This window comes from Podarcis cretensis (genome assembly GCF_951804945.1).
Source record: "Podarcis cretensis genome assembly, chromosome: 16".
Lineage (NCBI taxonomy): Eukaryota > Metazoa > Chordata > Lepidosauria > Squamata > Lacertidae > Podarcis > Podarcis cretensis.
In genome coordinates this window covers 14,566,193-14,668,667 of record NC_137186.1, presented here as the reverse complement: position 1 = coordinate 14,668,667, position 102,475 = coordinate 14,566,193, and the positions used below count along the sequence as shown (strand labels likewise).

The window sequence follows — 102,475 nt, the reverse complement described above, 5'->3', positions numbered from 1 at the left end:
CCTGACTGTGCCATTGGTTCAATGGCTGAAACTTTGGCTGAGGACTAGGGCCCAGGATGCAACAGTCTCTTTGGAATGCATGGAAGACGACAGAAATAAGAGTGTACGCCCCACATTTAAACATAGTGAGCTTGGGTCTCGCTGCAGGTACAGAGGCCCAGCCCAGCTGATACACACACGTATACACAGACTAAGAGCAAATACCGACACACCCTTTGGGGTCACACACACACACACACACACACACACACACACACACGACAACGTGGAAGTAGCACAAGTGTCAGGCGGGCGTAAGCATAATGCTCCACTTGGAATTGCTAGGAGCTGCTTTCACCCTCCTTGAAACAGTTCTTTCTTTTTCTCCCCTTCAGGGCTGGCCCTAAACAATTTGGCAAAGGACAAGGTGGTGCCCCCCCCCATTCCATGTAGAGAAGGCATAAAGGTAAAGGGACCCCTGACCATTCGGTCCACTCATGACAGACTCTGGGGTTGTGGCGCTCATCTCACTTTATTGGCCAAAGGAGCCTGCGTACAGCTTCCAGGCCACGTGGCCAGCATGACTAAGCCGCTTCTGGTGAACCAGAGCAGCGCACGGAAACGCCGTTTACCTTCCCGCTGGAGCGGTACCTATTTATCTACTTGCACTTTGACATGCTTTCAAACTGCTAGGCTGGCAGGAGCAGGGACCAAGCAACAGGAGCTCAGCCCGTCGCGGGGATTCGAACTGCCGACCTTCTGATCAGCAAGTCCTAGGCTCTGTGGTTTAACCCACAGTGCCACCTGCGTCCCAGAGAAGGCATAGTGGCAGCCAAATTTTTGGCCCGATAAGCACCTTGCATTTAAAGCAGTATCGTGTCACTTTGTCATGGCTTCTCCGCAAAGAAGCCTGGGAACTGTGGTTTGTAAAGGGGCCAAGAGATGTTAGGAGACCCCCTATTCTCCGCACCAAGCTACAATTCCCAGAGTTCCCTGGGAAGAGAGACTGCAGTTTGCATTCAACCAAGTTATACTCAAAAGTAGACTTATATTGTGTGAACTCCCACAAAAAAGGCATTTTCAACCTGATCCTCGGGGACCAGGGGTGCCAACTTGAATAAAATATGGGGGAGGGGGGACAGGTAAGCCCCACCCTCGAAACACACCATTTGAATAGCAATGCCCATCGACTTTGGGGGGGCCCTGCCGCCCTCAAATATTTTATTGGGCAGGTGGCAAATAGACCTGAGTTTAGGAGTTGGCTCCTGTGTCTGGGACAAAAGCTGTTGACTTGTTACCGGAACTTAATGTTACCTGTGTTTAACGAGGGCTGAGCGTGCTCCGTGGAGGCAACAAAATGCTGGCTGGCTTTTGGGTGGGGAGAATGGAAAATTAGGAAGGAGTCGGCGTGGGCTGTTATGGAGAAAAGCATGGCTGACTCAGACAGTAAACAGGAAGGCTACACCTCGCAATGCTGCAGCAGGTCCCGCTTCTAACTTTAGAGAGGCACCCTAGGCGTCGCTTTCTCAACGATAAGGCTAATAAATGGCAGATAAGCTTCCCTGGGAAGAAACAGGATTCCCATGTAGCTGTATGAAAGCTCTGTGCGCCCGTGCAGTGTACACTCCCTGGATGAGTGGCAAAACAGTCCCAGGGTGGGCTTCACGAGAACCAGAGGTGTGCACCTCAGAACATTACCCAGAACCCTCTTTGTGGGGCAGGCAAGTTTCCATGATAAAGACACACTTGGGTGGAAAAGGTTTGCCCTGTGGGCAAAAAGTTTGGCATGAAACAAGCTGCGGTTTCTCCTTGGACTTTTGGCAGAGAGAGGAGCCCGCTTGACAACAAAAGATCTCTGTTGCCAAGGAAACAGCGGCCGGAGTTATGCTAACAGAAATTAACCTCTGGTTCCTGGTTGAGGAGGACAGAGTTTCTTGGAACAGCCCAGAAGCTGGAATCCTGCCCTGACTGCTGCTTGGGTCCACTTGGGCAGAATTTCTCAAGATCCGTTGGGGGTGGGGGTCAGAGTGGTGAGGTGCCGACTATGAATATTTCTTTTCTACACAACCTAGTTTAAAAATCCAGGGCATTGTCCAACCTGGTACCACACTCCCTTCCCCAAAACACATCATGTCTTTGAACCTGAGGATCTCCCCTGCAGCTTTTCATGTTCTGCTCCCGTTTTATAACAATGGGGAACAGGACAAAAGGCCCTAGAGATGGACTAAAGCAGCTGTGGGGAGCCTGTGGCCCCACAAGCCTAATCAGTCCAGGCAGGCCTCCCCATTTTGACCCCCGAGACTGCTTTGGTCAAGCAGCCACCTGCTCACCTGTGTACAAGATCTTAGGTGTGGGACAGATGGAGACATGGCAGGGCTACAAACGGGTTTTCAGGCACTGCCAAGTGGCCCATCAGCAGAACCTGGAAATGGACAGCTGCAAAGGTCCATGTACGGCTCTTTTGCAAGACCTAGAACATCCCGGGATCATCGGGGTTTGCAGAGAAGTGTGCGCAGCGCTTCAAAGCCCCGACAAACAGCTGTCGGGCTGCAGCGCAGGTAGAGAGGCTTTGTGACAGCTGGGTCTTCCTGATCCAGTTGTGCTTGCTAAAGAGTTCTACCCCCTCAAGAAACAAAACAAAACGCCCCACCCTTTCCACCCATCCCAACCCAGATAAGAAATACGCAGGGGTTATAAACAAAGGACTGAGCAATGTTTATTCCTTATCAGTGATCTTGAGGCAGAGTACATTCCACAGTTAAGAATGCCACACAGTTTTAAGTGTTCAGACTCAGCCCTGTGCCTTTTTGCCCTGGAGAAGAGGCAAATTTGGAATGGCAAGACAGCTCTGACCAGGCCCCCCCCCCCCGAAGTAAAAAAAAAAAGGAACAAAGCCTGGCAGGCAAGCAGGAGCACCCAAATGGGTAGGAATTAGCAGCAGAGAATGAGGTTTTCCACTGCAAGACAAAAATCAGAGGACTTCCAGGGTGGGAAGAGACTGGCTGAAAAGTTAAAAATCCCCCCTTTGCCCCCTTAAAAGCACCCCAAATGAAACAGCTACCCAGGAATGTAGTTGTAGAGAATCTGAACCCAGCACCAGGAATGGTCACCTTGTGATCTCTGGAGGTTGTGCCAGCCAAAGAGACCCTCCTACCCTGTGGGTGTGAGTGTTATTTGCCAGGTAGACACCACAGGAAGAGGTTAGCTGCCCTGCTCCCCTCACACGCGCGCCAAGAAAAAAAAAGACATTGCAGTGCAGAGTGCTGAGATTCTAGATATTATCCAGGACTGCTTTGCTGGCAAGTTGCTGGGTTAAGACTGCCAAAAACAGTGTCCAAAAAAGAAACGGGCATTTATTTACTTTTTGTTTTGGTCCAGATAAGTGTAAAAGGAAAGCGGGGTTTTAAGGGGCCAGATTCTGGAATGTGAATAGTGAGTTTAATAAAAATAATAATAATAAAATGTTGCAGTAGGAGGGGCATTTGGCCACTAGAAAAACCACATTGGCATTATGATGGGTGGTGGGGAGAAAAAGGAGACACGCACCTTTTTTTTTTTTTTGGTCCCTGTATTCTTCAGATGAGTGGTTGGTTGGCCCCAGCATTATATTTAGGGGGGGGGGGAGAGATGGGAGGTGTTGTATGGAGGACCCCCCCCCCCCCGGCGGGGGGTTGAAGAGCTCTTGAGAAATGAGATCAAGAGTAGGCAGGGAGAAGGAAAGAAAGTGTACTCACTCCAGTCGTGTGTGCTTAAGAGGAAAAAAAGGGGTAAAAAAAGGGGGGCAGTAAAAAACAGAGGAGGTTACAGACCAGGGCTGGCACAGGGGGAAGTGGGCACTAGAAGGCCCCTCTCCTCCTGGTCTGCCTTTAAGGCTTCTCGTGGTAGCACAATTTGGAGAGAGACAGAGAGAGAGAGATATTCTTGGGGATATGAGGCGTCGGGAAGCAAGGAGCCATCGCTTGGTGGGGCAACCCGGCTCAAAGGATCTGGCGTGGCATGCCGTAGCCCGTCATGCCCGCTTGCGAGGCTCCCCGGTTGGTGCCCATCTGCAGACCGATGACGCTCTGCCCTTCCTTGAGCTTGTCCTCTGGGAAGGCACGGCGGTTCTCCTGGGACTTCCTGTTGTGGGGGGGGGAGAAGGGGGAAGGAAGGAAGTGAGGGGTAGAAAGAAACAAGCACACACATCATTGCAGAGGACATAGCCTAGGAGGTTTGTTTTTTTAAAAGGATATTCTAAAAGATTATAACTCGGTCCATTTGTATTGCTTGTCTTTGTTCAGCTTAGAACAGGCTTTCCCAAATTTGGGTCTCCAGCCGCTTTGGGACTACAACTCCCATCATTCCTAGTTAGCAGGACAAGTGTTCATGGATGATGGGAATTGTAGTCCAGAAACAGCAGGAGACCCAAGTTTGGGAAACCGTGGCTTAGAGGATCTAGATAGCTAAAGCACCATCCAATCACATATGAAGCTGCTTTACGCTGAATCAGACCATTAGTCTCTCTGGAGTTGGATATGGGAGTCTCTCTCAGGTCTCCCTCCCTGCAGATCCATAGGACTGAACCCCAGTGGGCTTTCTTCCAGCAACAATTTTTTGAACACCAGATTTTTTTAAAAAAGCAACTGTTTTCTCCAGACCTTTCCGCTCAAGAAACTTAACACAGTTTTATGACCATTTGGAAAGTCCATTCCGACTTTTGTTTTTACGCTGCTTTTACCCTGAATTGTTTATTTGTAATTTTTCTGTAAGCCAAGCTTACAGAAACTGAAAAGGTGACATGACAGTAATATCTACATTCCTCTCCTCACTAGGTCCTCAAGGAAGACAAAAGGCTGTATCATAGGACCTAATTTTCTTGTAAAATAGTGGTTTTGCCTGAGACTTTCATTATGGAGCAATTTCATTCTTGGCTACCAGGTGTTTTATGGTTATTCAATAGCATAAGAAAATTGATAATAGTTAAAACACACCCCTGTAATCCCCCGCCGTCCAAATTCGATTGTGATCCAGCATTGCAGCGTGTGCCTGGGGAGGGGGGAAATCTGACCTGTCAGACCCCCCCCCCCCGATGTTTCTGGTCTGTACCTCCCAGCATCCCCTACCACTGGCCATGCTGGCTGAGTCCAACAATATCCAGAGCAGGGATGGCCAATGTGGTGCTCTCTGCATGTTGGGGACTACAAATCCCATCATACCCAAACATTCGCCACAGAGGCTGGGAGCTAGGAGTTAAATCTGGAAGGCATAGGGCCAGATATGCTGTGGTCTAGAGCAGTGTTTCCCAACCTTGGGCCTCCAGATGTTTTGGGACTACAACTCCCATCATCCCTAGCTAGCAAGACCAGTGGTCAGGGATGATGGGAATTGTAGTTCAAAAACAGCTGGAGGCCCAAGGTTGGGAAACACTGGTCTAGAGGACCACAAGGTCATCACCTGTGCAGCAGCAGACTCCGAGCCGCCAGCTGAAGTGCAATGGATAAATGACATTATGCAGCCGTGTATTGGGAAGTTTTAAAATGTTTTTAATGTGCAGCAGCAGCCTCTCATCTCCTGCCATTGTCACTCAACCTTCCTCTTCTCACAGTAGCTAAATGGGAATAATACTGGCTTACCCAACAAGGTTGTCCCAGTGATGACTGAATACAGTGGTACCTTGGTTGTCGAATGGCTTGGATCCCGAACAAATCGGCTCCCAAACGCTACAAACCTGGAAGTTAAGCATTCCGGTTTCTGAACATTTTTCGGAAGCCGAACGTCCGACGCGGCTTCTGATTGAGTGCAGGAAGCTCCTGCAGCCAATCGGAAGCCACGCCTTGGTTTTCGGGAGTAAAATGGACTCCTGGAACGGATTAACTTCAACAACCAAGGTACCACTGTAATGTTACAGAGTGCTTTTTGGAAGCATTATAATGCAACTACTTTTGGGATTGTTACAGAACAACCCTACGGTGAACAGTGATTTTCTTCCCTTATTCCATGCCTTACAAATTTGAACCCAATATGGAGTTAGTACACACACACACACACACACCCTCTTGCCACAGCACTTACTTAGGAAACCAGTTGGGGTCCCCAACGAAGAGGCCGTCTCCTTTAGAGACCGCCAAGCCTCCCAAGTTCATCAAGGTTCTCTGCACGCTGGCCATGTGTTTAGCTGTGGGTTGGAAGAATTCAGAAGTTGATCAAATATATGCACCATGTCCAACCTTAACACCATTCTCAAGATCAAGCAGGAGCCCTCTGCTCTTTTACAGTCTGGCAGAGACCCTAAAGGGCTGAAGCCAAGGACTGCAAAAGGCCACTCCCTTTTACAAGTTAGGCAAGGCGATCTTGCATCGTTTCCCCCTAATTTTTTTCCTGTTTCGGCTCACCATCACCAGGAAGCAGCAACAGTTACACAAAAAGCTGCTTTCCAAGAAGGGTGAAACCACCAAGTCCAGCGCAGTCTGCTCAGCACAAACTGGCAGCAGCTCTCTAGGGCAGGGGGAGTTTTTCCACACTACTTTCTACCCAAGGCCCTTTTGATTGGAGATGGCTGGGAATTAATCCTGGGTAAAGAAAGAGTCTGGGACGTGGGTGGCGCTGTGGGTTAAACCACAGAGCCTGGGACTTGCCGATCAGAAGGTCGGCGGTTCAAATCCCCGTGACGGGATGAGCCCCCGTTGCTCGGTCCCTGCTCCTGCCAACCTAGCAGTTTGAAAGCACGTCAAAGTGCAAGTAGATAAATAGGTACCGCTCTGGCGGGAAGGTAAATGACATTTCTGTGTGCTGCTCTGGTTTGCCAGAAGCGGCTTAGTCATGCTGGCCACATGACCCGGAAGCTGCATGCCGGCTCCCTTGGCCAATAAAGCGAGATGAGCACTGCAACCCCAGAGTCGGTCACGACTGGACCTAATGGTCAGGGGTCCTCTTTACCCTTTATTAGAAAATAAGAATAGCCCAATGTGGCCCATCTAGTCCAGTATACAATTCTCCGCGCTTGTTATTCCCAGCAACTGGTATTCCCACTACACTCCTTTACCTTTACCTAAAGCAAGAGGCAGTGTAATGTAGTGGCTAGAGTTTTGGACTAGGCAGACCTGGGTTCAAATCCCCACTTAGCAAAGAAGTTCACTGGGAGACCTCTTAGTCTCACAGCCTACCTCACAGGGTTGTTGTGAGGATAAAATGGAGGGGGGGGGAACAATCTACACAACCTTGAGCTCCTTGGAGGAAAGGTGAGATAGAAATGTTGCTAAGTAAAAGCACTCTGCCAAACACCAAACAGGCCATTAAGAATCCACCCTCATCCCGCAATGCAGGTTAGGCAAAAATGGAAGCTCTGATCTTAACTTCTCCAAACGGCCAGGAGCTTATTTTATAAAGTGGACCGATTTGACAGAGATCTGCGTTGTTTTTAAAAGTTGTGCCAAAAGAGACACTTCCTTGGCCTTGCTCCTGTTTTTCTGCCCTCGACCCTTTAGAAATGGAGAATTCAATGATCCAGATACCAGCTCAAATCAGAAATGTCATTTCCAAGCAGAATGCCAGCCCCCCAAGTCAAAGTGGTGAGGCGACTTCATGCCTGCCCTTTACTTGCTGAAAAAAGCAATCTAGGTTTCTTTTCCTTTCCATCCCTAATTGCCAAGAGGGAATGGGGAGACTTTCCTGGAGACTGCAGCTGTGGGAGGGAGCATTAACACTGCAGAGCCCTGATGCGCTCTTCTGGAAGACTGCCGCCCCATAGCAGGCAGGCTTTGAGGGACAGCCTTCAACCCTAACTGCAGTCAGGGAGGAGTTGGGCAAGGCTAGGCTCGGGGAGGCTGGGAGCCACGTGAGGTGGCCTATGGGCTCCCCACACCTGCCTTAGACCACACGTGGTTTCCCCTTAGAGATGCTCCCTCTGCCCTCCCCTCCTTCTCCCTGCCCTCCGCCGCAAATACTTTGTACCTTCCCAGAGGTCCACCGTCTGGAATATGTCTGTGGCCTGGATGCCATACTGCTCGGCTGCACGCAGGAACTGAGAAATCTGCTCCATCTGCTTGAAAGCCATACTAGAACTCTGGATCTTCGCCACCAGCTTCTGTCCCTTGGGGCAAAGGCTGTTGATGAGGTGGCATAACACCTAATCAGGGGCCAGGAAGAAAATGGAGTCTGTTATTATTAATTATAATAAATTATTATTATTATTATTATTATTATTATTATTATTATTATTATTTATACCATGTCCATCTGGGCAGTTCCACTCTGGGCAGTTCCCAACAGAATATTAGAAACACAACAAAACATCAAACATTAAAAACTTCCCTAAACAGGGCTGCCCTTCAGACATTTTCTAAAAGTCAGATCGTAGTTTATTTCCTTGACATCTGATGGGAGGGCGTTCCACAGGGCAGGCGCCACCACTGAGAAGGCCCTCTGCCTGATTCCCTGTAACCTCACTTCTCGCAGTGAGGGAACCACCAGAAGGCCCTCGCCGCTGGACCTCAGTGTCCGGGCTGAATGATGGGGGTGGAGTTGCTCCTTCAGGTATACTGGACCGCAGCTGTTTAGGGCTTCAAAGGTCTAACACTCTGAGTCAGTGTTAGAAACTCGGATAAATAAGCTAGGCACCAAATGGTTCCTTAAACCAGGGTTACTGCTGCCAAAACGAAATGTTCAGCTGTCATTTTGGGGCCAGGAAGCTCGGAAGTTGTATTTTTCAATACAACCTTTCGGTTCCTGAAATTCATTCCGATTGTGTGCAGATAAAATATATCAGGCAGAATTCTAAAGGGCATGTTGCGAGTGTTGTGAAAGCAGTCAAGATCCAAGGATCCCCAGGCAGGCACCTCCAGATGGTGGAGCTGTCAGATGCCATCCTGGCACCACTTGGCCGCATAGCTAGATGCAAAATGTGCCTGGCGAATTTCGAACGCTGCTCTGAGCGGCAGCACTAGGCTCCAGTTAGTAGATCTTGTACGAAATGGAATAGACCAGGCAAACCTGAAGCTTGACTGCTCTAGCCCATGGGAGCTCACACCAATGAATACCTGCACCCTCTCCTTAAAGGCACTGCATGACTTAGATTGCCTTTTTGTAACGACAGAGGGACCCCAAACCTTCTAGGCTGAACGAAGCCACACCAAACTCCTTACCGTTCCATCTTTCAGCCACTCTTGGAAGTTCTTCTTGCCTGGCTGGGGCTGCCCGACTTCCGGCCCACACTGGGCAACGATCCACTGGATTAAAATCTGCTCCAGTTCGTCGTCATACTGCTTGTCGATCTTGTTCTGAACCTCCCTGCTGAGTCCGTAAGCGGGGCCTCTGTTTGCCATGGCGGCTGTGTGGGGGTTTTGTGTACCTCGGAAGGCTAGATAGAGCAAAGACACACAGACCTAAAGAGAGAGAATCATAGAATCATAGATCTGTAGTGCTGGAAGGGAACATGAGGGAGGAACATCAGCCTGGCTCTCCAGGAAACCTCAGGAGCACATGCTGAATTTGAACTCCCAAAAATACCATGGGTACCATGTTGCTGCCTCCTTTTTTTGTTGAAATTTTAACGTTACAGAGAAATGTGTATGCTGAAGGTTCTTACAAATAACTCGGTTTGTTTGAAGTGCTTTTTTTGGCAGACAGCTAAGTTCTACTTAAGAGTAGACCCACTGAAATTAATGAGCCCAGGTTGGTCACGCTGATTAATTCCAGTGGGCTAACTCTGAGTAAGATTAACATCAGGGTACAACTTATAGTACTCATTTTTCTCTAGACTTTAAGAGGTTTTTAGAAAAAAAATATAAAGACAAAAGCGAAAGCTTGAAATAAAAATTGTTTCTTTAAAAAGAAAAAAATCAAAAGTATTTTATTAAACTTCAAGGCAATATAATCCTATCATAACCAGAAAGATAGAGACTTTTCTGAAATAATATAAACGCAACAGACAAAAAGTCAGGGGAGAATCTTTCTCTTATGAAACTGGCACTAACCCTCTAATGTCTCAGCCAAGGACCTGCTTTCAGTTGGAGAAGACCGTGATCTCATATCTGTATCTGAGCTGCAGCCCCATGCAATAAATTGGAGTGTGTGTGTGTGTGTGTGTGTGTGTGCGCGCGCGCGCGCTGCTTTTCACTTCCAGAACGCTTGCATGTAAATGCCTGCCTGGACACACTCTGTGATGTACGGCTTGTGCTAATTACCCATTATAGGTGTTTTTTAGAAACTGCCCTTCCCAGGAACGCACTGCACCAGTGGAGGAGCAAGTAGGATGGGCTGCTGCATAACAAGCAGAGCAGGCGGTAGTGAGCATTTAGCAAACTACACAGGAATTCTCAGGCCGTGTTCCTTGGCCCAGAGATGGTTAGGTGGAGACAAAAGAGTGGTGGCCCTTCCCAAACGCATCCTAGCGCAGCTCCTGTTCCAGCCATTTTTTTTAACACTGACACAAGCCAGCTAAGTCTTCAACCAACCCCGGTTGCCTCTTATCATTCTGGTAAGGCAAATCAGGTAGGTTGGTTTTTAAAAAAAACAAACACACACAGACACACAGACACACACACACACGAAGAATGTGGCTTTACAAGAACCTTAAGCATCCCTAGACAAGGGTTTGCAGGAATGGAATAGAAGACTGCAACAGCCCTGGCACCCACAAGTCGTTGGGTTGCTAGAAAAGCCAGAAAAAAGGTTTAAGTATGCCAGACCATGAAAACAACCCACAAAACATAATGATATAAAGAGGAGCTTGCTGGATCAGACATGTGGCCCATCGAGTCCAGCATTCTGTTCTTGCAGTGGCCCACCAGATGCCCGGGGTGGAAAACCCAAAAGCAGGACCTCTGAGTACAAGAGCCCGTTCTCCCCTCTTGCGGTTTCCAGCAAGGAGCATTCAGAAGAATTGTGACTGTGCAGGCAGAGCGCAGAGCCATCATGCTCAAAACAGGAAGCTCAGCAAGCAAACTGGCACCGGCAGGAAGGAAGGAGGCAGCGGATGACCCAGGTAACTGCAGAATGGAGAAGCGTTTCCATAGGAAGGGCAAAGGAACCTGCCTTATACCCGAGCCTATTGAGCTCAGAAATGAGATTTGCAGCAGCCTCCCAGGATTTCAGACAAAGGACGTCCTTAGCCCTACCTGTGGACGCCAAAGATGGAACCTTATGCATGCAAAGCAGGCACTCTATGACTGAGCTACGGCTCTTCCCTTAAAAAATAAATATTCCAGTCCTTGTGGCTTTAAATAAAGGCCTGCTTTAAATAGGAACACGGAGTCTGCTTTAAACCAAGCAGTGTTAGGCTCCTTGGACAAAGGTTGCGGTTGCCAAAGCGGAATGTCTAGTTGCCCTTTTTTCAGCCAGGCGGCTCTAAACTCTTCTTTTTCAAATGACGGGTTTCTCAGTTAAACATCTGGCTAGTTCAGCCATGAGCCTAGGTTAAGAATTTTGAGAACTTAAAGAATGAAAGTCTCTTGATCCAGGACCAGTCCACATATAAATTGGCCTAATCCGACCTCTTTTTCTTAATGGCGACTGCTCCTGCTCAGGCTGCACAGCCGAAGCATTTTGGTTCCTGAAATTCATTCTGATTGTGCAGATAGAAGTATAACTGGTAGAATTCTATAGGATGTGTTGTTAGTGTGTGTAAACAGTCCAGATCCAAGGATCCTCAGGCATGCACCTCCAGCTGGTGGAGATGTAAGGCATCACCCTGGCACCTTCACTTGGTCGATAGCCTGGTGCAAAATGCACCTGGCAAATTTTGAACACTGATGCCAAACCAGATCATTGGTCCATCTAGTTCAGTATTGTCCACACTGATTGGCAGCAGCTCTCCAGGATTTCAGACATGAGTCTCTCCCAGCTGAACCTGGGACTTTTGGTATGCATGGCAGATACTCTATGGTCCACCATTGCGGATTAGCAATGCCAGCTCCTGCATACCTCAATAAATCCCTGGAGAGCACACACACAGGCCCTTTATAAACCATTACAGCACCCAGCCCAAAGGCTATATTGTTTTGCAAGAGGAGGGGGAGAATGGCAGTTGTATGGGGGCGGAGGCGATTAAATCCCTTCTCCTGGGGCTTTGGAGAGTTCCCTTTCAAGGGATGCTGTTTTACAAGTAGGTGGGGAATCTCTGCTTGCTCAGAGGCCAGGCTCACCCGTCAGCCTTTGCCTGCAGGGCAGGATCTGTGCCAAGATGCAAAGCAAGGGCAAGGCCTGAGTGGTTAGATCAGGCTTGTAAACAGACAACTCGCCTGGGGTGATGAGAAGTTGCTTTCAAGTGATCAGAGAGAACATGTTAAAAGAAAACACACACCAAAACCCCAACCTGCAACTCCCCCTGCCTCCTATTGTGTCACAAATTCCCATGTCTTGCCGTTGTTTTTTTTATATGCACTATCCAAACTAGGAACAAGGGAAACGGTCTGAGAGAAAGTCAAGCTATTGATCCATCTAGCGTATTATGGTCCACAGTGACTAGCAGTGGGGATCGAACCCAGAACCTTCCGCATGCAAAGCAAATGCTCTGTCCCTGAGCTACAGCATCTTCTTCCCCATATTCAAGTGATCTGAAGTGCTGCCACACAGAAGATGGGAGCAAGCTTGTTTTCTGCTGCTCCAGAGGGGAGGACCCAAACCAACGAATCAGGTTGCAAGAAAGCGGATTCCAATTACAGTCATATCTCGGGTTGAAGTAGCTTCGGGATAAGCATTTTCGGGTTGTGCTCCACGGCGACCCAGAAGTAACAGAGCGCATTACTTCCAGGTTTCGCCGCTCGCGCATGCGCAGACGCTCAAAATGTCGTCAAGCGCATGCGCAGAAGCGGCAAATCGCAACCCGGATGCAAACGGGGCTCCGGAACAGATCCCGTTCGCATCCAGAGGTACCAGAGGTAAATATCAGCAAGAATTTTCTGACAGTAAGAGCTGCTTGACTGTGGAATGGACTCCCTTGAGAGGCGGCGGACTCTCGTTCATTCTGCAGCCAGCTATCCCAACAATTATTATTTTTAAATAAGAGAGCGTGTGCAGGCCTTTTTGAGTATACGGTAACTGAGCCTGCAAGTTTCGATTCAGGAAAGAGCAAGAACACTTTGAAAAGAACACTGGGCCAGAAGCTTCATTTTGCAAGAAAACCCAAGATCGACTGGGGAGGTGGGTAGTCAGAACAGAAGCCTCCTTCCAGGAACAGCGCCCTGAAAATGGGAACGGCTGTTCTGCCAAGGAGCCAGTTTTACACTCCAGCAGATTCTCACAGGCCTCCCTGCCTCAAATACCCCAGCAGTTCTCAAAAGCTTACAGAACCACCCACCGTAGCCCATTGTCCGACCCTCTCCAGACAACACTGCCAGCCATTGTCTCTTGCTCTCTCCAGACCCTCCGTGCCCCCCACCCGCCACAGTCTGGGAAACTGGGGTGGGGGAGGAGAGAAACGCCCCCCCCCCCAGCTGCTCTGCAGGAGGCCTGAAATTTGGAGCCAGCCACAAGCTGGCCAAGGAGGAGCGCCTGGGGCCTTCTCAAACCACACTGGGCTGACAGTACATCTTAGGGGCTGCCAAGTTTTTAAACACGTGGAACCTCAGGCCTCTGAGCATGTGCAGTGTGCCTCCCCCCAAACCCTCATTTTTAAAAAAGGAGTGGCAAGGTCACTCTCAGTGCTGGTTCTTTTTTATTAAAAAAAATTATCCCTCAAAATAAGAGCATATACAGTGGCACCTCGGGTTTCGAACGTAATCTGTTCCAGAAGACTGTTTGACTTCCGAAATGTTCGAAAACTGAGGTGCAAAGGGCGGTCTGCAAATTTAATTGAGAAAATTGAGAAACACTCAGCGGAAGCCGTCCGATTTCTGAGGAGCATTCAAAAACCGAAGGATTTACTTCTGGGTTTTTGGCGCTTGAAAACCAAAAGGTTCAAACATTCAAAAACTGAGGTACTGCTATATATGGTTCATCCCACACTATCACCCCGTTGCATTTCATCCTCGCAACAGCCCTGTGAGCGAGGAACGAAGCTCAAACCCGCAACTCAAACCACTTTGCTACTGTGGTTCTGAGGTAAGCAGAATTGTGGAGTTGGACGGGGTCATCTAGCCCAACCCTCTACAATGCATAAATGTTTTTGTATTGGAGGCAATCTTAACACCGTTAGGCCATCTTGCTTGGCACTGTCTGCCTCAGGCCCAAGGACGGGACATGACCCCCCAGGGCTTCTTTATCTGACCCTGCTCCCAAAGCCAGGCCTCTCATAGAATTGCCAGGTTGGAAGGGGGCACCAAGGGTCATCTAGTCCAACCCCCATGTAATGCAGCCTTTGAGTGCTTTGTCTTTGGAACTGTGATAGGGCCTCTTGCTTGCCAGATTGGAGAATCGAGAAGCATGTGTTCCATGTGTGCAGAATCCTCTTGATTTCTGTGGGTTGGGATCCATGGGCGTGTTCACATCACTGCCTTACGAGTGCTGTGAAGCTGCTGTTTTCTTAGTGTGTTTCACAGGGCTTCTGCCCCCCACAAAGCCCAAGCTGTTCAGATCAGCATAGCTTCAGTAGTGTCAGATTTGCTTCTGCTAGTGTCCACACCAGCAAGCGCTGGGACGCCTTTACCCCTATATGCAGAGGTGTCCACACCTGAGCTAGAGCTGAACTAGAAACGGCTTAAGGACTCAAACTGGAGGGAAGATGGTTTGAAAAACATCTTAAGCAGTAGCATTTTACACAGGGTACACACGCATTTCAGATAACGGTTGTGTGAAGGCGGGATTAAAACCTCAGCACTAGGAATGCAGTAAATGGAGAGTGGATAGGAGCCTGAGTCTACAGTCCTAGTCTACTCTGCAAAGAGGTAAGACTCTCATGGAACACAAGGCTAGTGAAGCCAGGTGAAACTAATGGCTATGGGCTACTGCAACAAAATACGGTTCCCCCAAACCCATTTCACAGAAAGCCTGAAGTGGTGGGAGTTAGAGACAGTGGAAAGTTTTAAATAGAGGTCGGGTGGCTGTCTGTCAGGGATTCTTTAGTTGCGACTCCTGCACTGCAGGGGGTTGGACTAGAGGATCTTTGGGGGTGCCCTTCCAACACTGCAGTTCCACGACGAGAAAAACACAGAGCAGGCTGCAATTCTATGCGTACTTACGTAGGAGGAAGCCTCAACACACTCAGCCAGACTTGCTTCCAGAAGCACAATAATATTAAGGAAGTTTTAAGCAAATTCGCCTCGAGCCCCCAAACTCCACCAGGAGGCAGCGTTCAAGGACCCATCAATTCAGGGAAAAAAAGGGGAGGGGAGTTATGAAACAGGATTAAACCGAAAGGTCACAGATTCCTCCTCTTCACACACTCAAGACTGAAGCCAGGCTTTCCATACTGATGTGAATCTCTCTCCCTGGCACCTTCTAATGCCCCCCAAAGTCTTCTAGGAAATAAAACAACTCTCCCCCACCTCACTCCCCCACTTTTGAACACTTGTTGGGGAAGTCTGAGACCTGAACTGATTTCTATTTTTAAAAACAGTTATATAAACAGGAGGGTTGTTTTTTGTAAAAAAAGGAAAACAGGGAGAGGTTGAGTAGTATCACAACGAAAGTTATGTGCAACATCTTAAATCACTGGATTCTCTCATTTTCTCAGAGGCAAAAGCAAAGGGCAAAGAAATGTATATAATTTGCCTTTGCACGACAGGCCAGATTCTGTATACATTCACACAGCCCTTTCTATCCTTTCTTCCCACAAGGAAGAGGCATTATCAGCTTGCAAAGACATATTTCAGCCAGGCGAAAACACTCAAAAGAGGTGCAAAGCAGGGTTTGTGAGGAGTCCTGAGGGCCACCTTTGGCCCCCAGGCTGAGGCTTCCCCATTCCTGGAATTAAGACTCTGCTAGAATTTACCCATAATCCATCAGGGTTTTGCACCATGGATAGATGCACTGAGAGTTAGGTATGATGTGAAGGATCAAAGTGGGACAGGTACAACACCCTTGCAAGGTAGGCCGGTATTCTTGTCATCCCATATTAGATGTGTGTGTAGGTGGACTGCACTTAAAGATTCAGGGAAAGAGAATAAACTTCTCCGTTTATTCTTCGAGCCCTTTCACTAGTGCTACAAGCAGGCACACTGGGGCCTCATCAACAAACCCTTGAAGTCTGTTCAAACCAATTAAATAAGTACACACTGCTTTGTTCAGATCAAATCTGAATTCAGGTGTTCAAATTCATTTTGCCCAACACTATATTAGGTGACTGGGCCCGCAAAGTGTGTTGTCACAAGACACTGCCCTTCATCCAAAGATCACAGGGCGGCTCACAACATAAAAATTCTAAAATGAGAACACAAAACACATAATAAAATAAAAGCAAGAACAAACCAATAAACCCCCTTCCAATATTTTAAAGGCCATAGAACAGTTGTGTCCAAAGTCCATTTTGGGGAACTAATCTGGCCTGCTGGCAGTATATATCCTGGGGTAAAACCCTAAAAAAAGTTCAGCAACTTCAATCCTAAAAAAAGCTCAACCACCTTGGGGTAAAATTGTAAAAAAGCTCAACAACATTGGTTGGCCCTCACACCTGTTCACGTCATCAAATCTGGCCCTTTTTGAAAAAAGTTTGGGTACCCCTGCCACAGAATGTTCAGCAGCCAAAGGTTATATAGAAACATTTTTGCCTGGCGCCTAAAAAAAGATATGTAATGAAGGTGCCAGGGAAGCTTCCCTGGGGAGAGCATTCCACAAATGGGGAGCCACCGCCGAAAAGGCCCGTTCTCGTGTTGCCACCCTTGGAACCTCCTTCAGAAGAGGCACATATGGAGAGAGGTGGTCCGTAGCCAAATAAGGCTTTATGTTGAAGTCAAGAGGGAGGGAGAAAGCAGCAAATCGCAGGTGTTGTGGACAGAGTCTGGATTATTATTCAATTTGTTGCCCACCCTTCACCATGCAGTCCCAGGAATGGAGAGGATAGAGGGGTGCAACTCAGCTTGCAGAAGAGGGCTTTGCATGGTGTTAGACAGAGTTAAAGACTCCCAGGCTGTCCCCGTATCTTTAACTTCAGCTGACCTGTCGTGGTTTAGACTGATACTCAGGTTGCATCCTTTTTTCTTTTTTTTTTTACACAACCTCCTCCTCCTCCCACTTCTATCCTGGACCTCAAAATTAGAGATTATCTTTAACTATGAGAGAACAAGCATGGCTGCCTTCTTCTTCTCCAGACTAGTACTAGAAACCTTTTTTTCTATCCAACTAATGCAGATCCTACCACAAACAACAGCATCTCTGTGCATGGTTGCAACAAGTCTACCCTCTAACCAAAATTCACTAGGTTAAATGCTGCTCGCTACCTACTTAAAGGGGTTTCAATAGGGAATTGGACCCTGCGAGCCCATTAGAAGGGGGCTTAACCCTTTGCCCTCCACTGCAGCCCTGTAGCCCCCCCAGCCTACGCCTGCAATTTGCATTGCCAAAAAGAGTAGATGCATAATGGTTGGGAGTGTGCAAGAGGCAGTTAAGGAATGCACATTTGTCCAAGGCCCTCTTCACAGACAGATTCCATGTATGCTACTGCCCAGCTCAATTTAACCCTGGCATACATTGTCTAAAGCTCATCTCAGTCCTTGGTGCGCATCTGTGTTCAGGCCATGTACTGTGTGTCTGTTTGGTGCTTCTATTAAGGAAGCCCATGGAGGCTTTCCACTGAACAAGTTCTCAGCCCCAGCCTAGAAGGCAAGGGAAACAAAGCTGAGCAAGAGAGAGAGAGCGAGAGAGCGAGAGAGAGCGCTCCCCATCTGATCATCATCTGCAGGCAATTTCCCTTCAGCCCAAGCGATCAGGAAAAAAGTGTCTGGGTGGCGCTGTGGGTTAAACCACAGAGCCTAGGGCTTGCCGATCAGAAGGTCGGCGGTTCGAATCCCCGTGACGGGGTGAGCTCCCGTTGCTCGGTCCCTGCTCCTGCCAACCTAGCAGTTCGAAAGCATGTCAAAGTGCAAGTAGACAAATAGGTACCACTCCAGCGGGAAGGTAAACGGCGTTTCCGTGCGCTGCTCTGGTTCGCCAGAAGCGGCTTAGTCATGCTGGCCACATGACCCGGAAGCTGTACGCTGGCTCCCTCGGCCAATAAAGCGAGATGAGCGGCCGCAACCCCAGAGTTGGCCACAACTGGACCTAATGGTCAGGGGTCCCTTTACCTTTACCAAGTGCCAGGTTTGCCTGCCCTTTTGCAGCAACCATTTGCCAAGCAGAGGGCAATGCAGGGTCATGCAGCGGAGGAAAAAGAGTGCCAGAATGCTCAAAGATCAGACTCAATCATCTAGAGAGTGCAGAGAGGCCCCACCGGATTTCAGAGCGGAAGCCACCCTAGAAGAGGCAGGCACAGGGCCAAGTTACCAGTAGCAATCAGGAAGCAAAGGAGGTTTCAGATAGGGACAATTCCTAGAACCGGCAAGGCATTGCGGGGAGGGAGAGGAGACTCTCAAGGCTTTTCCTGCAGTTAACCTACAGCAGAGACCACTCTGGAGCCAGATCAAGTGTGCGAGCAAGAACAACGTTTAGGAAAGAAACAGGAAACCCTTTCTCCTTCCCAGCCATTAAGAAGGGGAAAGGAGGAAAAGGGGGGGGGTCAACCTGGGGACAGGTCTGTATGCCAAGCAGGCTGTGTCGCTCTAGCCATTATACTGCCCATAGCTCAGGAGTGCAGAACCAGTGGCTCCCAAATGCTGCTGTACTATAACTCCCATCAGCCCTAGCAAGCATGGCCTATGGGAATTGTAGTTCAGCAACATGTGTAGGGCCAGAAGTTTCCCACACAACTGGTGTAGATTTTTTTAAAAAGCCTATGTGCCTAATTCAGAGGTGGGGAACCTCAGGCCGGGGGTCCAGTGCATCCCCCCAGGCCACTCTGTCTGGCCCTTGGAAGGCCACATTTCATGGCCTGTGCTCCAGCGCTTTTGCAAAAGGTGAAAATGTTTTAGTTGCCCAGGCTTAAAATAAAAAATTGCTACCACTTTCTGTTGCTGGTTTAACATCACTATACCTCAGGTTACATACGCTTCTGGTTACAGACTTTGCTAACCCAGAAATAGTGCTTCAGGTTAAGAACTTTGCTTTAGGATGAGAACAGAAATCGTGCTCTGGCGGTGCGGCGGCAGCAGGAAACCCCGTTAGCTAAAGTGGTGCTTCAGGTTAAGAACAGTTTCAGGTTAAGAACGGACCTCCAGAACAATTTAAGTTCTTAACCCGAGGTACCACTGTACAGTACTTTAAAGGTTTTAGTTAGTGCTTTTTTCTGAGGGGATGCAGGGGTACGCATACCCATGATGGGGGCCTTTTGTCCATTTACTGTATTTATTTTTCCCAATTTGAACTATAAAGTGGTGATTTTCTTCAGCCAAAATAAACATTTTTTTAAAAGAAAAAAAGCACTGGTTTTAATTTATTCCTGTTCTTTGTTAATGAGATGATGGTGCTAGAGAAACGCTGTAGATATCTGGACCACTTGAGTTGACCAACCAGGCTGTGCAAGGTAGACAAGGATTTGCATGCGCCAGTACTTTTAGGGACTTATCCATAAACCTGCTATAAAGCTACTGTTTGCTTCTGCAGGCAGCCTGCAATCCATGAAGGCAGCTGCCCCATGGAGGCTGGTCCACAAGGGCAAACAGTGTGCTGACCCACCAACCGGTCTGCCTTCTTTCTTACAACCAATCAGGAGCTGCCTCTGTCTGTCACTGGCTCTGGCTTCTCCTATCCTTGGTCTCCCTCCTGCCTTCCGCCCCACCAGCCAACCTCTGTAGATGCCAGCCCACGACTTCCATACACACTGCCCAGGCTTGCGCCCGGAGAAGTCACTTTGGTGCTGCCAAGGCAGCAAAAACAATGCAGCCGTTATAAGTTACCAGTCTCTGCAGCCACAGCAGGCGCCGTGATTCCCCAGCGGTTTGACTTCACCCCTAGAGGCACACTCCATTGTCTCTTGAGACAGATGGATACCAACAACCGTGAGCCAAGGGGAACAGTTTTGCTCTAGAGCAGAGGGCGGGTGATCTTGATTCTAGGGGCCAAATGCAGCCCCCAGGTATCTCTCTATCTCTTGGGACTTTCTCCAGACTACCCCCCTCTTTACCCCCCCACTCTCCTGCCAGGCCACACTGTCCTGCAATGGCTCATTTGGAACACACCTCTCATTTTCTGAAATACAGGGGGTTACCTGAATGCTGGTAAGAGTTAAAGAGCTAGTCTAGTTCTTAGAGCACCAGACAAGGACCAGGCAAGTCTAGGTTTCAAATCCCCACACGACCCTGAAACTCGCTGGGTGCCCCTCACTGTCTCTCAGCCTAAGCTACCTCGAAGGGTTGTTGTGAGGGGAGAACGGTGTGCTGGACCAACTTGAGCTCCTTGGAGGAAACATGGAAGATAAGTAGAATAAAGGAAACTGTCAGAACCCCCTGCCAGGTTCATGTTCAAATGCACAGATTTAGATGTTAAAAAGTCTAATCCAGGGTAGGTCAGCCAAGGAAGAGTCTATTACGAGAGAGAGAGAGAGAGAGAGAGAGAGAGAGAGAGAACGAACCTCCTCCCCAAATCCTTTGGGGCATCTGGATGAAGCACAAAGGCTGCAGCTGCTGACGTTTTATTGGGCAGTTACACTTATGTAGATCCACCATTCAGTCTCAATTGCGGCTGCCCATAAAACTCTCCCAGCCTCCGATCTCTGCCTGTCATTATGGCTCGTAAATAGGTTGCTGCAAGGCCTTCCTTCCTTTTCAAATAGATGTTCCAAGCCAGTAAAGCTACAGTTTGGTTCAAGCCTGCTCCATTTCAGCGGCACAGTCCAAGATAATATATAAATATATATTGGCCCCAGAAGCAGCTGAGGAAGGAAAGGTCTGTCCCTGCTCTGGCTCCAGATGGGGTGTCCTGCAGCAGCCACAAGCTGCCCCCCTGCAGTATAATATTGCAACCCCAGTTTTCCCTGCCCTGATACGGTGACACATGAGAGAGGCAGGGATGGATGCATCATGCAGACAGCGCCTCTTCCAGGTGAAAGAGCCCACTGAAAACACCCTGGCAAACCACCTCTCCATTTCAGGTTTTGAAGCCAACAGTCAGCCTCCGCCCCAGCTGTTTATTCCGTTCATCCATTTGAATAATAAAGACGGGGCCTTTCTCAGCCCAGTCCAAGACTCCGGGACTTGAACCTGGAACCTTCTGAGCACCAAGCACAGGCTAGCAACACCAAGCTATGGGCCTTCAGCCTTGCTTGGAATTTGCTGACCACACTAAACCGTCCTTTACCCATCAGCCCGACAGACACCAAGCAAGCCTGGACATGCTAAATCTGAATGATGCCAGGGGCCTCCTAGTCTCAGACTGTTGCTTATTATCTGGCAGCGCCAGCTCTGTAGGAAAAGAAGCTGGGTTTTGTGGGAAGATGTGCCAGGTAAGGGAGATTGTGGCAACAGGGAAAAAAGTGCAAGAGTCATTTAAGGCTGTGAGTTGTGAGACTCACAACTGTGGCAGGATTCTTTGTGGTGGCACTAGTCCAGGTTTTTAACCAATGAACTGGCGAGGGGTTAAAAAAACCACCTTTGGTTAATATATAGCCACCCTAAGGGCTTCAAGTTACACTGAAAAGCAGCTTATTTTTAAGGTAAACACAGCCCTGTGAACAGCAAGGTGGAGGAGATTTGCTGCTGTGCTCTGGTCAGGTCCAGCTTACAGATCCATCTATTAAGCAACTGTTGACATCTGAGTGTGCCTGTACCCAAAAAGTGTGAACCCTTTGACAAGGCATTTGCCAGCCTCTGTTTTCACAGCTGTGAAATGGGTGAAAAACTGGGGCCAGTTTAACTGACAGAGCAGAGACACCGCAAAGGAACTCTAACTAAGGCAGGTGATGCCGACCAATCCTGCCATAATGTGCTTTCAAAACAAATGTCTCAGCAGCACTTTAACACTGAAATCGCTGAATAACAGGCTTCTGAAAGAAAAAGAGGATTTGATGGAAGTCTTATCATATCTTTTCCTTTCCAATATGGATACTTCCCAGCCAGGACAGTTAAACATCTGATGGGAGAGACTTTCTCTGAATTAAAATATCTTATAAAACCAGAAGAAGCTTGGCTTTGCTGTGTGTTTAGAGTGGAAAAAATTATTTTACCCATCCTCTGAGTTACCCAGGAGGAAAGGTTCAGCGTTGGAACATCTGCCTTTGCTTGCAGAAGGCCTTGGGTTCAATCCTTGGCATCTCCAATTTGGGTTGGGAAAGACTTCCTGCAGGAGATGCTGAAGAGACTCTGCCAGTCCGTGTGGACAATGTCAGTCCTTGGCCTGACTCAGTGCCAGGCAGATCCCACTGTTGCTAAAGCCAGCACAATTTATCACACTAACACAACAGACAGGCTCCTGAGGACGGCCTTAATTTTAATCTGCACACTAGCATTCCTTTTCCACCCACGAATGTCTCCTGGCACACTGTCTCACGTTCCCGACTCTGCCAGTTTGGGTTTTTCTCCCCGAGGTAAGAAAAGAGCATCTTCTTCCAGCCTCCCCCACGCCTCATTACGTACTCAAAGGCTCTCAAACATCCTGCAAGGTCCGCTGACACAAAACCCATTTCACGGGTCCTTAAAAGGATGTAGAGGCCATGGCTGGCCCTGGTCACGCCACCTGAGAGGCCTTAGACCCAAGGGCTATATGTGGCCCTCCATGCTTCTCCATCTGGCCCCTGAGGCTCTCCCCAGCTCACATGTCGTTTCCCCAGGGCAGACCCCTCCCTGCCCCACCTTCGTACATTCCTCAAAGGTTTGGGCCTGGTTGGAAATCTGTCCCTGAACTCTGACAATGGCAGAGGAAAGAGAGACAAATGTGTGTGAAGGGCTCAGAACAGGCCTACTGAGGAAATTTAAAATCTGCATTCAGCATCCCACCTGCTTTTGCCTCTGGCCCTGCTCACGACTGTCATGTGGCCCTTGGAAGCAGTGTCAGAAATTAGCCAGGTGCATTTTGCTACTGGTACAGGTCTAAACTGCAACCATGTAGATCTCTGAATTCCAGGCTGGTGACTGACGTCTCCATCTCCACTTTCGTGATTTTATTTCTTTAACATATAAAGCAGTATAGAAATGAAATGAAGAATTAAAATAATAGCAAATCTCACTGGAACAAAATAAATGGTGCCTAGACATTCTAAGGAATGCAGGCTGGAGAAAACCCATGGGGAATCATCAGGCTAGGGCACATTGGAGAACCACAGAGCCAGGGTGGTGTAGTGGTTAGAGCACCAGACTAGGACCTGGGAGACCAGGGTTCGAATTCCCAAGCTGCCATGAATCTCACTGGGTGACCTTGGACCAATTTCACTGAGGAAGGGGAAGAATGATGTATGCCACCTTGAGTTCCTTGTAGAAAAAGGTAGGGTGTAAATGCATTAATTATTATTTTTACACTCCAGCCACTCTGGGCAGCTTCCAGCACATATAAGAATGATAAATAAAATTCTGCATTTTTTTTTTTTAAGGTGCAGGATTGTGCTTCATTCCTCCGTTGCCGTTTAACAGCGCAAGCTTCCCGAAGGATGAAGAGAGGAGATAGCCTGGGGAGTCAGGGGTATTTGAACATTTTATTAGCCTGTGTTTCCTCCTCTTTCTTTTCCCCCTTCATGAACCTGGCCTAGCCCCAGCTGCCGGAGGAGTAAGAAGATCTCTTTTCGCCCGCATTCCAAGTAACAGCTACTTTTCCCTTTTATGTGCAAGAGGCGAGGGAAGTGGCAGTTCTCAAAAGCGTGCCGCAGCCAACACCCCGGCTCACCCCGTCTCTCGCCTCCTCTTCCAGTACAGCTTTTTCTGAAGCCACAGTAGCCCTTGCCAAAAAAGGCACATTTTTTCTCTCTGCAAAAGTAGGGAGGGCAGTGGAAGATGGCCAAAGTCAGGAGCTGCAGCTTATGGGGTCCCGGGTGTGTGTGAAAAACAAACAAACACTTTCCTCATATTTATACAAGGCACTGTTGTAGCAATACAAACTTTTCCTTGCACTCTCGGTCCCGTAAGGCCTAATTTGGGTGGAAGAGGCCACAGACAGGCTCAGCCAGTCTCATACAGGCCTATTCCTCCAGCGTCTTTGTGCTCCCACCCCCACGACCCCCACCAGGCCTCAGGCAACCAGCCAGGTGTCTGTGGGAAGTTCACAAGCAGGGCAGCAAGAAAGCCGTGGCCTTCCCCTGCAGCTGCTCTCTGGCATTCAGGGGTAGACTGCTCTTGAGTACAGAGGCTCAGCTGCCGACAGGTCTAATCAGGGGCATCTTAACCTGCCCCCAACCCCCAGATGTTGAACTGCAATTCTAGTTGTCATGGACAGCAGTCAGGGTTGCAGTGTCAGAAACTCAGATAGGTAAGCTAATCCCTAAATGGGTTGATGGGAGTTGTAGTGGAGGAACATCTACCCAGAGGGGACCCAGATTAGCTATTGATGAGATCAGCTACCAAGAATGCTCCTTAGTTTGATCCACCTGGGATCATCATGCAAATCCAGCCTTGCGATCCCCTCGATCAGGGATCTGCCACACAGGGAAGGCTTTCACTGGTGCTGTAGATTTCAAGCTTTCATTTTCTTTTTTACAAATGGTCCTTAACGCTCCTAGAAAGGAAGTCATAGGGTAAAACGTTCAGGTACTTTCCAAGCGGTTTCCAAAATGAGAGAGAGTGGTACAAATATCTTGTATATGTTTTTCCTGGTAACGAGGATGCTGGCTGTTGTGTGTGCATGTCTGTAAAATCAATACTGTGAGTTCTCCACAGTCAGGACCAGCAGGACACAGCTGGCACCCCATGGTAAAAGCACAAGGCTGTCGGAAGAAGCTCTCTCTTTTAATCGGCACTATTTCATGCTCCCCCTCCCCGCCACCATCGCCAACTATTTTGTGACCAATGCCTCTTAGCAATACCTCAAAATTCAAACCCCATAGTAGCATAGCCATCTGCAGGTCTGTCTTGAGTCGCTGGAAGCCCCCCCCCCCAAAGTTCAGGATGGACAAAATCGTCCGGAGCATGTGCTGGGTAGATGTGCAAGCATGTTCTTCACGCTAGAGATCCAGGGTGCTTCCAGACTGTCTCTATTTTCAGGCGGGGTTCAAATCACACACCAACAAATTCAAGTTGTGCAAGTAATTGATTTGGCACAACAAAACTGCTTAACCCAACTTTTAAAAACAGACTTTTTTTCAATAAAGGAGACAGGGAAACGCACTGGAAAATGGGACACGAACAAGCAAATTGACGCAATTGAAAGCTCGCCAAGAACAAACCATAATGAATGCTCAATATATAGCCGATATTTACTAACCTCCCCACAAAATTTGCGCAAACAAATCAGAGGGAATGCTCAGCAAACAGGTCACCTGGAAGCAACCCAGTTCTTTACACTTGCTCAGGAGCACTGCCTGGGTTTAGAAAAGTTTACTTTGCCCATACTTTGCACACATGTGTACCTAGGAGGCAAGGAATTTGTTCCACTTGCCAACACCTCGAGTAAGGGCTCTGCAGTGGTCATTTCCACCTGTTTAGTTGCTGTTAGAATCTAAAAGGCACCAGATTAAAACTCCACCTTGGCAACAATAATGGAGTGCGGACGGGGCGGGGGTGGGGGGTGGAATTGAGATTCTCTAGGACCTACACACCCTCCAAGGCAGCAAAGTCAGTTAAACGTTTATTTAAGAAAAGAAAGCCAGGATTTGTGTCTGAGCCACACCTTTTTCCACAACAAACCAAACCAAACCGCTGATCCTGGAAAGACGACAGATAACACACGCAGAGCTTGCGGCTCCTGGCTTCCTCTGCTGCAGACAAGTTTAATTATTTTAATCAAGCTCTAGTCATATTTTAATTTAGTAGAATTAAAAAAAAATGCTGACCTGCTAGTGACATGGGAAAGGGAGCTTCCCCATTTGCATTGAAGGTAATAAGGAGAGGTGCCTAATAAACATGGGATCCCTGAATTCAGGCCTCTGCCATTTCACAACAAGGCCTCACAAGGCCTGCTCTCAGCCACCCCTCCCGTCTCCATTTCTGGAGGTGGACTCAGCCGCTCCACCAATTCCAGGAAGTAGCAATCAAGTTAGCTAATTCCCTTCCTCACTCTCCAGAAGCGATAAGCAGAGGCTCAGGTTGTACATTCCAAAGCAGAGGTAGGAAACCTCAAGCCTCCAATTTTCGTGCACCTGGAATGCAGGCAAAGTAAAGCTCACACCTGTTGCCCACCCACCACATGCATGCCTGCCCCCCCCCCCCGCCCACATTTGCTGGCTCTGGTATACCAGGCAGTATTAAATGCTTCACTGCCCCATCAGGTGGTGGTGATGGTGTTAGGGAGCAGTAGTCCTTGTGAACAGACAAGCGCATGCACATATCACTGCGAACCAAGAAATGGCACAAAAGGGGGCAAAAACGGCCTTAAAAATAGCATGAAATGGCAAAAATTATACCTCGCAATCCCAGAAGCCTTTGCAGCAACCTTTGAGTCCTGTGGAGAGTTGGGAGTTTGAGCAAGGGGGCTTGGAGGGAGCGACCATGGTGGGATTTGGTGGATCTTTGGTTTTTTAAAATGTTTTTTTTTTAGGGTTTCCAGAGGTTTAGAGGGTGTTTGCAGGCTTTTCCAATGGTGTTCCCAATATATGCGATTTCATTTAAAACATACAGTTGCTCAGAAATCAGCCCCCACGTAAATGGGGAGTTGCCTGTTATGTAGAAATCTAACACCAGAGATAAAGTTCGGCCTCACAGCCTCTCCACCACACAGGAAGTGCTGCCACCATCTGTGGAGGCTGCAATGCAGCGGCAGGTGGTACAGCCCAGGCAGAGATTTACTGCTTGATTGATTTATGCCATCAGCAACTCAGCCTGTCAAGGGCTGTGCTTTTTAGGCTGTGTTCAACACGCCGCCGCCCCAACACACACCTCAACCAGGCAACTGCTAACCACAGCAACATAGGCCAATGTGCAAGACACAGGCATACGCACCCATGTTAAAAGGCGAGTTAATAAATCACACACGCACCCAGCTGTGTCAATCATCCGTTTCCATCCTTGTGGTCACCTGTATGGATCACTGGACAGCTGGGTTTGAGTGCCACCTGCCATTTCAAGATTCCCCACAATGCCCTGGGAATAGCACTACTACCTAGCAGGGCATTGTGGGTATCCAAGCTCATTGCCAACCACCAAGACCCTCGACAGGGAAGCCCACCTAGGGAAGAGCCCTCTGCCCACCCGAGACGCTCTGCCAAAGGCCTCTTCAGACCCAAAGCCAGCCTTGATCTGCATGACTACAAGTGATTTTAGATGAAGCTCAGGCTCCAGAACCTGAAGGAAAACACCTGAAGGGAATCCGCAACCCAACCTTGAAGCAAGAAGCATTATCAGGCACATTCCAGCCAGCAAAAATATTCAGGGCCTTGTGAGGGGCATGGCCTGGGGTGAATGCCAAGGGCTCGATAGAGAAGCTTTGAGGGCCACCACTGGCCCCTCGGCCCAAGGCTCCCCACCCCTGGTTTATAACTTCCTGGGCCCAAGGCTCCCATTGCAGAATTGACCCAAGTCTAACAAAGGAAGCTGTGTGTGTACTGGAGGAGAGAAGGCAGGCAAGAAAGAGGGCAGTTTCCTTTTGCTTAAAATTAAAACGGGTCCTATCCCTTATTATCAGGGTGTTCCACACCCATTTCAAACAATGAAGCATCAATTACCAGCTCTATATGTGTGCCAATTGCTTGCATAGCTTTGGGAGACAATGGGGGTGTAGCTGAAAGCAGGCAGCTTCCAGGTCATGGAGGTTTATGGTGTAAGTTAGCCCAGAGCTTATTTTGGGGTGCAGGGGTGTGCCAACTCCAGTTCCTTATTCAGGCTGCACAAAACAAGGAGCCGACTTCAGCCTCAATGTCGGCATATCAAAGACTACAAAAGTCAGGGCACCTAGAACATTCAATATGCATCTGGAGTTTTATATCTCTCTTCCAGCACCCAAAGCAATTCTGACCTGTCTTATCAGGTTGTCAGCAGTATCCACATTACAGACACAAAACCAGGTTTGCTTCCCAGGTGAGACACAGAGCTGTAGCTGTTCCCAAATGAAAATATACCGGGGGAGTTCTACACGGGTCTGCTGCATCCACACATTACTTTTGCCTTTCAACATCTGAAAGTGTGCCAAGGGCCTTGCAAGTTTTTAAGGCAGAGGCAAGCCCTGAACACTTTTTGAAATGTTGTTAATCAGATCAAGATTCCACCTAACTCACTGCTGGCTACGCAGCAGTCACTCTCCAGGGCCACAGGGCTAAACGACTTCTCCCTTATTATCTGCTGCTGATCTGTGAAAAAGACATGTCAGAATTCAAAACTGGGGTCATCCGCATGCAAAACAGGAGAGTCACCTTTGGGCCACACCCCCATCCTGCTTACCCTGTATTTGGGAGGGTCACAGAATCAAAGAGTTGGGAGGGACCCCTAGGATCATCTAGTCCAACCCCCTGCAATGCAGAAATCTCAACTAAGGCATCCATGACAGCAGCCAACATGTAACTGTTGCTGGACTCCGTGGTTCCTCTTAGCCCTGACCATTGGCCCTGCTAGCTGGGGCTGATGAGAGTTGGAATCAAACAACTTCCAGAGGGGCATAGCCTCCCCATGATATGAAAGGTTCATGAGTTAGGGCCTATGCCAGTGCCTAGCAATCCAGGATACACTGGGCCTTGCAATGGAGGCTCTATTGTGGGTCAAAACCCATGAAAACAATATTCATGGACAAGGCTGGGCTTCAATTGTATGAAAGATACTTCACTCTCCTAAAACCACCTAGTGAGCATGGGGCAAAGAGAGAGTTTTGAAAAGGCAAGGTTCCCTGATCTCAAGCTCATCCTCAGCCACAGTGCTATACCAATGCCATAACCGAGCAGCTGCTGCCACCGTTGCTCTCTCCTGTGGCAAGGAGTTCCACAAGGTAACAATGGAACCCACACATGCCTTTCTGCCCACCTTGTTATCTCCCACTAGAAAAGTAACTAGACTTCCGTTTTGTGACCACAGCCCTGGGGCGGCTGAAATCCTTCCCTAAGGAGTCATCATCAGGGAAACTCAGTCCTTTCTTGCGTAGACTGGAAGCGGGCTCAGAAGAAAACTTCTCTGCCCCCCCCCCCCAGTTTCGTCATCCCTACATTCCTCGACCTCCGTCAGAGATCAGTCGAGGACGTGCCTCAGTTGAAAGAAGCAAAAGACAGTCTGCAAGGAGACATTGCCAAATTGTCTCATTTCCAGGAGAGGGTCTGCTCAGTGATGCGGTTCAAATTCCTCTCTCTCCCCCCTCCTCCTTCCCCCCCCCCCTGCATAAATAGAGACAATTACTCATTCAGACCTCATTACTCAAAAGCAGTTGCACAGAGTTAGGAAACCACATTCCCCCTCCGCCTGCTCTATCCCATTGATAACAGATTTTGGCGCGGGTGAGGCAGGCCCCACTGAAAAACCCAGTAGAGAGAGATACCCAAAATTGGAAGGGAGATGTAGCAAATTGGGCTGGGGGGGGGGAGTTGCAAAGAAGCGCCAAAGAGGGGTGAAAGTACGCTCAGGAGAAACTTTATCCAACAAGTTAAAAACTCCAAAATAAAATTGTACACGCAGTCCTACATACAGTCAGTAGCAAGCCCTGTTGCTTTCAGCGGGGCTGGCTCCCAAGTTCGGGCACCGATCCCAGCCAAGCCTACTCACAAATTAAGTCCCACTGAATTCAAATGGGCTTGCTCCCAGGCAAGAAGAGTTAAGGCTGCAGTTTAAGTGTGCCTAGGATTTAAGTGTAGCTTAGTCTGGATGAACGCTCTTGTCCTAAACATATTTCTTTTGGATTAAATTTTGTCAGGTGCACACACACAAACACGTGTGTAGGAGTATCTAAAGACACGTACAGCTGCAATAGCTCAGTGGGTAGAGCACGAGGCTCACAATCTCAGGGTTCTGAGTTCAAGTACTGCATTGGCCAAAATATCCCTGCATTGCAGGGGGGCTGGACTAGATACCCACAGGGTTCCTTCCAACTCTACAATTCTATGACATCACTTTCAAGCAAGTAGACTAAGGGTCACAGCCACCTAGTTTCTGGTGTTACGGCAGTGAATACCTATAATCCGGTTGATGAAGCAAAGGAGCCTAGCTGAGGTGACATCATCCCGCAACGCACATGTTCGCACAGGCCGGCGTTTAGATGCGGGGCAAGGCAAATCAAAGCGCCTTGAAAGATGCCTTAGATGCTGTCCACCTAGCTCAGTATTGTCTACACTGATTGGCAGCAGCGCTCTAGGACTAGAGACAGGAGTCACTCCTATCGGGGAAATAGAACTTTCTGAAAGCAAAGCAAATATTCCGCCACTGAGCTTTGGCCGTTCCCCAAACAGAACAGGGAGACTGGGCGGGGAGGGGGAAAAATACATCGTTTACACAGGGTCCCCTTAAACCGGAGCGCCGTTTACCCTAAAACTTCGGAAAACGCACCCAGACTGTTTACTTTTAGACCAGACCTCCCCGGTAGCAGAAAGGGTGGCGATCGATTTGAAAAGACCACACACAATTAGGGGAAATAGCTCGATATCAACCCTCTTTCTCCCCACACGAAAAGGGGGCTCCAAGTCCCCCCCTTTTTTTTGTTCTCCCAAAGCACCCTCCCCCCCTGACCCGTCCCACGCCTTAAACCGGGATGGGAACTATTTGGGTGCCGCGGTAAATGAACCACAATTAACTGCACCGCATAGTATATATCCCCCTCCAGTCCTCTGGCTCTGAAATCAGGACCGGGGCCTCTCTTGGAAACTCAGGCACGGAACAGACCACGCTGAGAGAGAGCAAAGAGTTCACCAGCACATGTGCAGAGCGCGGCGGCTTGGACCACAGCTCCCCGACGGAGCGAGCGCAGCTTAAGGCTGAGCCCCGGCCCCTCTCGGCCGCAGCGTCCCCTTACCTTCCCACCGGGGCGTCGCAGGCGCTGTTGCGAGCGAGACACCGGGTCGATCGAGCCGCGTCTTGCGTTGCGCCTCCACGCCCAAAGCTGGGACTTTTAAGGCTGATGTCAGCGCTAATGAGGGGCGGGGAGGCGGTGCCACCCCCGGCGGAGGGGGGGGGGGGGGAGACGGGGAGAGGTCTTAAAGGCGCAGGGCGGCGGTTGGGAGCCGGGCAAGGGGTTTACTCGGGAGCAAGCCCCGTGGGGGATCCACTGGCGCCCTAAGGACCCCCGCTTTGGGGAGTGAAGCGCTACTTGATTTCAGTTTGGGAGGACTCGCTCGCGGTGGGACAGTCCCGGGGAGGCTGCCGGTTTATTCGCGAGTAAGTGGTGTTCTGCTTGCAACGTGCTCCCGTCCCAGTTGCAAGCCCGTCTTAAGTCCGGAGTGAAAATAACAACCCGAAGTCCAAACGGGGCTTATTCCCGAGTAAACGTGCACCACGCACAGAATCACACACTCATTACATACCCCGCGGACTTCCTGAGATCTGCACCTCGCACACGCGTGCTTGCTCGCGAGTAGGCTACGGTGAATGCGGGTGGAGTTTTGCAGCGGCAGGACTCGATCCTAGACAAGTTCTCGGGTGCGTTCAATGGAGCCGATTCCGATCCAAGGAAAATTTGCAGAGGCAGCCAGCCCTGTCTCTGGACGGCTGCGATCCCATGCACGCTTACTCCTGAGCAAACGCCATGAAGCGGGACCTTTTCCCGGCCGCGCAAGTTCAGGCCACTGGAACTTAACCAGAATCAGTTCCATGAGGACTAGCTGCTATATATAGTTTAATTTCAGTGGCGCTTACTCTCAAGCAAGCGCACTTAGCGAACTCTATTGCGCTCAGCTTTTGGGTGAAAGCTACTAGGGCCCCGAATTAGATAACGATGCTAGATTGGGTTTTTTATCTGTTTTATAAAGTGGGGTGCCCCCAGGCCTCTCCAGCTGACCCCGGGAACTCCGCCCCCCCCCCCCAGACCGCACCAGTCCTTGTTTCACACCTTGTGCATTTGCCTATCTGGGAATGGGTCCTTGAACTCTTAATACTGCTTGGCTGGATGAAGGAGAGAGAGAAGATTGTGTGTGTGTATAGTTGCTGCTATGGGCAGGAACATGCTTGTTCCCCCATCCCTTCCCGGCACTTGCAGAATTTGGCATCCTGAAATGCACACATGCCAGCTCATTTAATCAAAGCATCACGTTGCTAGTCCTCAAGGCTGCACAGACAGGTGCCCCCCCCGCAAGTCTCCAAAGAGATGGTTGGGGTGCTGAGAAGGAATGGCTTCTTGGTCTACTCGGGGCATTATTCCCCCCCCCCCTTTGGTGGCAAGAGGTCTCAGACATCAGGGGGAAAGTGGGGACATATTTGTAGAAATATGGGAAGTGGCCTTATGCAGACTCCAACCATTGGTCCATCTAAGTTAGCATTGCCAACACTGACTGGCAGCACCTCTCTGAGTTTCAGGCAGGGTTCTTTCCCCCGCTATAACTAGAGATGCCCTTGGGGTCTGAACCTGGGGCCTTTTGCACCCAAAGCAGATGTACGGGATAGCAGCTTAGTCAGTAGAGCATGAGACTCTTAATCTCGGGGTTGTGGGTTCAAGCCCCACATTGGGCAAAAGATTTCCTGCACTGCAAGAGGGTTGGGGTAACTACAATTCGATGATTCTATGACAAACCTATTTAAAACAATTAAAAACCCTGGGTTCTTATATTGGGCTACGGCCCCTCCCTTGCCCTCCAAGAAAGGGCATGTCGTGGCTCTGTGGCAAAGCAGGTGCTTGGCATGCAGAATGTCCCAGCCTGGTTAGAAGGATCAGGTAGCTAGCAGAAAAACGCTTTCCCTGCCTGAGGCCTCCTGAGAGCTGTTACCATTCTGGGCTTTATAGACCAGCAATGCGACTGAGCATAAGGCAGGTTCAAAATATCTATCTGTAAGTGGTCAGCCAGCTCTAGAACCCAGCATTTCTCAGTAAGGGAATTTCTGAATCTTGGGTTGTGCATTCCCATGTTGGAAAACAAAAGCTGTTTTCGTAGTCAAGGGAAAGCAGTCTGTTGTTGCTTTTTAACTGGAGGGTGGTGCTTGCATAATGGCGGGAGAGCATTAGAAAGGTTAAATGCACCTGCAAGCTCTCCCTGCCCATACAACATATGGCAATGGGAAGCTGGAAGAAAGCGGCTTGCCTGTGGCTGTTTCGCGAGTCTGCGGCAGAGGTGAGAGTTGAACTGAGGACTCTCAGGTTTGTCGGCTTGCCATTACGGTCCTTCTGCAGCTCCCAGATAGCTGCGGAACCTGATGCCCTCCAGATGTTGCTGGACTCCAGTGCCCATCATCCTCAGCCAGCACGGCGAGTGGGGAGGGATGATGGGAGTTCAAATCCAACAACATCGGGAGGGCCGCAGGTTCCCTATCCCTGAGCTAGAGCCTAAATCCCAACAGAAGGTGAACAAAGGAGCCGTATACTGGAGTCAGAACATTGTTCCATTATGCACACTGACTGGCAGCAGCGCCTTCCCAGTCCTACCTGGAGATGCAAGGGATTAAACTAGGACCTTCTACATTTAAAGCAGTTGTTCTGTCACTGAGCTATGCTCCTTCCTATGTTAGTGGCGTTTTTTAAATCCTACCTTGATTGAAATAATTTGGGGAACCTCTCAGAGCCTGGACAAAGTTGTCTTGATGTTTGCATCTGGCCCAGGCAAGCTGCTGGTTATTACACCATGAAAGAACAGTTAACAGAACTGGTTGAGGAACAGAGCCAGTGTGGTGTAGTGGTTAGAGTGTCAGGCTAAGACCTGGGAGACCAGGGTTCAAATCCCCATTGGGCTGTGACGCTCACTGGGTGAACTTCTCTCTCAGCTTAATCAACCTCATGGGGCTGTTGCAGGGATTAAATGAGGATACCATGTACACTATCTTCAGCTCCTTGGAGAAAGTGTTGGGATATAAATGCAACAAACAAACAAACAAATGGTGTTCAACAGGGCTGCAATATTCTGTGAACTGACTGGAAACAAAACAAATTGATTGGCTGTCCTGCATGTATTGGCACAGAAATGGAAACAAGAAGAACTACCGACAAGAAGAATGGCAGTTGAAATTAATGGACTGTGCAGAATTAGATAAGATGACAGGAAGGATTCGAAACCAGAGATTCTCAGAGGACTGGAGTATGTGAATTATTTGAAAAGCAATTGTAATCAACAGATTACGCTAGTAGGATTGTAAGAAGTTTTGTAAGGAGGACTATGGGAAACATTGCAGAGAAAAGTATGAAGAGAATTATTAGTGAAGGATTATTAAAACTAATAGTGAAACTAATGAAATGCAGATTAAGTGATAAAGACTGAAAAATCTTCAGATGTGGTTGATGGAAGTCCAAAACATTGTATAAGATAAGAAAATATGTTGTATGCTTTTTGGAAACTTTAAGTAAAAATCAATAAAAATATATTATTAAAAAAAATTATATAAAAAAAGATTGGCTGTCTTGCATGGCACTGATGGGAGTTGGAGTCTAATAACATCCGCAGGGTGCCACATCACCTAAGGTGATGCTAACTAATGCAGATCTGAGCAATCAATTGCAATATGATTCATCAACTTAAGGTTTCCCTTACTGGGCAGCAACACTAGTGCTAGGGGCTTTCTAGGCTGTCACCATTTTCACATGAAATTCAACCATACCAGCAAATTCAGGTTGCACAATTAAAAATCCTTTTGCGCTCTTGCACAACAAACCATGTTCCCTCTTGAAAACAGACTTTTTGCAATAAGGAAAGTGACAAGGTGAGGGGTGGCGATGACTTAATGCAGCTGTTGTCTGACCTCCCCACAAGCAAATCAGGCTGAATGCCCCCCAAAAGCAGGCTGCCTAGAAGTTGGGACAGGAGAGAGATTTGGTTCTGTTTGAGTTTAAAGGCAAATCTACCTACTATCCACTTCCTGAAACAACATGCAAACTGAAACACGGTCGTCCTTCGAAAGTCACACTTCTCTGAATTTTGCAGTGCTGTTTTCCAACCAAGTAATGGGTGCAAAAATGCACGTACTGGTTGAAATGTGCACAAAAACACAGCGAGTGCACAAGGATCGCTTGCTAAAATGCGTATACTGCACACAAAATGTGCATTTTAGAGATTCTCACAATGCTGACAAATTTTCATGGGGACTTAAAAAAGAATTTGCAAACTGATGTAGAAACGTGGAGGGCTGGACTTAACAATGTAAGAAGAAATGGAAAGGAAACCAGAATGGGAGAGATTTGCCCATCCCTAGCTGCCTTGGAATAATTCACCGGCTTTGCTCCCTTGGTTCATCGTAAGCAGAACGCCCTGCGCACACAATCGTCTGTCTCCCTGCTCCTTCCTGCTTGCATTACTGTGCCTGTTGCTGCCCTTCCCTCCAACTGCTTCCTGCAGGGACTCTTCCCTAGAATTCAGCCCCTTGGGGCCATGTGACTTGCAAGAGAAAGGCCAAATTTGGGGAAAAAGGAAGCTCGGGAGGATTTTTTCAGCACAGGGTCATCAACCTCCTTTTTAACCCTGGATGGTCTGTGGGGAAGCCACTCTGAACAGAAGCTCAACAACTGTAATTGCGGGGAACCGGGATGCAGAATCTGATTGGGGTAGGGCCCACCAGGAAGGACGGCCCTTTTGGCACACTCTGTGCTTGGGGCGTGAGTGTATGTTGCATCCAGCCCACGAGCAATCTCTGAAGCGATCTGGACTGCCCAACTAGTTCATTCTTCTCAAAGACCTCCTAGTGGTTTTTTTTTTGTTTCTTGCTTTTCTTCCTTGCTTGTTCAACACTCCAAGTAGCTTCGAGAAACCGGATGTAACTCGACCCTAGGCAGCGCATCACAGTTCTCTGCTTTGGAGACAGGCGTCAACATTCAAAGTCGCTTCCTGAAGACCTGGTCAGTGAGCATGCATCTGGATCTGTTTGCTCAAAGACTATTATGGTAAGGTTAGGCCACAGAGGCGCTTCTAGACGGTAATGCGCAGGACTGGTTCCAGGTTTTTTTCCCCGTGGTTTTTGGACAACTGAGTATCACTGGGATCCCTTTGAGGTTATTTTAAAGCCCTGGTTCCTCCCAACACGCCGCCCAAATTGACCCTGATGAGCAAAGTATTGAACTGCTGCCTGAATGCAATGCTGCTGACGTCAATAGTTTCCCTTTTAGAACACCGAAGGTTCAGAACGACCTGGCCTACCTGTTGCACTTCCATGCACTTTGCTATTCTAGGTGTCCCCCTCTGAATGAAAGGAGTTGTGCAGAGACCAGGCAGCCTCCCCTTGGAGGACAGGTCATCCTGCTGCTTCTTTGCATAGGGAGCAGTGGACAACTCCCGTCCTATCCAAGGTTAAAGCAGATATGGGGCAATGGGGAGATAAGAACAACATGGTGGGCAGCCCTTTCTGTGGCTATTTGTTTTACAGGCTCTTGCAAGCGCACTGGTGAAATGGATTTATTTCCGAAGATACAGCGGCAGCTAGACTGGTGACTGGGAGTGGCCGCCGGGACCACATAACACCGATCCTGAGAGATCTGCATTGGCTCCCAGTACGTTTCCGAGCACAATTCAAAGTGTTGGTGCTGACCTTTAAAGCCCTAAACGGCCTCGGTCCTGTATACCTGAAGGAGCGTCTCCACCCCCATCGTTCAGCCCGGACACTGAGGTCCAGCGCTGAGGGCCTTCTGGCGGTTCCCTCATTGCGAGAAGTGAGGTTACAGGGAACCAGACAGAGGGCCTTCTCGGTAGTGGTGCCTGCCCTGTGGAAGGCCCTCCCTTCAGATGTGAAGGAAATAAGCAGCTATCTTCTTTTTAAAAGACATCTGAAGGCAGCCCTGTTTAGGGAAGTTTTTAATATTTAATGCTATATTGTTTTTAACACTTGATTGGAAGCCGCCCAGAGTGGCTGGGGAAACTCAGCCAGATGGGCGGGGTATAAATTATTATTATTATTATTACTATTATTATTATTATATTGAATGTCGAGGAAACATTTTTTTCTCTCCAGCTTAAATTGGGCACCCTCACATGCAGTGTAATGGGGTGTGTGTGTGTGGAGAGGACTTCTGGGTCTCGCAACAAAATTGTTGCAGCATGGAGTGCTGCAGTTTAGTGGTCCGGGCAGCCAGTCATGCCTTTTTTTCAAGCTATTCCATTCCATTCCTCCTCTACATCCTGGTTTTCCCGTTCCTTCCCATAACAGCATTCCATGGCAATTGAGCAGGCTGAGTCCTCGCTGGGCTATTTTTGGCGACTTCCAGCCCAACTTCCTTGGGGATTCCCCCCCCCCCCGCTATTTTTCTTGTACTTCTGCCAATCTTGGGGCTCCTTTAAGCTTACCCTCCTGTGCTTGGATGGTGCAGTCTTGGCTACATAACAGTTTGACACTCATGACACCAGACTCAGTTCAATTTCGTTTTTTCTTTTCAAAGTCCCGTTTTACAAAACAGCACCCCCCCCCCAAAATTCCACCCCACCCCAGCATCAGCTTTAAAATAAATCAAAACACCAGTAGTTTTAACATATCGTCTCCCAGCAGGGTTAAGAAGGTCCAGAGTTCCTACCCCCCCCCCCCACGTCAGCCTCAAGGCTTCCCCTTCATGTCTTTGGAGCTAGTAGCTGTTCCGCGCAGGATGTAGTTCCCTTGGTTAGCTCTAGAGGGCACTGTCTCTCGACAGGAGCATGGTCAAAATGGAGACACCGTCCCCCTCACGGCATGCGTGTCGGGGGGCAACGTGGCCAGCTTAGGCTGTTGGGGGGCCCCTCACAACAAGGTGGCCTGCTCAAACCGCTCGTCCCCCGGCTTCCGGCCAGAGCCCAGCTTCTGGCGGCGTTGCTGAGTAGCCTCCCGGCGCCGGCGGTAAGCCAGAAATTCTTCGCGCAGGGCGGCACAGCGCTCCTCAGGGCTGGGCAAGGGCACCGGGGAGCTGGACCCATCTAAGGCACCCACTGACTGGGAGTTCGAGGGCGAGCTGCTGCTTTCGCTGGAGGTCTTTGAGCCTGCGGAAAGGAGGGGGTGGGAGAGTGGTCAGAGGGTGCGAGGCAAGAACAAGCTCTCTCCCAGCGGGACGGGTATATGGCAGGGGAATGAACCTTAAGCAACATAAACACACCCCAAGTTACCAGTCGTAGTGGATCTGCTGTGTGTGCAGAACGCCCCGGGTTCAATCCATGACGCCTCCAGTTAAGAGCCCCCACCCTGGGCTGAGATTTTGGACAGGCGCTGCCAGTTAGTGTTGCCAATGCTGAGCTAGATGGACCAATGGGTTTGACACAGCAGAAGGCAGCTTCCTATGTTCCTACTCTGTTAATGGAGAAGGGCCGTAGCTCAGTGGCAGAGCAGCTGCTTTACATGCAGAAGCATCTCCAGGTAGGGCTGGGAATGCCCACCCCCTGAAACCCTGCAAAGATGGAGCCAGTCTTTGCCGACAATATGTAAAGCACCTGACTTCCTACTAAGAATTCTGGGAACTGTAGTTTTCCCCTCACTGAGATGCAATTCCCACGATGCTGAAACCCCGCCCCCACAGTTGACAGGATTCTATTGGGGAAAATGTGTGATTTAAAAGTATGTTGTGTGGATAATACAGTGGTACCTCAGGTTACAAACACTTCAGGTGACAGACTCCACTAACCCTGAAGTAGGAAGGACCTCGAGTTAAGAACTTTACCTCAGGATGAGAACAGAAAACATGCACCGGTGGCACCGTGGCATCAGGAGGCCCCATTAGCTAAAGTGGTACCTCAGGTTAAGAACGGTTTCAGGTTAAGAACGAACCTCCGGAACGAATTAAGTTCTTAACCCGAGGTACCACTGTACTCCTTTCCTGTCCAAGAGGATCCAATGGTCCGTCCAGAGCCAGAGGGACATCAGAAAGAAGCTGCCACTTGGCAGTTCAGTGGTTTGGCACATGGGGCAGCTGTCCACAAATCACTCACTCTCAACATAAATCTCTCCTTCTGGACACTGAGGGCTAGTAACCTGGCTGTGTTTTAATGAAGGTTGGGGTGCTGAGGAGGCCTGGTAATGTGTGTTGTACACCTCTGCATACTTAGCATAAGCCTCCCTGTGGGCTCCGATGAGCCACCATAAAACAAGGACATATTTATATATATATTTCTGCTTCTGCTCATCTGTGGCCTCCTTCCCCACAACTCCCCCCCCCCAATGCTTACTCTGCTTCTCCAACTCCTGTGCCGCGATGGTGGAGACTGGCCTTTTGGGGTTCCCACTCCGATAAAGCTGCAGCGCATCCAGCAGGTCAGACTCCAGGGCGAACTCAGAGTCCCATTCGTAGTTCTCGTCCACAGATGTGTTCCTCCTGGAAGCGATAAAAGGGGAGTTAGATATGGGCGTGTGTGCGAGAGAGGAAACATGGAGGCTGAAAAGGCTAAGAGGGAGAGAGGGTGGGATCCTCTCCACCAGGCTGTTTGCAGTGCTGTCCATTTGGACTGGTGGGGTGGAAAGCAGGGAGTCCAACCGGAAGCGGAGACAGAGCCAATGGCAGGCAGAACCAGCTCAAGTCTAGTTCCATCCCCCCTCCTTGTCTGTTGAATTCTATAAAGGCAACACTGAGGATGGCAGTGACAGTCACTGGACAGACTGCTAAAAGTAAAAAAGGCAGGCAGATGGCGGAGGGCAGAGAGAGGTTGGTGGGGCAGTGCCTGCCCCATTCTATAAATTTACTCATATATTGCGTTTTCCGCAAGTAAATCTGTGCTCCAAGCAATGCACGCTAAAATAGTAGTACAGCCACAATACATCGTAAGACATGTAACATTACTGCAACGTAGCACTAAATAAGAAGTAATCAACAATTAACAGTTCATTTAACATACACAAACATTTACGTAAACATACAGCTTACCGATAGGACAAGTTAAAAGTATCCATAAGCAATGCTTCCAAATCGATCCCCTCCACTGCCTGTTTAGGTCTTTTTTTCTTTTACATTTTATTTATTGATCCCCCCCCCCCAAAAAAACCCAACCTTTACAGATTTTAACATAGACCATAAATTACCGGTACTTTATTCATTGACTTACCATCTGCTACTTCCATGGTTTCCAGATTTACCCTTAAATGATTCATATTTCACATATGACATTCAATATATCCATTTTGACATTATTTATTTTAATGATTAATGCTGTTGCTCCTATTTCACGTATTGCTGTTCTAGTTTGTTTGGATCTTTTTCTGCTTCGACAGCTTACCAGCGTCTGTTTAAAGGAGCATCTCCTCCCAGCCCACTTCATGGACAGAATGGCAGAGATATGGGGGTAGGCTTGTATATTGCAAAGATCCATGGAATACGGGTGGACTCAGACAGTGCACAGAGCAGCCCCCATTATGACAGGAGAGCGGGCACAGGGGTGGGGAACCCCAGGTCTTGGGGCAAAATGTGGCCCCCCAGGCCTCTCTATCTGGCCCTCAGAACTCTCCCCATGCCGCTTCCTTCACTGGCTTTGCTTTGCACCCTCCTTGGGTGCTTTTGCCTGGACGCATTGTCCTTGAACTCCGATAATGCCTCTTGCTGGTTTGCAGGGCAAAGACGAGTGTGCAAGCATGTGCAGAAAGGTAATCGAAAAGAAACTGGCTACAAATGTAAATTCTACACCTGTTGCTCCGTTCCCCTTCCCCTCTGGCTTCACCGAATCCAGGTATGTGGCCCTAGGAAAGGTGCTTAGAAGGGAATGCAACTCTTGGACTGAAACAGGTTCCCCAACCCTGTAATACCAGGCGAGTCCAATTCTCCAGATGGCCCTGGACTGGCAGCTGCTCTCCGGGGACTCAGGTACAGGTAATGGCAAAGACTCTGATTTTCTGATTTTTTTAACCTGTTGCCTTCTGCATGCCAAGCAGGTGCTCCACCACTGAGCTATGTTCTCCCTTAGAACACAGGAAGGTGTCTCGGTCCAGCTCAGATTCTTTGCTCCTGTAACCCAGTATTGTTTACTCTGACTGGCTGTTTCTCAAATTACCTGCTGCTCCTTGAACCTTTGTAATCAGATATAGCAGGGATTGAACTGGGGACCTTCTGCCTGCAGAGTATAGGTGCTCCACCACCAAGGCATGGTCCCTCCCCCCTCCTGTATTGCAAAGGACCTTTGGGTGGTACAATATGTCCCTGCGTGGAGACGTCTTGCACCCTGACCAACCTCCAGGTTTCAAACGGTTGGGCTCAATTATGAAAAGTTAAATTTAAAAGAATGCACAACTTGGGAAATACTTTGGAAGCTTTAAAAAGAGCAAAATTAACACGGAAAGGATGTTTAGAAGGGAGGCTCCATCCTGTGGACACAGAGAGTATGGCAGGTGTGTGTCCTGCCTCCTCACATCCTGTTCTGCTTGCCTGCTAAAGCTGGAGAGTCTAAGAAGATAGGAAGCTGCCCTATACCAAGTCTCAGTATTGTCTACACTGATTGGCAGCAGCTCTCTGGGCTTGGAGACAGGAGCTGAAGAACCTAGGGGTTGAACCTGGAGCCTGCTGCCTGCAAGGCAGATGTCCTACCAGTTAGCAGCGTCCTTTCTCCACCACCAGCTTTTTCACTGGGGTCAGAATTTTGTTTGCATTGGGATCCTGTTATGATTTTTTTTGCAGTCTCTGTGTCCACTTAGGGTTGCAGAATTAAGACCCCGAGAGGGCTCTAAGTGTGGAAAGGAAGGGGAAATTCCTACCACGGCTGCTTTCTCATGTGGGGTTTGTTGCATTAGTTTTACTAATTTTACCTCTTGAAATCCCATTTATTCCTCACTCCAGCTTTTGCAATTTCATCTGGCTTCCAGGTCTTGATGCACAGTCGTAATGGCTAGAAACTTTTTAATTTGCTAGACATGTTTCACCCTGGCTCATCCTTTGCGAGGTGCTTACTTGAGGCCCCCAAGCTCTCTTCCAACCCACCAGAGCCTCCAGGGAAAACTGCAGGCCTAGTTCACCTCCGCTCCCTTGCCTGCCCTCTTGGTCTCACCTTTTACTGATGGCAACCACCGAAGGGTCCTTTTTGAGCCTGCATTCTTCTCCTGTGGAGCTGCTTTGCCAGCCGGTCATTTCTGCAAAGGGGGAACTGAGGTAGCTGCCTGCCAACGACGGCGCCAGCGAGGGAGGTCTCAGGAAGGACACGCTGCCTCGGCCGCTGCTCTGGCTGGTTAGACTGCCCCTTGGCAGTTTCTCGGTGGGCGGCCCTGCCAGGGCAATGGTGACAGGCGACTTGTGTCTCTCGGGGGGCAGAGACTCTGGGAGCTCCTCCGCTGCGTGGGGCCAGTGAGGCTCTGAGGGGATGGCTGTGTAGGCAAGCTCTGCCTGCCTGCTGTCCATGGGGGGCTGAGGGGGCGACAGCACCTCCAACCAAGGCCCTGGTTCCTTGGGCGAGGGTGTTTCCGAAAAGGAACTGAGGTAACTCGGGCAAACCGAGGTCCTGGGAAAGGCAGCCTTAGCCGGGCCTGTGTTGGAGTGAGGGAGCCTGAGGAGAGATTTGGCCAAGGCCTGTACCTGAGCAGGGTCTAGATTGGCTTGCGTGTCCATGTAGGCTGGACACACGGTTTTGTCCTCATCCCCCAACCCAGTGAGTTCAGTGCTGCCCAGAGCCTCATGGAGGGCTGGTTTGGAAGGTTGCTCTTCTTCCTCTTCTTCTTCTTCTTCCTCCTCCTCCTCCTCTTCCTCTGGAGGCCAGTCACCATCCACATTCATCTCCTTGAAAAAGGGGAGACTCAAGTACTGCAGAATCCCACTTTGGGCTGAGGTATTTGCATGGGCTTGGCTGATCGGGGGCTTACAGCAGGTTGGCGAGGAAGGGGGTGGCGAGGAAGATGAGGCGGCAGTGGCGGGCCCGTCCACGTGCCCCTCGGGGCTCTGGGTGGTGGTCTGGGTGCGCTGCTTGGTAGCCCCGTACGGCATGGTCGCCACTGGGCTGATGTTGACAATGCACAAGGGCTCGGCCTCCTCCGTTGGGCTGCTGCTGCTGTAGTCGAAGTAGCGTCCCTGGCGGTAGCCGGAGGCCTTGGCTTCGCGGCGGGAGCGGCTGGCGCTCTTGGGCCTCAGGGGGACGCTTTTCTGCCAGACGGGCTCTTCAGGCCTAGGGGGGGAGTAGACCTGCAGGTAAGGCTCCAGCTGGCCCAGGCTGCTCTCCGAAGAAGCCAGGGACAGGGAATAGCGTTCCAGCATGGCCGCCAAGCGTTCCTGAGGCGGCGCTTCGCTCTGCACCACAAAGCGGCCGTCGGGCCCGCGGCAGATGCGCTCCAGGGGTAGCGGCTCCCCGACGTGGCTCTCGTAGAGGGTGTATCTGGAGTTGTTTCTCGCATTGCTGCTGGTGATGTTGAGGCCTAAGCTGGTGCTGGCTTTCTCCCCCCACAGCAGGGAGCGGCGAAGGCTCTGATACGGGGAGGCCTGGAATTTCATCTTCACAACGCTGTCTGGGCTAGCAGTGCCTGTAGAATTTCTGGAGCGGGGAGAAGCCCCAAAATATATTTATATTGGTCAGCTGGCAAGAGATTAGGCTCAGTTTCCCACCAACCCCAGCCCCAGGGTTCCCTAAAAGCTGTCAAGAACAGACACCACCCTGCCCAAGAGGAAGGACGGCCAGCCTTGCAGAGATCGAGCTGCGCAAGGCAGAAGGCATGCTGCGGCAAGCAACAGGACTTGTGGCCAAAAAGGTGCTCAAGGTGAGAGCCAAAACACAAACTCAGGATCACCATGTGGTCCGCTGTACCACTTTTTGTAGCTGCACTGAGAAAACTAGCATGCTAAAGGAAGATGAGGCTCTATAACTTCTCCCTGACAAGGCAGGTATGTCTTTTTTAAAAAATAAAAAAAGCAGAAAGTGTATTTCAATAAGTGATTATTTATACCAGCTCCCCAAATGCATGTGAACATACAAACTTCTAAGGGCCTTTCATCAATTTCACCTTGGATAAAAATGTCTTTCTTGATCCCAAATATGGCAATTGGACAGAATTTGAAAGGGAGCTTGAGAAACCTCTGGTGATAACTCGTGGGGTGAGTGAGGGACTCTACACTTGGCATCAGACATGGACAAAATGCTATTGCTGCAGATGATTCTATAAGCCAAAAAAACATTTAGGCCTATGCTCATGTGGTACCAGGTGCAACATTCAGCTTACTGAGAATCGGTGTTCTCAATTATTATTATTTTTAAGACGGGTTTTAAGTCCGTAGCATTGCTAAATCTGTGTGTGGGGAAATGCCTGGCAAAATTTTGGAACCCAGATTGCCATTTTGTGCTTTGCACAGCAACCTCGCTATGAGCAGCAAATAAGTCCAAATCATGCAGATTTTTTTTTAATGACAGAATTTTGCCAAATGCGTACTTATCCAGTTCCTACAGGCCACAGGATTCGGCTTTGAAGGTCACAGAACTTCTGTGCTTTTGCATTTGTGAGTGTTGGGATTCACAGAACATACATGCAGTGTGTATATGACTAGGATTGTGGTTAAGAAGATTCCCACCAAAGGCAGCTGCACCATGCGCTTTCACAGTTCAGATTACAGTGCCGGGACTAGATAATAGTAATGATCAGACATATTGCAGCTCATCTGGTGGCTATGGAATGTGGACAAAAATTTAAACTGATGCAACTGGACTCTTAATAATTTGTTTTTATTATTTTGATTGGTTTGTTATCAGTTCTGTTTCAACCTGAATACCACTCACCGGAAACAACAGTGGGAGAAGGCTATGCCATTCACGTCCGGCTTGCCTAATGTTGGAAGCTGCTTTATGTTGAGTCAGAATATTGGCCATCAGAGTCACTCTTGTCTACATGGAGTGGCAGTGGCTCTCCAGGTTTTCAGACGGGGAGTTTCTCCCAGCCCTACCTGGAGATGCCAGGGATTGAACCTGGGACTTTGTACCCGCATGGCGGATGCTCCACCACCAAGTTATAAGCCTTGCCTGTCGTGGGACTTTGTTTTTGCCGTCCTGCGGAGCCCTGCTGTAGCATTTCCCTTTCCCACCCCACTAGATGCTTCCTCCCTCTCCCCCTGGCTGTGGCCTGCAAAACACAGGGCGGGCTGAGCAGAAGCAACAGGGGAAGGAGCTGCAGGGTTGGCATGAGTGGGAGCAGGAAGTGATGTCATGCGATGGCGTGACTTACTGTGAAGGCAGAAGCTTCTTGTTGGGGGAGAAGACGGTTGGTGGATCTGGAAGGTCACGAGAACATAAAGGGGAAATCACACGGAGAGCAACTCAAAAAACAAAAAAGAAGTGACAATGAAAGGGGACGGGACGACTGCCACGTCACGGCCAACAGACAGATGCACGCACACACATGCCCGTGTCAGCCTCAAACTTGCCCTGACCCCCACTCCCTTCCAGCTTCGGTTCCAAGGACCACCTCCCTGTCCAGCTCAGAAAACAAGCAGGATTTTCTTTTTCCTCCTCCTCCTTTTTTTAAAAATGCAGTCCCTTGCAGCTTGCAAGCAACTCTAGTCATGCAGCGGCACAAATTGTGAGAGGGGAGAACTGCACATCTTCTGTGGTCACAGACATCAGCATCGGGCATAGAATTCAACCCTCTTGAGGATCCCAGCTATTACTTAAGACGCCAAGTTTCTAGTCTTTAAGGATGCAAAGACTGAAAGCGTGTGTGTGTGTGGCACCCCCCCCCCCCAGGTGCTGAGAAGGGATTTAATGTGGCCAGGAGTGGGTTTAGATGTTGCATGTGTTACTCCTCTCCCCACTGTCCCCCTTGGAAAAACAGCAGACTGAATTACCTAGGAAAGAAAGCAAACGAAGGCAATTTGCTTAATAGAGAATAGAGCGGAGAATCTACTTCCTCTTTTAGAATTTAAGTGACCTTGATGGCAAATTTTGCCCCCACCCTGGACAGGATATTCTGTCCTAGCTAAAAGGTTAGAACGGAAATGTAGACCATCTTGCAAACTCTCCTGCAGCCTCTCCACCCCTGCATTCGCCTTGTTTCCTTGAGTTTTTGTCTGGCTGGAGTGTGTCCTTTACTCCTGATAATTCCTCTTGCTTGTCTGGATAGATGAGAGATGAGCAAGCAAGCACACACACACAGAAACTAACCTTCTGCCCAAAGGTAAAATTGACATTTGTGGCTTTGTCCATTTTTTGCATCTGGTGCTGCCCCTGCCGCCCCCCCCCCCCGGGCATGTAGTGCCTGAAAAGTTGTCCAGAATGGATTAGAGCCATTGGGCTGAAGAAGGTTCCTCACCTCTGGGACAGACCCATGCAGAGAGAAGTAAGTAAGTGGACTCATGCAATAGGCTGAGAAAAACGTGCCACCTTGTCTCAGAACTCCTAAGGACAGCACAGTGAAAACTGGCTGGTGGCAGGTTCTGGATATTATCCAATGACAAAGTATGTCTGCATGAAAAGCGGAATTAACCTCCGCAACTCATTGCCGTGAGGCAGAAAACTTTGAAGAAAGAATTTTAGATTCATTCATGGAAGAGGAAGAGGTCTTTCGATGGCTTTCAGATGTGAAGTGTACATGGACCCTTCCATGTTTGGAGGTAAGAAGATGACAAATATCAGACACTGGGGGCGAACAACTGGGGAGTGCTTTTGCAGCCAAGTCCCACTTGGGGACTTCCAGGACGCTTCCAGCTGATTTGGGGAGGTGCAGAATATAAATGGTGTAGCTCAGACCTGGGCCTGATTCCTTCGATCACTTCACTCCGATCTTGTGCCTTTCTCATCGGCAACCAGTTTGTGTCCAAGCCCAATTAGAAATGCTGTGTTTGGCCTTTGCAGTCTGATGGTGGGAACCTATGGCCCTCCAGGCATTGTAGACTACAACTCCCATGATCCCTGACAATTGGCAGTGCTGGCTGGGGCTGATGGGAGTTGGAGTACAGTTGGAAGGGACAGAGATCGCTCAGCTGTGCCTCAAAAGGTTTTTGGATGCAGGCTATCACCTCCCATGGAAAGCTACCTATGCACAGGTCCTCAGTGGTGGCCCTGTAGAATATCTTATCACCCTCTAAGCTGCAGCAACTGAGCACACAAGACGGGGCCTTTTTGGTGGTGGCACCCCGGCTTTGGAACTTTTTGCCCCTGAAGGTCCTTCTGGCCACCTCTCTGCCTTCAGGTGTTAGCTTCAAGTTCCCCTCATGCACTTTTGACCTGGAATATGACTCTTAGCATATAGTAAGCTTTTGGTGGACCATTGCTGTTGTTGTTTCCATTTGCAGCTTAAAAATAAATAAATCCATTGTATTTTTGTTTCTTATTGGTTGTGTGTATTTTTATATAAAAAAACCCCATATTGCTAATGATTGCTAACTGCTTTGGGGGTCCCATGTGCAAACATAAAAAGTTGGGAGAGAAGAAAAAAATATTTTGATAAATAAATGTTTAAAAGCTAGATCAGGTGAATTCCACCTCCAAGGTAATGAAAAAAGAAGCTGAAGGAGGACCTTAGCAACTGCTCTCAGGTGGGACAGGAAGGGGAGCTTGAATTGATTCTGTTTGGGATCTTGCTTAGCCTGCTTTTGCTGCTACGTCTTGTAACAAGGGCTGCCAACATGGCACTCATGGGTGCAGTGGTGCCCTTGAGGTCTTTCCCAGCTGCCTACACAGCTTCTGAACCCCTCCTGCTCACTGACAACCTTGGTCGTGAAGTGATGAGGATGCTAGGGTTCCCCCCCCACTTTGAAAAGTATGCTTTGTCTCTTTCTGTTTTGGGAGCTGATCTGGGAAAAATTGCAGAGAGCTTCTGCAGAAAGTTGGAAGAGTGGCGCTCTGCCCCACTTGCTATTTCGGCTCTATGCGCTTTTATTTGGAAAAGCACAACCTGCATGAATGTGCTTTCTCTTTTTCTGTCTCTCAAGGGTGTGCCAATCTGGGGAAGGGGGAGAGAAGTGAATGGAAGGGCATGCACTCAAAAATCCAAATGTGCCCACAATGTTAAAAAAAAGGGTGGCGACCTCTATCCTATGAGTTGCTTTCCAGGCTTTAAAATAAATAAACGAAGAGATATTATTTTATGCCATGCTTTAAATAAATAATATTTTTTTAAAAAAGAAAATTCCTGGTAGATAGCAAACCAGGGTATCCACAATGAAAACTACTAGAAGCAAACGCAAATGTGCCAAAACATAGCAGCTCTTAAAAAAATTAAGCCAGATGCTGTTGCCTGAATGGATTGTGCGAATTTGTGCACACTTTCTTATTCTGCATATTAAAAGTGTATCCTATAAATGCAATGGTGGGATCCTCAGAAGGCTGGATTCTGCACCAGACACCATTTTCTGCAACCACAGGGTCTTGACTGTTTGCCTCACAAAATCATCGGGTGGTATTCAATGCTAGTCCTACTCAGAGTAGACCCACTGAAGCTAATGGCCATGACTAACTTAGGCCTGTTCATTTCAGTGGTCTACTTTGAGTAGAACTTAGTTGAATGCAGCCTATGGAGTTGGGACAGTGGAGGTTGTGTAGTCCAACCTTGTCCAGCTCAGTGCAGAATCTGCAGAGCAGGATGCAATGACAGCATCCCTGACAAATGGCTGCTTGGTCTGCTGTTACCACCTGAGGCAGCCTGGCCCACCATCGAGTTTTATTGTAATGTCCAGTTAAAATTTGTGCCCTGCAATTTCTACCCATTAGCTCAGGGGTGGGGAATCTTTTCTGGCCAGTGGGCCCAATCCTTACCTCCCCACCCCTGCAGAGATGCAGCTGACCTGCCAATCACTTAGCATTGCTGACAGCAGATGTGCTTTGAAGCCCCGATTATCAGGACTTCAAAGCGCAGTGTGGAGCTGTTTAAAAGCCCTTTTGCAAACAGCCCCACATTGCCCTTTAAAACTTCAGAAAACAGGTTTTCGAAAGTTCAAGGAGCAGCACTGGGTGGGAGAAGTGGTTTCAATGGGACCAGCACAGAAATGATCAAAAGCTCACTTTAAGCTCCCAATTGTTCCTTTGACATCGGGCGCAAAACAGACGGATGTAACTTGCCTCAAATGGTGCGGCAGACCAAGTTTGGCTCGTGGGCTGGAAGTTCCTTATCTCTCTGGGGCGACAGGAGAACATGTCTGCTCAAACTTTCTGCGCAACAGCTCCTTACCTTGCCTGCGTTTGCGGAGACGGGCAGCTCGCCTCTGGTTCATGATGCAAGCCGCCATTGTGCTGAAGATGACAGCCGTGCTGAGAAAGCAGACCCCGCCAATCACTCCTGCCAACACTGGCTGGGGCAGGAGCTCAGGGAGCTGGGTGCGGGAGGGATACACCTCCATGCCTGGTGGGAAGAGGGGGAATGTCACACTATCACAACGGCAAGGGTAGGAAGAAACCTCGACATGGAGGAAGAATCGCTGTAGGAGCCCTGTTGCATCAGAACATAAGGACTTTTCTTTTTTAATTGCAAATTGACATGGAAATACTGGGAAAATGAGAAACCGAGAGATTCGCTCACCCCTTCTATTAATAAGTGTGACATTTTAAAGGAGCTCTGAACAGCTCCAGTGGCCTCCCGCAAAGTGAGCTAATCCTGAAGCTGCTGCAGGTTTTGCTGCCCCCTTTCTGGCCCTTACCTATTGTGGAGACATTGACCGTGTTGCTGGGGTCACTGATGTAGCTGCCAGCAAAGGCCACCAGGCGGAACTCATAGAAGGCGTCCTACAATGCAGCGGAGGGTGGGTAGGAGAGAAAGCAGGGGCACACTGTGAAAACCCTCTTATGGTCACTGTGGTTGTACTGTAAACCCTTCTCCCACTTAACAGCATCAGAAGGGGCATCAGTTTGCTTAACTAGTTCCACTTTTTGACAGTCCCAAGGAAAGGCAGGGAGCTATGCAGTGCCCTGAAGTCAATGGAAATCCTGCCCAACCTGATCCCAGCTTTTGGTATTTTGACACACTTTCAAGCAGCACACATTCTACGCATGTAAAAACACCAGGCAGGCCCCACAAATAGCCCAGAGATGCATTTTAAACAAAAGGACACATTCTACTCATGTAAAAACACGCAGATTCCCGGACCGCCTGCGGGCCAGATTTAGAAGGCCATTGGGCTGGATCCGGCCCCCGAGCCTTAGTTTGCTTAAAGGTAAAGGAACCCCTGACCATTAGGCCCAGTCGCGGACGACTCTGGGGTTGTGGCGCTCATCTCGCTTTATTGGCAGAGGGAGCCGGCGTACAGCTTCCGGGTCATGTGGCCAGCATGACTAAGCTGCTTCTGGCGAACCAGAGCAGCGCACGGAAACACCGTTTACCTTCCCGCCGGAGCAGTACCTATTTATCTACTTGCACTTTGACGTGCTTTCGAACTGCTAGGTTGGCAGGAGCAGGGACTGAGCAACGGGAGCTCACCCCGTTGCGGGGATTTGAACCGCCAACCTTCTGATCAGCAAGTCTTAGGCTCTGTGGTTTAACCCACAGCGCCACCCGCTGCACTAACCTTTCAAAACTGTATCTCTGACACCCTTCTGAACCCACCTTGATTAGCCCAGGCACCAGGAGCTGCGTCTCAGAGCTGGAAATGGATCCGTCAAGAACCTCCCAGCCGCCCTGGTCTTGTCGCAGCTCCAGGGTGTAGCCTGTTAGAGCCACAGAGAATTGGAACGGGGGCTCCCACAGGAGGAGGACCCCCCGCGTGGTCTCGTTGGCCATCAGGGATTGAGGTGGGGATAGGAAAATCTGTGAGGTCGTAGATGAGGGGTTGGGCGGCATGGTGTTTGTTGGGAAACCTGAGGAGGAGAAGGAGAAGAAAGAGAGACAACGGGTGTTGAAACTGTGCATTGTTCCTTTAAGGGTATAGTTTGGGAGTGACACATTGCTGATCAGAAGGAAAGAAGTCCTGTGCCTCTCACCTAGTGGCACAGTGGTGACGATCTCACTGAAGGGACCGCTACCCAGCTTGTTCTGGGCCAAAACGCTGAACTGGTAGCCAGTATCTGGCTGCAGATTCTCCACCAGGACGTGGGAGGCCCCAACAGGCACAGGCAGTGAAACCCAGTCGTGGTGAGGGCGATTGAAGCGTTTCAACCTGTGTGGGACACAGAAATAGAGGAGAGGCTGCAGTCACTAAGAATCCAAACCAGAGACAGAAAAACCCCTGTGGTTTCGAGCAGAAGGGACTTGTGAGCTCCTGGAAGAAGCATTCCAGTAACGTTTATATTTAATTAATCTATTCACTCAGTTTATCAGGCACCCAATAGACTACAAGACTTGTCTGGGCAATGCATAAAAGCAAAAGCAACCTAGAAACCCATTGCAATAAAAGAAAATGGGAAAGCAGCAATTGAGATAACCATAAAAATTATCACTTTTTTTTTTTAAAGAAGCGACAGATCAAGCAATCACAGCATTGACAAAACTGATCTGTTGGAAGAGAGAGTAAATAAATGTTTCGTGGAGCTATAATAACTATATTAATTCCACATCATAAATGTAATTTAAAAGGCTTGGTTGTTGTTTTTTTAAGTCTTTGTTTGGTACGCAAAAGACATTCAAACAGGGATCACTGCCCAATATTGTCAGTGTGGCTGGCATAACCTCCTATGGTACCCATGGAAGGTTTCAGTAAATATTCCCTGAAAGACTACACAGTATATGAGGGGCAGTTTGCTGTTCCTGCTCCTGCACTGGCTTAGCCTCTCCTACACTGAATACAAACAAACTAAACTTGCTCACATTTCTTTGGGTGGCAGGACAAGATGCCCTCCTTTCGGCTCTGAACAGAGGGGAGGTGGAAAGAGCATATATTTGTGAGGAAGTGTAACTGTGATTGATATATGTGCCTTTCCCCCCCACTGAGAAAGCAGCAGATGGAGAGAGGGAATACTTGCCCCCATCCTGTCTCTCCCTCCCCCCAGCACTTTTGGGCACAGCAGCCATTTGGGGCCTAGTGCCCACAGCCTCCATTCCAAAATCCTAACCGAGGACTCACAGCGGCGTATACCAGATGCTGAACCTCTGGAAGTAGCCCCCGTCAAAGCCTGGCTCCCAGGTGATGTTGACAGCCTGTTGGAGAGGCAGCACCGAGACGTTGGCCACTGTGTGGGGGCTGGTGCCTAGAGTTCACGAGAGGGAACGAAAAGCAGAACTGAATTAGCTTGACAGGATTAGGATGAGGCTCAACGGGGTTTTGTGGGTGGTAAAATCCACAGCAGCAGCAGTTTTATCAACTAGTGCCCCCACCAGCCCCTCCAACATTTGTTTTTGAGGATTAAACCAGGTGCACAGAAAGCTTCCTTATGGTATTCTGTCTATCAAGCCCGGTAGTGTCTGCTCCAGCAGGTGGGGAAGGGTTTTTTCTATCACTTCTGACCCAATCCCTTTTTAACTTGAGATGTCCAGAATTGAATCTGGACTCTTCTACATGCTCTACTACTAAGTTACAGTCCCTCCAGTATAGGAAGCTGCTGATTACACTACATCTTGCCGAGTACTAGCTGCTTCGAGTGGCAGAAGCTCTCAAAGGTCTTGAGCAGACCTCTTTACTCATTGTCTGCTACCCGATCTACCCGAGACACCACAAATTTAACCAAGGACCGGCTTGTGATCTACCACAGAGTTATGGCAGTTTTCCCACCCTGCTCCAGATGCTTGCTGAGCAAACCATGCCTAATAAACCATGTCAGGTTTGCGTGCAATAACAAGCCATAGTTAGAACAAGCCAAGGTTTGTAAGGCAAGAACAAACTATGGGTTATGACCATTGTTTGTTGGAACAAACCACGGTTAAGCTGCTGGTCAAAGAAACCATGGTTAAGCCATACAAACCGTGGCTTAGTACCAACAGGCAAACCAGGCCAATATATGTATGCATACACACTGCCCTTCCATGAAAGTTGCAGCACACATCCCTTTTCACTCAAAATAGTTCTTCAATGCATTTCTGTACAGTTTGCTTAATTCTGTTGTGCTCTGAATGAAGTACCCACCCAATACGTAGACAGTGGTTGCAGTGCTGATGCGGGCCACACCGTTGTTGGCGGCGCATTCCCATAAGCCGTGCTGCTCCTTGGTCAGTGGGCGCAGGACCAAGCTGTTGTTCTTGTCCACCTGGGCATTGGCTAAGCCCTTGCTGCCCATCTTGGGGGGGGGGGGGGAGAGACACACCAGAGAGATGTTAGCAAGCTGTTCAAGACCCCAGGGGAAATCAGGGCCCTGCTAACTATACTATGGCTGAAGTCAGTTTAAATTGAAATGTTGCCAATTACTTTTAAATTTTCTTCAAGTTCCAAATATATCGCAAGGGGTTGGACTAGAAGATCCTTTGGGTCCCCTTCCAACTCTATGATTCTATATACTAGTAGGTATAAACCAGGGGTCAGCAACCTTTTTCAGCAGGGGGCCGGTCTACCGTCCCTCAGGCCATGTGACTCAGGCCGGACTATATTTTGGGAGGAAAAAAATGAACAAATTCCTGTTGTTGTTTAGTCGTTTAGTCATGTCTGACTCTTCGTGACCCCATGGACCAGAACATGCCAGGCACTCCTGTCTTCCACTGCCTCCCGCAGTTTGGTCAGACTCATGTTTGTGAACAAATTCCTATGCCCCACAAATAACCCAGAGATGCATTTTAAACAAAAGGACACATTCTAACTCGTGTAAAAACACTCTGATTCCTGGACCGCCCGTGGGCTGGACTGAGGTGATTGGGCTGCACCCGGCCCCCAGGCCTTAGGTTGCCTATCCCTGGTATAAACTGAGAAGGAATTCGAGCCTAGCTAAAAGGTGGAGCTCTGAGTAAACCAGCCAGACTTAACCGGGAAGCCTCTCAGCCTGCTTGTCGGCTCCTTCAGTCTCAGTGTTACCTCAGCGGAGGAGGAGGAGGATGGGGACAAAACTAGAATAAAGTTGTCTCTGCCTCTCACTGGCTCTGGCTCCGCCTCCTGTTGGCCTCCCACCTGGCCGGTCCCAATGGGCAGCAGCCACCACCGCTGGACAGCCTATCTAGGATCTACCTCTTGTTTATGCAAAGAGTTGCCTCACCTTTGTCCAAGAGATGACGGGCAGGGGGTCACCTCTGGCAGCGCAGGGGATGAGCAGTTCCCGCCCCACCTCCTGAAAATACTCCTCCTTGGGGCGCAGGCTGAATGCAGGAGGGTCCTAGGTCGTAAAACACAACACATATTTGACATCTGAAACAGGCAAGGGTCGGCCACAGTGAACACAGGATGCTTGACTTGATGAGCCAGCAGTCAAGTCTCTTCTTATGCTCTAACACACACACACACAGCCGTCTCTGCTACTCACCTTCAGGAGAACGCGTGTAGGTGCCGAGGAGCCAGCACTGCCGTAGCTGTTGTATGGGGTGCACAAGTAAACACCCACGGCATTGTCGTTGCTTGTGGCAATGACAATGGCACCATCGGGAGTCGTGGACCAACCTGGGAGCTAGGAGAGGGAGAGAGTGTTCTGTTCAGAAGAGAGTTATCCCCAAAGGCCTATGAGCCCAAGAAGGTGTGGTGGACGCTTCTGCCAAGTACCTTGCCTAACTCCAGCGGCTGCCCGTCTTTGGTCCAGTTGATGAAAAGCAGCGGAGGATTGGCCTTGTTGGGGCACCTGATGGTGCCTTGCATCCCTATTGGCAGGAGAGTCTCAGGGGGCATGTCGATGACTTGTGCTGGGTCTGCAGAAGGCAGGGAGGACACAGCTTCAGACAGTGGGATGGCTAGTGGGGGAAAGCTAGAGGAGAGATGGGGCACAGCCAAGGCTGGGTTGCTTCTCCAATCAACTGCTGGGATGTCCCACCAGGAAGGCAACCCATACCTTGCACCCTGCAAAATAACAGGATGTGGATAATGCTGCAAGACGATTCTTTCTATGGAGGCTGATCCGAGCTGAGGGGCAGGCGGAGCTGACAATTCTGGTTTCTTTCGGTTTCTCATTTTTCCGATCTTATGATCGGTTCTCCACATTTCCATATCAGAGCATGATTATTATTTTTTAAATCGCCAGAATTTTAGTGCACATTTCCCCCCATAACATATGCACTTTTGCCTTTCACACACACTTTCACCAAAGCAATTTCCCCAAATATAATGCATGCTTGTATGTTGATTTCACTAATGTATGCATTTATGCACACCTAACATGCATTTCTGTACGCATTACTTGGCTGGAGAACCGTGCTGCAAAATTTGAGGGAGTGCAGATTTTGAAGGATGGCTGCATTTCAATCCACGTATTGTTTCAGAAAGTGCAAGGTCAGTAGGTTTGCCTTTAAATGCCATCAGAATTGCATTTCTGCCCCATCCCTGTCTGAGCCCCACCCAGCAGGTTGAACACCGAAGGTGCCTGTTTTCATACTGTCTGCTTTCCCCACCACCCTTAGACTGTGTCTACCAGTTGGAGGTCTAGAATGATGGGAAGGTGCCATGCTTACACAGAACTGTGAGAAACGCTGAGGCAGAAGGTGGTCTCCTTAGCCCATTGCTAGGAACACAGGTATATTGCCCCGCATCCTCTGGGACAGTTTTCTGTACCAAGAGGCTTCCGTCCACCAAGACACGAATCCGGGACTGGAGATGGCTGAAGGAGGCAAAGGAAAGAGAACTTGAAGAGAGCAGGAACGAAAAAAGTGCAACAGCATTGTATTTAAGCACTTGCTTGGCTAACATGGGCAACTGGGAGTTCTATGTATCTTATATATAGATAAGGATACCGTATTTTTCGCCCTATAGGACACACTTTCCCCCCTCCAAAAATGAAGGGGAAATGTGTGTGCGTCCTATGGAGCGAATGCAGGCTTTCGCTGAAACCTGGAGAGCGAGAGGGGTCGGTGCGCACTGACCCCTCTCGCTCTCCAGGCTTCAGGAAGCTATCCGCAAGCCTTGCAAGCCTGGCGGGAGTTCCCGCGGGCTCGCAAGGCTTGCGGGCAGCAGCCTGCAGCACGGGGCGCCCTCCGGAGGGTGCCCCGTGCTTCGCGCAGGTGTCCGCAAGCCTTGTGAGCCCGGCAGGAGTTCCCGCCCGGCTCGCAAGGCTTGCGGGCAGCAGCCTGCAGCCCACAAGCTCGGGGGACAGCGGGGAGGCGGAGCGCCGCCATCCCGCTGTTCCCTGACCTGGTTTGGATTCCCAGACCTGGTTTTGGGGGGGGAAATAAAGGAAAAATTTTTTCCTGTATCTCCCCCCCAAAAAACTAAGTGCGTCCTATGAGCCGGTGCGCCCTACGGGACGAAAAATACAGTATATCTATATCTATGAATGAGAGAGAATGGAGCCAAATACAGTGGTACCTCGGGTTAAGAACTTAATTCATTCTGGAGGTCCGTTCTTAACCTGAAACTGTTCTTAACCTGAAGCACCACTTTAGCTAATGGGGCCTCCTGCTGCTGCCGCACCGCCGGAGCACAATTTCTGTTCTCAACCTGACGCAAAGTTCTTAACCCGAGGTACTATTTCTGGGTTAGCAGAGTCTGTAACCTGAAGCGTTTGTAACCTGAGGTACCACTGTACATAGTATCTGAGTTCAAAGAAGAAGACCAAGTCTAATCAAGTGTACAAACAAATGTAACTGCAGCAATTATTACATATTTCTCCAAACAAATTCACATTGAGAAAATATAAATGAGTCTGAAAATGTCGATTCACATGTAACAAAACTTTCCACCACACTGCTGCTTAGTCTTCTGGGTTCTGCTTGTTCTTTTTAGGTGCATAAATGATGAGTGAGTTTCTCACAAACTGCCATAAATAATGCTTTTTTTTGGCACCAGTTCTCTGAAGTAACTGATGAAACACCCTTGTGAAATGACTAGGCGTACTGCCAACTGTCAAACAAATAATTAGGGATTTCCAAACAAAACCCGCATTTTATCATATAACAAACATAACTTGCAACGCAAGACCACTCTGTCTCCCGGGATGGCGTTCAACTCTACTTGCTCCCAAAGAGGACAAGCTTTAATTTAAGCCCTATGTTGTGCTCCCTTTCACTTTGCTGCCTGGAGCACCCTTGGGGAGGGAAATATTACATAAATAAAGGAAAGAATAGACCATCATTTGCGGAAGAGCCCAGTGAGCAATTCTGCTCCCCGCTCTCGCAAAACACTCACAGCTGGAGTTTCCTACCTGAGGTGAAAAACATTTGTGTCCCCCTGGAACCAGCTATACGTGAGGTTGGCAGGGTAGGCCTCGGCTTGGCAGGCCAAGAAGGCATCTTGGGTGATGTTGACAGTGACGTTCTGTGGGGGCACCACAATTACCGGAGGCCCTGCGAGGAAGAAAATGTCTGGAATGAGTGGCGAAGGCAGGGGCAAGGCACCTTTTCCATTTCCTTCTGCAAAACCTTGTGGGGGGCGGGGGAAGACACATGCCAGTTGTGGGTACCGCCAGAGGTAAGCATGGAGAGGTAATCAAATTTACATTTTGCCTTTGAACAGTAGGCTATACCAAACACACACACACACACACCCCAGAGGTTCAAGGACACATCCCAAACATTCAAAAACATCCAAGGCTGGTGAGGGAATGTGGCTGGGGAAAGTGCCAAGGGCCAGAAAGAGAAGCCAAGGGAGGTACATTGAACCCCTCTCCCCTACCGTGCCAGTGATAAAATGTGGAACTATCGACTCCGAAGTTATGCCAAGATTCCCTTTGGAAATCAGAGACATGCTTGACTCCCATAGCTGTGCACTTGTATCCGCCAGAAAGTCTGGATGGTAAACTGGGGGAGTGATCGTAGCTTGGTGGTAAAGCACATGCTTAGCACACACAAAGTTTCTGCTTTAATCCCTGGCATATCCAGTTAAATGAAGGATCAGATAGCAGGGTTGTGGGAAAGGCTTCTGCCAGGGTCTTTGGAATGGGGAGGGCTGGGGAGACAGGGTCTGCCAGGCTGGAGAAAGCAGTCCTGGGCTAGCTCAGCAAATTTTGGCAAGACACAAACTTCCTGTGCTCTGGGGAGGGAGAGCCCAGCTCAGTGGCAGAGCGCAGGACTGTGAACATGCAGAGAAGGTTCCAGGTTTCATCCCTGGCATCTCCAATTTAAAGGATACAGTTGAAGGTGATGCGAAAGGTTCTTTTTCTGCACGGCACGCTTGGGAGTTGCTGCCAGCGAGAGCAGGACAATTTTGAGCTAGGTCAGGGGTGGGGAACCATTTTTCAACCCACTTATGAGTAACCTTCCAGGGGCCAGGAATACACCCCATCTCCATCTTGGCAAGAAAGTAGCATGCATACACTCCAGCCAGGTAAAGATCACTGGAGGAGGCTGCAGAGGAGGACCAGCCAGGGGTGTGGCCTGGGAATGGGAGGAGCTTGGGAAGAGTCTCTGGAGGGCCGCATTTGGCTCCCAGGACTGAGTTTCCCCTCCCCACCCCCCATGGGCTCTATGGACAGATAAGCTTGTGCAGCAGCATCCTGTGTTAAAATGCTGCTTAAGCCAGTTTGGGAAAGATGCTGCCCCTTCTCCTGTTTACCTTGCACCAACAGGCGGGTTGTGTGGGTGATGGCACCCTCTTCGCTGGTGGCGTGGCAGGTGTAGGCTCCAGCGCTGGCCCGCTCCACACCGGCAAAGACAAGGCTCCCATTCTTCACCTGGTGGGAAGCACATCATTTAGGAAAGGCTTGGAGCAAGCAAGAAAAACCCCCTCCAGCATCTCCTCACCAAGAAATTGTACGGCCAACGAGGTGGTAAAGAAGACCAGGAAAATCAATTCCTCAATGAGTTTCTGTCAATTCCCTCAACTAGGGATGGGCAAATGTCTTCTCTCTGTTTTCCAGTCTTCAGTTCTCTAGATTTCCAGTATAGTTCATGATTTTAAAAAAAAGTCCTCATAAAAATTCATCACCATTTCAGCATGAATTTCTCTAAATATACAGTGGTGCCTCGCAAGACGAAAAGAATCCGTTCCGCGATTCTCTTCGTCTAGCGGTTTTTTCGTCTTGCGAAGCAAGCCCATTGACGGATTAGCGGATTAGCGCTATTAGCGGCTTTTAGCGGCTTATCGGATCAGCTGATAAGCGGCTTAGGAAAAGGGGGGGGGGAAGGGGGGAAAACCCCGCAGGAACTCGCAATACATTTTCGTCTTGCGAAGCAAGCCCATAGGGAAATTCGTTTTGCGAAGCGCCTCCAAAACGGAAAACCCTTTTGTCTAGCGGGTTTTCCGTCTTGCGAGGCGTTCGTCTTGCAGGGCACCACTGTATCACCATCATTACTGATTTGACTTCATACCCACAGCAGGTTACATCAATTTAAACTTCAATACTGAAAACAGTTTAAATCAAACTGCACTCACAGAAATAGGGTATGCCCTGAAAATATATACCATAGGTCTCATAGGCCAAGATAAAGAGCGGTGTCTTTGGCATACGCATTCATATATGCAATTTTACCTAATATACACCTTTTGCAAAGCTTATTTTCCCTAACATTTATATTTCCTCAATATAATGCAGTTTTGTATGTTATCTTCACGGATATATGAATTTCCACACATACTTTACTCAAGTATATGCATTGTTGTTTTTTTACACAATACTTAGCTGGAGAACTGGATTGCAAAAGTTGAGAAGGGCAAAATTCAAAGGATGGCTGTGCTTCAGAAAGTGTGACTTAAGCAGGTATGTCTTTAAATGAGAACAAAATCAAATTTCTCCCCATCCCTCTTATTAACTTGAGAACAGCAAGGACTAAGTATGTGAGCTTGTTCAGATCTCACCTAAGTTCACAGTGTGACTCTAGGAAAAAACACTGTCCTCTTGGTCTCAGCATTCTCACCTGAAATGCAGGTTTTATACAGGGGTGCAAAACTTCTTTTTTGCATGAGGGTCCAACTCCCATTTGGCTAATATCCTCCAGGGCTGCATGTCAGTGGGGGGCATGGATCAGTCTAAGTGGGATTTCCCACCCCCACCCCCCAAAAAACAACTGGGATATATTGGAAAAGGTCAGGGCTTGCTAGCACTCCAAACAGTAGCATACCACACTGCAAGGCTTTCTTGAAGAGAGCAAGTCAAATGCTTGTTTCCTTTGAGTGGCCAGCAGGGGTCAGCCAGACCTTAGGTACCGTATATTTGTTAGAGAACGGTCCTAAAATGAGCTTGACAATTAATTCAGTGCCTATGTGCCCACTAGGAAATCCATCCCTTAGGGTTTCTGAAACTAATTATTGGTTTTTTATTTCTCTGGGTGGGGAAGGCATGAAACTCCTCTTCAGAATAAACAGCACTGGAGAGTAAACTTAGACAGGGAAATCCTCAACCAGCTGCAAAGGCTCACTAGTTGCCCCTAAACAAATCACACAAAACAGCTTCCCATTCCGAGGCGGTGAAAGCTGGGGTGGGGTAGCTCAAACATTTTCAGGAGGGGACAGATTAAAGGGGGTTGGCAAACAGGTTAAACTGGCCTGCACTTCCTCAATGAGAAGGAACAAACAAAGGCAGGGGAATAAACTTGGGTGTTAATTACACCAGTGGTGGACCATAAACTAAGTAAGCAAAGAAGTATAATAGCAAAGGTGCCCCATGATGAAAAAAAATTTCTAGCACAAGGAAGCTTGCGCCCTCCGGGTGTTGCTGACCTACAGTTCCCATCAGTCCCAGCAGGCTGATGGCCAAGACCCAGGGATGATGGGAGTTGCAGTTCAAAGGTTCTTCACACCTGCTCTGAAAGCTTCACCAGGCACCCCTGACGTAAGGGAGATGCTGGGTTACAGGAGACACATGGGAGTCACAGAGGAGGATGCTTTACGGATGGCAGTAACATGAATACTAGTACAGTGGTACCTTGGTTTGCAAACCATAAGCTTTGGATTACAACCACATCAAACCTGGAAGTGCATGTCCCAATTTGCAAACTTTTTTTGCATTACAACCCTTGGGAGGGGGATTATGAACAATTTTTTTTTGGAGACCCCATTGATGAAAGCGCGCCTTGGTTTACAACCTGTTTTGGTTTACAAACGGACCTCAGGAACTCATTATGGTTGTAAACCATAATCCACTGTAATTGTCATGGACTGGCTGGATGCAGAGGAATGGTGGGAGGTACCAGCTGGGGAACCCCCAAGGGAACCTCCAGGGTAAGAAGGCTCAGAGCCAGGGGGTGGTGGGACAATGCTGAGTGGGTCAGAGGGAGCAGACTGGGAGGAGAAGGTGTCAGAAGCTGGAGAGGCAACAGGGTTTAGTGAGCAAGAAGAGGCTGCGGCAGAGGGCAGTCCTGATTCAGAGGCAGAAGCAGAGGGGAGGTCAAGAAGCAGAGTGGAGGCAGGCTGCTGAAGAAGCCAGGGAATCTTCCCCTCCTGCAGCCAGCTCCCCTTCTTCCTGGTCTCCCAGAATGGGCAGAAAAAGGAAGAGGGCGGGTCCTTGGAGAGCAGTGGGAAGGTGGGGGCCTTCAGTCCCTGAAACTCCTTCATTGGTGCAAGCACTGCTGGGAAGAGGTGCTGTGCTCACCAGGCCTGTGCTGGGTTTCTGGAATAAAGTGTTAACATCACTGACACCAGTGTTGTTGTTTTTAATTGTTGACCTACTCCTGACTCTGGCTCCTGACAATAATGTTCTCTTAAATACCTGGATTTGTTAAAACCCTAAGTTGTGAACCATAGAAACTGCTCATGTAGGGGAGGGAATCTGTCACCATTTTCAGCTCTCTGTAAGACTAGAAAACACTGGAGGTATTCTGAAAATGCATTTACAGTGGTGCCCCGCAAGACGAATGCCTCGCAAGACGAAAAACCCGCTAGACGAAAGGGTTTTCCGTTTTGGAGGTGCTTCGCAAAACAAATTTCCTATGGGCTTGCTTCGCAAGACGAAAATGTCTTGCGAGTTCCTGCAGTTTTTCCCCCCTTTCCCCAAGCCGCTAAGCAGATAAGCCACTAAAAGCTGCTAAAAGCCGCTAAACCGCTAATAGCGCTAATCCGCTAAGCAGTCAATGGGCTTGCTTCGCAAGACAAAAAAACCGCTAGACGAAGAGAATCACGGAACGGATTCTTTTCATCTTGCGAGGCACCACTGTATTTAAACACCTTTTTAAATTTGTGCGTATGGAGCAGGGGGAAATCTCACCAAATCCAATAAATGTGAACACATTCATTTATTGCTGACATGTTATATCCTGCCCTTCAATGTCAATGGCATTTCCAGGGAGGCTAACTGAGAATGAATACACTATTAAACAACCATAAAACGAAAATGAAAACAGCATATTCTCATTTGAGATTTGTAATCTGCACATTTTGAGGAGGGTTTTAAAGCAGAGTATTGGCTAAAATGGCTTAGGAGGATGCGAGTGGAAGCCCAACAACACCTGAAGAGCCAGGTGTGAAGGAAGGGAGAAGGCACTATGCAGGGCATCTGAAAGTATGTTCCAGGCAAACAGGGGAGGAAAGAGAGAATTGAAAGTCATTTAAAACAGGAGTCAAGAATGGGGCACTTCCAGAATATGCTTGATTACCATGAGGTCTAGAAACATACTCACGCCCCCTTTAAAAATAAAACAACCACGCTATTTCCAGTTCAAAGGCCAGGTTCCCAGTTTGTAAGATGATTGTGTCTACACACATTTCTAGACTAGGGGTTGGAGACTTATGGTCCTCCAGATGTTGTTTGACGGTCACTCTCATTCTCCCTGACCACTGGGCCATGCCAGCTGGGACTCTTGCAGGCCAACAACTTTTGGGGGGACCACAGGCTCCCCACTCCTTTTCTTGACTAGAGTTCTTCAACTTTGGGTCTTCAGTTGTTGGCTTACAACTTACATCATCGCTAACCAGTGGCGTAGCGTGGGGGGTGCAGGGGGGGCCGGCCGCACCGGGCGCAACATCTGGGGTTAGGGCAAATCCACGGGTTAGGGGGCGCAAATCCACGGGTTAGGGGGCGCAAATTACTTGCCTTACCCCGGGTGCTGACAACCCACGCTACGCCACTGTCGCTAACCAATGGTTCAACCAGGCTGGGGGTTGTGGGAATTGTAGTCTAGACTGGCATCCCCAACCTGTGGCCCTCCAGATGTTTTGGCCTGCAACTCCCATGATCCCTAGCTAACGGGAACAGTGGTCAGGGATGATGGGAATTGTAGTCCAAAACATCTGGAGGGCCGAAGGTTGGGGATGCCTGGTCTAGACCCTTGGTTCCTGGGCTACATGCACACGCCTTACCTGAACCTTGTCTCCACTTTCTATGGCTTGGTTGTCCCTCTTCCAAGTGACTACTGGTTGGGGGTTTCCCGCTGCAGAGCAGGTCAGCGTGAGAGACTTTTGGTCTTGCACTTCTATGAAAGCTGGCGGGGTCTCCTGGAAGGTGGGGGGAACTGCAAGACAGACCTTATGAGAACAGCACCCGAATAATCAGAAATGTTATTCTAAGATTACCAGATGAGCCCTGGCTAGATCAGGCTGAAGGCCTATCTAGTCCAGCATACTGTTCTCACTGTAGCTGACCAAATGCCGATGGCAGTGGTTTTTAACCAGTGTGCTGTGGCACCCTGGGGTGCCCTGAATGATGATCAGGGCAACAATGGCCCCCGTCCCTCTTTCCTTCCCTCCCTTCCCCTCATGCCCTCTAGCATCTCTGCCTCCCATAGGCTTGCACAGCTGTTTGTTGCAACAGTCCTGGCTACAAGTTCCCCCAGTGAATGGTACCTTTGGGGCTGGCCAGGGGGTGCTTCTCAGGCCTCTGTGAGACAATGGGAGGAGGCACCTCTCTTTGGGGCGGGGGGGGGCAGCTCAGAGACCAGGGGCGGCAGCCCAGAAGACTCCCAAGGAGAGAGGAGGAGAGGAGGCTGAGGGAACACTTCACAAGGGAGGGTGTTTGAAATGGGGTGAGAGGCTGTTGGCTCTGCAGGCAAGGGGTGTGACATAACTGGGCTCCTGAGCCCCACAGGGGTAATGCAGAAGGAATGTAGTTGGTCAAGGGAGCCGTGGACCGGAAAAGGTTGAAAACCTCTGGCCTATCGGATCCCCACAAGCAACACCTGAGTACAACAGCAACCTACTGTTGTGCAAATTAAATGAAAGAACCATGTACACCACTTTGACCTCTTTGGATGAAAGATCAAATGTCAAAATATGTTTAAAAGGTGCAGATTTTGGTATTAAAAAAACACTTGCTAGCACATTTTAAAAAGAAATATATATCCTCACTTAGGGATGGGCAAAACAAGTCAATTCTGGTTTCTCTCTGTTTCTTACTTTTCCAGTCATAATTTCAGTTCTCCACATTTCCACAACAGTTTGAGATTTTTTTAAAGAGACATTTTATCAGCATTCTAGTGTGATTTTCTCCTAATATACACTTTTCTTTTTTACACAATTTTGCCTAACATACATGGTTTTTTTTGCAAATAAATCTCACCTAATGTTGTATTTTGGTGCACATTGCTTGGTTGGAAACCTGCATTTTAGAATTTGGGTAAGTGTGAATTGGGGATAGCTCAGCTGGTACAGCATGAGGCTCTTAATCTCAGAGTCGTGGGTTTGAGCCCCACATAGTGCAAAAGAATCCCGCATTGCAGGGGCCTGGACTAAATGACTCTTGTGATCTCCCTTCCAACTCTACGATTCTAAGGATGCCCTCCAGCCAAGGATTACAGGGCAGTTTATAGTATAAAAACACAAAAATATGTAACGTAATGACAAACAAAACAATACCTCTACCAGCCCCAACAATTTAAAATGCGATAAATTGTTTAATTGGCTAAAGGCCTGGGAGAAAAGGGATGTTTTATAAATCTTTGTGAAAATTAATCAGCATTTTTGTGGAAAACTTTCCCAATATATGCACTTTTGTGTGGAATTCTGCCTAACATACACATTCTTGCAAGCAATTTCCCTGAATGTAATATATGTTTGAATTTTATTTTCACGATTATATGCATATTTATGCACTTTTTAATGCACTGTTGTACATGTTACTTGGCTGGCAAACCACCTTGGAAAATTGCACATTCCAAAATGCATTTCTGTTTGCATATTGGTTCTGGAAGTGCAAATTATATAGGTTTGCCTTTAAATGTCAGATGAATCAAATTCCTCTCCCATGCCTATCCTCCCCTGGTACCCCAGGTCTTATCCCCTTAACAAATGCCCACCCCCTCCCTTTTTAATGTCTCAGCTGCAAGTAGGGGCTGGTCATCTGTTCAAGGATAATAGCAATTGATTAGGCAGCAGAGCAGGGATGAGTAGCTGGGGAGACAGAAGCTGGGAGAGGGCAGGATTACAGACTGGGATGAGGGTCTGGAAGAAGAGCTAAGCAGATGGGAGACAAAAGGGGATCTGATGCTGAGACAACCAGCATGCGAAGGATAGGGGATGGGCCCAAATGAGGACATTTAGGTCACATCCACACCATGCATCCTGGGAACTGTAGTCTGTTAAGTCTGATGGGAAGGGTCTCCTAACAGCTCTCAGCACCCTTAACAAACTACAGTTCCCAGGATTCGTTGGAGGAAGCCCTGACTGTTAAACCGGCATTAGAGTGCTTTAAATGCACAGTGTGCAACCCTTCTTATATCATTGTGCATACTGCTTTAAAAAAATACAAGTGGACAGGCTACTGCACCAAGGGGTACCCAATTTCCATAATCCACACTGGCTGGGGCAGATGAGAATCCAGCCATATCTGTTGTGCCACAGGGTTCCCCATTCCACTTCAGTGCATTTCCAAACAAAATTCAAACATCCTTTGAAATTGGCAGTTTCCTGAGCTTGCAAAGCAGTTCTCCAGCCAAGAAATGTGTGGAAAAAAGCAGATTCTGAGGTAAAGCATGCATAAAAATGTGTATATTAGTGACAACAATATACAAAAATGCTTCGTAGTATGGGAAATTGCTCTGCAAAGGTGTGCACATTAGGAGAAATCCGCACTAGACACTGATTAATTTTCATGAAGACTTTTTCAAAAAAATAAATAAAATAAATTGCACACCGATGTGGAAATATGAAGTCCTGAGTTTAAGGTTGGAAAAATGATAAACAAAGAGAAACCAAAATTGCCAAAGTTGCCCATCCCTATGTCATCTCAATTGCTGTTATAAGCAAGGGGGGAAATATCGTTCTTTTCCTCCATCATGCACCGTTAATAACTGTATAAGCCTCTTTTATCCTAGCTTCCTGAATCCTTAAAAAATAAGTTTTTGCTCTATGGAAAGAGACAAGATAGAAATTGAAAACAATCAATCAATCTAATGTGGAGCCCTTCAGATCTTGTTGAATCCAACACCCACCATTGCTGGGAGGGGGTAGGATTAGATGACCCTTTGGGTCCCTTCCAAGTCTGTTCTTTGATTCCTTGATTCTATGGCCATTGGCCAGGCAGGTTGGGGCTGATGGGAGTTGTAGTCCCAAACATGTAGAAAGAACGGCATTGAGCAACCCTGAAGTAAATTAAAAAAGCTGGAGATGTGGGAGCAAAAATACGAACTTAATACATATGTTGATTAACTGCCCGATGAGAAGATCATTTTGGTGCGAGGTGAGGATATTTATAGCGAGAGTAATAAAAAGAAATTGTTTTTTAGGGGAAATAAATTTAATTCTAAATTATATTCCGGAAACGTGGGAAATTTCAAGGGGTCAAAAAAAATGGATGTACTATATTAGAAGCAAAAAAACCCTTGTTTTGATGAATTGGAAGAGCCGCAAAAAGATTCCATTGAGCATATGGATTGATAATATGGACAGATTAGCTGCATACGAACGAATTGCATGTCGACGCAAAATAAGAATGGATAAATATGAAGAAATCTGGAGCGAATATTTAAGCGATAAGGCAGATAGTGGTGGGAAGTAGTGGGAGGAGAGAGAGGTGGGAAAATATTGTTAAAAAAGGTGTAGTCGTAGGTATATCAGTGTACTCCAATCTGAATTGTCAAATTGTGTTGTTATTGTTGTTATGGTTTTTGTTGTATATGTCTTTTGTGGTTGATGTTTGTATCAAAAAAAATGATTAAGCAAATAATAATTTTACAAAAGTAAATTAAAAAAATAAACACCCAGAGCATACAATTGACAGTGAGGTGGATCCAGGTGCCGTTTTGGAACTCGTCGTCACTGTTGGGTCGGTCGAGAAAGAGCACCCGGCACTCGTACCAGCCCTGGTCCTCGGCACGCAGCTGCTCAATCCAGAGAGAGGCGCCCTCTTGGATCCGCACACGACCTGCATTGCAGACAAGAAACCACAGAAGAACATGCAGGGGGTTATGGAAGCAACAACACCATCACAGGAAGCTGTGATTCCTGCACTGCAGTGCAGGGGGTCAGATTGGGGGTACTTTCTAACCCTATGATTATATGATTCTAAGACCTCAACCCAGCCCAGCAAATTTTCTTCCCCTGAAATGGAACCAATACACTGGAGGATTGGGCATGCTCAGCAGGTGCAGAATGCTGAATGACTATGGAGGGGGAATGGAGTGTCCTGGAAAAGGGCATGGCTCTCTGCCTTGAACTCTGAACAGGACACTTCACGCTGCAAGGTTTTGTTAAAGGTCCAACTTGCATTTGGAAGTCCCAAGAACCGGTAAAGGAATAGAGTGCTTTATGAAAATCCAGAATAAGGGCCCACCAAATACAAATAAAGCGGATGTGGCAGCATACCCATTGGCTGCAACCAGTACATTCTGCCTTACGTTCCTACCTAAAGCAGTCCTTTATTTACAACCATGAGGACTGGAACACTACTTTATTTTAGGAGAAGAACCATAGCTCAGTGGTAGAGCATTTCCCTGCATGTGTAGGTTCCCTGTTGACCCCCAGGTAAGGCTGGGAAAAGCTGCCAGAAATCCCGCAGAGCTGCTGCCAGTCAGAGCAGGAGACACTGAGTTAGATGCACCAACGGTCTGAATCCGATCCCTGCTTGTAAGTTACTTTAAATGTGATTTTAACCACCACTCGCAGACACAAGTCAAAAGCAGCCATGGGGAGTAGCCAGCGGTGATGCTATCCTCCTTTATCCATGCTGTTTTCCTGAGGAAATCCCCCCCGCTCTAGTTACAGCTTCCAGGGAGGGAGTGTAGTGGGAATACCAGTTGCTGGGAATAACAAGCACGGAGAATTGTATACTGGACTAGATGGGCCACATTGGGCTATTCTTATTTTCTAATAAAGGGTAAAGAGGACCCCTGACCATTAGGTCCAGTCGTGGACGACTCTGGGGTTGCGGCGCTCATCTCGTTTTATTGGCCGTGGGAACTGGCGTACAGCTTCTAGGTCATATGGCCAGCATGACTAAGCCGCTTCTGGCGAACCAGAGCAGCGCACGGAAACGCCGTTTACCTTCCCGCCGGAGCGGTACCTATTTATCTACTTGCACTTTTGAGGTGCTTTCGAACTGCTAGGTTGGCAGGAGCAGGAACTGAGCAACGGGAGCTCACCCCGTTGCAGGGATTCAAACAGCCGACCTTCTGATCGGCAAGCCCTAGGCTCTGTGGTTTAACCCACAGCGCCACCCGCGTCCCCTTATTTTCTTATAGGATTAGACAAATTCAGAAAGGTAAAAGTTGCTGGGCTGACAATGGCTACAAGCCACAGTGGCTATGTTCTCCCTCCACTGTTGGAAGTCTGTAGGCCCCTGAATACCACAGTTGGTAGGAATCGCAAGTGGGCTCTTGCACCCAGGTCCTGCTTGTGGGGCTTCCTATAGTCATCTGGTTGGCCTCTCTGAAGACAGAATGCTGGACTATGACTCGGCCGATCCAGCAACCGGTCCAGTCAGCTTCCGCATGTGGCCCTTCACGTCCTTTGCCTCGGGCAGCAAAATGTCTTGGGCCAGCACGGGCTTGAGAGCCTACTTCCCGCTCTCTCGGGGAGTCCTGAGAAGACCACCCTTGCTGATGCCCCCTTCCCCTCTCTCTCTCCCTGCCCAGCTGGGACCATGACGCTGGGAAGAAACCGTTTGCTTTTGTGGGAACCGCCATGGAAAACAAAAGCCGGAGTCCAGGCCCGGGCAGCGACACCGGGTCAGGGGTCAATTCAACAGACATTAAGTGTTACACAGTGTCTCTCCCCCCCCCCCCCAATGGGCAGGAGGGATGGGGAGCTGGAAAAAGGAGGCCAGCGAGAGTGCCATGCCGAGGGGAGGGGGTTGGATATGTGCCCCACGGACTCCCCACCCCCACCCCAACACTTCAAAAGGGCTTTGTTCCTTAAGGAGAAACCAAGTGGGTCTCTTTTTTTTCATGCCATTGCCCCGTCTCCTCCAAACTGCTTCCCTCCTTCGAGCCTCAAAGAGGCAATGCAACATCAGTCGTCCTCAGAACAGATCCATTGGAATTAAAGGACATAACTAATTTAGGCTTATTAATTTCAACGGGTTGCATCCAACATTAGTCCAAGTAGATCCATTGCAAAAGAATGGACATAGAGAGTCAGCTCTGAGGAAAACTTCCTGATGCTATGAGATGCTAGGCATTAAAACAGGCTGCCTTGGAAAGTGGCGAACTCCCCGTCATTAGAAGTTTTCAAGAAGAAATTGGAGGGGCACACGTCAGGGGTGCTGGAGCAGCAGATCACCTATGAGGCAGTGTGGTGGAGTGGTTAGAGAGTTGGACTAGGACCTGGGAGACGAGGGTTGAAATCTCCACTCGGCCATTAAGCTCTCAGTGTGACTTTGGGCTAGACAACAGCTCTCAGCCTAACCCACAGGGTTGTTGGGCAGATAATACAGGGGGAGGGAGAACCATGAACTGTGCCTTGAGCTCCTTGGAGGAATGGTGGGAATATCTATGCAGCCAGTTCAGTGCCCATTGCAGCCAAGACCAGCTGGAACTGGATGGTTCCAACCATACTGATTTGCAATGAGACAGAGCAAGTTTTAAAGAGCTAATTTTGCCACTAGGAAACAGGCCTTCAATTAAGAAAAAAAATCAATTAACGTACTGAAATCGGGAGAGGGCAGAGAAGCCAATGCAAAGCAAAACATATCAAAGCCAGTCACCCAGAGAGTCTGTGTTGCAACCAACTAAATTATACTCAGATTAGAGCCACAGAAGTTAATGGACCTAAATTAGGCATGTCCATTGTTTTCAATGGGTCTGAACTGTGTAGGACTCACAATGGATACAGCCAACGCCTTCCCCTGCAGGGCTGGCGGGACAGCGAAGGGGAAGCTGATCAGCAGAGAGTCAAGAGCCATTGGGTTTTTAGTTTAATGCTTGTTCTGAACCAATGATGGTAATTTTTAATTCGGCACACATACAAACCCCGATTGGAAGGAAAAGAAATCACAGAGTGCAGCATAACAGCTAAAATGCCAGGGCATTTGCCCCCAAAACTCCGTCCTTGCAAAGGTGATGGTGAATAAAGAAATTTTCAGCCCCCCAATTCCCCCCTTCTGACCTGTTCTTTATTTTGCCTGACTGAAGGTGGCAACCCTATCAGTAACACATCTCGCTTCTGAGATCTCAGCACCTCCCTGTACCTTAGCGGCTAGGAACTTGTTCCTTTTACAACACCCACCCCAATCCCCGGAGGAAAAAGGCAAAAAAACAAACCCACCCCAGTGTTTTATTTTTAATATAATAAAACAAAAGGAGATATGAAGGTATATATTGTCCTAGTGCTTGCTATTCCTAAACATGAAAAACAAAATCTGCCTATCGATGCACTTAATCAGCAGCTGCAATAAATTAGCTAAGATAATAATGCGATTACCATAATTTCATCACATCCACAGCACCTTATAGAATGGCATTAACAAAAGAGACGGGTCCCTGCCCCAAAGACTATACTATTCAAGATACAAAGTGGGAAGAAAACCTAGGGAGATGCGCAAATTATTGGGCTGGGGGGAGGTTAGTTTTACATTGCAGCTTTTAGAAGGTAAAGTGTATTACTTCACTAGCTTCAAATTGTGGTAAGTGATCCTCTAATGCCTTTGGGGGGCCCTTATTCTACTCAGAGGGGCGCCTACCCTGAGACACCCTGAGAAATGATCGCTGGAGCTGAGGGAGGAAAAAACACATAGTTTAGGTGGTTACTGTCAAGAACAGGATTAAGGGCTCTGGAGTCAAAGGCCAGAAAGAAAGAAAAAGCAGGCCTCAAGGAGAGATAAAAGGTAGGCCTTTAGAAAAGAGTGGAAGGCAAAGTCTTTGAGGGAACCGTCAACAATTTTAAAAACATGTTTTAAATCTTTGGCTTCTTATATTTTTCTGTCATGGCCTTCTGCAATTTGTGGTTTTATAAAGACCACCCCCCCCAGTAATATTTAATATACATTGACTTATTTTCAGGATTAGGAAAAAGAAAAGCAGCTGCAGACTGTTGTTGTGCTTTGGATCATTGTAAGCCGCTTGGCCTGAAAAAGAGACAGAGACGCTTTCAAATCTAAACTAATCAGAAACTTGCAGATATGAGTAATGAGGACAAAATCACCCCTGCTGTTTCCCCAAATGGGTTTGGCAGTAGTAGCTCACCAGGCCACCTTTGTATATCAGCAGTGGTTCTGGATGACAAACTTTGCAGGGGAAAGTTGGCTTAGGAGACAGTCTAAAGTAGATGATGGAACATGACTGGGCATTTGGGAACTTTGTAGGAATTGCAATTTGACTTCCCTATTCCACCAGTAAGTGGTACAGCCACAAGGGACAGGGCGAGAGGGGTTTCCTGGCTAAGAACTGGGCATAGCTTGTTTTGACGATGGAGCGGGGAGGATAAGAAACTTAAGGAAGCAGTGACCACAACCGGCCTAATCCTGCCCCAGGGCTATTATCAGACCTGTAATCGGCTCAGCAACCCTGCAGGCATTTGGCACAGACCCAACACACACTGACAGTGCAGGCATCATGCACTATGCCCCTAGGAGCCCCCAAGATTGGCCAGCCTGACCCCCTGCCACAGACTTGATAACCTGGATGTAAAGGGTCTGCAACGGATGACCACCCAAACGCTGAAAGAAATCATTCCAAGGACATCATCCCATGTCCTCATATTAAAGTTTACCAGGCCAATCACAGCCCCCCTGATTTTGGACACCATTCCAATCCAGGGCATTGTGTATGTACGTGCATGAAGAAACAGCAGTCCTAATTGGCAGCTGCCACCTTCTTTTCCCACAGTGCTCCAGACCTGCAGGACATACAGGTAAAAACAAAATGGCAGCCGTTATGACAATGGCTAGAGTCTAAGGTAAGGTTACCAGATTTTTTTCAATGAATCCAGGGAAACTTTTCAACTTCAATGGATTTTGTATGGGGACTGATTTGTAAATCTGGGGACATCTGGTAACCTGGTACCGGCCTGGAAGGGCCGGTAGATTTTTCCATAGATGAGTTTTGTATTGGACATCATTCTGCCTTCTAAGTTGTTCGGTTGCGCTTCCCCAACAAACCCAGAACATTTGCACTGCAGGATTTTAGCAGGAAGTTACAGGGCATGCAAATTGGAAACAAAGCCGTATGTCTGCCTCAGAGATTTTGCAGGCACAAACAACACTGAAAGTGGGATTGCGTATACCACAATGAGCACAAATTGTTATGAATACACAATCTGGAGGGGCCCTAACTCTTCTACAAGAGACTGGAGGCAGGCATCAGAGCTAGGTGGGCACTTCTGAGGTACCAGGATCTGTCCAAGGGGACCGTGAGCAGATGCTGGGCCTGACTCTCTCCTAGAGTGAAGTGTGTCTCAATTCCAATTCAGAAAAAACAGGGCACCCAAATGTTCAAAGTGTAAGGTAAAGGTAAAGGGACCCCTGACCATTAGGTCCAGTCGTGACCGACTCTGGGGTTGCGGTGCTCATCTCGCTTTATTGGCCAAGGGAGTGGGGTCATGTGGCCAGCATGACTAAGCCGCTTCTGGCGAACCAGAGCAGCGCACAGAAACGCCATTTACCTTCCCGCCGGAGCGGTACCTATTTATCTACTTGCACTTTGATGTGCTTTCGACCTGCTAGGTTGGCAGGAGCAGGGACCGAGCAACGGGAGCTCATCCTGTCACGGGGATTCGAACCGCCGACCTTCTGACTGGCAAGTCCTAGGCTCAGTGGTTTAACCCACAGCGCCACCCGCGTCCCTGTACGAAACACCAAAATGGGTGGTGGTGGTGGTTGGGACAGAGACTGGCTGACTAACTGCTGGTGGATCTCAGCTCTGATCCAGAATGGAAATCCTTATTTTTTAATTCCTTCCTGGAAGCAATACCAGTTTCCACATGGTTGACTGCACAGGTTAAGGCATTAGTTAAAGGCTGCTGCTCCAAGCTTCCCAATGCCTGGCAATGGGGAGGACCCAGGTGGAAGGATGCCCAAGGAAGTGTCTTGTTTCCAGGCTTCCCATAGGTTTTTGGCTCTCCCCTGTGAGAATAGGATGTTGGACTAGATGGGCCCTTGGCCTGATCCAGCAGGACTTCCCTTAGGTTCTCACTGCTTGGATTCCCAGATCCAGATCCTACTCCACCCAAGGGAATGGCCTTCTCCCCTCTGAACAAAAATGCCTTTGGAACAATAGATTAAACCCAGTTGATGGAGTTTAATTAGGAGGGCGCCGTCCCAGCCCCCTACACCCCTCTCTCTGAAGCCAGCCAGCCAGGCTGCCTGCCTTGCTCAGCTCCCCTCCCCTCCCTTCAATCACCAAAGGGTCTTTGGCAGTTAACGAAAACCCATCAAGTGGCCTTAGCAACCGGCAACCTCCCATTGCTTAGCAACGGCTCTTTCAAAAGACATACAAAGGTAGAATGGCCTGCCCTCCACCCCACTATGCTTAGCCACTGCCGGGCTGCACAGGAGGTGTGGAAGGCACTGGGAAGAAGGGTGGTGCTTAGGGGTGGGGGGCAGAGAAATGAGTGGTTAGGGAAAGGGGGGGGGGGAGAAGTTTTGGGAAAGACTGCACCTGCAAGGTAACAGATGCTCTTCAGCAATGGTGGGGCCATGGGAGCATTTCTCCAATCAACTAATCACTGTGCCTAACTGAGTGGCTGGGGAAATATTTGGCATTTGCAGGTGGCATCCAAACTTGCGGGCGCAGGGGCAGGAAACACTTCCACTTCCACTGAATAGCGGAGTCTATGGGCCCATATTTTTCACTGTAGTGAGTTAGAATCATAGAATTGTAGAGCTGGAAGAGTGCCCAGCTAAAAGCTCTCCTATTCCAGCAGCGGCTTCCGTGAGGGCTAGCTAGCTAGCTATTTATTTATTTATAAAACTATCATCATCATATTTCATTTATGAATCATCTCCCATGAGGCATCCTGAAACAATTTACAATAACAATACAGTAAAAAACATATATAAAACAATTGCTTATATAAAAACAAAACAATTATATGCATGCCAAAACAGTTTAAAACGACAACAGCACATACATAAAATCAATTCAAATCCAGTTCAGATACCCACCCAGTGGCATGGCTCCTGCTTTTTGTGCGGAAGGTCCCAGGGTTCAATCCCTGGCAGTATCCCTGGAAAGCTGCTGCCTGTCAGTGCAGAGAGCACTGCGCCAGATGGAACAAGGGTCTGACTTGGTATAAGGCAGCTTCCCATTTTCCTGACTCATAGGGCTATGCCCATTTCCATACGCAGTACAGGTAACTTGCATCTTACATGGAGGTTGGCCATTGTGCGCTGAAGCCAACTTGCGAAAAGCCAGAACGACCCCAGAAAACCATATAAAAACCATATTTTTAAAAATCACTGCACCTAATGGTGAGGGGCGATTGCAGCTCTTAAGTCTTCCTCCTCCTCTCCCTCACTGGATGGTGCTTCACATGATAATGAGGAGCGGGGCAGGAGGTACTGATTGGTAGCAGGAAGAAGTGCTTGGTTGTGGTTCAGGTCCAGAGGTGGGTTGCCTGGGCACATCTGCCGCTGGTGGTTTCTTTGTGAGAGTTATGGTGATTGGCAGCAGCTGCTGCTGTTGTCCCATGGCTCATCAAACATTTCCCTCTATGGTCTCTCAGAGCATCTGTAATTCCACGGACGACATTGAGACTGTGTTCCATGGAAGCGTCAAACTCTGCAATCTGATCATTTGCGTGCTTTATGACTTGGAAGAGTTGAGAGAAAAAAATCATAAGGGCCCACCCTCATATTCTGAACTTGATCTGACCAGTTCCTCCAGCTCTCCCACTTTTTCCTGGATAAACAAAGCCATAATCACCCACTTGCCTGGCCAACCACACAACGTTCTCCAACTTGCAATGCTGGGAAATCCCTTGAAATCGTGCATGCGTTCCTTCCACAAGTTCCACCAGCATGCATTTGCTTGATTGCATCCACTGCCTGTTTGAAGCAGGTGATGGGATGGGCAACGTTGAAGGACTTCCTGCATGCTGCGAGGTCAAGATCCGGATCAGCATCCATCACATTGATCGCCCAGGAGAAGGTGAGCCATGTGTAAGCAGCCTCCAGGAATAGGGCGGTGTATAAATTGAATAAATAATAATAATAATTTTTAAAAATCACACCTTGACCCAGGGGCTGGATGAGGGAAGTCATTTTGCAGAGGGAGGAAGACAACCTCTACCTTGCCGTGTGCAAAGCAGAGTCCCTTGGGGTACTCAGGAACACCATCCACAACCAGCAGCACTTTAACTGCAGCTGTTTCTCCTCAAGGTAATGTCTCACCTCTGGAATGAACAGTTGTAGAACCATTCCAGATATTATTAAGAAGTCACCAGCAGATTCTTTTTCTTGCCTTTTAGGGCACGGGCGTATTGGGACCAGTACAACAAGCCAGGCTTTATTAAGTGTCCAGCCGCAATGCTACAGAGCAGCACAGTCACTTAAACCTCTGCGTCATTGAAGCCAAGGGCTTGGCTTTTCAGCTCTGGCAATGTAAGTCTGCTTGGACATTTTCTCCAGAAAAGCCTCGCCTGCACTGAAGACTTGCTCTGGAAGCTATACTTTGTCGTCCAACAGCCGCTTTAGCCCTGCAATTTTACAGCCTCTTTGTTTGCAGATGCAGCCTCCCCTGTCCGTCAGACATTCTTCAGGTGGAAGCGGATCTTAAAGCTGTTAAGCCAACGTGGGCCAGTTTTAAATTCCTTGACAGGTTGGTCCCCATCTGTAGTGGAAGGTCTGACATGGTCATAGGGGCTCAGAGCCTTTTGGTGCAAGCTGCTGCCATCCATAGGAACATGTTTCTGGTCCGTGTCTTCCAGCCACAAGTTTAGTGCCTTCTCCATCTTCACCAAAGCCTTACCCCACACTTGACTGGTCATCTTTGCAGTCAGTGGTACGCTTGCTGCCATAGCCTCGCGAATCTCCTCGTGCAACCTGATAGCACAGAGGTTGGACTTGTTCTGGACGAATTTGTGTGCCACTGCACATGCAGACATGCCCCCTCAAGCAGTCTAGAACTGCTAACCTTTTCCAGCGTGGGAACCAAACTCCTCTTCAGTTTCTCAGCAGCTGATGATGACAATGCCTTGTGTTTTGGGGCTGTTATGAAATCTAAACCACATTCTCTGCACTCCAAAACCCTCCATTGTCTCCCCAAACCTTTCCACAAGCCTCTGTGGCCTCCTCTGACCACGCTCTCCAACCGCCACTTCTGCTCACAAAGATTGCTGGGATTGCAAGCTGTTTCCCCCCGCAAGCCTGCCCGATTTTCCTCCACATGTACCATTTTCATGCCATTTCCTCCCCCCCCCCCCAGTTTGCACAATTTTATTTATTTATTTTTAGATTATTTTCTGACAACATGTGTAAAGCTGTGAACATGCATGCTAAATAAGTGTAAGATCAAAGTTACCTGTACCAGATTTTGTATACTCCAACTATCCATGTTGACAGGGATGCTGTTGACCGTTGCCTTGTAGGGAGGTGTTGAAGGAGCACCTTTTAAACAGTTTTAGAAACTGAGATAGAAAAGCTAGGAGCCAAATGCCATCTTAAACCTGGGTTTCAGTCGCTACAACTAAATGCCTAGCTGATTTTTGCAGTGACATGGTATCAAAAGAGAAGATTTCCCTGTCCGGAAAAGACAGGGGAGGAATCAGTTGATCCCAACAAAACGTGCTTTTAACACAGGAGTCTCTAGGGTCAACATTGGCTCAAGGGGGACACACATACCCCTCTCCAAGCAATGCACCCTCTCCTTCATTTCGAACTTGGGACAGGAGAACAAACAAACAAATAATACCAATCAAACGAAGAAAAGAATCAGCTAAACTGCCTCAGCAGAAGAATGTACAGCACATTCCAGCAAGCTCCTTGGCTCAAACAAACTAGTCAGATTCCCACAAGTGGCTGTTAAACAAGGAGGGGATCAAAAGGGTGGCCAGACAGTCGGGCTGAGAAGCCTCTCTTAAAAGCCGGTGACCCAGAAAAAAGGAAGAAGAAAGAGAAGGAGGAAGAAAAGGGGAAAGACAGGCAGATATTTGTCACAGTAACCACCCCACAAGAGGTTCAGCTCAGGCCTCAGACTGCAAAGCAAGCTTCTCCCATCAGCTCCACATTCATACCACACAGCATCGCTGAGCTCAGATCAGGACAGCTCTGACCCCATCACAGCCAAGTCCAGAGTTCAGGTGCCTCTAGACTGCCAGCATTTTGTGGAAAGGATTTGGGTGCACACTGAGAAATGTAGCTTTGTGCAATTAAAGTGGATTGAAGCCTTCTGTTGCCTTGGTGCAACAAATCCACTTTCTTTTTTTTATAATTTTTTATTAAGAAATTTTCTTTTACAAATTTGTTCAAATACAACCAAATTTTCCAATTTACAAATTTTTTGACTTCCACCAGCTCCCCCCACAATCCTCATATTTTAATATTTATTCCGCATTTCCTTTATAATATATTGCCAATTTATAATATCTTTACATCTCTTTTTCTCTTTACAATACCCTTTCTCATCACAAAGCCTCTTTAAATCCAACTAGCGTTGTCTGTTCATCACAAATATTTTCCAGATATATCGTAAACTTTCTCCAGTCCTGAGTGAACTTGTGATCTTTCTGGTATCTAACTTTTCTAGTCAATTTGTCTAATTCCGCAACAAATCCACTTTCAACAAAGAAACTGACTTTTTTATTTACTTGCATTTATGTAGATATCAAATATCACAATACAGTACAGAACAGAACAGCACAGTAAAAACAATTTAGAGAACAACGCTGGTTGGCAAAGGATCTCAGGTTCTGCCTAAGATATCTAAAAGCAAACAAGGATGATTCCTGCTGAACCACTATTGCCAAGGTTTTCCGCAGGGGGTAGGGATGGGGGTCTGCCACACTAAAGGCTTGTCCCCTGGTAAATGAAACCTGAAATTCAGGGGTGTGTGGGATCACAAAAAGTACCCCATCCAAAGACCTTGGCAATGGAGATGGTCCATAAGGAATCAGGCATTTTGGGGCCAAGTTGTTTTAAGGCTTTGAAAATTAACACAATAACCCTGAACTTCACCCAGCAGCAAATTGACAACCAGTGCTGACTTTCTGCAGTTTGGAAAGTGATGGGGAAATGCACTGAAAAGTGTAGGATGACTAACGACTAACAGGAAGACATATGGGTGAATGCAGGATAATATAACCTCCCTGCAAACGGATCAGAGTGAATGCTCAATAAAGGCAGGATATAGCCTAAGCACAGAATAAGCTTTGTGCAAGCAAACCAGGTTGTCTGGAGGAGCACCTATGTCCCAAGACCTCAACCAACGCCCTGAATCATCTCCAAAACACATGAATGTGTTAAGAAGCTGCAAACCACTTTTTGGCTTGATAGGATCTTTACCTGCTCCACAACTGACAGTTCACAGGTCAGGGACTCCCCATTGCTGCGATGGGAAAGACATGTTGCTGCCAGAGACCCTGGAGAACTGCTGTCAGTCAAAGCAGACAGTAATGAGCTAGACGGACAAATATTCTGACCTTGGTATTAAGACAGTTGCCTAGGTTTTCTTGCTTTTAAGGAGATTAAGTACTGCCCAATTAAGAAGTCAGTTCTGACAATGAAGAAGTCAACCCCCAAGTTTATTTCAGTACCAGCTAGAAAGCATGTTGCACTGGTCTTGGAAATGATGATTTGAATGTGGTGGATTTGGTATAGCATTGAGCACTCCCATCCCCTCTGAGGGAAGGCAATAAAGTTCAGGGGTGGAAGACATGCTCTGCATGCAGAAGGACCCAGACTGAAACTCCAGTTACTAAGCCGGCAGGGTTGGGGAAGGTCCTTCTCTCCTTAAGAATTTGCAGAGCTGCTACCCTCTATGGATGAATGATTTGGCTCAGTGTAAAGGCGGCTTCATATCTCTGCATCTTTCCTTTTCTTTTAACAAGCATTATGCATGTTTATGAAAGGGCTATCCAAGACATCTAGCTGCTGGAGATGTAATAGGCGCAATGCAGCTTAAAAACATACGTTTTCTTACAATGTCCTATAGGGACAAATTTTTAGTAGAGGGATCAACACAACTGTATGGGGAAAAATCTTAAATTTGCAGAGGAAAATATCGTTCTGAATTATACACCTAACAAAGGAACAATATGAAGGGAATCTCCATGCCTTTAACTATAGCAAAAAGACTGGTATTGATGAACTGGAAGAACAAAAATGGGGCTCCTTTTAACGAATGGATAGAAGATATGTAGAATCTGGCATCACATTAACAAGTTGTGTACAAACGTAGACTTGCCATGGGCAAATTTAGTGATATTTTGATGGGCAAACCTGTCAATAGCAGTCCCTCTCTAGCTTTTATTTTTCGTCCTAAGTTCAGTTCTCACATTTACACACCAGTCTGTGATTTTTTTAAAGTCCTCATAGTGTGGCTGTCTCCTCATATGCACAACTTTGTGTAAATTAATGTGCACATTTTTGCAAAGCTGCTTCCTCTTATATAATGCATCTTTGCATGCCATTTTCACTCACATATGCATTTTCCCAGACAGTTCACCCTAGCGTATGCATTTTCCCACGTTACTTGGCTGGAGAATTGCACTGCAAAGTTCAGAGAAGGGCAGATTTCAAAAGGATGGCTATGTTTTGGTTCACAATTGTTTTGGGAACTGCGAATTAGGTTAAGTTTGCCTTTTGATGAGAACTGAATCAAATTTTTCCATTGTCCCTACTAAGCAGCAGGGGCAGACTGAAGTTCTCAATAAAGCAGTCTGAGAAAATGCAGAGAGAAGCTCAGATTTTTGCATGGCCAATGCCTTGCTATCTCCAATGTCAGCAGCCAGGTGCGCCCACTGGGAGCCCCTTACCCAAGACTCTCCAAAAACCTGGAGCCTGCAGGGAAGAGGGTGGGGGATGGAGTCAAGAGATCTCTAGGTTGCTTCACATGGCATAAACAAATAGGCCAGCCGGCCTCACTGCCATAAAGCCACGACTGTCAATATTACCACCCATAAAAAGAAGACCATGGACCCAACCCCACCCATAATTACAACCTCCAACAGGAAGAAAGTAAACAGAGAGAAAGTCTGGTTTTCAAAAGCTCTCCATTTGCTCTCTGAAAATAAACACATTGTGAAAGAAATGCAGACCAGTAGTAACCTTGACTGCGCTATTTGCATGTGTGTGAATGTGTCTATGTTAAACGGTGCTCCTAGGACTGTGGAAAAGGCCTGTATGAAGCTGGAAGATTCAGGACAGACAACAGGAGGTACTTCTTCACATGGCGCTTAGCGAAACTCACTCCCACAAGATGCATTGACAGTCACCAAGCTTTAGACAAATTCATGGAGGACGAGGCCTTTAGCCACAGTGGCTATGTTTTCCCTCCACTGTGGGAGGCAACATGCCACTGCACTCAGGTCTTGCTTGTGGGCTTCCCACAGGCATCTAGTTTGGCTGCTTTGAAGAAAAGATGCTAGACAAGATGGGTCCTTGGCCTGATCCAGCAGGGCTCCTTTTCTTACGCTCTTGCATTTCAATCAGGGTGAATTACACCCTGGATTGCAACAGCTTGGAGTCAAAGGTGGCAGAGTGGGCTGTACTGCTTCTCACTACAGGTAGGTAATTGATGTTCACAAATATTCCCAAGATTCTAGCCCTGCCTGCTCCTTTTCTACCTGCAAGGACGTCTTTTAACCAGGGGAGTGAGCTTCCTCACACCTGTGGTTCAGAGTGACGACAGACCATTCTACCACAGCGAGCATTTGCCACTGGTGGGGGTGGCTCTTCCAAACCAGAATGTGAGCTTGTGAACAGTTTTCTGTATTCAGAATTGCAGCCCATCCCAACCGAAGCTAATTTCCTGCCCTTCAAATGAACTTATTAAATGAGTTTTACAATCTGGGGTAGGGCCAATCCCAAGTCAAGTGCCCAAGCAGTAGCAAACATATTACTGGAATGGAAATCAGAGGGTGGAACTCAACACTGAGCTAAGGAAACAAAGATTTCTGCTTGCCAGGCAGAATGATCTTCTCTCCCCTCAACCACCCTGTTCTGGGGGTTCTTCCACCACCCCCAGAGCCGAATTGGGGGGTGGCACAAGAGGGGGGGAAGCCCTCATTTCGTTAGCATTGTGACTAGTCCCACTAGCACAGCTATTTACTTGAATCCAACCCAGAGTATCCCCTAGGACAGGCACAATCAACTCCCAAGAGACTGAGATCTACTCCCAGTGTAAAAAAACTGGCAGTGATCTACCCAATGTCATTGGAGGGAGGAGGCGCGTGTGTGGAGTGGGTGGGTGGAAGCGGGGGAAATTGACCTTAATTGTTGAGCTTTTCTTGTGGAGGGTTGCCCACAGTTGTTGAGCTTTTGGGGGGGGTGTCGGGTTCTTAAGGTTTTTTTTTTTTTGGGGGGGGGAATGCCAAACATCAATCACCAGCCTGCCCTACGCTGCCCCTCGCATGAGTCACACTTACTTGCAATTGCTGCCTCGCCAAGCTCCCCTTGCTGCTGCTGCGGCAGCGGAGGGACCTGGCACCAGGGGACAGGGGGCAGGGACATTCCTTGTCCACTTTATTTCATCCTGTGATCAACCACAATCACCCATGATCTACCAGGATCACCCTGGGGATCTACCTATCGATCGTGGTCGACCGCTTGGACATGTCTGCCCTAGGAGACTGGGAGTTTTGTAAAGTTGGAAGGGACCCAAGGGTCATCTGGTCCAACCCCCTGCAAGGCAGGAATCACAGCTCAAGAAACTTCTTTTTAAAAACCTCCAATGAAGGAGAGCCCACCACCATCTCCAACTCCTCCTGCCATTTGCCTAATCCACTTATAAAGCCATCTAAGCCAGCAGCTGTAATGGATGTATGGGGGTTGCTCGTGCGTAAGTTGCCACCACTCCTGGCTAGGTAGCCTGGCTAAACCTTTCCTGACTGGACAGCCCTTCACTTCGTGGCTGTTCAGTCGCTAGCAGAATCCGTCAGTGGGCGGTTCTTAAACTTCTTCCAGCACAGAAGCTCTTTGACGCCAAGTCTACGCCTACTTTCCCTGCGCGGAAGTCTTCTGCGCAGGGTGGGTGTGGGCAGAGGAGGACCTGTGTTCTCCCCGCTGGTCTCCAGTGAAGAGTCCTGGAGACCCCTCTCCGATTCCCCCAACCACCCCCCTTTATCCCTGGTGTTACGCTGATTTCCTTCCCCAGCCGATGAGTTCCCTCTCTCCCTGCTTGGCCCTTCTCCGGCATCGCTTGGGAGCCCTGCCTCCACTTCTGGCTCGGATGTCAGTTCCCTGACAGCAGCCATCAACCCATCTTGCGGCATAGTGTTCCGTAAGTTAAACTTATGGAACTCTCTCCCCCCCCCCCCACCGTTCTGCATTTGTTACCAATCAACTTTACTGTGGCCACTGCAAGTTCTAGTGTTATGAGAGAGGGCAGAGGAAAAATTATCCACACCATTCTTCATCTCACTTCACCACCGTTTTAATGATTGCTTTCTTTCAACACTGCAACAACATCACATTGATATTTTATGAGGGCTCTTTCTCTCTGTGTATGTATATGAGACATATACATACATATACATACACACCACATGCACACTTATAAACAATAATAAACTTTTTATAAAACGCAGCAGCCACTCATGTTCAGTGCTGGCTCAAGGCCTCCTAGGGCCTCTCTTGCCAACAGACTCCTCAGGCATTTGCAAAGAGCCACCTGGGAACCATGGCAACACAGTTTGAAATCCTTTCGGCTGACCTTGACAGTTCAAAAGGAAAAAGAAAACAGAGAGAGAGAGAGAGAGAGAGGGAGAGAGAGAAGGGCTGCTGTTCCACTCAGCAGACCCACCCACCTCTTTCACTCTCGCAGGCCCCAGCCGTGGGCCTCTCCTTCACCTCCAAAGCCCACCCACCCACCCCAAACCACGAGGGAGTGCTGAAGACGGACAGCCTGCTGTCATGGGAACCGTCCAGAACACCATCCCGCTTCCCACACCACAGGCCCTGCCAGCTTTTGGAAGAAGGGTGTTTGGGAGAGATTGAAGGATCGCCCCCACACTCCACACACAGGGTGAACCCTCCGAGATGCTTTTGGCTTCCCTACTCCCATTGGCCAAGGCTGGGAGTTGCAGGGCAACATCAGGAGGGCGACAGGTTGGCTACCCCGATCCCACGTGAGGTGCCAGGGCTTGGTTGGCCTCCCTGCTCTGGAGAATTAAAGCAGCATTTCTCAAGTTGGGTGCGGGCGTGTTTGCATGTTAACAGTTTTACGTGTCTTTTGACCAATAGAGAGGGGTTTAGGAACCCCCTGGCATTGCAGAAAGGAAGGAATGGCGATTCCGTTGGATGCTACAGCTGTGCCAGGCCCACAAGGCCATCTTGAAATGGTGGAAAGATGTTAAGGGTGTGAAAGCAGCCCTGCTGCCTCAGGCCAGTGGCCCATCTAGTCCGGCATCCTGTTCTTACAAGTGGCCAATAATATGTCTCTGGGAAGCCCACAAATGGAACCTAAGCACAAACTCTTTTCCCCCCCCCGATTCCCAGCAACTGGCATTCAGGGACATACTGTCTCCAACACTGGAGTAGAACACAGCTCTTGTGGCTAGTAGCCACTGGCAGCCTTATCCCTATCAGTCTCCAGTCAGATGGGTGGGGTATAAGTAATAATTTTATGGTGTTGATAATGAAGGTATTTTGGGGGGAAAGGATGACAGGAACACAAAAGAATTCTCTTCACTTCACTCCCCACCAGGAGTCTTTACATATGCAATCCAAGGTGCTCACTTATTGGTGTTCAAAAGCGCCAAATCACATGTTAATCAGTGGAGATGGGGCCATTAGTTCCCATATGGGAATCTGCCCCACTGACCTCATTCTGCTCCTAGGCAGTCTCCACCTGCCTGCCTTTGCATCCAAGTCCAGGGCTTGGCACTGCCTGCCAGCTGCTTCCTCCTTAGTCTCAGGGTTGCCACTACAGGACTCAGTAAGGGGGAAAACTAGGACCAGTTGGCTCTGCTTGCCATTGGCTCTGGCTCCAACTACTGTGGGGCTCCTGCCCAGCCTGCCTCAATAGGCACCATCCACCACTTGTGTTAGTAAGTAAGTAAATAAACAACATTGTTATTTATATGCCGCCCATCTGACTGGGTTGACCCAGCCACTCTGGGCAGCTCCCAACAAAGTGTTAAAAGTGCAATGAAACATCAACCATTAAGAACTTCTCTAAACAAGGCTGCTTTCAGGTGTCTACAGGAAGTCATATAATCATTTATCTCCTCGACATCTGATAGGAGGGGGTTCCACAGGGCGGGCGCCACTGCCGAGAAGACCCTCTGCCCGGTTCCCTGTAGCTTCCCATCTTGCAGTGAGGGAACTCCCAGAAGGCCTTTGGAGCTGGACCTCGATGTCCAGACTGGAAGATCTGCCACCTTCAGAAGTGCAGGGGATGGAGGGCCTGGAGAGGATTAGAGGCTGGATAGCTCAGCTGGTTAGAGTGTGTGGTGCTGATAACACCAAGGTCGCAGGTTCGATCCCCATAGGCGACAGCTGCATATTCCTCAATTGCATGGGGTTCCTTCCAACTGTATGATTCTTTGATAATATGGGCTTCCTCTGTGGCAGCCCATAAACTGCGGAACTCCCTCCTAACAGAAGAGCATCCAGCATCTATGCTGAAGACGTACCTCTTCACCCTGGCCTTTGACAGTTAAAGGGATTTTGTTTTTAGGGACCCACCTCTTCTGCTGAATTTACACCATTCTGTTCCATCTTACTTGTTCTTCTTATATATTATTGTTGTCACCAACTCTGACACCTTACAGTGAAGGTGAGATAAGAAACCTTATTGATATGTAATAATTATAACACCCAGGCAGCCAGCACGAGACATCGCTCCCTTCTTCTAATTAAAGAGCAGGAGATCCTGTGGCCCACGCAGCCACTTTTATTAAGGCTGACGGGCTTCCCAGGGGAATCTGCCAGTGGCCCACTTTAAATACCCAATAGGAGAACATCCCCCTCCTACGCCACGGCTGCTGCTGATGCAGCCCCATCTCCAAATCCCCAGTGCCGCCAATTAATAGCTAGGCTGAAAATCCCCTCCCAGAGAACAACCTTGGAATGACCCACCAGCACGGAGGCTGAACATTACAGCATGCAAAAGACAGAACACACTTTTGCGTGCACACACACACAATTATCCAGGCCCTGTGCTCCAATGACCCTTTGGAACCTATCAACTAAAAAAAACTGTGCTTTGGCGGGGGGGGGGGGGAGAGTTGCTAGCCCACAGCATGCCAAAAAAATGAGTTTTTAAAAGTAAATTGAGGACTAGAAACTTAAAGCATTAGGTTTTTTCCCCAGTTTTGGAGTGAAGCAGGGTGATGCTTAGAGTCCCAAGAAGTAGCATTATTCAGATAATACACAAACACAGTTCAGTAAATCCATAGTTGCTATTTTACACACACACACACACACACACACACACACAAACTGACTGATATCAAGGCTTTTTTTTGGCTGGACAAATAATGAAGCCTGCAAGATACAGTGGGTTTTAAAAATTTTAAAAAGTAACTTGAGGACTAGCACCTTGCTCTTTTGAAAGCAGAGCTTTTCAGAGCCTTTGGAATGAAGCAAGGGGTGCACAAAAGCTGCTTCAGTATGAACATCACAGCTGAGATCCGAAGGGCCACAGTGCAGTCTTAGAGCACATTGCTTTCCATGCAGAAGACCACAGGTTCAATCCCTGGAACCTTCACTTAAAAGGATCACATAGCAGGGTGGTGGGAAAGACATTCTCTCCAGAGATTGCACTTGGCACCTTGTGTGGGCAAATCACAGCGCACAGCTCACATTGTGCAGATGACACACATCAGGGAAGGGCCACCAATCAGTGGTAGAGCTCATGCTTTGTGAATAAAAGATTCCAGGTTCAAGGTTGAAAGAGACCCTGGAGGGCTGCGCCCATGTCAGTGTAGACAAAACTGAGTGAGATGGACCAATAGTCTGGTTAACAAAAATCAGCCCTCAATTCAGATCTATAAGGACTGGAGTTGTTATTTTTAAAAGGAGAGCCACGTCATACAGGAAGTACCAGGTTCAATCCCTGACATCTCCAGACAGAGACGAGAGCTGTTGCCAGACCAAAAATGCTAAGCTAGATTGTGAGACGACTGATTCTACCTAAAGCAGCTGCCTGTGTACTTTCTACTTTTCTTTGCAGTGCCACTTGCCACCTCACAGCACAGGCCAAACACACAAACCAAAGGTCTCCTTCCAAAAACCTCTTTGCATCCAATGTGAGGGCTCTGTGCGCCTTAGCAGAAGACCTGTCTAGGTAGGAAAGCTCCCAAAACAACACTGGTGTGGTTGGGCAGAGATGCTTATGGGTAGTCAGAATGCATGCATGTGTACAAACAAACGCACAAAACCCCACCCCCACCCACCATTCCCAGAAAGACCCCCAACCCCCTGCTCCATCTCTCCCTCCATCCCCACCCAGCAGGAGCTGCCAAGCAGCCAAGGCTTCCAGGCAGGATTAGGAGATTAGAAAGAAACAAAGGGGCCTGCAAGCAGCATCCATCTGACCTTTGTGCCCCCACCAAGAAAAGGGCCTTTGTGCAGGCCCAGGCCCCAGCCCCTTCTCTTTCCCAGCCCTTGCTCGCATCCTCTTGCTCTGCAGCCCCTCGCGGGAGCATTGCAGGGCACCGGTTGCTCATATAATCGCCGTCTGTGGGGTTAGGGGGAGTTCGGAAGCTGCTTTGATAGGAGGTCAAGCTAGTCTTTTGTAAGTTGCCTTGGGAGGGCTTTGCCACAAATGGCAGGGTACAAGTACCTTAAATAAAACAAACAGTTGTGTCTGTTCGGCTAGTGCACGGAACCTGTGGCGATCCAGATGTTACTGAACTGCGACTCCCATCCCCCTTGGCCATAGGCCATGCTTGCCAGGGCTGATGGGAGCTGCAGTTCAGCAAGACAGAGCATGAGACTCTTGATCTCAGGGTCGTGGGTTCGAGTCCCACACTGGGCAAAAGATTCCTGCATTCCAGAGGGTTGGACTAGATGTCCCTTTCAACTCTACAATTCTATGATTCTGTGAGAAGATCTGAAGGCCCAGAGGTTCCCTACACCTGTGTTAATGGCTCTCTAACAGAGGAAAGACTTCCCATCTCCTTGGAAAGGCCAAGGATTGAACCTGGGACCTTCTGAATGCAAAACAGGTGTTCTGCCGCTGAGCTGTTGTGCCAGGCATGGTGGCAGTGGTCATTAAGGTCAGGTCAGGCCCTGGACTGAGGACCTCAGGAACTGAAGAGGGTCCCTCACTGGCCCAGCTGCATCACTATTCCCAGTCTCTCCTGAGGGACAGCCCAAATGCTTAATGCTTGTTAAGGGTTTGTTAAGGATTTATAGTTCTGCAACAAACTACAGTTCCCAGCATTCTTTGAGAGTCGCCATGACTCTTAAAAGAGGTATAAGAGTGCTTTCAATGGTGAACTAATCACCAGGCTTAATTCTTGGGCTGCTCTTTCATGTGAGAGAAAGTGACAGGTAACCTTTCCAAACCTGGTGCCCTCCAGAAGTTTTGGATTCCAACAGGTCAGAGCTTATGGGAGTTGTAGCTCAAAAGGGCACCAGGTTGGGGGAAAGCTGTGATAGATGAAATACAATTCCTTCCCATCTGGCCCCCTTCAGGATAGTCCAGGCTCCTTCCCTGAATATTCTTGTTTTCTATTAAAAAGTAAGCCTCTAGTCCTCTTACTTGCAGATGCAATGAAAATATGTCCAGCGTTATTGTACAGTTAAGTAGTACAGCTCAGTAAGTTGTAATACAATTAAATGATTATAAACACATTAGGCTACCTGTAGTTACGTTATACCTGTTCTGCAAGACTCCATGGCCTGCTAGGCCCCTCACTCTAGGGTTGCCATATTTCAAACAAATTGTTGACTTTTTATTTAGAAAATTCCCATAGTTGTTGAGTTGTTTTTTTGCAAGGCATCCCAACTCCCATAAGCCCTAGCCAGTGGTCAGGAGATGATGGGACTTGTAGTCCGGCAACTTTCTTTATTTCTCTCTCTCTCTCTCTCGCTCTCTCTCTCACACACACACACACTCACACACGTACGTACACACAGGGGCAATTGTGTATCTTTAAATGCCTCATCATGCCTAGTTTGTCCCTCAGCCAGTATATACTCCAGAACAAACACCTAATGGCCCCCCCCAAACCATTTGTCCAGGCCAATGCCTTCCCCCAAAAGACCCAAGCAAATGCACTGAAACAAATCATAGAAATTGCAAGCATTTTCAATACGAATAGCTCTTCCTAGTTTCTCTGTCTCTCTCGCACACAGGGATTGAAGCGGTGCCTGCTCCCGAGCCCAGGGGGCGCGAAGCAAAAGCGTGCCCAGCCCTTCATCTCCTCATCCCCCAACTCACCACCACCAGCCCGTCAATAAAGGGGTGGGTGGTGGGCAGACTGTGCTTGGGGCATTTCCTGCCTTGCTTCAGCAGGCACCCGTTGATGCGTGCAAAGCCCCTTTCCCTTGGGGAGCCAGCATCCCTGTCCGCCCGCCCCACTGCAGGCTCAGTAGCGCAGACCTCTCTGCAGCCCAGGGTGATGGGGGCTGCTTGGATCTGCACGCTGTCTCTGATCGAATCAGACAGTGTAGGGTGGGTAACTCATGACAAGGGAACCCCACCTGTCACTCTGCGTGGCCAGCCAAGCATCCCTCCTGAGTACCTTGCGTTAGACGCATACTAGCTCCACACCACAAAATTATGCATGGTGCGGAAGAAGTTGATAGGAAAGAAAGGGTGAAAACTTTCCCCTAACACTGGAACTGAGGGAACACCCGATGAAGCTGAATGTTGCAAGATTCCAGGACAGGCAAAAGACAGAACTTCGTCACACGGCACATAGTAAAACTACAGGTTTTTGCTTCCAGTGGTGGCTGTGACAGCCACCAACCTGGACGGCTTTAAAGCAGGATTAAACAACAGCTTGGGGGGGGGGGGAGGAATGGCTACTGGCTACAATGGCTTGTCCTCCCTCCATGCTGGAAACAACAGGTTGGAGAGTGGCTGCTGTATTCAGCAGTTCCTGCTTTTGGTTTCCCCAAAGGCCTCTAAGCTGGCCATTGGGAGATCAGGGTGCTGGATTAGATGAGCCACTGGCCAGCCTCTCCTTATGTCCTCGTTTTCTTACAGGTAACTCCCACCTGGACCAATGGGAGTGTGAGCATTGCGGACAAACGCCGGCTCCCTCGGCCTGAAGCGCGATAAGTGCCGCACCCCATAGTCGCCTTTGACTGGACTTAGCCATCCAGGGGTCCTTTACCTTTTTATTAAGCATATGACAAAATCTTTTACTAGTTAACAAAAATGTATGGGTTGTTTTGTTTTGTTTTAACCAGATCACATTTCTTATTTGTTCAAGTTTGCAGCTCTGGCTGAGAGTGCGTGTCACAATTTGGTTTGATGTGCACAAAAACAAGATGAGAAACTCATCAAATGCCAAAAAACCAACAAGCGTCTAGATTTGAGGTCCTGGTCCCTATCCCCTGACTGGTCCTGCCTCCTTCTGTTCCCCTTTGGCTTCTTCTATCAATCAAAATATAAAACCCTACTAAAGCTCTTCAGGACAAACTTGCTCTGTAAAATCACCTTGACGTACGTGAAAACAGAGTCATAAATAAATAAATAATAATGATTTTTTTTAAAAGTCCAGTACATTGTGAGTAGGGAACCTGTGGCCCTCCAAATGTTGTTGGACTTCAACTCCCATCAGCCACAGCCAGCATGGGAAGAGATCAGGGATGATGGGAGCTGTAGTTCAGCAACATCTGAAGAACCAGAAGTTCTGCGTCCCTACTGCATTCCTTTTTTGGAGAGGAGGAGGAGGAGGAAACAGAACCTAGTTAGTTCTGCCATGGCCCGGTTATTATCAGATTGTGATAATATGGAAGCAGGCTTTTAAACTGGTGGTACCAGTGCTGTGGAATGCCCACCCTACTGAAAGACGAGAGGCCCCCTCAGTAGTACTGGCACGCTGCCAACCCCTGGAGACCCACCTGTTTAGGCAAGCATTCCTCTGAACTTGAAGCTCCAGATGTAATCGTTTTTAACTGTTTTAATTTTTACACTTTTAATCTGGTTTTTTTATTGCATATTTTCACTGCAGGTGTTTTCAATGCTTTGTGGAAATTATTTTAACGCATATTAAAGAATACACAATGTTACATTCCATAAGATTTCTTTTAGTATTTTAAACTTGTAAACTTATCTTGGCCACCTTGGCAGAAAAATGCAATAAATAAATAAATTCATATTTCAATTAATGTATGGATTGTATAATTGATTTTTTTCACTTGAAAACACCCTTAGAAGCCATTTTGTCATGTAAGTGGCGTATAAAGTTAATAGTCAATAATAATAAAAGGAAGGGTAGGCAGCGAAGCCAACTCACCTACGTACTCCGGATCCACACGTGGGGAATAGAGGCCGAATTTGATAAAGATGGGGAGGAGGAAGCCAAAACGCACCCACTCAATAACATAGAGGGGAGGAGTCGCTTCGTCTGGCTTCAGTAGGTCGCAGCCCAAAATGGCGCTCTCTCCCGTCCGGCCAATCACAGCACGGGGCTCTGATTCACGGGTACCTGCTGGTGGTAAAGTCAGAATTTTATTTTATTTTTTCTATTTATTCCATGGAATTTATATACCACTTGATTGGGGGGGGGACCCTCAAAGTGGTCTACAAAAAAAGTGGTCTACAAAAAAGGCAAACAAAGGCTTTCTGTGCTGCCTTGAAAAAAAAGGCTTCCAAAAGTTTTAAAAGTTCTAGTCCAGAGGCCGGCATCCCTTGGGGGGCCCGTAGGCACACCTGGACTTTTGAGTAACTGCTGTCACAAAATGGCTGCCATAAGGGGTTTCACACACACAAAATGGCTGCCACATCGAAAAGGAAAAAAGAGAGGCAGGAACACACAATGACACCCAGAATCTCTCTGCCTCCCCAATAGGGGAGAAATAAATGTTTACATGTTCAGTGTAGGTGAGGCTGAAACAGCATGAAAAAGAACTGAATAAGAACACCAAATTGTGTTCAATTCTTTATGCATTGTGTAGTTTTGAGAGAATATTGTCCCGCCTACCCCTGACCTGGTACCAGACACCCCCAAGGCTGAGGACCTCAAGCAGCAAGCAGGGACCCCTGAATCCAATGCTGAAGATCCCCCTTGAGGGGCCCTCTGGCTTGATACCTGGAACTGTCATGAGGAGGAGGAAGAGATGGGGCAGCCCCCCCCCCCAGTCCTCAAGAGCAACAGGTCTAAGTCCAGGCCACACTATGCACCCACAGACTGACAGTCATTGGTCTACTGGTGAGTAAGAGGCTTATCTGTGAGTAAGCAATCCCCACTACTCCATCACAGCTAGCAGCTACAGTGGTGCCCCGCAAGACGAACGCCTCGCAAGACGGAAAACCCGCTAGACGAAAGGGTTTTCCGTTTTGGAGGCGCTTCGCAAAACGAATTTCCCTATGGGCTTGCTTCGCAAGATGAAAGCCCATAGGGAAATCTCCGGGACAGCGGGGAAGCGCAGCGCGTCTTCCCCACTGTCCTCGGACCTCCTCCGAAGGCTGCCGGTGGGGCGGAGAGACCTCCTCCCGCCGCCAGCCTTCGGATGGCTGTCCTGAAGACTTGCGGTGGGAGGAGGGTTTTCCTTCCCACCGCCAACTTTCAGAATGCTGTTCTGAATGTTGGCGTGGGGAGGAAAAACCCTCCTCCCACCGCAAGCCCCGGGAACAGAGAAGCGCTGCGCGCCTTCCCCTATGTTCCCGTACCTGTCCTGAAGGCTTGCGGTGGGGAGAAAAGCCCTTCTCCGCACCGCCAGCCTGGCAAGCGGTCTCCATAGGAACGCATTAATTGATTTTCAATGCATTCCTATGGGAAACCGTGCTTCGCAAGACGAAAAACTCGCAAGAAGAAAAAACTTGCGGAATGAATTAATTTCGTCTTGCGAGGCACCACTGTAGTATGGTTTAGGAGGCAAGAATATGGAAACCAAGCCTTATGAGGAACAGTTGAGGGCGAGACTGAGAGACGATATAACAGCTATCATCAAATATCTAAAGGGCTGTAACATGGAAGATGGAGAACACTTGTTTTCTCTTGCTCTGAAGGGTAGGACTTGATCCAATGGAAAAAAAGGAGATTCTGACTAAGCATCAGGAGAAACTTTCCGACAGGAAGAGCTGTTCGACCGTGGAATCAGCTCCCTTGGTAGGTTGTGGATTCTCCTTTCTTGGAAGTTTTTAAGCAGAGGTTTGATGGCCATCTGTCATGGATGCTTTAGTTGAGATTCCTGCACTGGAGGGGTTTCATTAGGTTCCTTCAAATTCTACAGTTCTGTGGTTTAAGACCTCCCTCGAGTCATCTAGTTGCTGTGAACAAGAAAAGTCTCTGGTTCTCAAGCTCTGGATTCTAATTTTTTGTGCTATAATTTGCCTGAGACTAAGGTTGGACTTCTGCCTGGTTTTGGTTCTGGCTCACGGTGGGACCAAGACTGATTCTCCACACTTGAACTTGGCTTGTTTGGACTGTGCTACATCTGCAACCCTGCCTTCATTGGTGACATCTTTGGTCAAGGCTTATATAACCTGTACCAGAGGTCACAGTCCCACTAAGCAGGGATGTTGTGGTCTTTCTGGTCCCTTCAACTTGCAGGCAGAGCTGGATTTTCTGTGTAATGGGCTCCATCTGCAGCTCCTAATGCTATGCTCTTTGCGCTTTTCCTCATTCACTCAACATGCTCTGTTGCCAAAAAAGTGGCACTCTTGATCCACACCCCAGATCAAAAGTGCCACTTTCCCCCTCCCTAATAGTGTTCCTGTGCCTTTCCAAACAGCAGCAGGACAGGGCAGAAATACAGTGTATTTTTTCTCAGCACACAAATGCAGCAAAGCTTCACCTGCTAAAAGCCAACGTATCACGGGGCTGGGAAGCAAGTTGGCCACACTAATTTGTGAATTACTGCCGCACGGAAAGGCATCCGGAAGCAAAAAGGCAGCTTCTTAATTGAGCAGAGGGAAATCAACAGGCGGAAAGTTAAGTTGCAGAAATCCCAGGGAAAACAGGAGTGCCACACACTTGGCTGGCTATGTAGACTTGAGTCTGCAAGAAAGTTACATTCGTAGGCTCCTTCTACTGACAAATGCAGCCTGGCTACCAATTCTTTCGGCTCCTAAAGTTTCCATTATAAGCAAACAATGGATGATTCAAAGATGTCTGTGTGCTATGACTCCGAATAATGAAACGAATAATGAAAACCAAGTTTCTAATTCCCTAGGCTTAGAAAGACCAGTTCCATAGGGTTATATTAACTTGCACCTTGTAAGAATGTGTTTTATATACTTTATACTGTTGTAAGTTGTGGTGCAAGTAAGGGAACGTAAGTTTTCATAATGTATTTTTGGCGGTCTCCAAGGAAAGAAACAAAAAACAAAAAACACCAAAACAAAACAAAACAAACCCCCAAAAGATTTATTTAAGGAATGGGGAACCTCAGGCCTAGGGTATAAACGCAGCCTGGAGATTTCCAAGCACCAGACAGAGAGACCTAGAGGGCCATGGGCCAGAGGTGCTCCACCTCTGGGCAATACAGTCTTCAGTCATCAACTCCACCCACTTTGGGCTTTGGCTCCGCCCACCACCAGCTGCAGCCCCCACCCAAATGACATTACCCCAGGGTCAGCGGCCCTTCATAGCCTATTGGAAAGACTAAATGCACTGTCAGCATCGTCCTCCAAAAGAGAGACCAATGAAAAACCTTTGCCCACCTTCAGCGAAGCTGCAGCAGACCAGGGCAAGGCGGACAATCCATAAACGCCAATTCATAGCACAGCTGCCCCCACCAGACACCTCGCAGCACCGCCAAAACCGCCCACTTGCCGAAACACCGAGCCGGCAAGCTGACCAGCTGCACGTCTGAGGAAAGAGGTGGGAGAACAGAGGGTCAGGCTGCCCCTTGCAGCTCAGGAGACACCATCGGATGATCCCCGGGAAACCTGGTGATGGAGCCTTGCAGCCCCTATGCCGTTTCTCATCCCCACAAAGCCCTTCGGAGCAGCACCGGTTTCTGCCGCTCTAGCGAACAAGCGAGGAAGTCTCAAGACTTCAGAGCTTTCTGTCGAACTCTGCACCTCAGCATAGACCAAACCCTGTGGGAGCAAAAGATCCAGAAAGGGGAAATTAATTCAGATTTGTTTATCTTTGTTTAAACGTACATAAAAGGTTATTTAGCTGAAGTATTCATGCAATACAATACTGCGGCGCACATCGATACATACAATAGCATACAAAATGCCACAAAGCGGTACAAAAAGTTGTGACTGGCTGACAAAAAATAAAATAAAAGGGGTTTCATTTTATTCCATCAAATCCCCACTCGGCCGTGAAACTCACTTTGGGCCAGTCATGGTCTCTCAGCCTAACCTACCTCACAAGGTCGCTGTGGGGATTAAAATAAGGAGTGGAAGAAACATGAAAATAATAAATGTCTTCAAGAGATACCTGGAAATAAAAAAATGAGGGTCTCCCAACTACATCTGGAGGGCCACAGGCTCCTCAATCTTGTTCTTACTTGTTCTTGTGAATCTGCTCTTACGGACCAGACACTATGCCTAACCGAAATCTACTCTTCTGCAATTCCAGTTCATGGGCTCCAATACCAGCAACAGAGAACAAGCCTGTCTCTACTGCGGCCCGTGTTTTGTTAGCCCCAAAATGGAAAATGAGCAATGTCCCAACCAAAGAAGATTGGCAACTTAAGTTGACAGAATATGAACAACTTGCAGACTTAACATATAGAATATTAAAGGTTGGAAAACGTTTATTGAATATATGGTAAATAATTGTGTACAGCTGAAAACGCTGGCAGCATTAAGATAAATTTGACAGTGTAAATAAGTTTGGATGGATGCAATAATGGAATACTGACTGGTATATTTTTTGCAAAATATGCAGGGATTTAAGATCTGTAAAATGAACCATGGAAAGAGAAGAAGGGAAGGCACTGATATCTTAAGGATGCAACATGAGCATTTGAAATTGTAAAACAGAAAATTTAATAATAATAATTATTATTATTTTAAAAAATGAATGACTCTCGTTCCCCGAGCCCTTGAAATAGCTTAAAATTGTAAAGGGGGATACAGAAGGGTGTGTCACTGTGTATAGAAACTAGCCTACTGTGTGCAAAGGTAAAATTCACAGGTAATTTCCCTGCTCACCAGTCACAGGGACTTTTGAAGGTTGCCCAGAAGGTAACATGGTCCTTGGACATAGAAAAAGTTTCCTGTTCCCTTTTACAGAAGCAAGAAAGCTGATGGACTGACACATTCAACTCTGCAAAAATCTCCTATTCTACCTCCTTCCCTTCCTCAGCCCTCATCTCCATCTCCTTCCTCTTTCCTCTCTCCATCTCCTTAGCCTCAGCTCTCTCTTCTGCCTTTAGGGGGGAAAAGTGAGGTCTAGAGGTAATTTGCCTTCCCCAACTTTGCTCATAAGGAACCTCTGCTTTCCACCTTCCCAACAGACAGAATTTTAGATTCTGCCCAAAGCCCACCCATATCTATTTCTGCATTTAAAACACCCTGGGAAAAAAAGGGGGGGGGGATAACGGGCATCCCTTTCATTCCCCGCTCTCCCTAATATTCTCTCTCCTCCTCTTGTCGTTTCAAATCTTCGCAACTCTTCTAAATTAAAAACACACACGTCTTGGCCAGCAAGTAACTCCAGGCAGACTCCAACTCACACAGGCTCAAGAGTTGTTTGGCCCACTTCACGCTTTCTGATACGATCTGTGCAAAACTCGCTGATGGATGGGCTCTGGGGAAGGCTGCGATTTGATTTTTATTTTAAAAAGCATTGGCTCGAAACTGAAGGCATGCAGGCCAATTCAGGTTAAATTGGGAGAATGGGGCCCTGGAAGTGTACAAATGCCAGCTCACAAAGGAGGCAGAATTCCCCCCCCCCCAAAAAAAAAAGATATTTATTTTGCTGCACAAAGTGTATTGGAGATCGGTTTATTTTTGTTGGTGGTTGGGTTTAAGAATGCCATGGCTGGGACAGTTGCAGAAAACTAGGCCGCATTCACACCAACACGTTTAAAGCTCTATTATATCACTTTAACAGCCATGGCTTCCCTCATGTTGTGGGGGCAAAACAGAGGTGCCTTTTCCTATATCAGGGTAGAGCAACCTCAAAAGCCAAATGTGGCCCTCCAGGACTCTCTGCTCGGCCCTTGGGATCCCCAGGCCACACCCCTCACTGGCCATATGCCATGCCCTGTCCTTTTCGTGTGAACTGAATGTTTTCTTAAGCTGTGTTAATGGCTGTACACTGTGTTGGAAACTCAGATATATAAGCTAGGCGCCAAATGGCTCCTTAAACCAGGGTTTTATTCGCCAAAAATGGAATGCCTAGTTGCCTGTTTTTTGGCCAGACGGCTCAAAGGTCCTATTTTTCAATATGAATCTTTGGTTCCTGAAATTCATCCTGACTGTGCAAATAAAATATAACAGATAGAATTCTACAGGATGGGGTATTAGTGTGTGAAAACAGTCAAGATCCAAGGATCCCCAGGCATGCACCGTGAGATGGTGGAGACGCCCAGTGCCAACCTGGCACCTGGACACCTTCACTTGGTTGCAAGTGGCCGACAGCCAGGTGCAAAATGCACCTGGCAAATTTCAGACACTGGCTGAACACCCATCATAGACAAATTGAACTGGAAAAGTGGAATATTAATACACATTATTAAATACAGACAAACCAAAATTATGCCCCTGGCATTCAGCTGGTACACAGGCAGCATGGTCCCTTGCTGCTACTGTGGACTACAGTTCCGCAGGCAGAACAGGTGTTGTATAGCAAAGCTCAGCTCCTCTTCCCTTTAACCCACACCTAACACTCAGCTTGCCAATCCTTGCTCAATATTAGGGGGTCAGGGTCTTTATCCTAGCATCCCAGAAGGGTTACAGTTCCTCATCAAGTGTGTCTACATTCACCTTCGGAAGAGTTTACAACATGATTCCACCCAGTTCAGCATCCTGCAAAACTTAGTGCACCCTGCCCCACTCTCTTTAAAACGAAAGCAAGTTTCTAGTCCTCATGGGCTGAAAATTGGCTTCAAAGTATGTGGGCAATACATTGTAAATTCTCAGTTAGGGGTGACGGGTCTCTTTCTACTCTGCCTAAAGCAGGGCACCAGGATACAAGGGCACTTGTAAAAGAGGCTGTGTGAAATATACACACACAAAATTATCTAGGCATCAGTTTGTTTTATTTCTCGCTTTCTAACCAGACGATCAATGACCAGGGTTGGCACTTCTGTGCCTGTAGCTCACTGCCGTTCCCCATGATTACTGAAGCAGAAATGAATTTATGTGAACTAATGGGATGTGTGCCAATTTTCATGATTTACACAAGTTGCAGAATTCCTCTTTTCTCCTGCACATTCCTTCTCATCACACTGATGAAGTTTAGACTGTAAGCACCTCAAGGCAAGAGCCTGTACATGACTGCACCACAGCAGACATGAGAGGCTACTGTGCGTGCAATTTCACTTTCGAGTATCAATTTACTGAACCTGCACACACTTTTATACGAGAAAAATCCATCTTGGGTTGGGGGAGGCATACATTTTCTAAAAACAATGTGCACCTATGTTGCAGCAGGTCTTAAAAGAGACATTCGGTATTCTTGCTCTCAAACAGGAAAGAATACGCCTTCTAAGATGGTCCCTGCTCTCTGCAGTTTTAGTAAGTATATTTCTTTTAAAAATATTTAACATTTCCTCCAATGAACATGAGAAAAGCCTGCTGGATCAGGCCAATGGCTCATCTAGTTCAGCATTTTGTTCTCATAGTGGTCACCTAGATGCCTGTGGGAAACTTTCAAGCAAGACTCAAGCAGCAGAGTTCAAGGCACCACACTTCAGCTTCACAATACCCCTGTAGGGTAGGACAAGCTGGGACAAAGTGAATAGCCCAGGGTCACCACATAAGCTTCTTGGGCAATTGGAGAATCAGAACTTAGGTCTCCCTTAGAGACTCTTAACTACTTGACAGGCCAATGCCTCTCCAGACATTCGGAATAATATTAAAGATAGGCTTCACTGTGTGTGATGAAGTTTCTGCAGCCATTTGGCCAAAGTTGAGTACGATTTCTGCCTTGGTGGATAGCTGACGACAAGCTATTCTCATCCTTGACTGTCACTCCAACCACACCAGCACGCAAAAATAATAACTGGCTGTCCAACTAACTGAGGGCATTATTACAGCTGATCAATTTTTTAAAGCCAATTAATTAATCAACTTAACCATGCAGCCATAACAACCACTCCCACAAAGACTGGACTGGTTGGGAGGGGGGGAGTTCTACCCCTAATTCTCCACACCCTGATTTTGTTGTCGTTGTTGGCCTACAAAATTTTGGTTTCTCCTAGGGCTGCCTTATGTCTGGATTTTCCCGGATATATCTGGGCGGAAATCGGGCCAATGTCAGGGAAAATCCGAGCGTATGGCAGCCCATGTTGGCAGGGCACTTTTTGCAGGTTTTTTCTTTCTTTCAAAAATGGCATATTTTCAGTGATCTTGCCCAAAAACTTTGGCAAAAAAAGAAGAGCTCAACAACTTTTCTGTTTGAAATATGGCAACCCTAGTTTCTCCCTTATCCTGCTGTCCCTCCATCTTGTTTCTTGGTGACACTGCTTTGGTTACTATTCTGCCGCCCACCACAGAGTTCGCTATTAGAAAGAGCTGCAGTTCCCCACCCTGGTGTGCTGAAAGCCGCTCGCCCGCTCCAGAGCTTTCGGCTGATTTTTTTTGGAGTGCATTTTATATTGTTTCGTTAGCTACTTTGACTTTAAGGGAAACTGGGGTACAAATGCTTTAAATGAACACAAAAAGGAACACAGTGCAATTTCCCCCTCCTCCATCAAATAATCAGGACTGGACAGGGATGCATGGAAAGGCAATCTCAGAAAGCTTTTATGCATGGTGGCTGGATCAGGCCAAAAGGCCCATCTAGTTCAGGATTCTGTTCTGACAAATGGCCAACCTACATTTAAAAGCAGGCGAATTAGAGAGAGGAAGAAGCAATTTTCTGGAAAGAGAGGAGCCGGCTAATACACTTATGACAAAATTAGAGTTGCTCAGTTACTTTGTCTTCTAGGGAAAAGTTTCCAGCTCCAATTATTTATGAGAATAGCAAACCAAGAGTAGCAAAATCTCCTACAGATTGCACCCCAATTCCAGGTGAGAAAATCCAACCCATCAAACCTCCCCTTTGGAAGATCCCTCTATACAAAATATCACTACCGTGCTCTGCTTCCTCTGGGCCCCACTGGCAAGCGACCAAACACACCGGCAGCCTTGCTGCTTTCTAATGAATAGATTTCCACTTTTCAAAGTAAAATAAGAACTCCTCTCAGCTCCGTAAGGAAAACAGACAGGGAGAAGGAGGATACTGTGCTTTTGCATGAGGAAAAGTGCTAAAATAGTTATTACTGATGATAATCGGTATCGATTGTGATAGTATGTGGGCCAAGCTCCCATTTGCCAAATCTCTTGCTGAATTGTTCGAACAGTCTTCCTCTAGCCTGAGCCCCCAATCGCAAAGGGAGATCGGCCTCCATTTCCACCCCCAATAAATTTCTGGGGGAAGCGCTGGAACAAACAGCCAGTGCTGCATCTGGGATATATGCTCATGATGATCCAGTGTAAACGCAATAAAGCGACTTGGGATATTTTGTATTAATGTGAATCCACAGCCAGGCGCCACCTTTCGGATTCACTTCCAAAGGTTCCAAAGCTTTCAAAGCACTCCAAAAACTGTCCACCAGGCTGGATATTTTAAACAAAGGGGAGGGGGTGTTGTTGAAATGAACCGTCTTTGAACCTGCAGTCGGTCACAGTCTCATAAGTTGGAAAACCTCCATATTTGGCTTTACACACTTTGATCCCCCACGCCAGGAGTTTTCAGCTCAAAGACACAAGACTTCCACACTGCCTTGTTCCTGAGTGTGAAAAACCCAGAAGTCCTGCCTGCTCAGCCCCCACCTCTTCGAGCTGGGAGGGGAACCCAGGCACCCTGAGAATCCTTCTAGGCCAGAGATGGTGAGTATCAAACCCAGGGGCCAAATATGTCCCTCCAGTCCGGCCCTTGAGACTCTCCCAGGGCAACATCTCATCCCGGTCCTGGCTTTGGTTCCACCTGGGTGGAATTTGCCCCTGAACTCCAAGCCCTCTGCACAAAAGGAAACCGTGCATTCACTGTTCCTGCCCACTTGGAAGCCGATCCCATACATGCATGTGGCCCAGGGAAGAGTGTCTCGAAGGGAATGTGGCCCTTGGGCTGAAACGGATTCCTCCCCCCCTTGCTCTAGAACAGACTCTCCAAGACCACCCAGTTCTTCTCCCTGGCGGGGATGGAAGCGGAGGCTCTTACTTCCTAGCGACAAGCGTCTCCTCCGAGCAGAGCCCCCGAGGCTGTTTCCGACTCTCCACCGCAAACCACTAGACTTCTCTTCCCTCTCGCTTCAAAGCTGGACATGGAAAACCGCGATTCTGTGGATGGGCAGACCTCTCCCCCTATGCGCGCGGCAGCAGAGGTGCAGGTCCAAACTGCTGTTCCAGACTCCCCTCCCTCTGGGGAGACAACCCAGGCGTCCTGGCTCTCCCGGATCCGCCTCCCCAGCCCCCTGCCCGGCCCCGCTGGAGTTGGGAGGGGGAAGCAAGAGGAGGATCGCCGACCCACCAAACCCCCAAACTCTCTCCTGAACAGTTGGGGGCTCATTCGCCACAAAAGCTTCAGCTCCTACCAATTGCGCAGCCTCTCGAGACTAGGGGAAAAGCGCACGCATTATTATTAGATCCAGGCTCAAGGCGAGGGACCCCATCGCCCTCCTGTCTCCGACGCACAGAGGGTTTGTTTGTTTTTTTACCTGCGCCCTGGCGCCGCTTTGCTGTGCCCCCTCCCAGGGAGGGCTTTTCCGTCCCGGCCAGCCTCTGAGCTCCGGCAGCCGGCTCCATCAACAAGTCCCCAGCCAGCAAGCCGCGGCGCTCCCAGGCAGCTCTCACCGCTTGGGCGCAAACATTGCGCGCAGGATCGGCGCTTGGATGTGCGCGCGCCCCTTTAAATTTCGGAATACCCTCTTTTTTCCTGCGATCAAAATTTTAAGTATTTTCCCCTTTCAGTGTTCTCGCATCCCTCCACCCGCCTTGCAAGACACCGGATTCCCCTCAAGCGCAAAATAAGAAGGCGCGCGCAATCCGCCTGCGCTGAAATATAAGCGCTCCGATCTCAACTCGCTTCTCTTTAACTCCCCCAGCCAAGCTTTTGGCAAGAAAAACTCGCAGCACAATGGAGGGGCGGGTCCCCTGGCCCCCTCCCTTCCCCAAGCCGCTTTGTTGCCACAGGAACAGCCAATCCCGCGCCCAGAAGCGCCTCTTGCGCCTTCCAAACTCACTAATCAGAAAAGCGGAAAGGCAGGACTTGAGAGCTTTTAAAAGAGGGGGCGGGCGAGGCTATGTGTGGATTTATAGCCATCAATGTCCGTTTCGTTTGCAAAGGCTTGTGGGAGATGTAGTTCACCCCCCCCCGTGGGCCAAGGGCTCCTCTATTGATGCGGAGTGCCTCCTAGTGGAATGGGCTGATGAGCCTGTTGCAAAGGGTGGTGATCTCTTCCCTCCCCATTTTACAAATGATTGCCCCCCCCACCCTCAGAGCCAAAGGGGCCCCACCTGTCTTTCTAAATCTGTTTTGATAATGCTGTTTTACTGGTTTTTATGTCGTCTCTCCATTCTGTTTTATTATATATTTATTACATTTAGTGGTTGCTTTTTAACCAAGGTAACTCAACATGACACACAAACAAAGAAACACATACATTGAAAAGGGAAAACGAATAAAATCCTATTTTTCAAAGGCAGGATTAAAACATTCTATCCACAGGTAATTAAGAGCCAAAGACCTGGTGAAAAATAAATATTTTTGCTTGGCGTCAGGTGATGATTACAGGGCCCGGGTCGTTTCATATGGGGAGAGGCAGACCATGAGGTGTTAGGGTCCTGAGCCATTTAAGGCTTTATATGTCAAAACCACCACTTTGAACTGGGCCTGAAAACCATTGGGCTGTCAGCAACTTGGCCACCGAATTCTGCACCAAGTCACCTTTAATGGCAGTCCCACACATAATGCATTGCAGTAATCTAACCTAGAAGCTACCTACCGGAGCATAGACAACAGAAGTTCAAATGTTTCATTTTTTGAACACCACTTAAATATTTTTACTGAGCAGTGTATA

The 102,475-nt window shown here is 48.3% G+C and overlaps 2 protein-coding genes and 1 long non-coding RNA gene across 6 annotated transcripts; 1 reads left to right on the top strand and 2 right to left on the bottom strand.

Annotated features, from left to right (window-relative positions):
• Window positions 1–2,670: 2,670 nt before the first annotated feature.
• On the bottom strand, window positions 2,671–31,057 carry TAGLN2 (transgelin 2). The gene is made up of 5 exons (XM_079957666.1): window positions 30,910–31,057; window positions 9,099–9,338; window positions 7,909–8,083; window positions 6,031–6,133; window positions 2,671–4,098 (listed from the first exon to the last, which is right to left on the bottom strand). Exons 2-5 carry the CDS (start codon window positions 9,276–9,278, stop codon window positions 3,957–3,959), a joined length of 600 nt encoding a protein of 199 aa, XP_079813792.1. The 5' UTR covers window positions 9,279–9,338; window positions 30,910–31,057; the 3' UTR covers window positions 2,671–3,956.
• A 6,382-nt stretch (window positions 31,058–37,439) lies between these two features.
• On the bottom strand, window positions 37,440–101,661 carry IGSF9 (immunoglobulin superfamily member 9). 4 transcript variants are annotated; one of them, XM_079957515.1, is made up of 21 exons: window positions 101,114–101,661; window positions 93,945–94,325; window positions 90,574–90,765; window positions 66,833–66,985; window positions 62,989–63,140; window positions 58,312–58,429; window positions 56,963–57,104; window positions 55,278–55,423; window positions 54,379–54,521; window positions 54,146–54,286; window positions 53,882–53,998; window positions 52,828–52,978; window positions 51,832–51,955; window positions 50,753–50,928; window positions 50,379–50,629; window positions 49,477–49,561; window positions 49,011–49,181; window positions 45,072–45,162; window positions 41,930–43,396; window positions 39,134–39,279; window positions 37,440–37,957 (listed from the first exon to the last, which is right to left on the bottom strand). In XM_079957515.1, the coding sequence occupies exons 2-21, from the start codon at window positions 94,000–94,002 to the stop codon at window positions 37,722–37,724; spliced, it is 4,260 nt and encodes a 1,419-aa protein (XP_079813641.1). In that variant the 5' UTR covers window positions 94,003–94,325; window positions 101,114–101,661; the 3' UTR covers window positions 37,440–37,721. The 4 variants fall into 4 exon arrangements, with proteins under 4 accessions (XP_079813641.1, XP_079813639.1, XP_079813642.1 ...); XM_079957513.1 differs by having other exon boundaries at window positions 90,574–90,768; window positions 101,114–101,660; XM_079957516.1 differs by having other exon boundaries at window positions 45,072–45,117; window positions 90,574–90,768; window positions 101,114–101,656.
• LOC307205379 lies at window positions 70,337–90,427 on the top strand. Its single transcript, XR_013833992.1, has 3 exons — window positions 70,337–70,882; window positions 71,883–71,952; window positions 89,316–90,427. It is a non-coding gene; the product is annotated as an uncharacterized lncRNA (long non-coding RNA).
• Window positions 101,662–102,475: the final 814 nt, after the last annotated feature.

Coding starts and splice junctions, on each gene's coding strand:
- IGSF9 (XM_079957513.1), bottom strand. CDS start 94,002: ATGAATTGGCGTTTATGGATTGTCCGCCTTGCCCTGGTCTGCTGCAGC. Junction 52,979..53,881: donor CCGTCATCTCTTGGACAAAG/GTGAGGCAACTC, acceptor CCCCCCCCCAAG/ATGGGCAGCAAGGGCTTAGC. Junction 50,630..50,752: donor CGTCACCACTGTGCCACTAG/GTGAGAGGCACA, acceptor TCTCCTCCTCAG/GTTTCCCAACAAACACCATG.
- TAGLN2 (XM_079957666.1), bottom strand. CDS start 9,278: ATGGCAAACAGAGGCCCCGCTTACGGACTCAGCAGGGAGGTTCAGAAC. Junction 8,084..9,098: donor AGTGGCTGAAAGATGGAACG/GTAAGGAGTTTG, acceptor GCCCCTGATTAG/GTGTTATGCCACCTCATCAA. Junction 4,099..6,030: donor GACCCCAACTGGTTTCCTAA/GTAAGTGCTGTG, acceptor CCCCCACAACAG/GAAGTCCCAGGAGAACCGCC.